Source organism: Xiphophorus maculatus, chromosome 18 (genome assembly GCF_002775205.1).
Source record: "Xiphophorus maculatus strain JP 163 A chromosome 18, X_maculatus-5.0-male, whole genome shotgun sequence".
NCBI lineage: Eukaryota > Metazoa > Chordata > Actinopteri > Cyprinodontiformes > Poeciliidae > Xiphophorus > Xiphophorus maculatus.
In genome coordinates this window covers 24,150,638-24,294,482 of record NC_036460.1, presented here as the reverse complement: position 1 = coordinate 24,294,482, position 143,845 = coordinate 24,150,638, and the positions used below count along the sequence as shown (strand labels likewise).

At 39.0% G+C, this 143,845-nt stretch overlaps 7 protein-coding genes across 14 annotated transcripts in view; 2 read left to right on the top strand and 5 right to left on the bottom strand.

Annotated features, from left to right (window-relative positions):
- LOC102218303 overlaps positions 1–8,704 on the bottom strand; it is a 23,375-nt gene extending 14,671 nt beyond the window's left edge. For 2 of the 3 annotated variants that reach the window (XM_023351668.1, XM_023351666.1), the window contains exons 1-3: positions 8,557–8,704; positions 8,345–8,438; positions 2,889–2,920 (exon numbers count right to left, since the gene is read on the bottom strand). In XM_023351668.1, the coding sequence (XP_023207436.1) occupies positions 2,889–2,920; positions 8,345–8,394 (82 nt within the window). In that variant the 5' untranslated portion in view covers positions 8,395–8,438; positions 8,557–8,704. Of the gene's footprint in view, positions 1–2,888; positions 2,921–8,344; positions 8,439–8,522 lie in introns of all 3 variants that reach the window. The other variant, XM_023351667.1, reaches the window with a different exon arrangement.
- Positions 8,705–25,920: 17,216 nt separating this feature from the next.
- On the top strand, positions 25,921–26,854 carry c18h3orf80 (chromosome 18 C3orf80 homolog). The gene has a single exon (XM_023351682.1). It carries the CDS (start codon positions 26,046–26,048, stop codon positions 26,664–26,666), a length of 621 nt encoding a protein of 206 aa, XP_023207450.1. The 5' UTR covers positions 25,921–26,045; the 3' UTR covers positions 26,667–26,854.
- A 7,032-nt stretch (positions 26,855–33,886) lies between these two features.
- On the bottom strand, positions 33,887–88,564 carry ift80 (intraflagellar transport 80). Its single transcript, XM_023351665.1, has 20 exons — positions 88,249–88,564; positions 88,074–88,127; positions 86,544–86,765; positions 83,640–83,750; positions 83,456–83,524; positions 80,708–80,817; positions 78,711–78,800; positions 75,776–75,913; positions 49,006–49,185; positions 48,058–48,176; positions 46,654–46,728; positions 45,973–46,136; positions 45,824–45,888; positions 43,199–43,334; positions 42,963–43,110; positions 40,087–40,258; positions 36,644–36,733; positions 35,919–36,091; positions 35,325–35,448; positions 33,887–34,742 (listed from the first exon to the last, which is right to left on the bottom strand). The coding sequence occupies exons 2-20, from the start codon at positions 88,108–88,110 to the stop codon at positions 34,629–34,631; spliced, it is 2,337 nt and encodes a 778-aa protein (XP_023207433.1). The 5' UTR covers positions 88,111–88,127; positions 88,249–88,564; the 3' UTR covers positions 33,887–34,628.
- Positions 88,565–89,028: 464 nt separating this feature from the next.
- smc4 (structural maintenance of chromosomes 4) lies at positions 89,029–110,981 on the top strand. 3 transcript variants are annotated; one of them, XM_023351661.1, is made up of 24 exons: positions 89,029–89,218; positions 90,450–90,610; positions 91,652–91,842; positions 92,452–92,643; positions 93,706–93,882; positions 96,094–96,258; positions 96,617–96,744; positions 96,920–97,060; positions 97,468–97,618; positions 101,912–102,076; positions 102,225–102,458; positions 103,000–103,185; positions 103,308–103,469; positions 103,580–103,805; positions 105,214–105,290; positions 105,956–106,108; positions 106,285–106,411; positions 106,639–106,828; positions 108,507–108,651; positions 108,782–108,955; positions 109,051–109,233; positions 109,916–110,148; positions 110,276–110,459; positions 110,696–110,981. In XM_023351661.1, exons 2-24 carry the CDS (start codon positions 90,460–90,462, stop codon positions 110,858–110,860), a joined length of 3,900 nt encoding a protein of 1,299 aa, XP_023207429.1. In that variant the 5' UTR covers positions 89,029–89,218; positions 90,450–90,459; the 3' UTR covers positions 110,861–110,981. The 3 variants fall into 3 exon arrangements, with proteins under 3 accessions (XP_023207429.1, XP_023207430.1, XP_023207432.1); XM_023351662.1 differs by lacking the exon at positions 89,029–89,218 and adding an exon at positions 89,941–89,959; XM_023351664.1 differs by lacking the exons at positions 89,029–89,218; positions 90,450–90,610; positions 91,652–91,842 and having other exon boundaries at positions 92,493–92,643; positions 93,756–93,882.
- Positions 110,982–112,098: 1,117 nt separating this feature from the next.
- trim59 (tripartite motif containing 59) lies at positions 112,099–118,967 on the bottom strand. Of its 4 annotated transcripts, none has more exons than XM_023351670.1 (6): positions 118,880–118,960; positions 118,526–118,560; positions 116,498–116,789; positions 116,206–116,427; positions 115,913–116,122; positions 112,099–113,143 (listed from the first exon to the last, which is right to left on the bottom strand). In XM_023351670.1, exons 1-6 carry the CDS (start codon positions 118,943–118,945, stop codon positions 112,544–112,546), a joined length of 1,425 nt encoding a protein of 474 aa, XP_023207438.1. In that variant the 5' UTR covers positions 118,946–118,960; the 3' UTR covers positions 112,099–112,543. The 4 variants fall into 4 exon arrangements, with proteins under 4 accessions (XP_023207438.1, XP_023207439.1, XP_005808067.1 ...); XM_023351671.1 differs by having other exon boundaries at positions 116,498–116,786; XM_005808010.3 differs by lacking the exon at positions 118,526–118,560 and having other exon boundaries at positions 116,498–116,786; positions 118,880–118,967.
- A 1,985-nt stretch (positions 118,968–120,952) lies between these two features.
- Positions 120,953–138,370, bottom strand: kpna4 (karyopherin subunit alpha 4). The gene is made up of 17 exons (XM_005807994.3): positions 138,138–138,370; positions 134,740–134,784; positions 134,526–134,615; positions 131,536–131,565; positions 131,290–131,342; positions 129,824–129,919; positions 129,443–129,528; positions 127,761–127,847; positions 127,379–127,548; positions 126,649–126,693; positions 126,425–126,556; positions 125,640–125,768; positions 124,947–125,051; positions 124,790–124,861; positions 123,704–123,866; positions 123,524–123,618; positions 120,953–123,427 (listed from the first exon to the last, which is right to left on the bottom strand). Exons 1-17 carry the CDS (start codon positions 138,204–138,206, stop codon positions 123,332–123,334), a joined length of 1,563 nt encoding a protein of 520 aa, XP_005808051.1. The 5' UTR covers positions 138,207–138,370; the 3' UTR covers positions 120,953–123,331.
- Positions 138,371–138,864: 494 nt separating this feature from the next.
- On the bottom strand, positions 138,865–142,119 carry arl14 (ADP ribosylation factor like GTPase 14). The gene is made up of 2 exons (XM_023351681.1): positions 141,784–142,119; positions 138,865–139,477 (listed from the first exon to the last, which is right to left on the bottom strand). Exons 1-2 carry the CDS (start codon positions 142,096–142,098, stop codon positions 139,169–139,171), a joined length of 624 nt encoding a protein of 207 aa, XP_023207449.1. The 5' UTR covers positions 142,099–142,119; the 3' UTR covers positions 138,865–139,168.
- Positions 142,120–143,845: the final 1,726 nt, after the last annotated feature.

The following is a 143,845-nucleotide window of genomic DNA, read 5'->3' as shown; positions in this document are numbered from 1 at the left end:
CTCTGTTCCAGCAGTTAGTGCCATCTGGTTGAGTGCCTCGCTGTCTAACGGATGGAGCACCATCCTCTTCTTCAGCCCATAGAGTTTTATCTTTGAATTAACAAGCAGATGCTGCCATCAGTGCGCCACCTTCATCAACCTCCCTGCTTCACCTCTCCCACACCCTCTTTCCTTCCTCCCGTCCTCGTATGCCTCGTAGGTCCCGGGTTCCGCATGAAACCATCCCTCTTTGTAACCCGACCGTCTCTTTCTTCTCCGTTAAAACAAACAAGCCGAGTGGTTGCCGTACGTGCACTTAAGAATGCATGCTTGCATGTACAACTGTGCAGTTTGACAAAGCTGCAAATGTGTGGACGTGGCCTGCCATCTGCTGGTCAAAGCATCATAGTACACATCACAATAAAAAAAAGAAAAAAGGAGAAACTCGTCTGTGTGACTGCAGTGCCCCTTGAACCTTTTCAAAACTACAAATGTCACTGTGTTTTATTTGTATTTTGTCTAATAGAACAGAAATGAGCACATAATTGTGAAGTTGGAGGGGAAATTACGATGACTGAAAAACGCATCACGGTATAGATGTTTTATATCATTTGATTTTAAACAAATCAAATGATTTGCAAACAGCAAATTTAGCTGTTTGCTTCAAATATTGTCAAACTGGTGACGTAACATTTCCTCTTCCATCTACAGTTTCTACTTATTTTCTTCTTCCACTCCATGGTGCGTTTTATTTTCAAGCAGTTATGAGGCACAACGGCAGAACATGAAACTGCTGCTGCCCAAGTCATTCAACAGATTGTTGCTAGGTAACCAAAGAGTGAGTTAGTTGATGCTGCCAGCTTTGCTTAGCTCGCCATGAAAGGATGAGCAACTGAAGCCATTCCTCTGCCTACATCCCCCAGAATGCTATGCGTTTCCGAATCGGAGCGACATTGATCATGCGTCTATCATAAAATATATTGTTATTGATTTATTGCCCAACCTAGAATAATCCTGATAAGTGCGATTGTGCACTTGTAGACTGAAATGTCGGGTCATTTTAAATTGCTCCAGATCAGTCAGACGGCTTAAAAATGTATTCAAACATTCATTCGCAGGTGTTGAGACGGAGTCTAAATTGGATTTGACAGAGTCGGTGAGATACGATTATGCTTTGATATGAAATTCATTCATTGTCATCCTGCTGGGAAAAGAACCTCCACTCCAGTTTCAAGTCTTTGCAGCCTATAATTAACTTTCTTCCAGTAGCTCCATCCATCTTCTCATCATATCATATTATACGTTCAGCTCTTTTGTTGCAAAAAAAAGAAAGAAAAAAAAAAAGTCAAATAAAAAATTAAACATTTCCCTTTTACCCAGAGATTTTGTGTTAGAGGGGCAAAATGTTAAGAATCAATGATTCAAGTCATTTTGTTCTTTCATATGAACTTTGTCTGGAGTTGAATGAAAACTGAAAAAGAATGTAATGATAATATGAAAATTCTCATCAGTCAACGTGCTATTTTACACTTTAACAACACAAAATTGCAAAGTTGTGCTGTACTTTTATTAGATGTTGAAATTGCTAAGCCTTTGTCCATGTTGACAAAGATGACAGAGTCTGGAAGTTCAGTGATGAGAACAAACAGGTTGCCTGTAAACCTGCGAGGCGGGATTTGGAGAGGCCACACAGTCGGTAAACAACTTTCTAGAGCTGGGTGCTGATATGAATAATCAGATATGAAAGGCCTTTGTCATAAACCGCCAAGACAATGGTCAGACTTATTTCAGGGAGATAGGGAAGCACAATTAACAGAAAGAAAACTAATGGTTTATGAAGTTTTATAGTCAGATCATTGTTCAGAAGTCGTAAAGCTTTACGTAAAGCCGTAAAGGACAGAGATACAAAAAACACAAACGCAGTGTAGAGTGGAAAGTCTTTCTCAGAGCGACCATGATCTCAGGCAGGGAAGGAGACTTACATTTAAAAACCAAACGTTAACAAAGATGTTTGCTGTAGGGAAGATAGTTTATCTCCCAGCTGCAGATGCATAAAGTATTTGCATGAACGCAGGCGTTTGTATAGATGAACCCGCATGCAAACTGGTTACAGCACTGGAAGAATGTGTAGATTTTTTTGACTTCTTGAGAAAGATGCTGATATTGATGTGAAAATTTAAAAAGGTAAACTTCAAAAAATAAAAATAAAAACATTTGAAGCTAAACGTGACCACCAGTTGGTATTCGGTGCCTGATGTGTTACAGGTCTGTTATTCTGCAACCTCAGGTGAGGATCAAGTTCCAGCAGTGAAAAGTGTGCCATGTGTTCATGGAAACATAGAAGCATACAAACGTGCCATGTTTCCATGAACAGAGATCTGAGGGATGATTAATAATCTAACGGCTTTAAACTTTCTCCACAACTTCATCCCTGGCCTGTATGCTGGGTTCCTGGTTCCTTATGATGGTGTTTTTTTTTCCACCGAAGTTATCTAACAAACTTCTAAGGTTTTTATTTATAGGAATTATAAGAAAATTAAACTACACAAAGGTGTTTTACGAGCTAAAATGTTCAGGGGTGTAAACGAGAATCTTTTAAAAGAAGGCTTCCATTTCTGAAATATAACTGGACTAACAAATATGTAACAATTTAATGGTTAATGATTCAATCACGATCATTTGAAGTAATTTTCTTCTTGGTTTAGTTTGTGCTAGCATACGTGACACCACTGAAAACAAACGTGTTGACATGACTTTGCAAACATACTGCGGCCCTTTCAGGCAAATGATATGAAAAGCACTGAGAAGAGAGACCGCATAAACGATGTAGCGTCGCATGAGCCTCCCGGCAAAATGAAAGTAAACAGAGAAGCTCACAGCAATAAAATAAAGAGACCGAAAGTGAGTACCTTTGTTCACCAGGGCAGGGACCTCCCCGTCTCTGTAGGACAGAAAAGATAAACGCAAAATTATTTCAAACAGATCAAACTCACGAACATAATGACGATGCTGGACTTAGTTTATCTTAGTCTCAAATTCTGCCAGTGAACATTAGTGAGAATTGTGAGACGTGTAAGAAAAACAGGAACCTAGTAATCAAGCTGTGGAAAGCGTTAAATAAAATCCTTTGGAAACTTTAGAAATGTCAAGAACTTAATTTTCCCAGAAAGCTTCAAGTCTAACATTAGTGGATGAAAATTTAAACTTATCAAAAGCAATACCAAGAAAGAGTTCAGATAAGAAAACAAAATATCATCTTCTGTGTGAATGAAACCATCACATTTTTTTAATGAGCAAATTATTCTGCTTATTAAAGCATAACTGGGGAAAATAATCATTTTGCCGAGTGTTTAATTGCACACATCGACTTAATTTAAGTGCTGAGGTCAATTTTTATGGATTGTAAATGGAGCAAAATCTGCTGTTGTAGTGAACGCCTGGGCTAACCACTTTCAGCAACGCCATGTTTAATAAACATGGCGGGTCTAATGAACTTTGAGTTAGAGGGTTTATGACGACTTAAAGACACTTAGTGATAGATTAACATTGGTTATTAAATGCCTTCACAGTTTTGTACCTGTCCGGTTTTGGTCATTTCTTACTTGACTTTTTCTAGGTTTGAAAACCTAGAAAAAGGGACAGATCTGTATGAGATCCATCCCTTCCTAAGGTGCAACAATTCATACCTGTGGGAGAAATGTTTTGTACCTGCTTTCACCACCTCTGGTTTAGGATAATCTACTCATAAACTACTCGTAACTGAGGAAATGTGACTATTTAACAAAATCTAATAGCAGGCAGTTACTCCAGGTTGTTTCAATTTGTCATATTTCATAAGTATAAACATGGATCACAAATAAAATAAATAGAAATTGGTTTGATTATAAAGTTTTTACAAAACAATATACTGCGAAAATAAGCTTTTTGTAAGATTTGAGCTTTTTTTTTTTAGGATCATTTATCTCCGCAATTGTTCAAAACGCAAAAATAAATGGCTTTGTAATGCTTCAAATAGACACAAAACAAATGAAATGGAAGTAAAAAGGGAACAAATGGAAATGCATTGGTAAGAAATCGGGGTACAACTTGACCGTGGGCCATTGAAGACAACAGAACCACATCGTCTGCATAAAACGGAGCAAATAGAAAAGAAAAGAATGAATCTCTGGGCAGCACAGCGCCGTTACGACGACACTTTGCTTTTATGTCGCGCCTCCAGGGAACAGCAGTGCTACTAAAACACGAAACCTCCAGGCCCTGAAGGAACACAGGCCACATTTTTATCCTACACGACTTGGAGGACAAAATAGAACGACTCACAGACAGTCACTGTAATTTTTCCCTCTATATCTATCAGATTGTATGTGTATGAGGCCTAAACTTGTGGAACAAAGTCAAAACAAATAAGTATTCTTACATGATTTTGTTAGATTGGTATTATATTGGTCACGTTTTAAACAAGAGTAAAAGGAGTATGCTCTCTGCTCCTGATAGCTCATCTAAACATAAAGTGTCTGATTTATTTAATGGTTCAAACAGGTTTTATTTTTTTATTATTATTATTTTTAAGAAGAGCAGCTCGACAGCCTGCTGATACAATGCGAGCTTCAACAAGAGGCAACATGTCTGATTTCTATTAGGAGGACGAGGCAGAGTGCAAAATACCCACAGGGAGGCGTGGTGAAACACTTCATCTGTCTTGTTTCCTGTTTCTCTCTGTCGGCCGTAAAAACGTTAAAACTCCCCCAAACACGAGCCAAATGGTGAATTAGGAAATAGGAATATGTCATCTGGCAGCTGTTTATCCTGATAAGGAGCGGCGGCTTCCTTTTTCTTTACAACAAACGTCCAGGAAAAACTGTGTTTTCATTCCCTCTTTTTTTCTTTCTCTCAAGGTCGTTTCCCAAATAGAAACACCACAACTGCTGCACGGCGCTCATTAGCTGGTTGCCGTGGCAATGATCGCTTCCTCTGACATGTGGGTTTTGGGGTTGTTTAAATGTTTTCAGACAAGCAAACACCCTGTGTGCGTTTTTAGATTGCTCTGCTTTAATTCCTTTCAGAAACTCGCCCCACAGTATTCCACAGCGAACCCGACCCAGATTAGTTTCAGGTTGCCTTTGTTTGGGTTGTCGTTGTCGCTTGACGTCCTGGGTCAACGTCTAAGATAAGATATGATAAACTGCGAAGATGCCGTCTTCGATTACAAACCAGCTGCCACTGGACCGTGGTGTCTTACTGACAACTCTTGAACTTTTCCACTTTTTTTTTTTAATCATGCTACAGCCACGATCTATAATGCATTTAATTGGAATTTCGTGTCATGGCGCGACACAAAGTACTATGTGAAAGAAGAAGAAACAGATAGAGGGACGGGCAATAAACAATAACAATATGTATCACAATACAATATTGATCATTTCGTTGAAGTCTGGTCCAGTATTCTGGGGGATGTACAGTAGGCAGAGGAAATGCTTTAGCCGCTCAACCTCTCTAGGCCCGACAAACAAGGTTAGTGGCACCAACTCATTCACTCGTTGGTTACCTAGCAACAACCTGTTGAGTAACGTGCAGCAGCAGTTTCATGAGAAAATTGAGTAAATTGTGAGGAAAAGTTCATGCCCCCACTTTGGCAGTATTTCAAAACAAAATTCAAAACCAAAAAACTAATCAATAATTATCAATATACACTGATATGAAATACTCTTGTGATACTTTGTCAGTCATTTCGCCAACCCCTACATAGATATTTTAAATGTATTTTACAAATAAAATCTGAAATACATGGCGCGCATTTGTTTTCAGTCCCTATATCGATAAATTACTGTCCTTACAAACTTAAAGTTCTTTCAAAAATGACTCAAATTCAACCTGATTGGATGGAGAACTCTATAAACCAATTACCAAAACCTGCCACAAACAACACATTAATACTATTTGAGCTAAACCAGCGTTTCTCAATTCCGGTCCTCGGGCCTCCCCGCCCTGCATGTTTTAGGCGTTTCCCTTTCGCCACACACCTGGATTGAATATGTGGGTGATTAACAGGCTTCTGTAGCACTTGATGGTCATGCAGTCATTTGAATCAGCTGCTCTGGAATAGAGGCACATCTAAAACATGCAGAGCATTGAGAAGCACCGAGCTAAACCATTCGATTGTGGCTCAAGCCGCACGTTTTCTTTTTGTTGCCTTCAACGTGTTTTCTGCCAGAATTATGCAGTATTCAATTTTATCCAACGTCAACCAGCTTCCCTGTTCGTGTTTTATCCCTATAGCGTGCCACCACAATGCTAACCATTTGTGATGGTATCAGTTCTGATATATGCCTATTTTTTTATTTTTTTTGTACTTCTCGTCATTCTCATCTGTGCTTACTCCACTATGCAACCTTCACTACACTATGCGAGCAGTGTCATTTGTGTCAGGTGTGAATATCTGCTAACCAAGAAAATGTGTCCAACTGGCTGATTTTAGCATGTAAAATGTACATTCAAACACTTGGAATACATTTCACAACAATTACTGCACTGAAAATGTCCTTTATAATATAAAAATTGCACGCACTGAAAATTATATGACAATACATTTGTTATTTCATGTGCTGGTTTACCTCTAGAGTTGCAATAGACAACAAGGCGGTGCCTTCTGTGATTGATAATAATAAACATCCACCAATATTTTCCCAACAAACATTGGGTTAGTGTTTATACTAAGCTTAAATCTGTGCTTCTAATTAATCATCAGCGTTAAACTGAAAATGTGTTGTTGTTGCTGCTGTTTATAGGTCTGTGAAGTTTTTTTGTTTCTTTTAATAACATTTCTCAAGAATCCCAGACGGTTTCAGAGCAAGACAAAAAAAAAAAAAGCAAAATGCAAAACATAGAAATGGATAAAACCAACATGTCAGATTAGACTAAATCCCGATGATTTGCAGGAAACGTTAAAGAAACGTGAATTTGTAACGCAACATTCACTGACCTCATTTATTAAGCCAATGTTCAAAGTTTGGGTGGGGAAAAAAAATTGCATCCAACCTTTAATTAAAATAGATCATTTATGTGGTGGGAATTTTTATTACCGGCTAATGTCTTTTCACTTTATCAATCTGATGTCTTTATTTTTTAATGCTTATGAACTTGTGTGAATCGTCACACAATATTTTCCCAAAGATACGCAATGGAGCGCCTTTTATTTTTTGCTTTAATTTTCTGTCCTCGGATATAAACCACATCTGTTCACTTCAACCTGTACAGCCGTGTCTGATTTTGTGAGCTCTCAAATCATAATATTAATAAACCTTAAGTGATTGTCAATCTGATATTTCTTTCCATAGCAGCTATGAATCTCAGCTGCCTAAGAAAGCAGCACAGACGGAAAAAGAACATAGCCTTGAGGAACCCCAAAAGAAAGGGCTGCAGTTTGATGCATCCGTCTTCCCATCTGATCCGGGAAAACATTTTTTTAAAAACTCAACAACGCCTTTAGCCTATTGATTCACATACTGTGATCAGCAGTGTTAAAAGCAGAGGCGCGGGTCAACAAAACCCACAGCTGCTTCTACTGTAGATGAATCACATTTAGAAAAGTTGGACCAAAACCTTTTGTTTTAAAATTTCTCCAGAAAATGTATACATGCTGTTCAGTTCAAACTTGCAGCTACTTGCTTTTAATATTACACCGCAGTGTTGAGCCGGTGTGATGCTCAGGGCTCATATGGGGACTTTTCCATGCAGTTGATGGCGCAAACAGAACCTGCGCGGTGTTGTATGTCACTGAGCAGAATGAGTCATGAGTATCAGCTCACCTGCTGGTACAACAATAACATAAAGTGGGTAACAATGATAGAGGAAGTGACTGATGACTTGGTTTTTTTTGTTTTTGTTTTTTTTTTACTATAACACATCTGGAGTGTCTAAAATATACAATAAATAACAACAATACCAAACTGTAAATATGAAGCTGGCGTGTTTTCCGGTGTTATTAAAGAGTCGCGAACTATGCTGATCATTTAACTTTCTTTTTGGCACAACGTGAATGACACGGTTTTGTCGGTGACTCATCCAACTAGTGTAACAACACAACAGCGTGCTCCGCAGAGACGCCAACAAACGGACAGAACTTCCTTCCCCTTTATGTCTGAAACTACTTTCAGTTTTACATGTTTTTATTTTTATTTTATTATTATTATTATTACAACAAGGAAGCGCAACTTGCGTTTTCTGCTTGCTGGTCTGTTTTACACAAACTGATGAGCCGCGGCTGGACAACAAAACAAAAGATCCCCACTTCCTGTGCGCAAAGCGACAAAAGACCCTCCGCGTTTATCTGTTTTGCTTTGGTAATCGATGGCGGGGAGAAACTCACCCGTCTTCCAGGTAGCACGCCGCTCCACAGCTCGCCATCTCCGCCACCATCCCCTCGGCTGTAATGTAACCTCGATCAGGCTGCTGAGCCTAACCTGAAGAAAAAAAAAAAAAAAAAAAAAGGACCTGAGGGAAGGCAACGTTATCACCTCATTTACATTAAAGGCGCTTAAACTGACCGTGCCTTAAAACATAACAGCAGTTAATCCAAACCTGCACATGCGTTTCAGGGGCAGGCGATTGTCGATTTGCAGCCAAACACATCGGGGCACTGTCTCTTTTCACGCAAACAGAGCCCCGCGCTTCCAGCGGATAAAACCCAGATCGCAGATACGCCACTGCGTAAGTCTCGCCACAGCACTTTGCCTTAAAGAGCTGCAGCGCTGCGCAGTTGAGGCGCAGCATTTGGAGGGGCAGTGACGTAGGCGGAGAGCATCATCCCGCCTTTCCTGGACTGTTTTAAAGTCATATTTATGATTTACAGACTTGTTAAACAATGTCTGGGATAAACCAGGTTTGTAACTTATGAGCAAATGAGCAGGAATCAATTAAACCACCTTTGCTTTTAAGCTGGGAGCCTTCATGTGCAATCAGTGGGTGCGCACCATTTGTCAGCCGGTGAAGCAATCAAGCAAAAGATCATTTCAAACGGCGCAGCAGACGGATGGCCCCGCTGTGATCCACCAACAAGACCTCTTATGGTTCAAAAGCAACTCTAAACAAATGGGTTTGAATGAACTCGGTGTTCCAGCTGTTTTGCCGTTTTCTGAACGTTTGTTCCAGATTTGTGGTGCATAAAAACCTAATGTTGCTTCTCCACGTTCGGTTCTGGTTCTGGTGATGCCGAGCAGACCACCAGAACCAGAAGGAAGACCTGTAGAGGAAAGGAAAGTTGCATGGTGAATTCCAGACTGTTAGCCAAGAGGTGTTGGGTGGTGAGTGGTGCAAAGGGCAATGAACAGCCAAATAAATGTAATGCAAAGTCAGTCTGTGAGTGGGAGCCATGTTTCTTCTGAAAATGTGTATTTTACACCACTCTCTTTAGACATATCTGACTTCAGCAAGAAAAATCAAAGGCTGTTTTTTCTTTTAGTTGCCTTAACTGTAGGCAATAAAATCATTCTTCTAAACTGGAAAACAAAAATAAACATTAGTATAATATTTCTCTTACTTGCATAATGTGTAAATAAGAGGAACGTTATTTACACAATGTTCCTCTTTTCTCTATTTCTCATTTTCTATTTAAAATTCTCCTAGTTTTCCATATTTGCTTTTATGAATCAGTTTACAATCTGCAATTCCAATATAAATGACTTACTATCTATTTGGGCTATTTAATGTACATTATTGTCATTGTTTTGATGACTGGAAAGTAATTTCTCTGTATTCATAGTTCTTCACCGCGTTTTCATTCAATCAATATCATAAATATATTATTATTATTGTTGTTGTTATTATTATTATTTGTAATAAATAAATGTATTTATTTATTCATTTATTTAATCATTTATTTATAGGAACACTCCTCCCACATCGCCCTTCAAGCCGGATCCTTCTCGGCAAGCTGCCAAGAAACGCACCCATTAGGCTTTTGTATACGAGTAAAACATATAAGAGTAAAACAGGAAGTTGTTTTACTCTGCTTCAAGTATTAAACTAGGTCAGTAAGAGCGGGAAAATATTGTGGCTGCATTAATTCTAAATGCCACTAGAGGTCATTGCAGGAAAAAATTAAATAAAGTGAACTTATTAAACCGACAGCACCGTGTAAACATTTTGAGCAACTTCTACTGTACTTATAATTAACATCAAATGAGTCAGACTTTTTTTGAATCCTTAAAAGTTGTCTTAAGTTTGAGTTTTACACAGCGGCGAATCCAGAGAAATATATATATTGCCACAAGATCAAGGAGATATATATATACACTGCTCAAAAAAAATAAAGGGAACACTCAAATAACACATCCTAGATCTGAATGAAAGAAATATTCTCATTGAATACTTTGTTCTGTACAAAGTTGAATGTGCTGACAACAACATCACAAAAAAATCATCAATGGAAATCAAATTTATTAACCAATGGAGGCCTGGATTTGGAGCCACACACAAAATTAAAGTGAACTAACACTACACGCTGATCCAGCTTTAATGTAATGTCCTTAAAACAAGTCAAAATGAAGCTCAGTATTGTGTGTGGCCTCCACGTGCCTGTATGACCTCCCTACAACGCCTGGGCATGCTCCTGATGAGGTGGCGGATGGTCTCCTGAGGGATCTCCTCCCAGACCTGGACTAAAGCATCCGCCAACTCCTGGACAGTCTGTGGTGCAACGTGACGTTGGTGGATGGAGCGAGACATGATGTCCCAGATGTGCTCAATCGGATTCAGGTCTGGGGAACGGGCTGGCCAGTCCATAGCTTCAATGCCTTCATCTTGCAGGAACTGCTGACACACTCCAGCCACATGAGGTCTAGCATTGTCCTGCATTAGGAGGAACCCAGGGCCAACCGCACCAGCATATGGTCTCACAAGGGGTCTGAGGATCTCATCTCGGTACCTAATGGCAGTCAGGCTACCTCTGGCGAGCACATGGAGGGCTGTGCGGCCCTCCAAAGAAATGCCACCCCACACCATTACTGACCCACTGCCAAACCGGTCATGCTGAAGGATGTTGCAGGCAGCAGACCGCTCTCCACGGTGTCTCCAGACTCTGTCACGTCTGTCACATGCTCAGTGTGAACCTGCTTTCATCTGTGAAGAGCACAAGGCGCCAGTGGCGAATTTGCCAATCCTGGTGTTCTCTGGCAAATGCCAAGCGTCCTGCACGGTGTTGGGCTGTGAGCACAACCCCCATCTGTGGACGTCGGGCCCTCATACCATCCTAGGTCTTGTACTGAATCCACTGTCAGTACAAGACCTACAAGATGCAGAAAGGGCAATTGTTCAGTATAGTCAATGCCAACAGTTTCCAGAAGAAATCTCATCTCTGCAAAGAGATGTTTGCGTGAAAAGGAACAGTGAGATCTATAAATTAGATCCTCTCCTTATTGATAACACGCTGAGAGTTGGTGGCAGACTTTGCAATTCAGCCATGCCTGAAGAGGCTGTACAACCTGCTATTCTCTCAAAATACATGCACATATCAAGACTCATTCTCAGGAATATTCATGAGCAATCAAGACACAGTGGAAGAAACTATGTGCTGTCTCAACTATGACAGAAATATTGGATTCCTAAGGCACATTCAGCAGTAAGGAAATTGCTTTCAAGCTGTGCTGTATGTCGAAAGTTTCATGGAAAACCAGGAGAACAAAAAATGTCTGACGTACCACAAGATCGAGTTTTGCCTGATTCACCACCCTTCACTAATACAGGTGTCAATTTCTTTGGACCAATCTAAATAAAGAGAGGACAGAGTAATGTTGAAAGATACGGTGTCCTATTTACATGTCTTGCAATCAGAGCTGTGCATATAGAAGTGGCTCATTCACTGGACACAGACTCTTGTATAAATGCAATACGGAGATTTATGTGTCGAAGAGGACAAGTCCTGGTGCTTCGCTCAGACAACGGCACTAACTTTGTTGGTGCCGAAAGACAGTTGCGCGAGTCTATTGAGCAATGGAACCAATCAAAAATTGAAGATACACTGAGACAAAATGGAAGTGCTGAGCTCTGTGCTGAAACAGCAGATGCTTGATGATGAAGGTCTCCAAACAGTGCCCTGTGAGGTTGAAGCCACCATTAATGCAAGACCTATAACAAGTGTTTCGGATGATCCTACTGACATTGAACCATTGGCTCCAAACCATTTACTGTTACTGAAAAAACAACCTCTGTTACCAGCTGGACTATTTCATCGGGCAGATCTCTATGTTCGCAGAAGATGGAGGCAGTCTCAGTACATTGCTGACCTATTTTGGAAACGGTGGACGAAAGAGAATCTTCCCATACTTCGAGAACGTCAAAAGTGGTTTCAAATCAAAGAAAACCTCGCAACTGATGATGTGGTCCTAATCATGGATGAAACCGCTCCCAGGAATGCGTGGGTCATGGGAAGAGTCCTAAAAACTTTTCCAGATAAGAAGGGTCTTGTTCGCAAAGTTCTTGTGAAAACAATGACCAACACCTTGGAAAGACCCATTGGCAAGTTGTGCTTGATTCATAAGAAGGACGTTGTATAAAGACATTTACAACACTTCTTTTTAGAATATATTCTATATTTTTGCTCTTGCTAAAGTTATTATATAATTGATATGTTTCCTCCATATGCAATTATGGGGCCGGATATGTAAGAGCCAAAAATGTCAGTTTGAACATTGTTTGTTGTTGTGTATGCTTTTTGCATATTTGGATATTTTCTTAGCAATAAGGTTTTATTTTAGTATGTTTCTTTTGTAGAAAAGCGCCACCTAAAGGACACAATTGAAAATATATGAAAAGTGCTGTGCAGGTGTGTGTTAGAATCATGCAGCAAACCAGCAAAACACAGAGAACCTTGCAGTTTCCCCCCCAAACTAACCGACTGAGTTGAGTAATGCGGTTGGATGCAGGTAATGTTAACTAAAAAATGACTAGCTAATAACAATACAGTACCTTAAGCTTGTTAACAAGTAGCCTGATGTTGTTGCCTACGTTCAGCTACGTAGATTCATTTTGTGTGTATGTATGTGAATGAGAATGGTTATGGGGATGTACTGCCGATCTGACACTTTGCTTTTATGTATTTTTCTGTTTTTATGTATTTATTCATGGTTACTGTCGTTTTGGATGGGCTTTTATTGTTGTGTTGCAGTTTTGCCCTTGCTTCCAAGATAAATTCATCCTATGGGAGACTAATAAAATAAAATTATCTTATCTTATCTTTTCGTCACTTAGAAAAGAAGCTCAAAGAAAGGTAAGCTCCGTTGATGTGATGTTAGCAAAGCTAGCTGTACAGAGACACATAAGCATTTGTGATGTAAAAAAAAAGTCACTCGCTGCGCTGAATTATTGTGCGGAGGTGTTGACTAACATGTCGCATATATGGGATTTTTCTTATGGAAAAATCGTATACATTACTTAAGAAAATGAGTGGTAATGAATTCTTATGAAAAAGGAGGGTTGAATTTTCTAGATTTCACAACTCTAAATAATACATTCAAAATAAATTGGTTAAAGTCGTATCTAAAACAAATCCATCCTCCATTTGGAATATTTTCCCAAAATTACATTTTCTCTGGGGTCTTAACTTTAACTCCTCCTCTGTAATTATAATATGGAGAAAATACCAGTAAAACTTTCTGCATTTCACAAACAAGCACTTCTTTCATGGGCACTTATATACAAACATAATTTTTCTCCCCATAAATTCTTCATCTGGAATAATCAATACATCCTTCACAAAAATAAATCTTTATTTTATCCTAAATGGTTCGACAATAAAATCCTTCTGGTGGGTCAGCTATTTAACAAAAATGGATGTTGGCTCAGCTACAGTGAGTTCAAACTCAAGCATAACCTTGTTGAGTACATTTCCGTTTCGCTTTATAAAACCAGCTTTCACTTCAAATACAGTGACTCATCTTATATGGTGCGTCTCTAACAGATTCACACACGTAAACAGTAAAACTTTGCACTTATTTTTAAAATAAATGGCTTGAATAGAGAATGTCTGTAAAAATAAATTTTGACATCTCATTAAAGATGATTGATTTTGGGATTTTTTTAGGTTGGGACTTTGAGGAATTTATGCATGACAAATTTCAAACCTACAGAAAGGGAAAGTTTACAATGTATAAAAACTTTTTTAAGATCATGTTCAACTAGCAGAAATATTTTAAATTTACTCAGCTAACCTTTTGTTATTAACTTTTAGCTGACATTGTTTTCAATACTTCTGCAACAATAAGTCTAACAGTTAAAATGCCAAATCAGAATGAAGGAATGAATGACACTGAATGTTAAATTCAGTTTATGTATTATTTTTTTCCTCACAAGTCAAATTAATTTAATCCATGAATCAGATCAGCAGAGTTATCAGCATAAAACATGAGTATCGATTTCTAATCTCAAGACATGTTCAGTATTTCACAAAAATAAATGCTAATGCTGACCTGGAGGTGGCGCTACTCAACCAGTCTACCACCTAAATCAGCACTGGAAAGGTTGCCTGCATTAAAATATGTAAATATTCTCTGCAGTGCAGGGGTCATGTAAGAACATACATTGTAATAAAAAAAAGCATGTTTTCCTTAGCTAAATTAAGTTTTATTGAATACGGTGTTGCAAAAATGCTTAAACAAGTAGGAGTAAAACAGCAAAATACACCTTCAGATAAATATCAATGTGCTTATTTAGTAGTACCATTTCCTCTCCTATAAGTTCCTAGTCTTCTTCCAGACGACTTTTATTCCAGCTTTGCCAACACTCATTTAGACACTACTGCGTTGTTTTCATCTGCAGCTCTTCTAATTATCAACTATTAAATAAAACAGTTAATCGTCGACTCAGTGACTACAAGGTGGCCGCACAACAAGCCTAGAGCATGATCTTTCCACCCATGTGCTTTATAGTGAATATTATGTTGTTGTGTTTTTTTAGCTCTTTTAGTGGCCTGTACTTGTATCGTACACTATGTATGAATGAATTTTCTGCGATTTCCCCATTTTCTTATATTTTTCTTATATATTTTTACTGAAAACTTGTGGGCTTTGAACAATTTATGAACGACTCGTCATTATTTCCTGATGTCTCTGTTAATAAACTTTAATCAATGTTGCTTGTAAGAAAAACTCACTTCTGCTTTGATCAAAGTGCTCACTTGTGATGGTGATCAATAAATCTCAGTATACCTTTAATTAGCAGCAGCTGACTGACGTGATTTGTTTTTATGCTCTAAAGGTTAAATATCAATTGTTAAACGCTGCCTTTGAACAAATTAGAAATATGCAGGAAACATGACACATCTTTTGTGTTTTATTTGCAAATGAAGGTTTAACTTTCGTTTGCAATGAGATATCTGCCTGTTCCTAACCTCTGAAAACATGTGTGCATTTAACATTATAAATCTATTGGGGATTCTTTTCACTCTCAGAGGGAGGAAGGTGTTTTCCTGTTGATAACAATGGGCTGCTTCACCATCAGGTGGACTTACTCATAGCGAGAAAGCAGCTCAGCGTGGATCCTGCGGCCCTGAGAGTTATGCTCAATCCAAAGAGAAATAGGAAAATGAAAGGGGAAAAAAAAAAGGTTGATCTTGATTTAATATTTGCTCCTGGACGGGGATCAGTTCCTTACGTCTCGTGGCTGAACCTGTGACTTCATTTTCTCTGATTGCATTCTGATGATTTAGGTCCTGTATTTGTTTGATCTTTACATATTTAGCTTTTCATGTTGTCGTCCGTACTGGTTCTGTTTCTCTTTGCTTTCCGTTTGGATACGTCTGATTTTGTTTGATCTTTGGGGCACTTTCATCCTGCTAGATTAGTTATCTAATTTAGTAGTGCTACCACACATCTCTTCTCCTTGTTCACTCGTGATCTGGAAGCAAGTGTTTAAAAACATAAAGTCACGCAACTCTGAAAATCTGGCCTTCATGGAAGAGTGGCGAGAAGAAACACATTGTTGAATAGACGGCAACAAGCCACGCAAGCAAACATCTGTTCAAACGACTACTAAGACTTCTCCTTACCATGTTGAAGCAAGGTGGTGGCAGTATCAGGCTGTGGGGATGGTTCTCTTCAGCAGAAATATAAAAACTAATCAGAGATAATAACAAAAATGGATGAAACAGACAAACTTTGTTGTCCTACAGTGGGGGGAATCTGTGTAATCAGCAGCAAGTTAAAGGCAAATGGAATCATACATATTCACAAAAAGGACAAAAATATATCTAAGAATAAGAGAGAAAAAAAAGGTTTTCAGGAGCGCCCCCTGCACTCCAAAAGGTCTACTTTCATAAACTAGAGTTACGTACAGGAAACTCCAAGAAGAAAACTCACTGGACGCTGCAAAAAGACTGAGGTGAGTGTTCCTCGTCCCTGAACGTTGAGCCTGAGTTACGGTTAGATTAAATAATATCAATTTATTATCCATGGCACAATGTGATGCTCCCAGAGCTCTCCATCCACTCTGACTGAGCTTTAGCAATTTTTTCATAAGAGAAATATTCAACATAACTCATTCTCTTGTTACAAAGCTGGTAGAGACATAACTCTAAAGGGCTGCAGCTGTAATTGCAGCAAAAAAATGTTTCTCATTGGACACAAACACAAATGCATGCAAAAACTAAATTTTTACTAATAAGAAAAGAAAAATAAACCCAAATATCCTTAACCTTTTCACTTCATGAATTATGCTCTACTTTGTGCTGATCTAACACATAAAATCCCACTAAAATATAAAGACGTTTGTGATTGTGGCATTGCAGCATATAAAATATTTTTGCAAGGTACTGTGTAAACATTAAATATGGAAAGCACATTGTCTGTGTCTCTAAGGAGCATGGATAGGTTTTTGATTTCAGCGTTTCTCTTCTGCTCTTCACACAGACATTAGTTCTTACACAATTTATAAACATACCAGGGCTAGCAGAAGCCTTTTTGGGACAATAAGCAGATTTTTATTTTGATTTGGCTAAAAGGCCAAAGTTTGAGCCAAAATGACGCTAAAGAATACTAGTATCATTCCTAGTAGCCTACAAAGCTAATAGGAATGATGTTAGCCTGCTAGCATCATTCTAGCTAGGAGCCTAGCTACTAGGAACTACGCTAGTTAGGCAAATACTGAATTTATAGTAAATAGGTTAACAAGTTTAATATCTTATATTTCTCCAACATCAGCAGCAGCCAACAGCAGTACGAGATTTACCTATTATATGTGTACCAACTGTAAAAATAATCTAAAACTTTTATGTATCACGCTAGCTTTTTGCTCTTGGGAGCCCCCTGGTGGTGTGGGGGCACTAAGCAGCCGCTGGACTCGCCCTGCCTTGGCCCGGGCCTGAACCTACCTCCACATATCATGCTAATTCTGTCAACAGTCTGGTTTTTTTCCACATCTTCCATCCTTCCAGCTTCTTTTTCTGTGTTGCTGATGCATTACTTTCCCCGTCTCCTGATGGAGTGCGGCGCCTTAGGGGAGCTGCAGAAGGAGTCCTGGGACAGTGTGGGCGTTTGAAGACATGTATAGTGTCATAACCCTGTGAGATACAGAACCCCACCACCGCCGCCATCCTCTTGCAGAGTGACTCAGCGCCTGAAATGCAAAGGCAGTGGGGGTCAGGAAAAAATCCCCCTGCCTTCCACCCCGACTCGCAGCATGTGGGAAAGAGAAAACTTTATCCTATATTTAACCTCCAGGTGTCTGTGTGGTGCGTTCATTTGCGTGTGTCAGGAACTGAGTCACCGGCTGCTGGCTGCTGGATGGGTTATCTATAAGCAAAAAATGAGTCTGGCCGCTCCCTTATGGGGCTGGCCGGGGGACTTTTAGCAATGTGTCAGCGCTTTCAGCACTCTGAACTCAGGCAGCTTGAATATGCCACATGAAAAAGCAGATGTGCATTTAAAAACTTTTTCTTTTCTTTTCTTTTTTAAAGGCGGTGTTAAGACACTGTAAACACAATACCTTTCCTAAATGAGTCATTTATAAAACTGTATCTGCTAGCACAAAAACCTGGGGGTGGTTATGGCAGCGCAGAGAGGCAGCGGCTAATTTACAGTCATCTATCGTCAAACTTTCCGAGGACACCCGTTCGAGCCATTCCCGTTCGAGCAGAAGCAACAATGCTGAGTCAAATCACTTACTGCTTTTACCCATCAAAGCGCCATAAATGATAGCAGCCTATTAAGGCTGCAGCTCTTTATGAGGGGAATCATATATGTATCGTCTCCATGAAGTCAAAAGGCCTGACTCAGCGCAGACCTCCCAGTGATCTGGTTCTCTTAACAGCGCCCAGACTAAATCCCATGGGACAGGGGAGGGATTTTACCTCTTCTCTTCTGCTCAGGATGTCTTTAACCCTCAAGGAGAACTTTTTTTATTATTATTTGTTATTATTATTATTATGTCCAAATGGTATTTTCCTCATTTTCTTTGTGTCTTGCTGGTAACAATGACTGGATGAAAAAAATATGTTCATAAAACACTGATGCAGAATTTCTGTTCAGTGGAAAATGTAAAGGCTGTTTTATAAATGTTTCAAAGGAATGTGGGGAATATTTGATCAGCTCTATAGAATCACGGTCTTCCCTGTCCGGTCGTCCGTTACAAATGTGAAACTTTGTTGAGATTCTGCTAATGTCAAAAAAATAACATTTTCTCATTCGCATTTTTTGCTGTAAACTGAACAGCGGTTCTCTTAAACACATCAGACTAACTTATTCTACATTAACAAAAGAGTTTTTTGGTTGTTTTTTGTTTTGTTTTGCAGACACCATTTTTATTGGGAAAGCCTGTTTGTAAAAACATAAATTAGGAATCTCTGTGTGCCACTAGACAGGAGGGGCTCGGCCAGGTCATAGGACCTGGTAAGCATTGAAGCCGTACAAAAACACCCAATTGAAACTAAACTAAAACGTAAACATGGTCGCTGCATGCTCTGAGCCACAGTCTGTGCGCCTTGAGGCCCCAGAGCCAGCAGAGCGATAAGATTAGAGGAGGTATGTGGGTGTGAAATGGCTGCGGTGTGGGACTTTCTGGATTCACACAATCCACAGTGGCTACAGGCCACGATTTTTTATTGGAGTTTAAGATGATGGTAATTCACAGACACCCAATTCCACCTACACACAATGCCCTACTAAATATTTATGACCCCTGAACTTTTGAACATCCTGCTGCAACCACGCACTTTCATTTATTTCATGAGGCCTGTATGTCATAGACCAACAAAAAGCACTTTATTCTTGTGAGCCAGAATGAAAATGGCATTTGGTTTTACAATTAAGGAAAGAATAGTGGTGGGACTCGATTAAAATTTCTTATCAACTTAATTGCAGGGTCTGCAATTAATTAATCGCATTTTAAACAAAAGAAAAAAATCAACGAAATAAGGAACGTTATAATTCAAATAGCCTTTTGGCCTCAAAACTTATTAAATTGTGTGTAATTAATTAATTGAAATGAACATGTTTAAGTCACAATCCTAGAAAGAATATGTAATATTTTTGTGTGGCACAGTGCGTAGCCTCGTTACTCAGCTGGGGTCTCTTCTGACTTTCTTTCAGGTTTGCCGTGTCCTCTCTATGACTTATTCTAGAGGCAAAGTTCAACAGAACCTCTTATGGGTTTCTTTCAACAATGGCTTCCTAACTGTTGCTCTTCCAAAAAAGATCAGTTTTTGAAAGAGCACACCTAACAACTATATGGACAGATTTTCCCCAGATGAGCCGAGCATTTCTGCAGCCTTTGAGAGTTATTGCTTTTCTGCTCGCTAGTCTGAGTTGAACACAGGCTCCCGAAGGCAAACCTGTTTGCACAGACTTCTATTTAAGCGGGATCAAAGTAAAGTCAGCTCAATAGAAACTTTTAGAATTTGGCATTTTTATGCTCCACTAATCCGGAACAAACTTCCAGGAAACAGCGAAACAGCTGAAACACTGAGTTCCTCTAAATCAAGGCTAAACATCCACCTGGTTAGAGTTGCACTTGATTAATAACAGCTGTGACACTGATCAACATATTTGCTGTATACATGCTGGATGATTTTGATGATGGCGTTTGACAAAATGTGATGTTCATTGCTTCTTTAATAACGGGCTGCTACTGCATCGTGTTTTAAACTGCCTTGTTGCCTGAAATTGGCTTTACAAATAAACGTGATTTGACTAAAATTGGATTTCCAGCTACGCTTTACGATTGTTCTGTCTTATAAAATTGCTTTATTAAACTATGTAGGAATGTGTGGTTGTATCTGGATGAAATGGTGAAAGGGATTTGAGTATTTTTTTCATGACACTGCAAGTGACCCAAACGTGCACAGCATGTACAAAGTGCCAGGGTAAACCAGACAGATGTGCTGAAGCAGCATATTAAAATGCAACAAGCAACAACAGCGAGGTTTTCTTTTTCTTTCTTTTTTTTTGTCTCAAATGTTGCAAATAAAGAAAGTAAGGCTAAAGTTTGTGTCAAGAGTCCAGTGTAACCTTGAGGTTTTTGACTTCTGCTCTGCAGCAGACAAAGTGAAACCCAGAACTTCCAGTGGGCCCATTAAAAGTCCAGAGTTCTGACAGAGTCGCCTTTGTTTCATAATTAATGCAAACGTGATAACCGTGACACTGACTGCTGGGCGAGCTGTTCATCAGCGTCTACGACAAGTAAAAATGAACGCTGCCATTCATCTGTGCAGAGAGCTAATGGACCCCGTCAGACTGCATTACTGAGCACAACACTGGGGACCTTTGTGCCAGACTGATAAAAGCGGAGAGCACGGCAAATTTATGACACCAACACAGAATAGTCGGAGTGTTGCGGCTTTAATTGTTGGCCACACAGGAGGAACTGCTACTTATTATAGGCTAATGCAACAAGAGCGCGGTTGCCATAGCAGCTGTGTTAACAGATTTAGGCGAACATCAATTAATTTTACATCTGTCAGCAAGTAATAAAGCATTTTCTGTCTCCTGTAATGAACAGTTAATGCCTCTCAAACATTTTTTATGTTTTGCCACATCATAAATACTATGTTTATGCATATTTTATTGAGATTTGATGTAAGCGACTACATAAAACTGTCAGATTGTGTAGAAAGAAACGCCTGAAAGTGAAGGTCACTGTTGTTTTCAGGCCTCTGTACTCTGATGCCATCATAATAAAGAAATTAAATGACTTCAGAAGACACCTAATTAGTAAACTGAGTTGACTTGTGTGTAATATGATGTTAGTATAAGTACTGTGAAAGCCTCAGAAGTTTGTTAGAGCAGTGTTTCTCAAAGTGGGGGCCAAGCCACCCCGTGAGGCCGCCAGGAGGCGATAGGGTGGCCTCAGAAAGATTGGTGGAAGACGAAAGGGGAAAAACAGCAAAAAAAAAAATTAAATTGAGTCTAATAAAGTATTTAAGTAAAAAAAAAAAACTTATTGAAATGTTATTTGCCAATCTCATTTTTCTAAATGGCTGATTGTCCAATTTATCAAGCTGCTCTGTTCCTGAAACTAGCTTGGTAAGCACAAAATGCAAACATTTCTGTCAATAAAAAAACCCCAACAAAAACTGAAAGAAAAAAAAACCCTAAAAAATCATGGCCAACTACAATCAGAATATATGAATCAGTGTTTATGCTAAACAAATGTCATAATTATTGGATAACGAATAAATGTGAGAATAAAATTGTAAAAGCAGATACTTGTTTACATATTTTGCAGCATTGCCGGTGGGTTTGCAGAGGGACAGAAGGTAATCTTGTTTTGGGGAGCCAGGGCATGGAGAAGTTTGGGAACCCCTGTGTTAGAGGACATTTCTGAACAATCTAATTAAGTACTTTTCTTTGTGTCATCCGAAAATAGAAACATACAAACCCAAAAGACATGTCTGTCCACCTAACCTGAGAGACTCAGTGTGTCTCTGGAGGAGCTGCAGGGACTGCTGCATGTCAAAGAAAAGTGGGTTAATCTAAAAACAGGACAATCATGACAGGAAACCTTTCAGATGATGACGGAAGACCTGAAACCGTGGCAGAGGTTCACCTTCCAGCTGGACAAGCACCCGACACGCGGAGACAGAAATACAGAGGAGTGGTTTAAAACAAACACACACAAAAAAAACCACCTTCTTCAAATCAAACTAAATTGGTGTCAAATGTTTGTGCTGCATTTGTGGTGCCGTCATTTTTTTGAATGTCGATAAAAGTTTCCGGAGGTTATGTAAGGTCAACATGAATTCCTCCCACGTTTTTAAAATCAAATATATTTGGTTTTAATCAACTGTGCTACAATAGTCCTGGTTTGTGCTGCTAACATATTCCAGCACAAACGCTTACTGACAATTTTGTTTGATTTGGGTGATGTGGAAGGGCGGGTTGATCTCTGGACCTTTGGACTTTTGGTAGCGTCTTTAAAACAAAAGCAGCACAAATGAAACATTTTGCAGCACAAACATTTGACACCAATTTTGTTTGATTTGAAGATGACGGGGAGGTCAACTTCAGCCCCGGTCTTCAAAACTGATGTTCATAGTTGCTCTCCATCCAATCTGACTAAGCTTGAGGCCGTTTCCAAGGAGAGCTATTGTACTCCAAAGCGTGGCTCAACAAAGTATTGACTCGAGCGAGGTTAATACAAATGCGCACCAGTCCTTGTTGAAAACCAGGTACGGTTTTCCCTTTGGCATTGCGGCTCTTAGTTTTTGTGCTGATCTGAAGGTTGCTCCTTGATAGATGGGCACCACGAACGAGGAAAAAAGATTGAAAAAGGGAGAATTTACTCCATGCGCTTACTCAGATGAAAGCAACACTTGGCGACGGGACGAAGATCAGTTCGAAAAGATTTGATGAGGGCAAATTGTAAGAGAACGATACGGAGAGGAGCAGAAAAGAACAGAACGTACTTCTTTGTTGTTTTATTTTCACTGTGACAATTTTAATTGAATACAGAACTGTTTAATTTATTCCTTCCTTCTACCTCTTCATAAAAAAGGCTTTTCTTGTTCTATTTATCTAGATGTTTCTATGGGTTGGATTTAGGTGACTAAAAAATCCCAACGCCCTTATTTATGTAGTTTTTACCGTCCTTATGCTAAAAGTTCTGCATCTTTATTCTGCTTCCCAGGCCCTGCAGGGAGAAAACTGTGATTAAAAGCAATTATTGCTGGTATTGTCAGTAAAAAGCAATGAGGTAAAACAACTGCTGGTGAAGTCATCGAAAACTGGCCTCAGAAGAAGGGAGTCGTCTGCGGCAGCGGCGAACTCTCAGAGTCACTGTCCAGAGAATATTGATTGCTTATTTGATTACAAGCAAAACCTACGATCAGGTTTCCCTAATCCAGGCAGACTAGAGAAGGAAATACAACGCTCCGCTTGTGCTGAATCCGACGTCACAATGCTCACAGAATTAGATCACGCGTTTGCTGCACTGGGCTTTGTTTGGGTTGATCACAAACAGGAACACAAACAGACAGGACGGGGTGAAATGCGGGAATTTAGACCTCAAAAGACTTTACACAAGTTGGTTCTCATCGGTCCAGTCCGGCTTTACGAAGGTCAGTGACTGTAAACCCCAGCAGAGCCACAAAAGTCCAAACCCTCACTTCATATTGAACTCGAGCTAGTTTTTGTAAAGATACTCAGCCCGGTTTCTGTAGCCACAAAATGACTGATGCTACTGCACCATTACATTGCAAAAAAAAAAAAAAAAAAAAGTCTGCAGAGTGTTGTAATTAATCTGTTTGCGTTCTGTAGAGCCACTTTGTGAGCCGTCTGTCATTCTTGGATGATATCCAAGGGAAGATCTTTGGAGTAAAATTAACCTGTTGTTCAAGGGGACCGCTATTTAAAGCGGGGAGATAGATTTATGGTTATGTTCCTTTTAGTGCTGCAGACGCATGGCTCTCTTGGGTGATGCTGAGCTAATGGGAATCAAGCTTCTGCTCTAATGAAGGTCCATTACATACCCACACAGCAAGAACTATTCATTTTTTATGAGACGTGCAGAGCTATTGGCGCCTCTTATCGGAGGCATTTGCTATCACTGGTGATACGTGGACCTGTAGCGAGAGGGCAGCCAGATCCAAGGGACCGGTTCAACGCAAGCAAGAGTTGTAGGTATGAAGTTCCTCACAAGAGATTTCATATTTTCATATTTTGATCCCTCCAAAGAAAGCTGGAGTACCTGGAAAGTACCATGCAGCCCATTTTTTACAATTACAACCCGAGACTTCAGTTATTTTATTTAGATTAGTTTTTTTTAAATGCCTTACAGCGAAGTAGCACATATTTGAAGAAGACTGAGAATTACATAAGATTTTATGTTGGGTTTTTTTGTTTTGTTTTGTTTTTACACGTTCTGAGATTGAAATATGTGCTCATTCTTCAAAAGTCGCTCTAACTGGACTGCCCTGCATTTAGCTGCATCCATCTGCTCATCATCTCTGAGCAACTTCCCTATAAACCTTCTGGGGGGAAAAAAAGACAAAGAAAACACTCCCTCCCTCCCACCACCAGGTTTTCCACACAGTGTAGACAACTGAGTTCAACTTTGTTTTCATCTGCAGAGCACCTTCTTCAACATGCAGCAAACTGCAAGCATGATTTCCCACGGCGTTCTTTAAGTAAGATTTCTCTTCTCCACATAATTTGTGGAATGGGTTACTAATCGTTTTCCTCTTGACGGATCTGCGGAGCTCTCGTTGCCCCGCCTGTGGCTTCTAGATATCTTGGTTGATTTGAAGTTGTGACACACTCCTCCCAACTTCTAACAATGCTCTGTGAAATGTCCAAAACTTAGAATACCATAGAATTAGCTTTTTCTAAAAGATGTAAGGTTTTCAAACAAGCCCCTGGAGACCTTCGCAGAATAGATGTGCTTTGCACCGAAATTGCATCCATGCCTCTTTATTAGGTGTATATATACACGGGATGTAACCGCATCAGAAGATAGGAGGCCGAGTAGAAAATGTGAACTTTACTTTCCAGATTTTTAGTTGTAAAACAAAAAGAAGCCATTTATATGAGTTATGTACTACTTTGTGTTGGTTTGTTAAATAAAATCCCAATAAAATGCATCAGTTTGCAGAAAAAGATAGATGTTTATTGTAAAGGCTGTAAAACATAATCTGAATTAGCAATTTTTTTTAATTACGATAAATCTAACATTATAGTCTAATAATTATCATTTGCTATCTATGAATGTGCTTTTGTGTAGAGGTGTGCAATAGTGCATATTTTGTATCAATCTGATTTTACAGGGATAATTACAGGGTCAGTATCTACAGCAATACCAAAACTTAAGTCCAACATATCGTCAAACTTCTGATCTTTAGGCATTTTTGTGTTTTTCCTGTTTTTCCTTTGAATTGTTTTTGCTAAAACCAAGAACAAAATCTGGATAAACTCTATATGTGTCTACAAAATACATTATTGACAAATGTACATGATGAAGAGAGTCAATGGAAAAACGAAACATATTTGTGTGCATTTTTTTCTAAAATAAAAAAAAAGTGTCGAAATAAATAAGTAAATAAAAATATCTGAGAGTGAATCAGTTGAGAAACTACAAAACAAAGATGAAGTATCGTTCCTATCACGTCAGTGTCACCGCGATACTCATACCGACTTGATATCGATATTATTGATACTTTTGTTTAGTTGTCACTATAGTTGCTGGTTGTCCACATGAATAAAACGGGATTCTGATTCTGTTAGGTCATAAAAATGTATCTAATTAGAGGGAAGGGATATTATGAATAAACTTCACTTGAGTGAGGACACACAGGGAGCCTAATAGTAAGTATTCACGTAATAATGATGTAAGATCATTCATCCTGCTCTCTGATGCTGCCCCACTCTCTTCGTGTGCACCACAGCAGACAGGTTGTCTGAAAGGGGGGTGGGGGGAGTATGTGGGGTGGGGGGGGTGTTGCAGCTGCTGTCCCACTCGGCGCTGCGGAGCCCGTGTTAACTCATCATCTGGGTTCCGACTGGGAAGATTTAAAAAGAGAAAGAAAGAAAGAAAAAAGGACCACACTTGTTAACACCTGAGAGGATCGAGCGAAGGTAAGACGCAGCGCAGAGATGAAGCCCCGTCTTCTGGGCGGCGGCAGGACAACCAGGAGACTTTTGTCGGCTTGCCTCATCTCGGCGTGCCAAGCCCTGCACAGCTGCGGGGGAGTCAAGTGCGTGGATGGCCACCAGTGCTGCCTGCTGCCCGTCCCCGGGAACGGCAGCTCCGGCTCCGCGGAGAGCTGCTGCAAGCTCCCCATCCACGTCTTCTTCGACAACGTCGGCTGGTTCACGCGGAAGCTGTCGGGCATCTTGATCCTGCTGCTGCTCTTCGCCATGGGCTACTTCATCCAGAGGATCATCTGCCCGCGGCCCCGCCACCGGAACCAGAACCAGGAGCACGCCGAGGAGCCTTCCCTCTTCCACGGACCCACGTCGGCGTCCCAGGATCTCCTCCTGGAGCCCTACCCGGAGTGCACCCTGGGGGACTTCGCCTCCCCGAACCTGCCGGCCTACGACGAGGTCAAGTACCTGCCGACGTACGAGGAGAGCATGCAGGAGATGCACCGGGACCGGGACCGCTCCGACGATGACCTGTTGTCCGGAGCGGAACCGGCGGCGACGGCGTCCGGAGAGCAGGGGCTGGATGTTCTGGGAGTGAGCCCCGCAAGGACAGCTCGGAACTCGGTGTGAAAAGAGAGCAGGAACCGGACAATGAACTGCCTGATAGTATTGCTAATTTATTATTATATTATCATCATCATCATCATCATGAGGGGGGTGAAGGAGGTTTCGCAGAGATACAAACTCAAGTGCAATTATAATCCTGATTGTAAAGAATAAAGGAGGCTGAGAATGTAAACGTGTTTTGGAAGATAAAACGTGTCTGCTCGCCTTTTTGTATGCAAATGCCGCCTCGGCAGGGGGGATTAGAGAGGCGCCTTGAACCGGTGCTCATTGTGTTGACGGGACAGCTAATTTGGTTGCGGGACAATCACATTAGGTTTTCGTGGCACCATGAAAACTTTCTCGAAAATGTGACCTTTTATTTCCATACATTCTGAATATTTAGGGGTTCGGGGGTTTGCGACCACATGGGGGGAAAAAAAAACACTTTCTCCTCAAAGTTGAATGTGGACGGACTAAAGTGAGGGATTCATCTGCATCTGGGATACTTTCAGTTAAATGATATCTTATCAGCATGAAAGCAATAGTCCGTTCATTTTCACATGGTAGCCCATAGATAAGCGCTTTATGGGTAATCTGAACCGTGTTTCATGTGTTTGTTGACAGATAAGCCGCCACAATAGATATAGATTTTTTTTTTTATTTTTTTTTTTTAAAAAGCTCAAATCCAGCAGCATTTTGTAGCCTGGAGTTGCATGAATTCAGGGGGCGGCAGATGTTGCAGCCTGCAGGCTGATAGGTGCATGTTGGCAGGAAATGTGACAATGGGTGGCAAGAAATGCTGCAATCAGATCTAATGCAGGGAGCATTTTAATAAGTTAGAATATGGTGTAAAAGTTCACTTCAGTCTTTCAAATAGGTCTGAATTATGTGTTAAATAGATTCATTACATACAGCATATTTCACGTAATCTTTATTGTTATGAGCTCGAATACTAAAAGCTTAAAGTTGAGTTTCTGAGAAAATGTAAAAAAGGTGTTTTAACACGTTTTATTATACAAATCTTGGCGAAGACTCGTCTCCTCTCGGAGGGTTAGACTCAAGAGGTTGTTGTTGATGAAGTTGCCTGGTCACAGGTTGTTTCATCATTTTCAGTTGCAACCTTTACAGTACAGACCAAAAGTTTGGACACACTTTCTCATTGAATTCAATGAGAAAGTGTGTCCAAACCTTTAGTCTGAACTGAGTACAGACCAAAAGTTTGGACACACTGTTGTGTCCAAACTTTTGGTCTGTACTGTATATCTAAAAAAAAAAAAAGAATCAGTCTTAAACAACTAAACTTTCCAAAGAGCAGAATATTTTAAGAGCTGTAAACCTCAAACATCTAAATGACAATAAATTGGACCTTAAAAAATATTCTTTGTTTATAAATCTCTATATGACTTTTCCCATTTAAATTTTATTACTGGTGTTTAAAAAAACAACTTTTAAATCACATTCTAATTTATTGAGATGCACATTCACATTGCTCGGGAAGCCTGCAGAAATTAAACTCCATTGTTCTGCAAATGTGAGTGAGGATGCAAGCAAAGAAAATCTCCATATGGACCTGCATGCTGATCACCACCGGCAACTGTCTTAACACCGTGGTTAGTCCAACATTCAAGCAGTGCAGGAATCATTACATCAAACCAGCCAGACAATTTTGAAAAGGGACTCAAACTCGCATTAGATGTATTTGTCACGTATAAAGCAGCAGGTCAGGGTTAGTTTTTGCTTAATTATCTTGGTTTTCAATCAAGATTAAATATACCCTCCTTAAAATAAACAAGCTTTCCCTCTGACATGCATCTGATGACATCACATAAGACAACTGATTATCTATTCAAACATCTCCTTTTTGCTTGATTTTTATTTTTAGTTGCATGTTTCGTATGTTAGTCTTTGTTCCTTCCTGATCATTTATAAGTCCAATTGTTGTTTCCTGCAGAACTGCCGCATCACGCACTACTTCCATCGCTAATTATTACCAGTCAGAAACTTGGCTGTCACATGACTGTTAAAGTGGTAGAGGTAAAGAGGTTTTGGCATGCAAACAACAATAATACCATTAAAAAAATTATGTCTTTAATCTTTTTTTCCCTCCCAACTTTAATGCGACAGATATTTGTTACAATTCAACTAAGAAGAAACACATTTGTTAGTGGGAAGTTTTGGCACTACAGTGCTGTATTGAATGTTGAAGTGAAAGGAAAAGGGGTGGAGATGCAGCAGATGCCCCAGCATTCTCTTTTCCTTCGTCGAAATCCATCAGCATGTGACTATTTTCCCACTGCAATACACAAAAGCTCCACCAACACACCTCTTGCCCCGCCGCTCTCTTCAGGCAATCGCTCTCGTTTTCTATCAGCCTTGTGTCTGAACTCATTCCAGAACCTTCATTTTCTCCCAGTGAACAACCAATTCTACTGACCACTTAAATGTACACTTGCACTCTCTAATGACGCCGAAAACGCGAAACCTCTTCACCTTCAGCTTTCTAGCAGAAAACCAGTCAAAATGTAACAGCTATCGAGAACGATGAGACAATTTCACCTCAACAAATCCCACACTTCCAAGCAAAGAAAAGCAGCTCCAGATCATGATGCTGCTGCCGCCGTGTTTCACTGTGGTTATGGCGTTCTTGTCATGGTGCCACGCACAATGTTTGAGAATGTTTCAGCCAGCTTTGACTGTTTTCTTTGGAAACGAAAGGCTTTTGGTTTTGAACACTATTTCAAACTATGAACACAGGACAATGTTATCACAATTAAGTCTCAGCCAGTGTATCCAAAAGGTCCTGCAGCTTTTTTAGTGTCGCTGTCGGCCTCTAGCAGCCCTTCTCTACCAGTTTGTCTTTTTGTAATGCCACTATTGTTGCATATTTTCTCTCATTACTAATGATTGTTTTTACTGTGCCGCCATATGCCGCATTAATGCAATGGGAAACGTTTTTATTATGTCCTTCCCCTGACTGATACGTTTAGACAGTAGGACCATTTTGCTCCTTTGGCACCTCTCTGCAAACTTCGGCTTTTGGCTGAAGGATTCGAACGATTGAACAGCAGAAAAAGGCGTGTAAGCACTGAATGTAAAAACTGAACCAAAGTGTGATGGAACAGAGTGTGTACCGAAGGGTCTGCGCATTTTCACAGCTTTCCTCTTTGCTTGACATTTTCCCATCTAACAGAATTGCTTGTTTGACGTACACAGGTTGAAATTTTCACCTCAAAACTGAAAACATATTGGGGGCGGGGGGAAAGTTATTACGGCCTCATTTTTACAAAAACATCGCAATTTCACAAGGTTGTGTAAACCTTCGGCATGCACCATATAATGAGCCCTGTTTTACCAGGACAACCTGAATCATTTCCCTCACTGGGAAGGAGTAGGAAAATGTCTTTGCTCAGCAGTCAGAGAGAGAGAAGATGCTTGGTAAGCTAAAATAGTTTGAGTCCGGACTGCATCAAGGAACTATTATAGAAAATATGGTCAATATTTGAGATGATGCAAGTCAAATACCTTGAAAACTAACTTGGCGAGTTGTGAAATTGCATGGAAACTAATCAGACATAATTAGTTTACATGAATTTGAACAGATTTGTCCTGAAGATGATCACCATCATCACCATTTGCTTCAGCTTCAAGCTCTGTCTTGGTTTTGGGGGTCATCAGGGTCAAACTCTGGCTCAGAGACATATATGGTCGAATTCCTTACACACCGAATGCTTCAGAAACATTTAATTATGAAAAAGATAACTTAAAAAAAAAAAGAATACTCCACTGTATAGTGAATTTTAAAGCTACGTGGAAAGACAACTTACCAATCAGGTATCATGATGGATGCTTTGAAACGCTTTATGTTTGAAGAAGAGGAACCAGAACATGTGTTTCTTTTCTGTTTCTTTTTAAGCAAAAGAAGAATGTTTTCTAAACAATGTTTTCATTTCTGTTACGGTGAGAAATACATGTTAAAAATTCATTTTCTCTCAAATTATGCAGTAGCGATGAACATACGTCAAGCTGCCGTGAGAATCATATTATTTTGCAGCTTTTAAAAGCTTGTGTTGTCCAGGGGGAATGACTGTATGCAAAACATGCCAATGACTTTTAAAACTGAGTATACACTGGTTTGAATACATTTTCTGTAATTCATGCAAAGTCAAAATTGCACATAAAGCCTCAAACGTATCCAACATGCTCACTAATGTGTGGTCAAATGTCTCTCATCACATTTAGCCACATAGTTCAAGAGATGAGGTCAGAATGCCCAGGGCGGCCATCTTGTTTTACAACTTCTAATTATTTGGTTTTTGATTTCAGGTCAACTCATAGAAGGAATGGTTGAAATAAAAGCCTTTTTTTTAAAAAAAAGATAATTTTGTCATTTGTAATTCCTTTGTAAGAAAAGAAAGGGGGGAGGGGGGGGGGGTTTAAAAATTGGAAATTGATTTTAACATACAAAAAAAAAACAACAACGGAGATTTTATGTTTGAGCCATAATATTCCAGCCTTAAAGAAAATGTTATTTTAGGTATTTCTGACTGGAATTGCCCAATCACCAGCCAGGTTTACACCAGATGACTGCTGACACCCGCAAAAAGAAAAGTGTAGCATCTCTGCAACGGGCTAAAGGACATTTATCCAAATGCGGCAAACGCATTCATTCCAGTCTGCATGTATAGATTTGACCCTGCGGTATAAGAGAAAACCCACAATACAGTCAGACATCTTCAATGAAGATGTATAATCATCCCACTGCAAATCTAGAATCTTTCAAATGCGTTCTGAGAAGTACATTTATGCTTGTATAGCGCATTTCATTGATATTTTCAGACATCTCTTTCTGCGAGCCTAACAAGGCAAACGTGGAGCTTCTCTGACCGACTCTGCGGAAACTAAGAGGCTGGAGTGATTGCCGTTCGCTTCTGTAACCCAACACTGCGATGGCCGAGCTGATAGTGATCACTGACGGCTCTCCTTCTCCGGCCCAGAGGAGGCTGACATTTAAAAGCATTCAAACCGAGCAGCGAAAGCCGACTGCAGGGGTACAGGAGGCGCGATACGTGAAACGCAACTCAGCTCTGTCTGGACCACAGTGTGTCAGCTCCGGTTTCTAGGACGTTATGATAAAGATGCTTTATGTTTCCCCAGAAAAAACACAACAACGCTGGTTGTTTTTCAGTTTTCTTCGAAGGCAGCCGTCACCAAACAAAAGGATCTGTAATATTTTTGCAGAAACAAACAGAACGAGAGAAAAACAAATAGTTCTTATGGAACATATGCAGTACACAAATCATGTTTTTTTTTCTTTTCTTTAATCCATTTACTCCATTGCTTACTGTACAAAAGAACAGAAAAGGTCAAATCAATGACGCTTGTTCTCCTCATAAATTTTACATGAGATCCCAGCAGCATCTCTTGACTGTCTGAGTAGTGTGTGAGCACCAGTTTAAAAATAACCAAATAATCTTCACTCTTGTGAAGACGAGGCCCATCGTTCAGATCGTAGCGCAGAATTTGGTTCTAAATATATAGATTTAAAAAAAACCATGCATGCATATTTTTTGTAACAAATATTGGTTAGGAAAAATTTGCAATAATGATTTGTTGTCTGGCCATTCTCTGAATACTGCTACTTAAGATATTCAAGTCTTTAGTTATAAATCTTAGTATAAATATCTTTAATAGCTTTATATGTTTAATATTTAATGTCAAAGCTTGCTCTGAAACTGTTTTATCTAGATCGATAGCTTTAAAACATCAGCAGACGGAAGTAGGTGACTGAGAGGCAGAGATAAGGCCCAAAGCTGGAAACGTCTCGGATTTCTGAAAGGAGTTATATGGCAAGCAGTCAGCTCACATAACAGCAGTGTAGGACGCATGATAGGAATTCAAAGCGAAGTATTTCTGTTGAGGTGCAAGGCACTATAGAAAATGATAACATGGTGTTTCTGTAGGTCTGTAGGTCTGTCTTGATTCATCTGCTTGAATCAAGACAGACTTCGCGACCTAAAATTTCTAGATATTTGCGGAAAATTTTATGAAATTCAAAATATTTTTTACAACAAAACCTTAACTCACAACAGCTTGTATAATAATCATTTTGAATTCTAGGCCTCTTTGTCTTGAATATAAGGAATGGTTTCCAAAACTAAATGTAGATTCTGTGAAGCACATTGGCAAACTTAAAAAACCCCCCAACAAAATAGAATAAAATCAAACAACTAAGTAGCTCCACCTGAATGTAAAGAGAACAAAAGGGGAGGAAAAATGCACCTTTATTTTTGGAGTACGTCTTCATTCGATATTTCAAAAACCCCCAAAAAACAGATGAGTAAAATGTTAAAATCAAATAGTTATGTGGCAAAACAAATAAAAAGCACTTCATTTAAATAGAAAGAATAAACTCCACAAAATCTTGTATTTCCATCACTTGACTGATAATTAGATTTCTGTCCTTTAAAAAAAAAAAACAGAAAATAACCAAAGAGTTTATTTTTTCTATTCTTATCCAGACTGGATGAATGATCAAAGCTACGTTCAAGGTTTCCCAGAGTTTCCAAGGCTGTGTCAGAACCTTTAACTATACGCTTTCCCATAACATGACAACAATAATTTGGTTCTAATATTTTAAATACAATAAACCAGCCTTGGGAGCAAAATTCTTTCAAACGTTTTATGGGAAAGACTGAATTTAGTCCGACATCATGAGAAATGTGGTTTTGTCACAGCAATGTGACAACTGAATAAAAGTTGGTGGGAAAAAAAAACACACAAAATGAATCCAAAGTTTAAAAAAAATAAAGCCAGAAGTAAATGTGAATAAAAAATATGGGTGTATTTAAGACTTTTTTTGGACAGCAAAAAACTCAAGTCTTGTCAAAAAGAGAACACATTTCTTTTTCATAAATAAGTGTATTTGCTTTATTAAATCATATTCCATGTAGTGTTTTTTTTAAAAAAAAAACAGAGTTTGGGCTGTATAAATAATAAAAATATAGATGTACAAAAACCCGTTTTAGAACATGAGAGTATTCACTCTGACATGTCTGAACCTATCAGGTTAAATGAACAGAGCAAAGATAAAATCTGACACATCAGTCACTGAGCCGTTTTCCTTCATGAACCCTGGACTGCAGCTGCCAATTTAAATGTGAGCTAAATAAAAGCAGACCGTCTGAACCACGGTAACTCTTTCCAATCGACCCAAAGTAAGCCAAACGAAGGAGCATGGATGGTTTAAATTCACGTGACGTCTTTTTATTTACAGCCGGTTGTGGATGGCAAATTGCTGGACACTTAACTTTAGTGATGAATCTACAGTTAATGCATGAGAAAATAGGTGTAAAAATATAAATTTACGTCATAAAAATATCTGTACTTGCGGCAGAATGTACCGTTTAAATTTCTGACAAAACCAACCCTTTTATCTAAGCAAACTCAGAGGGGGAAAAATGAACAAGATTAAAAAATATTTCTAAAATTATCTTATTGACATTCATGACAATCCTTACAACATACTACAGAAGCTTTCACTTTTTTATTTAGTCCAAGTATCAATGAGGTTTTCTTTAATAATTGATGACTTCCTGTTTCCCTGGGACATTAATATGATATAAAACGGAGGTCTATTTTTTTCCAGTCACTTTTCAAGTGGCAAGAGCACACACCGTTTGAGCGAAGCAGGTGTGTATTGAACATTAATAGTCAGGGAATGGCTTGAAAGACAAATATATATTCATATAAAATTGCTTGTATTTACAGAAAGAACAGTAAGTGAAAACTTCAGCAGCGACAAACAAAGCAGAATAAGAACCGAAGTTTAAAGCTTGGAATAAAACAGCTGCTGAGGAATAGTGCCAAGAAGTGACATGTTGGCACTATTTACAACAGGGTGTGTGATGGAGGATGTTCCTCATATAATGATTTTGTGCAACTCAGATGTAGCAAAAAGAAAAAAAAAAAACAACCTTAGAGTCCTTATTATAAATGTCGCGACGCCACGCTGCCCCTCACAGAGGTGTTTGCAGCTTTCTCTCGCTCTTTAAACAACTCCATCTCAATCTTTGCCTGGATTTTTTCCCAGTCCACTTCAACCTGAAGGAGAGGAAAGAAAGTTGGATCAAATTAGACAATATTAATTAGTGAGAATAGAAAGCAGAGCTTTTAGGAAACAGGCATTCAACTAAAGGTGATAAAAAACGTACTCTTTCCATTTCAAAATTGACTGGAAGCTGCATAACTGAGGCACCTACATACATGTGCCTTCATCAGGGATTTCAACCTGAATCTGAAACAGCATGGAGGTTACAATTTCAAAACCTTAAATAAAGCTTCTACCAACAGGGTTCCTGCAAGTTTTATATTCAAGATTTACATATTTATTTCTATCAGATTCATAACAATGGACATTTAAGCACAAAAAAGTGCTTCCTTTTTGTCTTTTATTCTCTGTCGACCATAAAACACATTGTGACAAACAACAATGGAAGCTCCAGTTACTAAACCAGGTCATGTAGGTGTTTACATTTCAACTATTTAGTGAATTGAGGGAACTCCATTTTGCCTAAGCTAGGCCAAAAAAAGTTATTAACTTAAAAGGACAGAGTTAGTAGAGCGCACTCTGTTCCAATTTCGTAACCTGCACTAAAACGGTTTATTCAACACCACGGAACGTACCCCTTCGGAGTACTGCAGGAATCTCTTGTTGGTCTCCTTCCTGCCAAATGTCTGCAGGAACTTCCCCCTGTAAGCCAGCACAGTGTCCACGTGGGTTTTGTGTTTGACCGCCAGCTCCAGAGCCCTGAACCCAAAGCCACACAAAGAACCAGGAAACATGCTTAATACTAACGTTAAAAACAAGCTTCAGGTCAAATTTGTGTCGTTTTCATACAACATCCTTAAAAAATATAATAGATTTGAGGACAAATATCATATTTTAGAGTATTTAAAGAGGTCTGCCTCATCTGGAATGCCAGAGGCGGACAGATTATTGCTGTCCATAGGACATGTACGGTTTTCTTGATTAAAAATGGGTTGTGTGTGCCGTCAGTGTGTAATTGGAAATAATAATAAAAAAAGAAACACACAATCAAGCTGAAAATTATCCACACCCCTTACTGGGCCTGTCTCAATAACAGATTTTGCTGGAAGATAAATTCTCCCAGTAATTTTTGCAATAAATGATAAAAAAAACTGCAAAGGTAAAGAGGTAAAAACGCCAATGATGATAATGCTCTTTAATACATGCATCAAAAAAAACTGAAGAGCTACCTGTTCCAGTTGAAAAGGTCAATATTCACTTGTATAGCCTGATAGATGAGACCAGACTGAAGGAGAGTTGCTTCAGCTTCCTGGACATGACCACTGAACATCAGCATGTGGGCCAGCGATGACTCCTTAGACGGCTGCTCTTTAATAAAGTTGATGTACTGCACTCTTGGTAACTTAAAAAAACAAAAACAAAAACAGATGTAATGTAATCACTGAAATACCTCACCTCTTTGACTTACGTTATTTGTTATAGTCATTTTAGGTGAAAACCGTCTCAGTTTTCAATGTACGCTCCTGATCCAAACTGAAGACCAGGACAAGACGTGCAGGCATTTTGCATTTAATGCTGCTAAATCAGACGCAATTTCTAAGTTAATGTTCAAAATACAAGAAGAAGAAACAGGAACAAGAGAAAACGAGTGTCTAGTTTACTGAAAATGACATTTAAACAAATCACCCTAAACAGAAGTAAAAGTGTCAAAAACATGATCAGTAGTGTCCCACAGCTTTCACATCTCTTCAAAATTTGCTTGGAATTGAATAAAAATACTATTTATTGCCTCGCAGTGGGGAAAGTCAGGTGTCACAGCTGCAAGAAAAAGGTAAAAACAAAAAAAAACAAAAACTGAATCTTGTGAAGTTTTTACATTTTTTTATCCATTTGAACAGCCGATGAACTAAATGTAGTTTAATTTGTCAGATTCCTCTTTAGCTGAGGTTCTTACCTCCCCAATAGCAGCATAGGCCATTTCCGCTGTGTTCAGGTCTCTGTTTGCCATCGCCATGCCGGCAAGACACGCCCACAAAGACTGGTCCTACAGGAGGAAGAGAAAACGGACCATCTTTTAACGACAGCATAGTTCATTTTAATGTCCCGCTGGAGCAAAAATATTATTTAAATTTTATTTTAAGAGGAAGTTAAAGAGATACAATTTCTTTTTCAAGGACAAAGAGGACCCATTATAGACATAAATTCATAAGGAGAAATAGAGATTTTTGAGAATCTGCTCACTGTATACTTGGAGAAAAATAAAAGATGTAAGTTGATGAAAAGACTGTTTCTGTGCAGACAAATATAAAACACTATGAATTTACACAATATTAAAAAAAGAAATAATAGAAGTTGAAAAATTCAAAACTCGCTGCGAACTTAGACGGCTGCTCTTTAATAAAGTTGATGTACTGCACTCTTGGTAACAGTGCAGTTGCCTTTCTTATTTAAAGCTGAAGCCTCTAGTTGGCCGCTTCCTTCTTTAAATAAATCACTCCTGGAGAGCCAAAGCAACTGTAAATTAACAATAAATAATAATTACCGTAGTCAAAAACGGGGTCAAAATTTCAAAATAGTTTATTTCAACTTTAATTTTTTTAACATTTCTTTTAATTGCCTTTTTCTGCCTGACAGAAGAAAGCACCATCACAACTTTTTTGTGTTTGAATTTTTTTATTGAATCCAGTCAGATCTTATGAACACCACGTATATATTTTTTACATTTCAGAATCCCATGCTTCCTAAAGTCATGAACTTGAGCGTTGCAGAAAAACTTGAAAAACAATAAAGATCCTTCATGTAGCACAGACACTTGCTAATGTAAACAAAAACTCCACCAGTTTATCTTGCGGCGCTGCATTAATTAAAACTCCGGTGGAGCAAACTACACTTCAGAGGAGATGCACCCTGCATGTCCTCCTGTAATCCGTGTCCGTTACTATGACAAAGGCCTCTAACTGGAAACCACAGCAGTAAACAAATAACACGGACAGGCACTGGGTGACGTCATAAACGTGACACAGCTTCATGAGAAAGCACAATTTCAAGGAAGGCATTATTTTGGGGGATTGGGAGCAATTCCCCAAAATGTCAAATCTGGGTAACATGATGTCATGGACTACATGTCATGTTTGTACACATTAGCTCCTATATGACGGATGTTTACTGACAACAACAACTGGGGTTCTGAGAAAAGCCACGCTGCCACCAAGCGCTTACCAGAACTGGAGGAGGAGGGGTCAGAGGAAAACCTCTTAAATCTGGTGAGTCTCTCTCCATCTCCTCTGCTACACCCTTCGCTCGCTTATGCTTGTCCCTTTTTATGGCTGTGGTTACTGCATCATCTCCCCGGCAGAGTGCGGTTTTAGATTCCCCCCTTCCTTTTGTGTGCCCGAGTGCATACGCCTGGAGAGTCTTAAATTCGTACAGCAAAGCGTGTATTTATGAGTGAAGTCTTGGGGGATTTGATCCGGTAAATGCTGTCACCAGGCTAATTGCGGGCTAATTCAACCCTGCTGTTCTGCTCTCGTAAACCTGTTCACTACCTTCCATCGCAGACTTTGTCAAGCCGTCTTATACGTGCATGGCTTTGGGAAAAAAGTGCTTACACCCTTTAGCTTTTTAGAATGTGATCTCAAGTTACATTCAAACACTTTAATGCCTTTTATTGTGATTTTAAAACACAACAGAGCATGACTGAGAAGTAGGAGGAAAAAGAAGCACATTTTTAAAGAATAAATTAAACTTTTAAAAGTTTGGCTTGCATTTAGGCTTTGCAAATCTGTGGCTAGGCCTGTCACGATAAACGATAAATCAATTAATCGTATGATAAATTAAAACTATCAATGTCATTTTAATTATCGGGTTTATCGTCTCTTCCGGCCTTTTTCTCTTTCTGTTGATGACACTGAATGAAAAAAGGCTCAACTCCGGTTCTCTCCACTGACCTTCCCTTCCTCATTTCCTTAGTGTAAAGCTCAGCGCACACGACACGATCTTAGAGCTGTCGGCAAATTTTCAAAACCTGAGAGACCACACATTGGTATAATCCTTGGTATAACGGTTCGGTCCTGCCCTGTGGTGTCCAACAATGGGCACAAAATAATGGCTACTAGTCCAGTTAACTAATTTTAAAACCAGGCATTAATCAATGCTTTACTGCAATGCATGTGGTTAGTGTCAGTCCTAACTGAATGAAAATCATTATTTTATTTATGTCACGTTAACGAAGAACAGCTGAAAAGTTACCAGGTTTAATCAACTGCGGTAGCCATTTCGCTCCAACTCCTACCCTTGTCATTTCTGTATTCTTTGCGCAAAATGTTGAATAAACATTAATGTTGTTTCCACATATCATCTCCAATGTCCGCTGGACTTCGGGTTGCACCGTGTCAGCTGTTTGGGATTCCAAAGCCCAGAGGAGAATCCCGCTTTCTGATTGGCTACCTGTCACATTCAACAGGCTGTGCCCTGATTTGGATCGGAGCAGCAACGACGATCTACCGTAACACACCACACACTACAGGATGATCTGTTATGAAATCGCAAGCGACAATCTTTTGTCGATTGAAGATTGGAAAATCGGGGCAAAAAATCATGTAGTGTGAACTATTGCATCAGGTAGTCGATGTGCCCATCTTCTCTATTTAAATCTAATTATTACTGAATAGCAACATAATATACAGACTTCATAATCTTTTGGTTGAATGCAGTATTTATTTCCACTTTGGCTTTATGTTGTTTAGTTGTTTTTTTTCAAGTGAGTTTTTTGTTAATGGAGACTGAGAATCCATTTTATTTTTGTTTTTGGTTGTTTTGTTTATTTTGTTTATCAGTTCCAGTGTTAAATATTCTATTGAAAATAAAGTGTATCTATCTTTGGCAGGAAATCGCATGCATTATTACGTCATTTCCATTAAATCAGTGTAAAAAGGTCTTCAAACAATATTATCGTTTATCGCAATAATTTTTGAGACAATTAATCGCTCAGCAAAATTTGTTATCGTGACAGGCCTATCTGTGGCCTTGACTTTTGAACTCTTGTCACAGTTTCTCGGCTGTATTTATGTCTGAAATTTGACAGGTCAATTTTAACAAATGAATATGAAATGTACTTTTTGTCACCTTTCCCTACTCCTCAGCTTAGACAAAATGCTACGTCTTAGAAGGTTTTCATTTTTAACCTATACACTATATTTTATTTATGGGCTTCAAAGTAAATAGCAGGTAAACCCTATATACGTCACACTTTACGCTCCCAGATTTCTATTTGTAAAAAAATAGCCAAGAAGTGGCTATTTTACTATCTCTCCTAAGAGGTGAAATAACAAAGCTGTCAGAAAAATGTCTTTATTTAAACAATAAACAAACGATATCGGAGAAGTGTTAATATCTTACTTTGGCGAAGCGGCAGAGACGGAGTGCATCCTCCCAGCGTGCGGAGGTGCTGTACTCATGCAGGAGAGTTGAATAAAGCGGGACGCTGCTGTATACCAACGAGCCGTCTCCTTGGCGCAGCGTCACCTTGGTGCCAACGTAGCTCAGGATGTGAGGTGCATGGCTAAACTCGCTTCGCACAGACATAAACACACATAACAGGTAAAATCAGAGCAAACAAACATCATATCTTCATATTTTTTTAATGTATAACTCAGGTAGTCTATGTTTGTAAAATACTGAGAGTGGAAATGGCAAAAGGTGCTTATGTGGAAAGTATAAAGGGTTCAGCAACATACAAGGGACTATCGGTTCTGACTCCATAAAAATGATGACAGTAATATTGAAATGCAAGAGAACATCCAGCGGGAGGCGTTACAATAACTCTGACCAACATTTATTTAAAGACGGTGTTCTATCCCAGCTTCACATTTTGCACCAACAACACATCGGTTACAAAATGAGATTGACCTAGATTGAAAAGTCTTTATTTAAGCGAAATGGAAACTGGTCACAGTTAGATAGACCATAAATGGGGTTAAATTCAGAGTAATCCTGGGAGAAAACCTGTTAGAGTTTGATAAAAACTTGAGACAGGGGCAGAGGTTCATCTTTTAGCAGAAAAACCACTTTAAAAACATACTGGCAAATTGGAATGGTTTGCATCAGAGCATATTCATGATTGATGTTTGTAGACGCTCGATGTTCACTTTGACTGAACTTCAATGATTTGGCAAAAACAAACGGGGTCAAAATGTCAGTCAAGATGTTCAAGGCAGGTAGAGATGCTTCCATGAAGCATGGACTTCATGACTGAATAAGAGTTAGATATACTCTTTATAAATTAGACAGCACGCCCAAGGCGGCCATCTTGTTTAACAAGCGTATTTTACAGCTTCTATTTATTTGTGATGTTGAATTCCAGCTAACTTCATGATGGGCTATTAGGAGTTTTAATTTTTCAATGACAAGTACGTCATAATATTACAAGAATACAGTCGTAGTAACTCGAGAATGAAGTTGTACGACATTAAAGTTGACGTAATGCGAGAATAAGGTGTTAATATTAGCAGAAGAAATATTAGATGAATGACGTTCTAATTTTACGCAAACTCCAAAACAAAAAAAAAACAACAAGAACAGATAAAGAAAAGGTGATATGTCATATTTTACCGCATCAAAACAACTGAGAATATTTTGAAAAAAGAACCACTCGAATTGGGCCGTTTGTGTTAGATCTCAAAACTAGAAGCTTTTTCTTCCCGTCAAAATTATGTTTTTTTTGTATTTATTTATTTCAAGATGTTCTGGGAAAATTGCATCTTTATTATTCTAACACTATGACAATATTCTCATAATTAAAAAAAATGTACGCAGCCTGATCCTAATACTCTGTCGTTCAACTCACAGAAGGGATGATTGAAATAAAAGCCACTTTTTGGATATGTTTTCTGTCATTGTAATTTCTTTATTATTTGTTTTTTAATAGCAAGAAAAACATCTATTAAAATCAGAATCTGTTATGAAAAAAATCAAACATTTTATTTTTAAGGCACATTGCCTTAAAATGCACATTTTTATGTGAGCTAACTGAAGGCAAAACTCAAGGCAAACCTCATGCATGCCACACTTTTCATTTTTCTATTTGGAAGAAATTTGGTAAACCATTCATTGTAACCAACTTTATTTTGGTTAGTCACATAATATCTCAATAAAATAAAGATGTCCTAAAGAGTATGACTGCACTGTACATTTTATATAAAACTGTAAACCACCTTATATTCACCACACTTTTCTTCCAAGCTGCTTGAAAAACATTAAATATTTTCGGCTCACTCTGCAGTTTCGGTGCAGACCACAGAGATGATCGAGCGCCGTGATGTTGGCGTAGGCGCCTGAGAAGCCGCCTGGGTCAAATCAGTTATCGTTGCTGAGTCAGAAGTTTGCTTTGGAGAGAAGATGGCTTCCACCTGCCTCTCAGCTGACATCTATTCGTCCCTTAAGATCAGCGCAGGAAATGTGCAAAAGTGGTTTAAGAGAGATCGTTCGGACTGCCTGCTTGCCGGCAAACTGCCTGAACCCCTCCTGTGCTGCCTGAAGCTGACGACTTTTCAGCAGGAAGATTTGCACACAGCAACCGCTGCTCATAAAAAACCAAAGGTAATAAGGTCATGTGTGCTGAAACCCATGGAATATGCTCGAAATAAGATAAATTTTACTTCTTGTGAATTACTTTACAAATAGGGCTGCAGCTAACAATTATTTTAGTAATCGATTAATCCATAGATTGTACCGACGATTAATCGGTTAATCTGATTTATTATATGACATATTCATTTAACCACTTAAGCATTTTTATGTAACTTTTGAAATAAGTTAAAATATGCAAATAAACAAGTAATTCAATTCATTTTTTAAATAACAAAATAAACATTTTATTGCCTAAAATGCAATACCATAGAATTCCTTTGGTGAATCTGAACTGAGTGAAGCTAAAACTATGCCACTTGAGTAGTTCTGGCTAAAGGATACGTATAGACAAAGGTGTTTTTATGTTAAATGCAAAATGATACTATATACTTTTTGTACAAATTAAGCTACTGCTCTGAATATGTTGTTTTTTTCACCAAATTACTTTTTTTTGAGTCTGTACACTCCATTTAACAAGTAATCGTTTACTACATTAGTTGACAATTATTTCAATAATCGATCAATCGTGGTTAATCTGATTAATCTACTTTACAACTCTTAAAAATATCCCAGTTGAGAACTGTAAGGTGACTGAGTTTGGACGTTTGTTCCATATAGTGTCTGCAATATAATCTGTGAAAGATTACCTGCCATCCTTTAAGTAAATGGTTCTTGGAAGCAGTTCCTTGTCAGTGAAGACGACGCTTGGATAGTACCACACCGTGAACTGAATATCTTGGATTCCACATAAGATGTTAGCGGAATCGTTCCATGCCATGCTGTGAACCATGCTGCCTGCAAGACAGTGCGCATGTAAACACTTCAGTCTTCAGCAGTTGTCTACAGAGAGGGAGAAGAAGGAGTTCTTGGTAGCTTTTCTCACCGATTTTGCAGATTTTGGGCTCCTTCCCTAAATGATGCACTGAGGTCAAGTACAGGTCACGGTTCTTGTCAATCAGAGCGATTTTCCTTTCTGTGGACGGGCCACACTGGTCTAAAGCTATCTCCAGCACCTCCAGCTGCTCAAAAACAGACACAAAAGAAAAAGTGCATACGAGAGAGGTAAAAGACTCCCAAGTGTGACCACTTGTATATACAAAACAAAGAGAAGATGGTTTTAACCTCCCAGCCTAAATGCATAAGAGATCCAGTAGAATTTTTTTTTCCCCCTCTTAATTCCTGTTTTAGGATTTTGGCTTTAAAATCTCTATATTTGGAAGTGTCTTTGAGTCATCTTCCAAATATGAGTTCATTTATGTTTCAATACAGACATTCACTTCTGTCATAAACCTTTCATATAAATAAATCAGCCAAAGGTTTGGGCACACCAAGCCCATTGATTCTGAAAGAGTAATGAAGTGTGCCCACAATTTTGACAGGTACAAATACACTGTACTACCTCCCAAGTTCATATGCCTAATATGGAAAAAAATGGAACATTGCTTATAAAGTCACATAAAAAGGATGTTGGGATTTTCCTTTACAATTTCTTTTAGTGGGTCTCTCCACTAAAAGAAATTGAAAACTGCAAAATTCAAAATACTGAATTTCACAAGCCACATTGCTTTATAGTGCAGCATATTACTATAAAAACCTTCCAAGTGTGGATACGAGCGTAAGAATTTGAATGTTCGCCCCTCATGTTGTGGTTTTCATATTTCCCATTAGACGCTTGAATTTCAGGATGACGGCCATTTTTCAAGATGGCCTCCGTTTCTGAGCCTTTTAAACGAATGATTGTCATAAAACGTTATGCATTTTCATGTCTTGGATGAACTTTGTCACATCATATGTTTTCTACAAGTCATCCTACTCATAAAACTTTAAAGAAATACCATGTAGCACAAGTAAGGACTTTGCTGTTCACGAGTCTCACACCATTCATCAACTGGAAGAAAATGAAAATGACACAGAAAGAGACAGTCATCTTTGTGGTTAGCATCAGCTAATTTGTTTAGCATTAGCTTCTGCTATTTTTTATCCGTTTAGAATTAGTTTCTGGCGTTCCTGAAATGTTTAGCATTAGCTTCTGCTAATTGTTTAACAAGCTTAGCAGTTTAGCGTGGGTCAGATATTAGTTTAACTGTTCAATACAGAAATTTGTGCTTATTTACCTATAGATGAAGACGATTTCCTTGAATAGTATGAAATATTTATGTGGTATCAAACTACAGTATGAAGATATAACAACTCACAATTTCAGAATAATGAAATGAACTATGAGAACATAAAACTAAATGTTTAGACACAGTCTCTTGTTGTTAAATCAACTTGATGAACTTTAATTTTCGAGATTAAACCTAAACAATTTACTAGTACTAGACTTTTCTTGCATTTTCAAGGCAGCTTGTTAACTTTTATTTTATTTTTAAATTAAACCATCTTCTAATGTTTTGCACTCTCAACTTCAGATTTACAGAAAACACATAACATCCTGATGCAAACACTGTAAGACCTCGTCTATATGAAAATAATTTCCAAACGCAACTGGTAGCCAAAGAAAGACAGTAAAATGGGGTTAATGTGCGTTCTTCAGCTTCCGTTAAGAACTCACCGAGTATATACTGACTCCATCATTTTACTCTATAATTGTATCAGGTAGTTAATAATGCCCTGCTGAAACTGTAACAGCAGGTTAAAAAGGTTTTATGTTTGTAAAGACACAGCTGGACTAGCGATGGTTGCTGGAGGGGTCTACATTAAGCACAACAAATGAGCCGGATTTGTGTAAAAGCTGTAAGGCAGGGTGTCCAGAGATTAGGAGGGAGTTGTATCAAAGCCAATGTGGACATGACCACACACGATGAAGGAAAGATCTAACTTGCAAAACTTAAAAAAAATAAACAAAAAAAAAAACCCTAATATGTGGCAATGCGGGTGTGAAGGGATAACAAGGTGGTCATTTATTCTTGTTTTCAACACCTTCCTGGAAGTACAATTCTGAAAATAAAGAGGTTAATTTTCCAAGATCTCATAAGCTTTGATTCGTCCTGGGTGAAGGTTTAATAAAAATCGTGTAAATAATAACAATAGCAGAAAAACTGCATTGTGCAGATATGCTTACTCTATCACATTTATTAATTTGATGCACATATGCGCTTTTACGGGGCATCCGAGCTGCTCTGGGCAGTTTCCAAGTCAGACAAATGCAACACAATGTGGTGAAAAAGCATGTTCCCCCTTTAAGATGTTTTCTGTTTTGCTTTTTCCGATACATTCAGTGAGCTTAAATAGAATCTGTCTGGCACAAATACTATCTGGTATTTGTATTTTTCTACATCTTACTATTTTAATCGGCAACATGTAATCTACTTTATGCTAAGTTATATAAATAGCTAAAAAAAACCCAACTTAATTAAGGTTTTGAAGTGGCCTACTCAAAGGCTGGGCTTGAACTTGACTAAGAGGATGTGGCCTGGCTTTAAATATGACATTTTATAAAAATAAAAACAAACAGTTGGTTTGGTAAATGTTCGTTGATTAAAAAGACAGAAAAAGAATAGCCCACCTTGTGAGTCAATGGCTTCCCATCACTGAGGGGTTTTCCAGTCATGGCATCAAAGAAAAGGATGACTGATGATGAAAAAAAGAGAGAGAAAAATGTCAGACTAAGTGTATGGCTTTTAAAAAGTCTGTTTATGGAAGATGTTCCCCAACCTTTTTCATCGCTCTTGTCTCGGATAGCGATTGTATCATTGCTAAGTGAGACAGCCTGGGCATTTAGAACGTCAGCTCTCATACCCAGAAACTTCGGCGACGATATTAACCGACCCTCATAAGAGAAGGTATACAATCCGGATCCGTCCACGAGCAGAAAATGTCTGGGAAAGGAAGTATGGGAGATATAACATTTGATATAACATTTTCTTGTTATATCACAAGGAGGGATGAAATAGACAGGTTGATAAGATGGTGAAGCAGTAAGAGATAATCAACTGACTCATTCAGATCATTTAAAAATGTATTGCATAGTAACAGTCCTAACTTACTGTTAACATCGAATTCAACTGCGATTACAAAATAGTCAGTAATCCATTTAGCTCCATGCTAAGCGTCGGAGATAGCACTGGGGGATTGCATAAGAGCTACTCCATATTAATCTAATTTCCCCCAGTGGTTTCACTCTCAGTCTTATTGTATGACAGGGGCACAGTTAGAGCACACCCTCTCTACGTGTGTGTAAATGCATGCGGGGGCGTGTGTGTGTGTGTGTGTGTGTGTGTAGCTGCTGGCTGATGAGCGGCCAGTGGAGAGTAATGAAGCATTAGGGAAGCAGACAGGCGATCCAGCGGATTGTTCTGTCTCTTGTTGCGCAGCTCATGGAGTTGAAAGGCTCACTTTTCTGCCTGCAGCATGAGGCTGACCGTTCCCTCCTTCAGATCAAAGATGAGTGGAGTATTCCAGTTCCTGGAGCTGGCACAAAAACAAAAAAAAAACCCTCATGACAATCCAAAGTGAGAAAAGTCAGAAAAACATGTTAATGACATGAAGTGTAATTCTGGGAAAATAACAACGTGAAGAAGAAAGGTTCTTCAAATACACCAGGAGAGTAAAATTATCCGCATAAAATGATCATTACAAAAGAACATCTTTAGGAGACATTTGAGTTAGCAGAGCTAATCCAGTGTTTTCTGTACTTATTAATACATGAAGCAACAATTAATCAACCAGACAATATCTGAATTTCCTTACACACAGCATTTTGCAATGTAAAGTTTATGACAGGATTAAAAACTGATCTCCCCTCTACCTGCCAAAAACTAAACAAGACGCTTAAGAGCAAATGTCCAAAGAGATTAATCTGCACCAAAAGACATTTAAATCTGTCAAATGCAATTCAGGAGGATGGTTATGGAAGAAACACTATTATTTTCTGATCCTAAAGAATGAAAGTAAAAGTATAAATAAAAATAAAGATAAAGTCAAATAATAAAAGAACAAAAATGAATAAAATAACTAATAATTAAGCAAATAAAACAAAAGAATACCACAACACACCACACTCAGTGCAAAAGCCAAATTCAATACGTAGGTAAAATTATAGAACTTGATGAAAGAAAGTAGAACTTGCATTGGGCATCTAGCACAAACTCACTTATTAATTGAAATTAACACATTAAAGTCCACAGAATATAATATCATAAGGTAATATAGTACAATTAATAAAATATAATATAATTTTAAAAAATAATAAATTATTTAATAAATAAGTAAATAAGAATAAGTGCAAAAGCAAACGATTATAAAAGGAAGATCCGGTATTTATGAAAAGAAAGCTAAAAAAAATTGCAAAAGAAAAATAATTAATGAGCATTCCCAAATTCCATATAAAATATTTTTTTTTTCCTCTTTTTTTTTTAGGAAGACGATTTTAGTGTTTACATGTTTTAGTTCAGACTGTTTGGGATTATGAAAAAGTTCTACCAGAGCTGAAGGTTCTGAAGGGCCCATAAAACAGCTACATATGAAACACTGTAATAAATACAATTATTATTTCAAGCAGTATTACAGAACCCAAACTATGAAATATTAAAAACACATAATAGTTTTGTTGTCTTTTAATTCTGAACAAAGATTGCGTTAGCTTTTCTTTCCTCTTTAATACAATTTTGATTTCATATTTCATAGATTCTCTTTTTCCTAATGCGTCAAAGACAGTTCATACTGTCAAAAAGACGATTCTACAGGATCTGACAGTACTAATGGCACATGACAAAAACAAAGCAGAAGGAATCCACTGACTTGTAGACGTAGCACTGGAGGGAAGTGGCAACCACCAGGTGGTCGAACGCCAGAGAGGCTTTGATGACGCGATCTCTGAACTCCAACACGTCTACCGCATCGTTCTGTACATTCCTCACCTGAGGAGAACAGAGAGAAAAGGCCAAAAAAAGGGAAGCACTTTAACTTATGACAAATAAATGGCAAGCATAAACTTTTTATCGCAAGGAAAATATTTACCAATTTAACCTTAAACCATGTAAGCCTAACAGAAAACTGCACAGAAGCATTCAAAGGTCAGAGGAAGAAAACCTTTTTTTCACCTGCATCGATAAATACTTCTTTCCAGTTCCGAGTGAATGAATGAAAGAGCCTTTTCCAGCACCAGGTGAAAGGTGGGGCTATTTTTACAGCTTTATAAATCTTCCTCCTCTGCTCCCTGCAGCTATCCAAATTTACATGCAACACAACCAGGAATAAATACCGTTTGACCACAAGGTGGTAAATTTAGCTGGCTGATTCACAAACCACTGGCAGATGTGCACTATTAAAAACGAACTGAGAGCGTAAGAGTGTGTGTGTGGGGTAAGTGTGGGGGTGCGTGGGCGTGTGTGTGTGGATGGTAGAGTGGGGGGGCTAAAAAAGTGCCAACAAGGCTGAAAATAAATGGCTGATGACCCAACTTTGTTTGGTTTTCACAAGCTGCACTTGGTAGAGGCAGAAGAGTCTGTTTCCTTGTTTCTGTAGGTATGCATGTCTCAAAGTATAAAAGTGGGTGTATATGTACACTTGGGCGTGTTAACTACCTTGTGGTTAAGTGCAAGTTTAAACTGTAGGAAGCAAGGTGGCGAGCCACACAGACTGACCATTGTCACTGCAGGGTTGGTGTATATCTTTGCAACATGCAGAAGCGCATTTTGTAAATCAAGTATGCCAGAAAGCGTTTTAGAAAAAGATGACTCTTTCTACCTGCATGGTCCTTCTTTTGGTAAGAGTTATGCTAAAGTTCTTCCACTCCCAGTGCTGCTCCACCAGGTGGGCAAAGATGACATGTCCGTTTCCGCAGGCCCCGGCCAGCTGGGTGCCATCCGCAGACCAGGCCAGGTTGAACACGCTGCCTGTGTTGGGTTTCTCCAGCGCGTAGGACCACTGGAGGGAGAGGAGCAGAGCAGAGAAAAACAAGCTCATAGGTTCAATGGAGGAGCTGGTTACTTTGCCCCTTTAGATGTTTTTGTATTTTTGTTGTCTTAGTCATTCGATACTTGTTTTGTTTTTTTTCATGTAAGAAATAAAGCAGCTTGACATGAAACAATTCTAAGCAACTACACTGTAAAAACATAGCTGCTCTGATTTTAGACTTCCGTTTCATCATTGGCTGTTTAAACTTCCCACTGGACTTCAAGCGACTTGGAACCTGTGCCTCACCGCTCTTGCTCTGGAGCCTTAGTTTCCAAACAAAACGCAAACAGTCATATCCTCTTTTCTTCTTACCTCAGGTGTAATAAGCTTGTTTCCGTTTCACAGGTGGCTCAACTCGAGGGATGCAACAGTTTATAGCCCATACTCTTGATAAATCTATGTGTGGGGGCTGTTGAAGCACTGACTCCAGATGCAGGCCACACCCTGAGAAACTCCCATAAACTCTTCAATAGCCTTTGCTTCACATTGCATTACCATCAATGTTATGCTGATGGCAACAAAAATAAATGGTACCTGCTCTACTAACTTAGTCACCCAGTGCCCTGATTTTGGATATTTTAATAATATTCTTATTTACAGAAATCCAACAGTAAGACCTTAAAAAATAATACCTACACGTAGGAGGTTGCTCGTGGGTATTACGGTTTGATCAGGGACATATTCTCCCAAATTTCACAAGAATCAACAGGTCCAAATGGGGATTGGTAACACAATCAAAGGAAACTGGATTTAGTAAGAAATAAAATCCATACAATTAAAATAAATTACACATGAACTTTTAGCTTTGTATGTCCATCTCTAATATCCATGACAATGCTTAATTGCAATTAAAAAGAAATGCTCTAATTGGCTGATGCCAGAAATATCTTCTGTTCTGGAGTCCAACCAATTCCAAGCTTAGACTCAAACATTATTCCAGAAGTTTTGAACTTTTTCTCTTTCCAGTCTTGTTTTCTATGGCAAACTTTAGTCTGAGCTTCAAGTTTGTTTTTGACAGAAAGGGGTTTCCTCCTTTGAACACCACCTGCAAAGGCTGAACCAGAGCAGATTCTTTCTGATTGAACAATCATGCAAGAGTCTGATGTAGGTCATCTGAGGACATTTCAGGATTTTTGGAGACTTCTTTCAGCATCTGCTTTCAAACTTGCTGGCCTAGCCACAACTGGCAGTTGATTTGAATGTAATCAAATTGTAGATCACTTTCTGTACAGTGAAATAGATGATTTAAAAGGTCTTCCCTTACTTTTGATTTTTACATTATTTTGATATTCCAAATAAAGTAAAAAAATATTTTAAAATTAAAGATTTATTTGTCCAAATATGTAAAAAACAAATAAAATACAACAAATGCCGTGATAGCCTTTTGTTGTTTTTAGATCTAAAAGTTCAGACCGAACAATTTGACTGTCAAGAAAAGCAGTTTCAAGATGAAATCTGCATTTTCTCTCCACTTCATACCAGAAATAACCTGTGATCATTTAGTTTGTTGTCTTTTCATACAGATATCTTAATTTTATAACAACAAAAGCATTTTTTCCACACTGCCACTTTTGTTTTGACATGGTAATATGCAGTACTTTGCACCCTAAGTCTTTGGGACGCGTGTAACGTGTTGATCGAGTACACTGGACCAACATTTAAAAGTTTTCGTCTATTATTTTTCCCGAAGCATAATCCCCCCTTACGACCAGTCACTAGCCTAAATTGGCTCCATAAGGTATAATAAGTTTATTTCCAACAAGTGTTATTTGTTTTAAAGATCAGTGATCTAAGTATAGTGGATTTTTATCCACTTACCACGGCTGAAAGTGGCCGATCTGAGTCGTTCTCAGAATTTCTCTGCCGAGATCTTCAACACAAATGCGTGCATTCACACCGTAAACTGCTTATGAAGGGAGAAAAGTGCTAATGTTAACCTTGCCCTGCCGGTTTCCTTGCGAGGGAGAGACAAGTGTGGTGCAGCTGGCCAAGTGCTGCGGTGAACCTTGGAGTAAAGGCCTCAGTGTGTTCGCTGCCTCGTACACATGCAGCTGCGGGATGTGAGGTGTATCGTTATTTCCTCTCCGCTGCCTGCAGTCGGCAGGCTGCAGGTTACAGGCCAAATGCTTTGATCTTGTTCCATCTCCAGGTCCTCGTGTGTGCCTCATACACATGCCACTCAGCTGGTTTTGGTCAGCTCTCTTGCAGCAGTTAATGTCATGTCATAACCGAAAATAGCTGCAGGGGGAAGAAAAAAAAAAACAACAACCTTTCCCATGTGGATGAGGGATAGCTCAGAACTTTTACTATCTTTTTAACTTTTCCCTCCTTTTTTTTACTTTGACTTTTAACTTTTCTCCCATTTACAGAAAATTAAAAAACATTTTTATTGATATATTATCCATATTGAGAGCTTTTCTTGTGCGTTTGAGGTGTGCTTGCACAACCTGTACCGCTGGGCAGCCTTGGCCAGCGTTTACAGTAACAGGAGGGCTCAGTCATTCTTCTGCTAACATCTTGAGATGGCCCGCGATCTTTTAAAGGACCCCAGGGAGAGAGTAGAGGGAATGAAGTGAGAGGGATGGATAGATGGAGGGTCAGAGATGCAGCCGAATGTATACACCAGACTGTAATGAAGCAAGACATATGATATCAGGCTGTGGAGCGCTGCTGGAGCCATGCTTACCTAATGCTTTTAACACATTGAGCCATTTGACACTTTCTGGAGCCAGCGGGAGACGACGTGTGTCTAAGTTTCTGTTGATTTGTGTGCGTGTGCGTGTGTGTGTATAACACGTTGGTATCGGTGTGAGAGAGAAAACATAAAAATGAATACATCCACTAAAATACGTACCACAAGGAAAAATTAAGTGAAAGTTTGCATTTTAATCGCGTGTCTAAACATTTTAAAATTATGTTTAGTATCTTCCAAAGTTATTGGTACTACTGATAAAGATTTACTAAATTTTTTTAAACTAACTGATTTTCACTTCACTTCTGTAAAAATTAGCTTTGGGGAAAAAATACAATTTCACAATCGCAGTGTTTAAATTGAATAAGAAATAACATTGAAATCACATGTGAATCAGCTTGTTCATGCGATAAGTCTTACTATGGGAGCGATGGATGTAAATAGCTATATGAAATACAGTACAGACCAAAAGTTTGGATACAACTGTGTGTCCAAACATTTGGTCTGTACTGTATAGTCATAATTTAGCAATGGCGCCAGCGCTCTATCAGCCATCAGAGGAGACGTCAGCGTCTTATTCAAGCGTTGGAGCGACAAGCCCCTTAGAGAGGATACATATGCAACGGTTTGGGGAGACTGTAGTCGCCGATTTTACAGAAGAGTTATGGATTCAACACATTCGAATGACAGAACTTTTATGAGCTGTGCGATGCTGTGGGAGCTTTGACCTGTGGAGCCAGCTGCACATTGCCCGGAAAAAACAAAACAGACTGTCATTCTCCCACTACTGTCTGTCGACTTCTTTGATGTTTTCGCCAGCAGTAACTTCCGGCTGTTGATCACATGACTTGTATGATGTGAAAAAAAATGTTTCAATTGCAGTTTTGAAAAATAAATATATTTTGACACGGCTGAAAAACCGCCTCAACCTTGCGCAAAAACACGATTCTTTTCAAAATTCGCGTGTTTCCATTAAGCAAATTTATTTTTGTGCTTTCAATTTGTGTAATTTTATAGTTAATGGAATTGCAGCCACTGTGTGCATTGACAGTCCTTCTAAGTCCTTCTCAAATCTTGTCAATAATATTTCCAGTAGTTCTTAAGTATTGTTCTGACTGTAGAAATCTGCAAATTTAGGCGAGCAGTTATTTTATTGTAGCGATTTTCTGACTTATAAATATTAACACAAATCTGTCTAACTTGAATGGCATGCTCTCTGGTCTTTTTAATTTTGACAAGTAGCTTAAAAAAGTCTCTCTATGTCAGGTCTGTAGAGTTAACCTTTCATTCTCTCCTCAATGCACCAGGCTGTCACTTTCACTTTCGAGGAATATATTGTTTTCAGTCAGGGTGCAAAGGCAATGCCTTGATTTGATTAACAGGCTGTTAAAGCGTCAAATGTAATAAGAGACACACTGTGCCCCTGCTTATTTTTTGTAACTGAGAAATCTAGACAATTATCCTTTAAGTAATAAGAAAAGTAAAAGTAATCATGGTAATTCTTTAAAGGACAATGGGTAGTGACTACTTTGACACAAAAAGAGCAATAGAGCTGGATTACTATCTTCCCTTCAGACATGAGCCGCTTCTCCACAGGCATGGCTTTTACCGGTTCTACACCAGTCCGCTCCAGCCAGATTTGTTTCCTGCGCGGTTGCTCCCGATTTTTCACAACCACTTGATTGGTAGTGCAAACTGCGCCAAGCTGTGTACTATTTGATTGGCAGCAGACTGCTTTCCTTGATTGGCCTTTTTTTTTTTTTTTTACATCATTACATGAGAAAATTCCCCCCAAAAAATCTCAACCACCACAGAGGACCAGTGGACATGGCATATCCTATGAGAGAGCAGCTCAAGCTAGACTTATAGTGTATACATTAACTAGAGCACAGGGGGGCACATGCCAAACACGCCATCTACGCTTATGTGCACTGGCCTTCCATGCTGTTGCCGTGCCTGGTCACGCACCTCTGAATTTCTGCAGCTCGGCAAAAATTGCATGCGCTGCTGTTCACTTAAGCAAGTTCACCCATACTGGCATTCATATGATCCCTCTATGAGGGTTTATTACTGGAGAATACTGCACCAAGGTACATGTCACGTATCAAAGCTTGCTCGACATGTGCGTGCAAAATGCGAACCTCTGAAAACATGACTATAACTCAGTTTTTAGTGTGAAGGAGTATAAAGACCAGGTTATAGTCACGCAATGAGAAATTTGCTATCTGGGATTACTGGACTTTATCTTAACCACAACCTTGAGGTTCTTCATTGTTAAGTGTTGCACAAATCACATCATCGGAACATCAACCACAGCTTCCGAGTGCTTATGGCCCACCCAAGTTTCTGCATATCTTCACCCCCAAAATAGTGAGGAACACACAATAACAGAGGTGCACTCACCTTGGGTAGAACCAAACCAGATATTAACTGGTAAGAGAGAGACTTGAACAATGGAGAAGGAGCTTGAAAGCCTGAGACTCAGACAGTAAGAGAAAAGTTTAATGGGCATAGAGTGGGAAAATTCTGTGTAACGATGCTAAATTTCAATGTGATGTGAAAGAGAGAACATCCAATCATTTTCCTCTTCACCTTTTCATAGAGCAGAGAAGACAGAAAATCAGATGAAAATTTAAGATCTTTTGATACGAGTTTTAACTAAAATCTCATAATAAAGGTTGCTAATCTTTTATCCTTTTATTCTCACCAGTAAATGATATTTGTAGTTCACATCATTGTTCAAACACACATTGGCCAATTTGAAATTGTTATGTCTAAATACAGTAGAAAAGTTGCTTCTTTTTTTTTTATGCTTTTGGTACCAAAACCCTCAAAGTGGCGTTTAATTAGTCAATAACTATTTAACTCTATTAATAGAAAATGTAGCAGATAGGAATTGTTTATTACTAAAATGGTAGTGATGGCAGCAACTGAAAAGAGGCAAAACAGCAAGAGGAGATGAATCAGCCATTGGCAAAATATTTGGCAACTGGTTTTATTCCAGCCTAAAGGGATAAAACTCCACAGGATACTTGGGAATTCTACCAGACAAGACTGGAAAGAGATTTATTATTAGTGCAGAAAGATAATACAGAAAGAAGGAACATAAACAGCCATAAAGATGTATGAAGGCCAAAATGTAAGATTTAGGAGAGAGAAACAGCAAACAAGAGTTGGGCTTCATCAAACTCAAATCCACTTTGGTCACTGACTTCTGTCTATCCATAATGGGCAGCTTTGTGGTCAGGGAGAAGGTGGCAGACATGACGTATAGTTCCTAGCAGAGGTCTGGGGGGAAAGCGGGTGAGCCCCCTCAAACTCACAATGAGGTTATACAGACCAACTAAATATACACAGCATAGCAGTCTAAATGGTAGTGCAAGACTCGAGATGATTAACCAAGATAACGAAAGCATTAACACGCACAGATTTCTGTGACTTGAATGTACAGTCCTGCATCCTATATTCTAGAGGAGAAGAAACTCTGGGCACCGAACAGCTAACTTTGCAGAAAGTTATAACACTGTGGTAAATGAGTTAAAAAGTTGCCTTTACCCACCAACTTTCACCTTTTTTCCTTTGGATTTCTTTCTGAACCGCTCTGGGTCTAGGTATCAGCGTATGGAGACTGGCTCACGCCATGCAAACCATACCAGGCATATACAGACGTACTGTCAGCTCCTCAAACAAAGGGGATGTTTGCACACACTGAAAACCAAAGCCAATCCATTAACGCTCAGGCTGCTGAAGAAGTGCCCTAGCTGCCCCCCCGTCCCCGTCCTCCCTTCCTCCTCCTCACTTGCTCTGCGTTTCTCCACATATGTTTACCATTAAGACTGGCAGGTGTTGTGAGCCTGCCCCTTCACTCTATTGTTGCCCTGCAGCCGAAACCAATATGGGGGACGCTTGCAAAGAGGTTATGTTAACAAAAAATTAGCCCCGAGGCAAGGACAGGTTATGGCCCCTGTTACTTTTCTCAGTTTCGGTTCTCAATCATAGCAGCCCAACTGTTCAGTGTCAAACTCTTATACTCTAAAAGGGTAGATATGCAAAGAAAGTGAGGTGATTTAAGATTAATTTATTACTTTTTCTTAATCAGCGGGGAATAACTAAAAATTTCAACCTTAATGTATCTGGGAAAGGTTTGTTAAAACACTTCTCAGATGATTTGGGGTCTGAAAGACATGAAAGAGTTATGCATAGATTGAGAATTAGGATGCAAATGTTTAGAAAATATAATCAAAAAGCTTGCATGCGTGTCAAATGTATTGTGTTGCCCGCACATATTTTCTTAAAACATCCTAAAACAGAACTCTTGTCTTAATGGTGGGGGGTTTGGGGATGTGGGGTTGAGCAGAACTGAAGCTTAGTCCAGGGAAAGGGTTAATGACACATGTCTGGACTAATGGCTCCCCGCGGAGCTATCTGCTGATTCAGCCCATTACTTCACAAGCATTAAATATGTCTGCCCTGACCTCTCGCTGCTCCACAACCCCCAGCCCTAATGCAAGTCAACAGCCTGCTAATCAGAAGTGGGGCATGAGCTTTCCAGACTTTTGTGCTTTTCCAGCCCTTCATCTTGGACACTTCACACAGAGTGCAGCAAGCATCAAGGAAAAACCTTTAACTACCTTTAGTGTTAATGGGTCAAACTCGGTCCGTGACCCTGTTGAAAAGCTACATGTTACGCAATAATGTCACTATCGGGCTTTTGTTTAAAAGACAAATGAACATACAGTAGGAATCTTTGATATGAGCTTAAAAGCTAATCAAAATATTTTGTAATGGCTACGATAAAAGTGATAATAAAAAGCACTTAAAAATCAATTGATGTTTATACAGCATCACTACGGACAAGGCCCTACAATCACAAACACTCTTAAAACAAAAAACTGACCAAAACCAACAAAAAGCAACTTAGAGATTATTAAAGCTACGCAATACAGATCACCTGTTCAATATTTTTATAAAATATATATTTTTTTATTATTTGTTAGTTAGAACTATCACCATGTAGTAATAATATAATGTAAGAGATAATCTGTGAATAAAACTGAGCTCCTCTGCCTTCCCCCTGTGCTCCTACTGGCATGGGTAGAAATACACAACTTAGCTAGAAACAACCAATCAGAGCCAGATTGAGGGTCTCAGCACTGTCAATTATGCTTGTGTATACGCTGCTCACACATCTCATATTGAGTAGTTTCTCACATCTAAGTTTCCTCTAATTTAGTTTTTGACACCTGAAGTCTTCTTTCCTCAATAAAGGCTCCCACATAGTACTTCACTCCGTGGACCGGAGTGTAGTAGACATGACGCCCCCGCGTCATGTCAACTACAGCAGGCTTAAATGGAAGGCAATCAGATTTCACTAAGTCTGTGCTGAAGACGTTTCAACACCTATCCTGCAGCCTTTGAACGCATTTACACGAAGTTGGTTTTCTGTAAAAGCGTAACATTTTTGTTCCTGCACTTTTTGAAACCAAGGCTGCGTTTACACAAGAATGCTTCGCGGAAACTGCCTGTATTTTTGAATGTTGACTGGGAAAAAATTTCATGTTTAGACGCCACCCCCCAGGTCACTTTGAGTCAGCTGTAGTAGTCATGCCAGGCCACTAAACGGCGCTGTGATTTTATCATGTCATTAAACACGCATGTGCTTCTGACCCTTAGCATTCACCTCATTGTAAAAAGTTACCCGTCTCCATCTCACATGAACAAAGTACTCATGTAACACATATATCCCTTATCAGAAATTAAGCTAATCTTAACAGGGTTAGTAGCACAATGATTTTGCGTTTATCTGTCCATGAACACTTGCACAGGCAGAATAAACCCTACAGCTGTGTGTTCTGCGTATGTGTGCGTTCACACCTGCAGAGTACTTCACACCTCCGCAGGGGGTGTTTACTGAAAACTTTCACTCTGAGACTTGGTTTCAAAAAGTGTCGATGTGAGACTCTGGTCATTGGTGTCGTGTCAAAGAGAGTCTGGATCGCAACAAAAATGTTACCGGAGAGCAGCTCCATATAAATGGGGCTCAAGTCTCCATGTGGTCTTTTATTTGGAGTGGGTTGTGTACTTGGTCACTTGAATCACTATGTAACTATTTATGTAATTTCTTTGGAATGAGTTTTTAAACAGGGTTATTACTGAAAGCTGGACTCCCCCATGGCCCAGTGTTGGTCTTTCCCTTTTGATAAAGATGGCTTCTTTCACCACTCTCTCAAAACACAGGATGAACGCTGTGGCGTTTGTCATTACTGCTGTCACAATACAATTTTGATTCAATTCAATTTAAATCAAACTGAGTCAATTAACAAGTCTACTATCAAACCTACGAAATACAGATCACCTGTTCAATATAATCTGTTCATCTCTCATGTTTAAGTGCTTTTATTTAAAAAATCAGTTGACTTAAAAGTGCTATTGATGACCTTTCAGCAATAAAAAAATATAAGATGTGGAGCTTTAATAAATTCACATTGAAAGATTAAGACTTAAGTCACTTTTTATATACATTAAAACAGAGTTTTAACCTTTATCCTTTTTTAGTGTATCAAACTAAACATTTTAACAGAACATAACCACTTAACCTAGTCTTCAAAATCCAAACCCAGTTCAATCATCCTGCATCCTCTTGAAGACGACAGTATGATCAATATGTTTGATGCAATTACATCACAGCAAAACAATCATTTAAATGTATTGATATGGATCTACGTATTTGTACACCCCTATCTACACACTATGATAAAATGTTCGTTTTTTCTTTTTGTTTGCATCTGTCAATGAAGTCTGCTTTAGTTTGGAAATCCATTTATTGTAAATTTTAATTTAAGCTTTAAATCCCCACTGCCAAAAACGACATCCATGTTTATTTTTCTTGGGGGATTTTGAATAATTTTTTTTTTGCTTACAAAAAAGTGATCATTTATCTTATTAGTGTATTGCAAATTCTGCTCCCTACAGCACCCCATATTTCAAACCTAGTCTATCTCTTATCTATTCATTTAACTCTGTGCTAGAGAGCTAGTGGGAGCCGTCCTAGTCCAGGGTTAACAGTCTTACATAAATCAGAACAGATGGCAGACTGCAAAGCCAGCTGGCTTTGGTTTCCCCATGTGTCTGTATGCAGAACAGACCCTGGCAGCGCAGGTACAGAGAATAACTCTCTGAATATCATAAACACAACATGTCTAAAGTGTTATGGACAGAAGAGCTATATAAGCAAGCCAGTATTTAGCTACACAAGTGTGCATTTTCCTGAAAAGAAACAAAACGGTAAAATTGAGATTGATGGTAAAGTGCTCAACAACATTTTTGACGAACCCAGGAGGTTATTTTGGAAGGGGACTCATCAGTCTCTCAGCAGATTAGGAGTCCTTGTAAACGTCAGTTTAGACTGACCTCCTTTGTGGGGGATGGGTTGACTTTTGGGATAAGGACAAGCTGGGCTTGCGTCCAACTTTGGAGAGACGCGAGTGTGGAAACTGCTCCAATTCAGAGCTGGCTTTCAGTACAATATACCAAAAGTAGCAGGTCTTTTTTTCTCTCTCTTTTAAAATGTTAAATCAGTTAAACAAGCCAATCCCAAAGAAATGTGCTTACACCCTGTCCACAATGTGGTTCTGTGGACAACACCAAACAGGAGTTATGATCATAAATCTCCTCTATGTCCCAAAGGACAAATATGTAAACTACAACAGTATGAAGGACTGCCTCAACTATTGATCAGGCACGCTTTATTAGATCACAACTTCTAACAAGCTAAACTTTCTGAATCAAGTACACTGACACAATCTCAGAATATTTTGGGGGAAATCATATGGGTGTTATAGTAGATAAATGTAAAGAGTAGGTTTTTGTAACCTGATGTTAAGTGCAGCCTGGTTGTAATGTATTATTGCCACCACAAGGTGGAAGTGAGGCACCAAGTTGATCTTAAACTACCATGAAGCAGCTGAAGAAGAAGACCAATTTTTCTTTTTTTTTGTTACAGATAGTAGTAGGTATTAAAATGGACATCTAAGTACCATTTGAAGTAAGACGTCACTTTAAAAATATATCTACATTCACAGTTTTTAGTCAGTGGAAGATTTTATTATTTTGTAAAGTAATCATATTTTAATGTATTTTTTGTGTGTGTAAATAAAAGGCAAAATAAAAACCAGTGAGGTGTCTGAATGGCTTCACCATGTTCGGATAATTAAAAGTGAACTTAAACTGCTACCAGCAAATCTGAGTGGGATTTTTGGGGAATATAGAGATTTATTTTGCACTTACAATGGAAATAAGACCATCCATAAAAGTTAATGATCCACTCAAAACAACAACTACTACCGGTAATAACTTTCTTATTCTATAAATACAACCTCTTCTATTTTAATGAAAAGCATTTTTTATTTTTTTTTTGTACAATGCTTTTACAATCAACAATATGCATAATGATCCACTCAAAACAACAACTACTACCGGCAATAGCTTTCTTATTCGAAAAATACAACCTCTTCTATTTTAATGAAAAGCTTTTTTTTTTTTTGTACAATGCTTTTTCAATCAACAATATGCATTACCAGACTCTGCAACAAGGATCCTCCAAAAATATAAGTGAGGTAAATGTATGTAGGTCTGCAAATCTCCTTATTGAAATACTCACTTGGCTCAACTAGAGAGATACAGAGGCTGGGCCTCAGATGGGTGCAGAGTGGTATAAGTTGGAGCTTTGGCAGAGTGAGGGGAAACAGAGAGGAGGGGGCTCGGCTGGGCTGAGGAAGGGTAGTGTGGAGAGGGTGGGGGGGAGCAAGACAAACTAGAAGATACCAGGATTGAGAGAGAAAAAGAGAGAGAGCGTAATGACCTACACATGGTTTCATGCAAGAGCCTTAACATAGTAACCACAGACACATGCTGGGGCCTCCTGGGACTCATCAGCAGGACACAGCTGTGAGTTGGACAGCAGAATTCTATTAGCACATACGCACTTGCATACACACACATATGCGCACCCCCACACACGCACACAAAAGTGTGCACATGCACATACATACACACAGTTACAGGTAATTTGGCCTTTTAAATGTGTTTTGGCATGCTGCAAAAGAGCCTACATCACTGAAATAGAAACGTACGATGACAAATCTAGTATAGGGATACAGAAAAAGGTCATCAATAATGTTTTTCAATTTTTCAATTAAAACAGCAACTCTATATGTACGATGAGACCAAGAAGCAGAAGCACCATATTAAAGCTCACATCACGTGCAAACTGCAATAAAAGTCCAATGGAGTAGAACACCACTCAGGGCACATTAAATAGTCAAGTAGTTCTGTGCATATATTTTTTCAACTTTTGCAATATAACTTTTTGGCTTTTAGACAATTAACAAAATTATCTGTAAAATGAACTATGGAAGAGAGTTTGGCAAGACATCTTATTTGTAAGTGCAGACTATGGACGAGGAAGTTGCGGGCTGGTGGAAAGGCCACTTTTAAGGTTTCTACAATCTGGTCGTCCTGTACAGTAGGGGATGCTTTACATATTTAGATTGGTGGCGGGACTCTATTAGATTTTTTTTTAATCAAATTAATTTCATAGTATGTAATTAATTATTTGCAATTAATTGCTAAATTATTGAATAAATAGGTATAAGAGCTCAACCACAAATACATTTATTGTTTTTAATCTGTAATTTTGGTTATTTTTAGGAATACTTGATGACATACCATATTTTTCGGACTATAAGCCTCTACTTTTTTCCCACACTTTGAACCATGCGGCTTATTCCCCGGTGGGGCTTTTCTGTGGATTTTTCTTCAACCACAAGGGGGCTCTTTAGCAGGAAGTGAATCATTGGAAGTCAACATTGGAAATCAAAGAAGAAAGCGTTGATTTTCATTTAGAACAGGCACATGCTAGTAGCAGACACGACGGAGAAATGTGCAGGGTTGCGTCCTTAATAGCAGATGTATTCAGGGCGCAGCCCTCCACTTCGTCCTTGTGGAAAACTGAGAGGCGAAAATATCAGCGGCTTATAGCCCGGTGCGGCTTATGTATGTATGTTTCCAATTTTATTAAAAAAAACTTTGTGGGTGCAGCTTATAGTGGGGTGTTCTCTAAGGTCCGGAAAATACGGTAAGTAAATTCTTTGAAAAAAAACAACTTATTTTTAAATGTGGACTATGGACTCTGACATTATTGTTGGGGACATCTGTGCTAGCTGCAACAAGTTTTACATTGAGATGGTATTTATTCTTGAATACCTTCAGTGACAGGCAACTCCTGTTAGCACAACATGCACACAACAGTCTTTTCTAGAGTGCCATCAGAAGCATTTAGAAGCAAAAATTAACTGCTAAGGTTAATTTTTGGACCAAGAAAAGCGGCTTTGTTGTCCAGCATTGTTGGTCGCAGATGTCGCCTGTGTCACAGACTCATGAGCGTACCAGAAACATAATACAAAGGTTCCGCTTTGAACTTTAGCATGTAATAAACGAAAATGCAACTAATTACTTTAACATTTTGAACGTGTTAATATCTACATGAACATATTATTAAGGTCACGGCCCCATATACACTCCTGATCAAAATCTTAAGACCAGTCCAAAAATTGCAAGAATTAGCATTTTGCACCATTGAATCTTAAGAAGGTTCTAAGTAGAGCTTCACAATGTTAAAAGGACAAATCAGTGCAAGAGACAAGAACATTTGAGCAGGGAATTGGGAAAATGCAGGGAAAACTGCATTTACACTCAAACATGATTTTTTCAGCTGATCAAAAGTTTAAGACCATAGTCTTTAAAAGCCAAAAGCTGTGCAGACATCTGGATTCCATGTCATTTTCTGTGAAGTCTTTACACTGTCAAGACCTCCTGATGGCAAAAGCAAAAAAGCTCACTGACTTTGAACGTGGTAGGATTGTTGAGCTGCATAAGCAAGGCCTCTCACAACGTGCCATCGCTGCTGAGGTTGGATGCAGTAAGACAGTCATTTTGCATTTTTTAAACGATCCTGAGGGTTATGGAACAAAAAAGTCAAGTGGTAGACCCAAAAAATTTCACCAGCTCTGAGCCGCAGGATCCGATTGGCTGTCCGTCAAGACACGGGACGATCCTCTACCCAAATTAAGGCCATTACTGGTGCTGACTGCAGCCCAATAACCATCAGACGGCATCTGCGAGAGAAGGGCTTCAGAAACAAAAAACGTCTTCAAAGGCCACGTCTTCTTCAACGCCACAGAATTGCCCGTTTGGACTTTGCAAGGGTGCACCAAACATGGGACATTGAAAAGTGGAAGAAAGTTGTCTTCTCTGATGAGAAAAAATTTAACCTTGATGGTCCTAATGGCTTCCAACTTTACTGGCATGACAGGGAGATCCCACCTGAGATGTTTTCTACACGGCACAGTGGTGGGGGCACCATCATGATTTGGGGTGCGTTTTCCTTCAATGGAACAATGGAGCTTCAGGTTGTGCAGGGGCGTCAAACAGCAGCTGGCTATGTGGAGATGTTGCAGCGGGCATCCCTCATGACTGAGGGCCTTCGTCTGTGTGGTAATGATTGGGTTTTTCAACAGGACAATGCTGCAGTTCACAATGGCCGCCCGACAAAAGGAGTTCTTCCAAGAGAATAACATCACTCTTTTGGACCATCCTGCATGTTCCCCGGATCTAAACCCAATTGAGAACATTTGGGGATGGATGGCAAGGGAAGTTTACAAAAATGGACATCAGTTCCAAACAGTGGATGCCCTTCGTGAAGCCATCTTCAACACTTGGAGCAACGGTCCCACTAGCCTCCTGGAAACACTGGCATCAAGCATGCCTAAACGATTGTTTGAAGTCATCAACAAGAATGGTGGAGCTACTCATTACTGAGTCCTTTTTTTTGACACTTTGTTTCTGTTTTGGGGGGTTTTCAGGTTTTTTTGAGCAATGGTCTTAAACTTTTGATCAGCTGAAAAAAATCATGTTTGAGTATAAGTGCAGTTTTCAATTAATTCCCCGCTCAAAAGGTTTTGTCTCTTACACTGATTTCTTCTTTTAACATTGTGAAGCTCTACTTAGAACCTTCTTAAGATCCAATAGTGCAAAATGCAAATTCTTGCAATTTTTTGACTGGTCTTAAGATTTTGATCAGGAGTGTATGTGGCTTCTCAACATTGTTCAGCTGATATGTCACAAGCCAAATCTGCTCAGCAAGTTGTATTAGGAGCGTTGATGGAACCTATTCTCAGGATTTAAGCCCTGTCAGCATAATTCCTGTTAATGTTTTTTTTCTGCATTAGGTTTGTCTATGAACAGATGCTTCTGCTGCAGTATTTAAGACAGATTAAACACCAATCAGTGGAAGTATTTTTATATAGTTTTAAAGATAAAAGTGCTAATAAAATCCTTATGAGCATCAAACATCACAAGTAAGGATTATTTTGAACAGGGTGTGGTCTGGGACAGTGAGTTTTTTTCCAGAGTGACTTTTTAAAAAAAATTGTTTCCAGAACTGCTTGTACCCGGTGTAGGAACCATGTTGTAAAATGTCCCATGTCCATCACAGGATCACATTACCAGTACATGTGTGTTGTGTGTATTGAGCTCCCCTCTGCATTTCTTTTGAACGTTTCCCATGTCGTGAATTTTTTAACCTCAGTTTCTTGATTCTATTAGCGAATCTCTCCAATAATTATTCAATTTCAATAGAAAAAGCAATGGGATTACCTAAATACATTTATTTTTACCATATATAAATCTGAACTACTTCTTTGTATTATGCAATAAGAACTCCGTGCCAAAAAAAAAAACCCTTCAGATAAATTTGTATTATATAGAAGACTAGTCGATTTTAGTTAATGACACCAATATAATATATTAGCATAAAGACAAGTAAATGTAGAAATAAAAACATTTCATATCATATGAGGGGAGAAGACTATTATACTTTTTGTGGATGGAAATAAGTTTTGTAAATTATAACATAGGAACTGTTGAATAAGCTAATAAACTGCAAGACACTGAACTTCATAAAAGCTGGCAGAAAGGAGAGGGAACCCTTATTTGCTCCTTTAGTTCATCAGCAAGCATCACTCCTAATGTTTATATTTATCAAACATTTTAACCTCGTCTTTCTCCTGCTCTTTCTCTACGAGTGTGACATGTTTGTCTAGCTAGTGGAGGTAGTGATTTAGCACTGCTAAGAATGATGACTCTGCCAGAGGGGCTGGCAGGGTACTGTCTCACTGTCATACTCTTACTCCGACCGGTTGGGGGAGGGATGGACGGAGGGAGGGATTAAGAAATAAAGAGGAAAAAAGCTAGAGAGACCAGGGCAAAATGAGCGAGGGAGAGCTGAGGGAAAGAGAAACCACCGTTTTTTATGGAGACCAATTCTCCAAGCCTCGAAGACTAGGCCAACTTTAAAGGATATATTGGACAGTTCCACACTACCCCACCCCCATCCTTCCAACTGCTCCCTTTTCTCAGCTCTCTTTATGCTCCCCTTCTTTTTGGTTTCCAACAAGGCAAGCCTGTAGCCGAACTCTAGAGAGGTGTAAAAGTAATACCATGTCAACAAGTGCCTCCTACTCTAACTCACTTTATACAGACAGGCACCTTCTCACACACACATGCGTACTTAAAAAAGTTACAAAATAAAAACTGAAAAAAGTAATAAAAAATGGGGTCAATCGTCTGCGAGGTGGACTTAAGGATACACTCTTCGGCAGAGAGTGCCAGAATGAAATCTGAAAACACAAATAAAAGCAAAGCCTGTTCTAGGCAAAAGGTCTAGAACACAAAGGAGAACACAAATACTGCTGGGGAAGCTAATGAGCTCTTTACGATGATAGATTAAGTCTGCATGCAAGTATTGCATCAAAAAGGCTCTCACTATTCCCACATTAGAGTCCGAGTTTCAACGGGGCTGCTAACATTTTTTGGAAAAATGTTTTTAAAGGGGTCGGAATAATTCCCATGACAACAAGGGCAAATGGTGGAGGAGGAGAAATCTGAGAGGTGAGAGTGACCCCAGTTGCTCTTTTCAGGACTTTGCCTACCCGTTCACAATGTACGGAGGGGAGCTTTCTGTTCTAACTGCAGCGGGAGAACAGAGGGGAAGAGTGTGGAGAGCAAGAAATAGAATGCAAAAACACAGATTTGAAAAGGGAGGGAAGGAAAAGCAGGAGAGAGAGACAGAAAGGAGAGGGAGAGATGTAGCCCTACCCAGTTGCCCAGTTGCCTGGGGAGAAAACTGCTCTGCTGCTGACTCAGGACTCTCTTTGTTTGACAATGCTCCCTTGCTCTTGCTCTCACTCTGAAACACTCTCTCTAAAAGTTCCCAGTTTTCCCCCCTCCCTCAAACGCTCAGTCACCATCATTTCTAATGTGTGCACACTCTTGCATTGTGAGACCCCTGCCAATATTTTCACTTTTCAACTTTTCTCCTCTGTAGCTCTCCCTTGTTTGTTTTTCTAACCCTATTTCTGCATGTGTGCCGGTCTCTCAGACTTAGCTGTACTGCACTAAATATTCCCCTTTTTGAATATTTGAACAGCTAATAAATGTTCAATTGTTGGTTTGTTCTTTACTTTTCTATACACTGTTGACAGTAGCTTGTGATCAGGGACAAAAACTCATGTTTAGTTATTTTCCATTAATACTAATTTCCAGGCGCTGGATTGCTCTCTAGTAATGCAAGGGGGAAACTCTTAGATTCATGAATTTCAAACTGTGTTACAAGCACCTAAACACCCAAAACAAATGAGCAGTTCACCTTCATTTTGGCTTCAAACAGGTACTATTCAGAAGGGAAGTCCAGTGGAGAGTATTTTGAGAACTCTTCAGCAGAAACTGAAGTTGAACCAAGAAGCATTGGTGGGTATTTAAGTTGTTAGCATGGCGTTTGTCTTCTGACACAAGTCCACTCGATTCCCACCTTTCAGTGTGGGCTTTCACCTACTGAGTTTGATTTCTCCAGTTGAATTTCAACTGGGCCAATCAACGAACAGAAGGAGGAGTTGTTAATCGACCGACATCGATTTTCTGCAATGGTTTATAATTGTAGTCTGCCATACACGACAATGTCAGCGGAAGACGTGAGCAAAGCCATTCAGTCTGTTTTGGCCACATTTCCAAATATTGGATGAACATTAACTGACATCTCGTTCTGCTCAGCCATTCTCTCTTCAAAGAGGGGAATAGTTGCTTACAGTTTGGGCAATTTCCGGTAAGCTTCTTAGAATTGAACTGGTGCTTTAGAGAATTAAAACTCCATGCCTCCAGCTAGCAGTAACTGAGTGTCCAGACCTTCATATGAAACAAAGTGTAGAGCAAGGGACTGATTTCTTACCAGACTACTAATTTGTATGCATTTTGTAAATATTTGTAAGTATGATCTAAGTACAACATCAAACCTACCACATGACATTTATAGTGACATTTATAGCGCACAAACCATTTTTCTTAAGTACACCCATTCAAATGGTTCTTGATACAAATAGTGAATTAGCCAACCACATGGAAACAACTTATTGAATTTAACTTCTACAACTGGTTGAGATGACTTGCTTGAGTTCAAGCTGAGCATCAGAATGGGGGAAAGAAGGAGGTGTCAATGGACTTGAATGTAGCATGGATGTTGGTGACAGGTAGGCTGGACTGAGTATTTTAGAAGCTGTGGTCTACTGGGATTTCCACTCACAGCCATATCTCTCTGTTCCTTATGAAATAATTTCAAAACAGAGGATATATGGAGTGAGTGGCAGATGTGTGAATGAAAATGCCTTGCTCATGTCAGATTTCAGAAGGGAATGGGTAACATACCCAGGATTTTCAGGTCAGTGTTGGTAAGAAACCTTTGACTTTCCTTGTTTGAAGTTTGACTCCAGATGGCCTACAAACCTATTACAATATAAGTTTCCAAGTTAGAAACTTAGATTTCTAACTTGGATAATGGAACTGTTTTACTTCACACATGCAGTGGAAATGAATGTACAGTGTGTGAATTTTTTTCTTCCTTTTTTCAAGAAAAGGAAGTCAAACTCCTGTAGTAGTACTGTTTCAACTGCCATAACTTGTAAAGAAAGTGGTAGTGTTTTCACGTTGGTGATGTTAAGCATGCACAAAAAGCAAAATTATGGCGGTAAAGCTTGTAGCTATAAAGTCAGTAAAGAGTTCTACTCAATCTCGGAAAAAAACTGTTAATTAGCCACAAGGACGGGAGTTAAAGATTATAAAAATTATAAGATTGTAATTAAATAGGGAGTGGGTGACAAGTAAGGAGAACAAAAAAAGTGTTGGAGATTCCAACAAAACATGGACTCGTTCCAATGCTGAGGAAGGCCTAAAAGGAAACCCTTGACTCACCCAGAAAAAGGGAGGTAAAGAGGCCCCCGAGGAAGGAAAAAAGTTAAAGGAGCCAAGAGGGGGAACACTGATAAGCTCAACAAACCCAAAGGGAGGAGGGATACAAGAGCAGTATGAGAAAAAAAGAGACAGATAAGAATGGACTTACAATTATCTTTCAAAGGCAGTTTAATCTTAAAAACGACAACATATGCTTCTCACAGAAAGAAGGAGGCCATTAGAAGGAAAATTATGTAGTTCAATCACAGATTTAGGTTCATACAGAGTAGATGTTCAGATAATCCTATGCAATATTAATATAACAGACTGTCTGTGATTTCAATATTTATTGATTGAGTTTAAATTTATTTAATCAGGGAGAAGACACAAAACAGTGTCACGTTTAAAAGAAACAGTTATCCTTCCTACGGCTTTGAAATCATTTGACTAATCGCCTGTGGAACAAGGCTAACACATTTAAATTTGCAATATATTGTGCAGCTGTAATATGTTTTAGTATATCAAGTACTGTGCAGGTGCATTCTGGTTGTCAACAGTTCAATAACTTCAATAGCCAGTTGGATGGACTCTCATTGCCCTTGGTAGTATTGTTGCGGTACTCAAAGCCAGTGGTGTACCTCTACCACTGAGTCATGTGGCACCCCTTCATATCAGTCTTCAGATTGCATCTTCCAAGTCTTGGTCCTGTCTCAGTTTCAGCTACATTTTCTTTCAGTCTTTGATTGGTCTCAGACATGAGCCCAATTGGACATGCTCCACTCACTCTGCCTGCAGTTTACATCTAGTAGGATCTTTGGAGCTGTCTGCTTTGGTCCATTTGTGACCAGCTTCTCAGGTTTATCTGGACAAACGGGATGTATATGCAGTTCAGTTTACTTGTATGTTTCTATTCACCTAAATCTGGTGGCAGTGCACCCAACCAGGGGCGCCGTATAGGGGGGGGAAAGTTATGACAATTCCAAGGGGCCCTGACCAACAGGGGACCCGCTGCAATTTTTTTTTGTTTTGTTCACAGAATTCTTTTTTAAAAATGGGGCCCTGTGAATTATAATATTAATTATACTGTGTTTTCTAAAATTGTTTTAGCAGTAAAAATTAAATGTTACCCCTCCCAAAAAGCACACATCCATATTTGCCCTGAACTCCCCTGGATCTGCATGAAATGGTTCATTCCTGCTTGGAGAGCTTGACAGTGACGTGTTCAGCAGAAGTCAGTGGAAAACACGAACAACTGTGGCTGTTACTATGCTGCTAAGAAAAATAATGAAATCAGGTTTTCAAAAAGTAGAGAGAGAAAAAAGTAAAAGTGTCAATTTGTAACCCAGTTTTCCTCTGAGAGGTGAGTAGACTATGTGAGATTATCAACCATTCAGCATAGTTAGCATAGCTACCAATGACAGCAGATAAACATTTTTCCTGTATTGATATGTTGTTTCTCCACCATTAGCACATGTAGTAGTGAGTGAATGAGTTGATTGACAGCACTAAGACCCTTCTACTGGTTCTGATTGGTTGTTTTGGCTGGAATGTTGCATTACTTTAGCCAGTAATAGTAATTCAGGGAGGAGGTGGAGGAGATTGATTGGTGGGGAGAGACATTTCAGTAATCTAAAACTAATGGAAAAAATGTAAGCAACCTGCTTGCATACTGCATGTGGACTGTTGCATGTAAAATTCATGAGCAATAAATATTGTGCTAGTATCAGTATTGAACCAAAGAAAGCAAAACAGTTGCAAGCCTTTAAAATTGTGACGCTTTTGATGGGTCAGATAGACTCAAGAAATTGTAACAGCAGCTACGTGGGGGGAGGAGGGCAATTTCATTTTTTGTTATGGAGCCCAAGATTCCTGGTGACGCCCCTGCATCCAACTGTAAAAATTACAACAAGCCAGTCAGGAGTGTTGCTATAAGTTAGCTACCTGATGAGCTGTCAATGGCAGCTTGTCGTCAAACATTTGCTCAAGTTATTTAGGATGGCCACAGATGACGGTGGATAAATAGTTTTCCTCTAACGCAGTGGTGCTCAATGTCGGTCCTGGAGGGCCGGCATCCTGGATGTTTTAGTTCTCTCCCTAGTGGTAGTAACAACCTCCTCAGCAAATCAATGTTCTCCTTAGGCCTTCTAATGAGCCATTATCTGATGCAGGAGTGTTAAACCAGGAAGAGAATTAAAACATGCCTCGAGGGCCGACTTTGGGCACCCCTGCTCTAACGGTCTCCACCAATAGCACATTGAACACATTGTGCGTACATGAGGTTGATTGACAGTGCAAAGACACTCCTCCTGACTTAAAATTTTCTGATCTGTCTTACTTACTAATTTATTAACTGTGGGGAACAGAGGAAATTTAGTAGAACAACTGGGCGGACTGTGACCGGGATCTGGATCACAGCAGGGTTAAGCTCAGTTACATCAAGAAAAGGCAGAGAGAAAAGCAGTAATGACTAAGTTCAGCAAGACATGACTCTGCAGCCTCATTCTGATTAACGCAGGCCTTGTAAAATAAGTCAAAGGCTGATTATTTCTGTGATCTGTCGGGCAAAAACATAGCTGGCAAAAGAAAGTCATGCTTTCTTGACTCTTTTGTGCCAATGTCCCCAATGAGTGACTTTTGAGCTTAGGGGAACATCCTGAAGTCTGCTTAAAATTTAACTAAGCAAAGACCTACAGTATATGTTTTGCGGACACCTTACGACAAACATAAAAACTACAACCAAAGAAAAATGGGAAGGTACACAAATAAACATGATTTCAGCTCAGTAGATCAAATCAGTTATGTATGCGTACATCAGCGTCCAGTAGAGAGAAGAACATCAGCGTCCAGTTGAGAGAAGAGAGAAAAACAAGTGCATAGGAAAGATGAGGAAGGAGAGAAGAGAAAGAAGCAAGAGGGTGCTTGCCTGGCACAATGAGTACTACTTGTTAGCCAGTGACAGTGTCAGGGATCGTGACAGGGTCCAGACGCTAGACACCAGCTGCAGTGCCTCGTAAATAGACTGCTGTCTCGCAGGGACATTTGCACAGCAATGGCTACACACACGCATGCACACGCCCACGCGCACACCCCGGCATGTGGGCACTTGCATATACTATGGCAAGCGTTCAGACAGACACTGACTGATTGTGTCTCCCAAATCTTGTAAAGACGGACAGTGAAGCTCTTTGTGTCTTTTAGGCTATAAAATCGCTCATAAAAAGAAGAAGTAGTCCACAAAGCTGAAGAATTTTAGGTGCAGAAAAACTTCAGGGATAATTATAAAAGATATACTACTAATTTTGAAAAAACAAACAAAAAACACAAAATTAAATGAAAAAGGGGCGTTAACCCAACAAACCTAATGTTAATGAGGAACCTACATCTGCCCTTGAGCACAAATAACTAGAAACAAAGTTAGCGTAGCAGAGGCTGAGAGAAAAGCTAGGCTGGACTGGGGGTGAAGGGGTTAAATAAGAGGGACAGATCCTGCTGAGGCAGCAGCAATATGTTAAAGTGCAAGGTTTCATTGTTGCAGATACAGAACAAAACTCCTTCCCATTAGTCACACTAGGCAAGTGAAAAGACTCTTCACGCTGGGTACCCCTTGCAGGACCACTAACCACAAAGTTAAAAACCCTTGTAATTAGTTAACAGCTTCTTTGATTGTTTGCAGATTTTCAACACTAAATGACATTGTAGCATTGTACACTAAAGTGGCCCAATGTGAATTCATATGCGAAGGTCAACAAGTCTGAATTCATGCTTCTTCTGTTCGAGTGACCATGAAGGGGGATTTTATTTTCAAGACTTTCTCCATTTTTCTATCCTTCTTCATCTCCCTGTGCAAGCCTCCCACACCACGCTACACTACCCGTTATCTCTAGAGCTCAGGGAGGAGAAGAGGCAAGCATACCCTCACTCCTGTCAAAGCAGGGCTGAAACACATTCATCATAATTATCATCATTCCCGCACATTATCTCCGCATAGCTTCACTGAAAACAACTGCAAAGCAAGCAGTGGAACAAGAAAAACAAAAACAAAACAACAACAACGGAACAAACCAAGCGCGTAAACAAAAGCATTATAGGAGAAGATGCAGTGGATCTCTAAAGTGTACACACTACTGTTAAAATGTCGGACTTTTACGTCAAAAACCTAAAAATCTGAACATGAAGAAAATCTTTTTTCACATCTAATGTGACATACATATTGGAAAATTCATCTGAGGAGCAAAAAATGCATTAGGGAAAAAATAAGAAGTTAGGTTCCAGTTCCAACTTGCTAATCTACTACAGTGAGCCTGTGTGACATCAACCATCAGAACTTGCCCAGTGCAGCCAAGAGTTTTGCGACCTCCTCGATTGTACGACGGACCGTTCAAATAACGGTCCCAGCCAGATGGTGGCGCCAAACACAAAGCCAACACATGAAGAGTAAAAGAAGAAAAGCAACAAAGCGTGTTTCAAAGTACAACAACGAGGATCGATATGCTGGTTTCCCCCCTCATTGTGGATAATTTATCTATGAAGGACACTGATATAAAAACATTACTAATATTATGGTGAGAAACTATTTCAGCCTTTTGTTTCAGTTATCTTCTATGAGCCTGTGTTGAAAATTTTATATTTTTTTGAGTGGAATGAGATTGTTTTGCTGAGCTAAATAGGGGCAGGTGCTTGTCCAGGGACCAAGCAGTTTATGTCCACGGACATGGTCAGGTTTGTCAAGCCCTTAGGTGTGAAAACCTTTCAAGTAATACTATGGTGAAGCACCTTTTGATTCAAATGCAGGGTAATAGATGTCCACATCTTGGCTTGAATGCATTTGCTCACTCTACGTGGCAGAAGTTTACCAAATCTAACAGATGGCCTCTGAACCACAGCCCTCTTCAGGTTACCCCACAGACATCTCATGGGATTTAGTTTGGACTTTTGTCTGTTATTCCAAAACTATTTCTTCCTGGTGAAGCCACTCTATTTTTAATTTGGGTGTATATTTGTACTCAGAGATACAAAAAATAAGCTGTCATTTGTTTTTATCCTCAACTTTCTAAGGTTTGAATCAAAATGTTTAGGTTTTTTGATTCACTGTTTCGACAAAAACAGTTCCGTCAAAAAAAAATAAAATAAATTAAAACAAAGCAAAAAAAATCCATCCCAAGATCATGATGCTGCCACTACCATATTTTATTGCGATTGTGGTGTTCTTTAGTGATTAATATGTTCTTTATTTCTTTATACAATATTGTTTTTGTGCCCAACATGCCTTCTAGAATTGTGACCCAAAAATTTAAAACTGGGTTTCTTTAGACAGCATTTTTTTCTACAAGTGAAATTAAGACTGGGTGAATTCTTTAAAAGAAAACAGTTTTATCCTCACACCCTGTTTCTTTGTCTAGACATATGGAGAACACGGGAGAATGCTGTCACATGTAGAACACAACCGATTCTTGGCAGAGAGTTTTGGAGCTCGTGAAGTGTTGCTGTCGGGTTTTTTGGCAGCCTACTTGATTAGTTTTAGACTCGTCTAATGTTTTCTCCATATTTTTTTTTTCCCATTACAGATATTGTTAAAACATGTTGGTCAAATTGAACAAGTACTTAAACCTAAGTCATTGAGTTTAATTGATTTAGGCTTACCTGTATATACCACTAAAACAGAAAATAAATTTATTTTGTAAATTTCCCCGAACCCTCCATTACATCTAATAAGATGCCAGATTTGTTATACATTTATTGCAACTCTTGATCTTTAATTTGGGGGGAGGGGGGGGGGGGGGGGTAGTTGCAAAAAAAAAAAAAAAAGTTTTTTAATTAAAAAAAATTACATTTATCACAGTAAAATATTATAAATCCCAGAATCTGAATACCAAAAGTAACTGCTCACATAAGAGGCACATATGTTCACTCAGACCTCTCTCTAGCTAATATATTTCAGTTCTCTGAAGAAAAAAAAAAAACAACCCCAAACAACAGACATTTGATCCTTATTAAATCAAAATGGAGCATGAAATGCCGGGTGATCAGGGCACAAAGAGACCCAGCATTGTTTGTTTGTTTTGATTACTGCAATCCGACGCAGCAGTATGCTGACATCTCCACGTTAACTCAGCGAAGCTCTGAACGTCCCGTGAGGCAGGTGGTAATGTTTTTGCTGGCCAAACGTTCGGCAATAACAAAACAACAATTACCATTCATCATTCTCTCATTTCCCCTCTCATTACTGCAGTTACCATCAGCACCAGGTAACGAGAATATGTGGCATGCAGCCTAATGTGATTTACAGTGATGAATGATGTATAGAAAAGCATGAGGCCAGTAATGAGCCGCACAATATAAACCATATCGCACTGGAAAAGTGGTGTGTGCCACTTTTTTGTTTTTTTATTTGTTCAATGGTTGAGGGTTTTGCTGAATGTAAAGCATATAAGTTGAATATTGTTAAGCAAAACATTAATAATTAAGCAAAACAACAAATTAAAGTATATGAAAAAACTGAAATTATACAAATAGTGTACACTTATTTTTAAAAACATAATTTTATCCTAATAAAAATGTGTGTGCGTGGATGTGCATTCAGTCCCCATTTATTCAGATACCCCTAAATAAAAGAGCCCTCCTGTATGTGATTCAATCTCAGCGTGAATCCAGCTGTTCTCCAAAGGCCTCAACGGTTTGCAGAGAAGTTTAAACACGCGTGATAGAGCAGTATCATGTTGCTTGGAGGTTTTTCCTCAGCATGAACAGGAAAGCTAATCAAGAGCTAATGTTTTGATGGATGGCGCTCAATTCAGGACATTCTTTGGAGAAAACCTGTTAAGAGGCTGCAGACGTTTTGAAACCGAAGCGGAGCTTCACCTTCCAGCAGAACAATGACCCTAAACACACAGCCTGACCTATAAACAGAACTGTTTGAATCAAATTTTATTCAGGCATTACAATGGCCCAGTCAAACACCACATTTAAGCCAAATTTAATATTTGCAGTAAGACATGACCACAAACGCTTCCTTTTTCATTGCAAGAGAGGAATGGACAAACGTTTCAGTCTTCAAATGTACAAAGCTGGTAAATGGATTCACTTTAAAGATTTGAAACAGAATAAAGATATTCTGCAAAGTATTGATTTATGGAAGGATGAATATAGATGCACACTTTTCAGACTTTTTTAAACTTGGAAAGCATGCTAAATTTTACTTTCACTATACAATTAGGTACTAATTTGTGTTAGTCTATCACCTAAAATAATTTCCCTAGACCTGTATACCAGGCTAGGTATGAGCCTTTACATCCAAGTTTTTAAATGCGAAGGCATAGATCTTGTAAATCTCTTATTGTCACACAAAGTGTCTGCTGAAATATATTAAATTATTCCTGTTAAAAACTGACATATATGAATAACTATCGTAAAGCTACTGTCTAACCTAAGAATCGCTTTTTGTCTTTACATCCATTCTGACAAAGTTGGTGCTCCAGTTTGACTTAGGAAAAATTAAAAGAACAAACTGAAAAAGAGTTAAAAAATTTGACTCACGCCAGTCTTGTCGCAGAGCCGCAGGGTGTTGAAGGAACCCACGGCAAACACTTCTCCATCTGGGGCCCAGGACAAGGAGGTGATGGGGTAGTCCTGGGAAGTCGACGAGTGAAGTAGACGTCCGAAGCTGTCCCAAACCTTTGGAGGGAGCGCAAACTTTAGAACACAAAACAACAACCTGAAAAATAGTAAACTTTCCAAAGGTTGGGGTATATTATAAGCTGTAATGTTCCCATTTGTTTGTTCTGCAGTGGAGAAAGGTTCTCAGTATGTGTGGCTTTTATTAAATGTTTACTTGCACTGAGCTCAGTAACCTTCGTAATTAATTAAGGGAATAAACTTGTTGCCTTTCACATACTGCTTCATTATGTAAGCAGGTACAGTTCAGGTCACGGAATGCATTGTTGATTTTACTGGGAGCTTAATAGGACTAAAATTGATATTCAGTGTGTTGCTCAAATTATAACGGATCATTTGGCAAAGTTTCCAGCGCTGTTAAAAGTTTTCAGAGCATCAAATAATGTTGCACAAAAAAAAAATACAAACGAGTTCTCACATAATGATTTACTTTATTTGTGGGGAAAAAAAACTATGAAATCCAGCCCTTCCTTATGTGAAAAATAGGGACAGTATCCCTGATAACTGGGTGTATCATCCTTGGCAACAACAACTGATAACTGGCGACTTTAACATCAATATGGAGGAATTTCAGTCCATACTTCTTTGTAGAATACCTTTATTTCAACTTGGAGGGTTTTAGAGCATGAACGTGTCACAGCAGCTCTGTCACATTTAACTCCAGACTTTGGATAAACCACTTTAAAAAACCTTAATTTTGCTCTCTTTTTTTAGCTGCTTAGAGGTGAACTAGCCAGATCAGATGACTCTCGGCACACCACACGAAGCAGGAAAATCTCATAAGATTATCTTTAAAGACATCATAAGCGTCCTTAAGATTGTCAAAGGGGAAGATCGAATCAAAAATTTGCCTAATTATCTTGCTGTGTAAACCAGGCTAAAACCAAGCATGATTTTATTGCGCCAACAGTTTGATGCCATTCTCCGACTGTGCTTCTAACATGAACGTTATAACCAAGTAGGGGATTGAATTCCAGGGTAGTGAAGGCTCTTTAAAAGTTTCAAGGATTTATATACATACATCTCATGAGACGAGAAAATATGACGTACTGAATAGTTCACTGAAACAAGATGAGATTTTAGAAACTTTAAACTGAGGTATTCACTGTAGAATATTCGGTTTGTTTAATTCAAAGGTGGTCCTAATCTATTTTTTGTGTTTTTACAAATAAAGGAAAGGTTTCACAAATTTAAAGCTGTGTTTTAAAGCAGCCCTGATCAGTGCAGGTCCATTTCAGGTCTGATTAGTCTAAGCATTTTAAATTTTACACTGGAGATAATCAAAGCACACCAGACACATTATAAACTGTTATATGTGACTTTAAATAGTATCGACAGGAAACCACAAAGCAAATGAAGACATTTTTAGTTAGGGGCTAACAGTTAGCCATTCACAGTGATCTCATTGTGGTCAGACATTATTTCTATCCTGTCTGTCACTCTGTGCATTTGTTTGTTTTTTTTAAAAAAAAAAAAACAAATGTTTTTGTTAAACATTTGTTTTTGTTAAACATTTGTTTGTTTATCAAAAAGCTGCCACATAAACAAGAGGTTCAGGCATTTTCAGTGTCAACCAGCTCCACAAAGAGTTTACATTAGCTGACTCAGTCAAAAATAAATAAAAAAAACCTACATCCTTCCTCACTTCAAAATAAGAGTCCGAAAAGCAGATGCCGTGTCATCACTGACACAAACTGACATATGTCACCACATCACTCCCTGAATTTGTGAAGCCAGGTTGACCTTATACAAGTCAAGCAATGCTGACCTTCAACAACTTTGTATCTCCTCTGTATTGGTCAGAAGACATGGAAACGATAGGATGAGATAGATAATCCATGAAAAGAAAAGAAATTAAGCTCTTCTGCCTCCTGCCTGTGGCCCTGCTGCCATCTGTAAAAATACATCATTCAGTCAGAAACAAAAAATACAAACTGGGAGGAAGGTGTTAGCCCCATTAATCTTACTTCTTTCTATATGCGCTGTTAAGCTAGTTCTCCACAGTGGAGCCTGTCATGAATGTGAAGGCTAGTTAGCATGGCCACGAATGACGGTGGATAAACAGTTTTTCTGTGACAAAAGTCAGACAAAAGTTGTTTCTCCGCCATTAGCACAGGACGTAAGCAGGACGTACTAGAGCCTGATTGACAGCGCTAAGACACTCCTCCTGGCTTTGATTGGCTGTTTCTGATCAGCAGTGGTGCATTTCTACAGATGGCAGTAGGACCAAACGGAGGAAGTGAAGGAGATTGATTTTTTCACAGATTATCTGTCTCATATTATAGTGAAAATAGTGACAATTTTAACATGTAAAAAATAAAATAATAATATTTTTTTATAAAAGTTACATATTGCTGCTTTCAAAGAGTAAATGACTACTAGGGTGTCATGAGACCAAGTGACACGTCTCATGATATCAAAATACTCAAACAGTAATATCGAGTTAATGTGACTTCTTATTGTCCAGACATTGAAATGTCTGCTTTAAGCTTGAATCTCTCATACTTTGATGTAAGAAATGTTGTAATTCTTGAGTTTTGTTGGCAGACTTGACAAAAACATGAAGGAAGTATCAACCTCTTACAGGTAGGTCGTTAAGAATGCTTAAGTTAGGATCTCCTTCCTAGCATCCTATCCACACTAATCTAAAGAGCTATTTTACTATTTTTTATGCGGCTGAACCTGTACCATCTATAGCCCTGCTTAATTAGCTGGGGGTACACATTATCAGTGACTTAAAGACAATATTTTTGTCTATTTTTATGAAAATTGGGGTGAAAATGTGAAAATCACAAACCTTATATTTACAATCTTCTCCACCCGACAGGATGAGGTCATTGACTGAATTCCAGTCCACCTTTAGAACAAGTCCATCATGAGCCTTCCACTAAAAAGAGACACCAAGACAATTTTTTTTAGCCAGACACTATTATATCATCCATACAATATTTCTTGGCTGTAATTTTACCAGAACAACTAAAAAGAATTGATCAAGTTTGCTTGCACTTTGTCCAAAGAAAACATTCGAGATTAAAAACAAGAGAAACTGTCATGGTCTTAAATCACTAAACTTTTATGAAGTTTGGTACATTTTAATGTATCAATCAGTCTACAGATAATATTCAATTCGAAAAATCACAGGCAAATCCATGAATATGTGTCATTGCCTTGGAAAAGACTTTAAAGAGGATCTTTCAGGGTTCTCTATTAATGTTGATGGTGCTTTAGTCTCAGAGGGGGTGTGAGGGAGAGGTGATGAAGTGGCACTTTTCAATGTGTGTGTGAATGTGCTTGTACTCGTACGTCTGGTAATGGCCAAGAGAAAGCAAAGCACACATTAAACCCTCCCCTGTTTATCTAAGGTCCCATGTGCTGTTCAGCATCAAGAAGAATAATAAACAAACGCATACATGAACAAGAAAAATTCTCCCAGGTGTGTAAGGTCATCTATAGAGTAATACTTTAGCAGTGCATGTGCATGGTCATTAATTTACTGATCCATCAGGGGAGGCTGAAACTTTGCTGCAGCAAAGAAAGACGTCTATTTATTTTCTCGCTGCACAGCGTAGAAAGCTGGACAGAAAGTCTAACAACTCCACTCAAGCTCCTGAAAATCCATTATTGGACAAATGTACCGGTTTAACACTGCTGAATATTCACTCTTGTACATGATGTTAACCTAAATTTTTTAAATAAATTTTATTCACAGCAATAAAAGCAATGTGTGTGAGTGTGAGTGTGTGTGAATAAAAACTTGCTGAAATAAATCTGAAATAAAAAATAAATATAAAAAGAGCTATTGTTTTTCTACTTGTTTATTTATTTCACTAGCATGGAATAACTTCACTAAATAATTCCCACAATTCATAAAAAAAAAAAAAAGTTGAGTATTTGGGAACTTCATCTTGGAAGAAAGTAACACTTTCTGAAATCTGAGCAATAAATATGCTACTTCTAAAACTGCAGTTTGTGCATAAATACACAACAGTTTTTCTAATGCCTACGTTTCTTTCTGCAACTGGTCACAGTGTCGAACATTTGTGTAAATTATGGGGATTTTATGTGGAAAAAACTCAAGGTATTGTTCTGCATCACTGTAAAGGCGGTAGAAAGTTATGCTTTTCAAAATGTCAAACACATAAAATCTGAAAAGAGTGGAGGGCATTTTTTTCAACCACCTTTACTCTGGCACATTAAATTAAATTTAGTGCCACAAATGGGCTTCAAAAAACAGCTAATCTTTAAATATTATCTGTGTTTTATTCAATCTATTAATGTCTCAGATGTTTGTTTGAGAACATTTGGAAATAAACAGCATTGGAAAGACCAAGGAACATAACTAATTTGTGAGATCCAAAGCAGAGTTAGGTTATAAAACAATAGCGCCAAACATTTTACAGGGCACACTGTAAAAAGTGCACCACTGCTCGTCAACAAAAGCCAATCAGAGCCAGGAGTCTTAGTGATGTCAATAATGCCTGAGTACATGTCGCTCAACTAAACGTTACAGGAAAACTGTTTATCTACCATCATCAACATAGCGACAGTTTTAAAACGTATGTAGAAAAACAGTTACATACTACTTTACTTTAACCTAATACAAAAGCAAGCCACATGTTTCAGATTTTAATTTGTAAAAAACAAAAAGTGCTTGTAAAAAAGTTTAAAACCATGACTACTTTTGCAGTGCACTGTTTCTTTTCTTTTTTTTACTGCTCTCTTTTAAAAAAACAAAACATAAAACCACAACAACTAATTTTTTCATTTGATAAAAATAAACAAATGGCTGTAAACCTGAATGACTTTGGTGCTGGGTTGCAGAGGTTTGATGATTAGCTGCCTTCTTGATGTGTAGAGTATTCTGTCAGAGTCCGGACCCCAAGCAACCGAATAAACAGGACATCCTGGAGAAGACGCAGACATACAGACACAAAGGATTTCATCCCAAATCACAAATACTGAAAAAAGTACCAGGCTTTTAACACATGCAGACTTTTTACTTTGTTAGGACGAGGAAGCTCTCCCTCCTGTCTCCAACTAGAACTGATTGGCCCTTTCAAACAACATGACATTTTCTCTGAGATTTCACCTCATTCGGTCTTTCTGCAGCACACTTTACAGGAAAGCCAGCTGAGAAAATCAGTCTAACTTTCACATTAAAAGCGCGTGTGTGCACGCACACAAAAACGCAAGCTCGAGGGAACTTTCTTGTGAGCTTGTTTTGCTAACTTTGAGGAAACCAAAAGCCACTTAAACGAAGGTTAGGAGTTAAATTTAGGGTTCCTATTAGAATCTGGTTCAGGTTAGAGCCAGACCTCCTGGTTTTTAAAAGGTAAGGATAAGAGGTTATGGAAATGCATAAAGCCTATTATGTCCCAATTTATGTTAGTGTTAGACAAGAAAGTGTATGTATGTGTGTGCTTCAATTTGAGTTGTGGCTACACACGTGTGAAGGGGAGGGGTGACTGACATTTAACCTCACTCCAGGTGCGTGCGGTTTCTCAAAAATGCCAACTGGTCACGTGAGCTGAAAATCTGACGGAGTCGATGAGAGGAGTTGAGACAAGTTCCTCTCCCCCTCCCTCCCCTCCCCTCCACGCCCCATCTCGCTCAGTTCCAACCTCTTCCTAGAGCTCGATTTTAAAATGGGTCAAAGCAAGCCAAAGAGAACAGCCCACTCCTGCACTTTCTGCATGTCTGCGCGCGCATGGGAGTCTGTGAAGAGAAGCAACACCTGCAGCGATCTCGGTGCCATGTGGCAGGCTGTGTGTGTACGCTACTAAATCTAGGTGCTCTGCAAATCTGACAGTCACCGAGCCACTTGGACTCAAAAAAAACAAACCAATGGGGAAATTGTTCTTTAACCGTATATTGCCATTTCTCTGCCAAGATTTTTTTTTTTTTTACAACTCCTGTCATCAATCAGGGGTGTACCATGCGTTTCTCAAAGCATATTATATCCACCGATTTTCTTTTATTGTCCATCCCATGATTAAAAAACTGAATATTTAATAAGTCAAGCTACATAATGAATCAATTAAGAAGCAATGACGAAGAGAGGAGCATGTCTTTATTGGTTTTTAATAAAAACTATAAAACTTTTTTAACTTTAAGGCATTTTTTAATAAAAAAAACCACATGACTGGAGAAAATCGCTCTGCTCTCATTCATCTCAGCTCGCTTTCAAACCAAAAGACCTAACACATGCACACAACCACGCACCGATCTTTCTGTAACGACATGGTTGTGCAGCGTGAAATAAACGAAATTGGTTACTTTTCAGTGTGTAGTACGCAATTCGGTAACAGTCTAATATTGATTAAAAGGAAAGTGAGCAGATAGCGTCACAAAAGTGAGTTATATACACAAATATGGCTGATTTACTGAAAAAATGTGGTGCTACTTAGATTTAGGCTGCGGTGTAGGACTCTGTGTCGCTTGTTGAAGCTCAGCAGTAAAGACAGATGAAGCTTATCTGTCTGCATATGGTAATAAAATATTTTTTCACAGCAGAGAAAAACCAAGAAACAGCGACTCTTATTAGTTCAAATACTCCTGTGATTGACATTTATCACAAGATCTTCTGTTTTTATTTGCAAATAGCTGCAACTCAAATACAGCAGTTGAACTTTTTCACGTTTGTTACCCCATTTGCACCACGAGCTTCATTATATGGAGATTTCCTGAGTAGCACAATTGAAACTAGTGCGTTATTGTGAAACAGGAGGGTAAATGTACTTTTTTTATTTTTACGGTTTTCTCAAAAATAAAAATCTGAAAAGTGTGTCATGCATTTGTGATAAACATTACTCAAAACTTTGTAGAACCACCTTCAAGTGAAGTTACTACTACAGCAAATATTTTGGAGTACATCTCTACCAGCTTAGTAGGTGTAGGTTTAAGCAAGAATAGTATTTACCAAAGATTCTTAGGTCTGGACTTTTACTAGTTCGTTCTAACATATTTAAACAAAACATTTGTATTATAGCTCTGGCTGCATGTTTAGGGTCATTGTCTTGACTCAAAGCTCATCTTCGCCCCAGTCAATCCTCCATCCCTGAAGAAGAAAATAACTCCCACAGTATGATGCTGTCACCACAGATGTTTCATGTGTGGGTGGTGTGCTCAGGATGATCTATTAAGTTTTCCTATCCCACACGTAATGCTTTGCACCTAGACCAAACAAAAATCTGATTTTGGTGTCATCTGACCAAAAATAGCGTCTAGCAAAACACAGCTGATTAGCTTTCTCGCTAAAGCAATTATTTTCAGCAATTAAGTCAAATGCTACCGTTTTCAAATCGACATCATGGGTTTAAATTCTCTGTTAAAGAGGCATATTAAAAATAAATCGTTTCTTCTTTCAGTAGCAAAGCATCTTATTTACAGACTCCTCTTCCAGTCTGTTAAGTCTCCGATTAGTGTGATAAATGGCTAGGCTGATGTGGCTCTGGTAATTGTGAGAAATTAGGTTTAACATTTTGCTCAATCCTGACGTAATTATAATTTGTTTGTATATAAAAAGGCTTTCTGAAGCTTTACCTTGGCTCACTAACGTGGAACGCAGCATTCCACTCTTTGACCAGATCTTGATTTGTCCATCTTCTCCCGCTAAGTAAATAATAATAAAAAAGTGAATCATAGGACAGCTGATATGACTGAGTTTATGTTTTATGAAGATTAAAAGTCCATTTTCGAAACAGAAATGTGTCCGTGATGCCTCCACCTGTGATTAGAGCAGTTCCGTCGTAGTTCCACCTTCCAGCCAAAACAGCCCCTTTGTGCGCTTCCACACTCTTCTCGATGCGTCCCATTTTGGAAACCAGGTGGAACTTTCCTGTTAAAAAAAAGAAAATCACTCAGTAGAATACTTATGAGGATAAATGGTATTATAAAAAAGATGAATAGATCTATTGCATTGTTATTGTATCAAACAGATGGAAAAGAATAAAAAGGAATGGACAAAAATTTTAATTCAGTAAAGGCAAAATCAAAAACACACCTAATAAACATGGTTAACCCTTTCATGCATAGTGGTCACTACAGTGGACAGCTTTCTAAAAGCCATTTTCTTGTGCCTCCTGTGGATTTTTATGTTATAAATGCACACAGACCACTGAAGTGGACGCTAATGCATCATAAAATATACCATCAACTACTGGCCATCAGCTGCAAATGCAAGAAATTATTTTTGTTAAATACAATATGGCCGACAGACAAAAAAGCATGAGAACCGACCCAGTCCCTCCTTCTACTGTAGACGACTCTTGCAAGTAAAAAAAATATTGTGACATCAGATAACCCCTAAGGAACAATACTACTGATGTATTTTTCAAATAACAACTTTGTATTTGGACAAAATTACAATTGATCACATAAAAATAAAACATAAAAAAAAATTATTTTTATAAAAAATTTTCCTACCTTTTTTATGCCTTAAGAAAAGAATTTTAAAAAATGGAAAAAAAATTCTGACACAAAGGATCATAATTCATGCATCAGAGGGTTTTAAGAACAAGGCCACATTTCCCCGATCGGCTACATTGCAAAGTTAGAACAGGAAGCAAATGAGTACAACCAAAAGGTTTCTGCTGGTTGAACTTAAGCAATTTTCTGTTCCCCAGACATGACAGGGTGATCAGGCATGGAGACTGCTATTGAAGACACATACCCAACATGTACTTTGTGGTGGTGTATATTAAAAATTCTGAATGTAATATGTAATTTCTGGTAGCCTATAATTGCAAATCAGCATGCTGTAGCTCTCTACCATTTCTAAATTTGGAAACCCCAACAAAAGTGTATATTACTGATGCTGCAGGTAGTCCCTATGTACACTCAAGACTTTAAACTGAATTTGTTAGGTGCATCTTTTAGTCTTTTGGCAATAGGCTAATAGCATCTCATTACATACAAATTTATCTATGAACTTCATGTTCATATACATTCACATATGACCCATAATACCATCTTAAAAGCCTAAGATTTGGAGTCTGTAGTGCTGTAGAGGTCACAATCTATTTGATGTTTAAAAGAATAGGGACAATCCTTGTGTTTTTCCTCAAAATCACATCCATATTCTTGGTGCAGGAAGTGTAAAATTATCTTTTACAACAATTTAGTGATCCAAAAGGCTCCGAGTAAAAATATCCTCAACCCTCAAACTCTTCCACATTTCGTCATGCCAAAATCCCAAATATCAATGTATTTGATTGGGATTAAATGTGTCACAACAAATTGCAAAATTGTGAAGTGGAAGGAAATTCATAGTTTTTTATTTTAATAAGGATTAAAAAAACATTTTTTTTTAGTAAATTTCCCTTCCTCTAAGATCCCTTAAGAAACTCACAGTGGAATCAACTGAATTCAACAGAGAGCAAAATGGTTAGTTGAGTTGACCCGTACTGAGTTGACAGTATAAATGCATATGTTCTGTGAAGGGCTCAGATGTTTGCTAAAGAACGTTAGATATCTAAAAGCATCACATTCAGGACAATCCTAGAAGCCTGTGAGAAGCTTCGGAAGTCTTGGGACTGGTGCAAAGATTCACCTTTCAGCAAAACAACAATCCTGATTAAACAATCCACAGCTAAAACAGAATGGTTTAGATCCACAGACATTTCTGCATTAGGGTGGACCAGTCAAATTCTCAACCAAAACTCCACTCACAGACACTCTCACTCTAGCCTGATTGAGCCTTTCTTCCTTTGCAAAGAAAAAAAAAAAAGGGGGGGGGGGTTAGTCTGTACTATGTGCAACACTGGTATAGATATACCCAACATGAAGTTGTTGTGTTTCTACAAAGAACTGACTCAGGACCCTGGGTGCAAAAGAATGCCAAACTTTTCAGGCTTTTGGGGGATACAATTTTGAAAACTATCATTTTTATTCCACTTCACAACTGTGCACAATTCTCCATCACCTAAAACAACCTAACAAAAAATATTGACCTTCTTGGTTTACGGAGTGACAAAATACAAACACGTTTAAGGGGTATAAATAGAGAACCTCTGACAAAAAATTTTGATTTACATAATATTTTAAAGAAGCGTGAAGGTTTGGTTCACCTTTTTCACATTTTTAGCAGTATCCTCAGCAAGCTAGTATTTGTGCAATTGCAAAATGACAAAGACTACAAGAAAGTTGCAAAAGTGAATCGTAACAGGGATGAATCATAACTTGTCTCTGGTTTGCCAGAGAAAATTGCTGCTTCAGTTTGTGGGTGCGTTTATGCAACCCTACACTGTCATTAGAGATGTGACCACACATTGCCTGTCATAAAAGTGCATCCACACGCTTTGTGTTTGCATGTAATATAGAATGAAGAAGAGATACGCAGAGTCATGTAACCTTGGTCTTGTAGGCAACTGTGATCGATGTCACCAGATTTAGTGATAGTAATGAATATAAAACGCACTGCGCGCAAGTGCCGCTATGAATATAAGATGAAACATATTTGGTAAGACAAAAAAAAAGAGAGTTACAATTTAAGAACTTGAGTCACAACTGAGAGCTCTGACTAAAACCCATGTACTAATATTTGTCTTGTACCAACTCAAAACAGATTCTAATTTTCAGAAACAAAGCTATACAGCCTGCAAGAGAAATTTTAAAGAACATAAAGACTCACCGTCTGTGCTGGTGAGGGCAGAAATCTCTGGCTGGGTTTGCTTCTTGGCACCAACGGTTTTGGGGAACCAGTGTAGATCAACGGGGTACATGTCATCTGGCAGTCGGACCACCAGGCCGGTTTCATTGGTGAGCAGGTTCCATTTGAGGATCTGATGGTCCTCACTGCAAGAATACAGCTCATCTGCTGTGGTCCAACCAACGCAACTGACAAGCTCCTTATGTGAAATGCTGTTAAGAACAAACAACCCGAGTACGTTATTAGGATTTGAGTGAATGAGTGGCTAATTTGAGGAAACAAACCGACTTGTTTATTTGTTTTTATTTAAAGGTTTTTATTTGGACCACAGATAAAAACCAGAAAAAAAACTATACAGAGTTTTACTGGATAGCAGAGCCTATCTAATTTATTATATATGTCATTATTATGCAGAACACGAATGCCTGAGACTTGAAATATTTACGAAACAAATATTTCGTCCAGGCTATTCATTGTGATAGCAAAATATCAAAGAGTGATACAGCAACAATAAGTGTGATTTTCTATGTTGTGTGGCTCTAAGACATGGATAGAAAGACAATGTGGATAAGATAACTACATCTTCTTTTCTCTTGTTTTAAACTTGCTGAATGCCAGTGAATATACAGACATATATTTTAGGGTTTCTACATGTAGGCTATAGGCTAAATTTAAGACCTTTTACACTACATGTACAGTAACCTTCTTAGAACCTTTTATTGATGGGTTGTGTGCAATTGTTAAAGCCCATTAATTCAACATAAACCCAGTAAAATATACACTTTTTATGACATGGAAGCTAACAAGAATGTTTTGATATATTTACCCATAGAAACTGAAACAGGCAAGTTTAAAGGGAATATTTTTTCAGGTGTTAAAAAACGGATAAATGTTTGCCTGCAGATTCCTTACGACAGGGCTGTATAGTACCCTGAATCAATGGCCTTACAGATTTTTGTCAAAGTGTAACATTTCCTAAAATACTCACACAGAACTACAGCAAGTTAAAAAATAACATTGCCAAACGACTTCTCAATTAATTAATTAGTTAATTAAAATTCAGTTAAAGAGACAACAAATCAACTAATGTTCGACTTAGATGATTGGCTTACTAATGTACAAATTGTATACTGGTTATACAGTAGGCTGTACCTATTTTAAAGGCCTAATTTTGATTAAATTTAAAACTTTAAGAAACAATACAACAATACCCTTTGCTTCAGTTTGCTACCATTTGAATCAGAGGGTCTAAATTATACTTCTTTAGTAGCATGCTTATTGTAAAAGACAATATTTTTATGCATGACTAACTATTGAATCTTTACATTGTTATGAAATTATATTTTAATAGATAAACATTTGCAGAAGTAACGTTTATAGATATATCTTGAATCATGCTCTCTGAAAAACAGTATAAATAATGGAAAATTATGATGTGTCATCCGGTGCGCACATTTCTGCTCGAAACAAACTCAAAAACATATAAATATAATAACATCACATAAAGGATATGTTTTGGTTCCTTCAGCAACGACGTCTTCAGCCTCATTTTTACTCTGTTGTATCCTAAAGGAACAAAAAAACACAAATGATAGTACTACTGATAAACAGATACAGACCATATGAAGCAGTTAGCTCAGCGAAGCTCTGAAAGTAACAAAGTGCACGAATAAAGGCATCAACATACCCTGTTAATACAGTAACACAGCCGTTTGTATGCGCCGACAGCCCTAACGATGAAGGAGGTGTGCAGTTGCTAAGGTAGCTGTCACCGTTGCTAACGTGTATCCTGCTGGTAACCGTCTTCAGAGACGCACGGCCATCACTGTGACGCTATCGAATTTACTGCAGGACAGTAAACGCCACACGTGTTGTTCAAAAATAAAGCGATAAGTCAATGCAGTACATAGCAGTCCTATCCTTTACCGAGCAGTAATATTTACGAAACGGGCTAACTTTTGGTAGCCATATAATCAAGAGGAGAAAAAAGCTTTGAAGAAAAAGTGTGCTATCGCGAGAGTTATACCTCACGTCTCCACACTCTGACATTTTCATATATTTTAAAAATATAGATACGTTTTATTAAGTAATTCCACCTAATTACGCCGAGACAAATGTCTCTCTTGCGTTATTCGCTTGTTCAGTAAGTTTGATGCGTTTTCATATGCATATATATTAAAACTGTTCTGAGAGGCGGGTCTAACTGTAACCAAGCAACCGTTTGAATATTCCAGAAAATAACACACTAGGTTTTAATCTTTACTCTTCTTAAGTTTTGACAAAACTTTTCATTTCGAAGAAAGCATTTGCTATCTTTTTTCATTCTCACACCGGTGTTCGGTTTGCGAACATAAAGGGTGTAAAAGAGCTGCGTAGTTGGCTCCGTCCCCTTTTTTTGAATTTCGTTTTTCTGCCCTGCCCTTTCGAACGATCCATGGTGCCTTGCGTCAGTTTGTAACGAATTTGGTTCGACGGCGCAGTTTAGGCGCCATTTACAAGATACAGTTTTCAAATGGGAAGCGACTCGGAGTGACACGGGGCTGAATTTTATGGATTATTTTCGTCGAGTTTTGGATTTTCTGATACTTTTTTTTTAAAAATTCACAGTTTGAAACAGATAGGAGGACCTCTGACGGATCGTGTGTATAACTTAGAAGGTATTTAAGGATACTTTGGTGGGGAGTCATGTGTGGGTACCGTCTATTTGCTGGAATCACAACATTTTTTTTTTCGAAGGGAAACTTGCCGTCAGCGACGTTTTATACTAGATTTTAGCCTGAGCAACTCTAGAAATTGACGGGAGGGGCTTTTGCGAATTTTAATGTGTTCGTTATTTTCTACAATAGTCATTTTAGCGAGATATTTTGGATCATACTTTTACGTTATTAAAGTAAGCAATATTTTTTGACAGTGACTATCGTTATTGTATTTGCCGTCGTTTTAGGCTGGTCTGCAAGTTAAACTGGGATATTTTGTTATCTTAGACTCCGCTTCGATATTTGACATCAATTAGCTTTAGCTGCTAACCTAACTTTACCATTAGCACCGCCGAATAGCATGAATTTACCTAATGCTAAGATGTGAAAAGTACGAAAGAGCCACTACAAACGAGCTGCTTGTTTTTAGAACGTGTGGTAAAAAATTTCAATTTATCGTTGTGCTTAGGTTTTATTACTTCTGTGAATATGCATCTTATCACAGGGGTTAGGTTAGGTTTGGTTATTCAGTATTTTACCTCCGCCCCCCAGCATAAAAACTCATGGGACTGAAAGTTAACATTACTGTCAGTTTGAGAAACCCGTTTAGCTGCGCAGAAGTGGACACGCAACATAGGCGTTACAAGGCTCGAAAGGGAACGATTTCACCTTATTTGCATAGAAACTCTATCGAGCTTTCAGGTTCGCCATATTACTGTATTATTCCCCATTTCTTCTGTTTTGTGCAACTATGTGCGGCGCTATGAAAAAAAAAATTCCCACTGTAGATGCAGACACAACACGTTATTGAATGAGTTTTTTTTTTTTTTTTTTTTTTTTAAGATTTTACAGAAACTTGCGATTTTTTTTTCCTTCTTCTATACATTAGGGATTAGGTTGTTTTTTTTCTCCCCCAAACAAATCTGCGCGACTTTATTCATCCTAATCTTCACCAGAAACCTTTACTTTGTTGTTTCACTTACTGTGTTGGCATATGAATAAATAGAGCGATTAGCAAGTAAAGGGGCGGCGGTGAGATCTGGCTGTGGCAAAGATAAAAAAAAAAAAAACCTGACAGAATAGCTCCAGTGACCGACTATAATGGGAGTTTGAAGATTGACATGCACAACAAAAAAAAAAAAGCCTCGCTCATGGATATTCCTTTTTTTTTCCCCTCCAATGGCCCCTTCAGATTTCATATCATGCCATCTAAAACAGCAAAAACCTCCACTGCTTCCAAAAGGGAGCCAAAAAGGAAAGGGCTGCAGCCTCGGGATGACTCTGAGGACGAGTTGGATGTACCCCCTCAAGAAACCAACTCCAATGGCCAAGAGGAGGCACCGCCGACAACTGGCAAGTAACAAAGGCTGTTTTGGTGTCTCTGAATCCAAATAAGTTGCTCAGTCAATTGCTTTGCGTGTGTTGCTGTACTGGTGAAGGCCAATTGGCTCAGCTGTAGTCGCTTTTTTTTTCTCCTTCTTCTTCTTCTTGCGAACACGTAGTTAGAATGGGCTGATAGTTTTTTTTTTGTCTGAAGTGCTCGTCATAAATAATTTGGGGGATGATTTTGTTAACGACGATGGTGCTTCTTGTCCGGATGTCTCCTGCAAACGAGGTAGTTTATTTCGAAAGATGAAGTGTTTTGTTTTTTTTGTTTTTGTTTTTTCGTTTTATATCAAGTAAAAAAAAAAAATTGTATCAATATCAGCTCATTTCGGTGTTGCTTTTGGAAAGTTCTAGTTAGGATGGGTGAAAATGCTTAACTCTGTGCCTGTTTGCTTGTGTTCGAGTCACAAACATCGACTCATTTTGCTTGTTTATGCTTATGTGAGCACAAAAGATTTTTTTTTTTTTTTTTTTTGGACAGGTCGTTGAGGCTTGCTCTGGTGGCAACATAATGGTTTGAACGATATTGTTACCTCCCAAAAGAGGACTTCTGTTTGTTTTGGTGTTTTTTTTTTATTTATTTCAGTCAGAAATGACTCGAGCTGTGACGTTTTTGATCGGGACACACTTTAGTTATTCATCATCGACGGAGTGACTGTGGCGCATCTACTCCGGTATCAACGCTTGTCGTGGGGAGCGTTTGTGTATTAATGTGGGTTCATGGTCTTTTCTGTGTTTTTTTATTTTTATTTTTTCGCCTTGCGTTTAATTTCAGAACAAAGGAAAATAACCCCTGTCAACTTTCTCTCTTCGGTCGTTGTTTCACTCGAGACTTGCTGCGTGTGTTGTGTTTGTTTGTTTTATTTGTGTGTGTGTGTGTGTGTATGCGCGCTCCTCCACCCCTCCCCCAGTCACCCACCCCACCACCCCTCTTCTCTCTCTCCACCAACACCACCTGAAACGACTCGCACCAGAAGAATAAAAAGTTGTACTTTTGTTGTGCCACAGATCCGTCTCAGGGGGAAGCTACTGAGGCGGTTGATAGTCGAAGTTTGGAGGAGATTCTCGGCAGCATCCCTCCACCTCCGCCCCCAGCAATGACCAATGAACCGGGCGCTCCTCGCCTGATGATCACACATTTAGTTAATCGCAACTTTAAGTCTTATGCAGGGGAGCAGATTCTGGGGCCTTTTCACAAGGTATGACCAAACATGGATGTGAAGCTTTTTTTTTTTTTTTTTTTTGTATGTCTTGCAGGGCAAAACTGCTTTGAATCTGTTTGATAAGATCACTTGTGTTAAGTGTCAACCTTACTGTTTTTGTCTTGGTCTTATTTTATTTCCTGGCTTTTTTTTTTTTTTTCAGTTTACCCTGTTGTTGAATACATACAAATATTAAAACACTTGAAAAGGGTGCAGTTTTATAGTGCTTCACTATACTGGAAAAAAATAAAAATAAATAAAAAAATAAGTGAGAGGGTCACAATCCTCCATTTTGATTTTGTTAGTGAATCTCTCAACCAGAAGTGATTTATTGCTGTTCCCACAGTTCCATTTTAATTATGACTTTCTTCAAACCTTTGCCTTTCCACTGTATTTTGCTCACACAGTTTTTGCTCAGGCTGGGTTTTAACACATGAACCCTTAACTACACTCACATGGAATACTTTCAGTATTACAGATGTACTAAGATAAAATGCTACCACACGTCTCTAAAAATACAACCTTTACACTGTTTGTTGTAGATGTTGTGTATCTTCATATAATTGATTTCTTATATTTTTATCTCCTTCCTTACCTGTCTCCCAGCGCTTTTCCTGCATCATTGGTCCCAATGGAAGTGGAAAGTCCAATGTGATAGATTCAATGCTCTTTGTGTTTGGATACAGAGCTCAAAAGATCAGATCGAAAAAGCTCTCAGTGCTGATTCACAGCTCTGATAAACACAAGGATGTGCAAAGCTGTACTGTGGAGGTGCATTTTCAAAAGATTATTGATAAGGTATATTTATCTATATTTCGTTCACACTGAAACAACATACACTCATTTCATACGGTTCAATATTCAGCCCAAACTGAAAAACTCAATCAGGCAGATTTTTTTTTTTTTTTTTAACAAGACAGAAATGATTGTCAGAGTTTTAAAAATATTATTCATCAGATGTCATAATATAATTGCCACTCATTTGTAACATTAGTGACTAAACACAAACTCAAATCAGTCTTGAAAGTTACAGTTTACACCCCCTCATGCTATATTCACCTCACATCGCATTAGTTACTGCCTGCATTACTGCCAATTGTTTTTTTTATTTTATTATTATTTTATCTTATTTAATTTTGAATTAGCAATTTGCTGACACAGCCCAAGTTATTTTGCAGTGTAAATATATATGTGACACGAAAGATTCTATTCAGATGACAATTTTCTGCTAAGAAGAAAAACCTAAACAATATTTTTTCCACATTTGAAAATATATTTTTTTTTTACCCTGCCTTTGGGTGTGTAAATAATTCTGCCCCTTGCTGACCTTGCATTGAAAAAGAGCATTTTACTTCACTTCACAAGTGTTGTAAAAATCAAATCAAATTGTTAAACTCATGATTTAATTTTCTTGGAGTTCCTCCTCCCTCAGAAAAGCTGTTTCTGAAGTAAAAATAATTTTTTTTTAAAGGTGGTGTACACAGCCTGAAATACAAGCTCTGTTTGCAAAAGTAAAGAATTTTTAGGCACGCTGCCAACTCTTTTGTTGTGCATTTGCAATCTCCTCATTTCACTGAACATGTTTAACTTCTCTAAATGTGACAAATTGCACCAATATATTTTTATTAAATTTTTTTAAATAATTTTTTCCCCCAACACATTGCAGTTGCTTGTTTAGATCTCTGATGTTTTTGGAAGTTTTAAGTCTTAATTGTCTCCAGTGTTCTTCCCTTTGTAACAACCAGTGATTTTTTTGTGAATGCTGTGAATTGTAAAGCTGGATGTTTAGAGCTGTTTGAGTCTCTCCTAAACTCTTCTGTTCTGCTGCTGTGTCTTCTGCCCCTCCCCCCCCTGAGCCAGGAAGGAGATGACTACGAAGTCGTCCCTAACAGCAAGTTCTATGTTTCCAGGACTGCCAACAGAGACAGTTCCTCTTACTACCATATCGATGGCAAAAAGGCCACTTTCAAAGAAGTTGGCACTTTACTCCGCAGCCACGGTATTGATCTAGACCACAACAGATTTCTGATCTTGCAGGTAATTGTATTTTTATTATTATTATTTTTATTTATTTATTTTTTTATCCTTCTTATGGCCATCCTTCTGTTTACCAGTCCCTGTGCCTCATCCCATTTCCTGGTGATAGTTTTAAAATATTATTTTATGCCCTGCCTGTCTCTGTGTGTGTGTGTGTGTTTTGGGGGTGGTGTGTGTGGGGGGGTGAAATAACCTGTTGCACTGGAGTTGGAAAGAAGAGGAGAGGAGAGTGCTCTGCCATCCCTTAGACTGCTATAGCAGCGCATCATGGTTTGAAACAATGTGAAAAAGGTGCGAACCATTATTTGCTGCTTTAGAATTTTAAGGAAAAGATACGATTTGACCAGATTTGATTTTCTACTATGTGAGGCAGTTTTTGTTTTGGGGGACTGAGCCACCAGTGGAGGACAGGTTGGAGCTCCCCTTTCTCATGTACCTGCCACACTTTAGCAGCACGTAAATATTGGTGTGTGAGGGAAAAAAAAACCAATATTAGCAGTGCTGCTTCAGGGTGGCAGGGTAAAACACCCTCCTCTGCCATGGCTCTCATTTTTATTAATATTTTCTTTATATATATATATATATATATATTTTTTTTTAACTCTGACATAAACTGAATTCTTGAAAATAATATTTTCTTGCTTAATTATTTAAATATTTTCCCCATGGGTTGTTTTGCAGTCACCCTAAAAAAGTTCACATGTTACACTCCTAGCCCTGCAAAGTGTATTGCATCTGACCTGACTGTTATTACTGATCAACTGAAGGCACATGATTCAAATTTAGTTGCATTTGGTTTCTTTATTTTATTTCAGTGGTGAACTTTTTCCTTTCAATGTGAGCGTGTCCTTTTTCATTCCTCTTGTTTGTTTCTGTCGGTGACACGGCTGCATGACTATGGGTGGAGGTTTAAACTTGGTCTTCAAGGTCACCTCACTTTTCCAGACTTCTGGTAAATAAGGGGAAGCTGTCTAGTTTGTGCACTGATCAGAGGAGAGGATGATGTGGGGATTCCCCCACCACCCAACTCTTAAAGCTGCTTTTTCTCTCACAGATTAAAACAAGTATTTTAAAAAACGTTCTTTTAAAAAAAAAAAAATCTTTAAAAAATTGAGACTCTAAAAAGAAGCATTTCACAAAAAAATCATAAATAATGATATTATTAATTGACGTGTGATTTACAATAAATAAAAATAAATGCACATGTCCACTTCAATAGAGTTACAATGGAGAGCTGAGGATGTGTGTGTGTGTGTGTGTGTGGTTTTAGAGATATCAGTTTTGTTTAAGTGGCTCTCATTTTTAGAGCTGCACCAATTAGCCAAGGAATGGAATTGGGCAAATATTTTTGTTGCTTGGTCCCGTTCTTTGACTGGCTGCTAAAATACAGATTTTTTTTTTTCTTTTTTTATAATTAATTTATTTTTGTCTTATATTTTTAGAATGCATCAGAAATAGAGAAATCTCCCTTATTTGGTCTATAAACAATTCCACCAATTGCATATACTTTGAAAAAAATTTTTTTTAGGTTGATTTAAGATATAAGGTTAGAGAAATGTATGCTTTGACACATGAATTGAGATAATTGTGTAACTCATTTTGTTAGTTTTGAAGCTATTTCCAATTATCAGACAGCTTTGAGCACATCTTTTGTCTCTTCTGTGTGATATTCCTCAAAATAAGATGAATCAGACTCGCAGGCCAGAGCTTTTAATAAACCAAAAATCGTCATCGGCGAGGAAAAGCCAGATCGGTGCATCGCTATTTATTTTTGCAAAAACAATATCTATTTTTATGACAATTTAAATGACTTTTCCAGTCATCACTGGAAATTATTATTGGTGGGTTGCTGTGATATTTTAGCAGAAATAACGGCATATTTTTTGTTCCACAAATGTAATCATGTAACTTATCCCTTCACAGTTGGAGATTTTCAGTGACAGGGTTTTTCATTTATTTATTTATTTTTTTAAAATGTGGAATCAGGTCGTCTTTCTGTGCTGTGTAATGTTATTTACACTTTTGTGTACTCTGTTTAAAATTTTGTGTGAGAGAGAGTTGTCTCTCTGTCTTAATTTTTTTTTTTTTTTTTAAAGATTGGTGTATGTTTTTAAAAAAAAATATTATTATTTTAATTTTAGTGATTTTTATGCAGCCCTATTGTGAATCCGTGTGTGCCTTTTCCAATCTGCTCTTGTGGGCTGTGTGTAGGGTGAGGTGGAGCAGATTGCCATGATGAAGCCTAAGGGTCAGACGGAGCATGATGAGGGGATGCTGGAGTACTTGGAGGACATCATCGGTTCATGCCGTCTCAAAGAACCGATCCAAACTCTTTCTCGCCGCATCGAGCTGCTCAATGAGCAAAGGGGAGAAAAGGTACATACACTTGCAAGGGGTGTAAAACTGCATAGTCGGGCGTAGAGGTGAATAAATGAGATAATAAATATGGAAATAAATATAAAGACACTTTGTTTTGTGAGATGACCCTCTCACTCATTTTGACATTCAGATATAAAGTATTACTCAAAAGTTAAATTACACCTACTCATAAATGAGTCATTTATTGAATTTAATTTATATTCTGCTTGCACCTAATTATTTTTATGTCTCTCTGGCATAGTTTCTGCTAGCCTAATTTCATTAGACCGCAGAATTGAGGATTTTTCTCATTTATTTTTTAAACTTTTGTCTAGAAATTAAAGTATCAGGGTTTTTTTTTCTTGTTCTGTCCTAGCTGAATAGAGTTAAGCTGGTAGAAAAGGAGAAAAATGCTTTGGAGGGGGAAAAGAATAAAGCTGTGGAGTTCCTCACCTTGGAGAACGACATCTTCAAACACAAGAGCCAGCTCCACCAGTACTATGTGTGAGTACACCAGCAGCACCTCTGTGCTCCAGTCAGGACAAAATATGACAAAAAGAAGGACCAACAAGAGCTCTGCGGGACTCTTCGCTGATATCTTACCATTATGAAGTGTATAAATAGAAAAAAAAAATATTGTTGCATAATATGATTTTTTTTTGTTGTTTTTTTTCTTTAGTCATGATCTACAAAAACGTGTGACTGATAAAGAACAGGAAAAGCTAAAGATTTTGGAGGAAACCAAGGAGCTCACTGAAAAAAATGCAAAGATATCAGAAGAGATGGAAAAAATGAACCAAGAGCTCCAAAATGTGGAAAAGTAAGAAATCTGCTTTTCTTGAACTTGTTTCCTCTGTTACTAATGTAACCTGGTTTGTGTACTAAGTAACATTTCTGTCAATGTAGGTTTTTATTTGCTTGTTCAGACATTTAGAGGAATTTATCAGCACTTTGAGTTTCTAATCTATGTGAAATTAGTTATTTGTAAAGTAGTTGGCTTTGAAAAAGAGTAGAAACATGACAGAGTTTCATGTACTGTTATTCTCTTAAAGGAACCTTTTTACTAAAAAAAAAAATTGTTACAGAAACTAACTGTTGTTCCCCCCTGGCTCCCCCCCCCATTTATTAGTGTTTTTTTTTTTAAGGATTGCTTTTGATAGATTTTCTTCCCCCCATAAAACTGATTCGAATTTAATTCTTTAAAAAAAAATGCTTTTCCTCCACCAGGAAAAAAAATAAGATCAACAAGTATATAGAGACCCAGAAGGGAAAGTTCACCCAGCTGGACCTGCAGGATGTTGAAGTGCGTGAGAAGATTAAACACTCAAAGAGCAAGAACAAGGCACTGCAGAAGCAGCTGGAAAAAGACCAGAAAAAGGTGTGTTGGCCTTTAGGTTGCAGCGGATCCACTGTAGCATGCAGTTCAATGACTTTATCTCACTTGGTTTTAGTGTTTGCTGCTCTGGAATAGATAAGTTGTGTCACTCTGACAATATCACTGCAGGCAGCACAGTTCAGAGGCACACAGATACTGGATCTGACAGAGGTGTGTAATTTTAGCCTTTTGTTTTCTAAATTTACCCCACACATTTAATTAAAAAAGTAATGCTGAGACAGCCCTGGCATTACTGGGGTTGGTTTGTGTGTTTTTGGTTGTGGCCTATGGAAGAAATAAAATAAATTTTAAAAATGTGTCAGAAAGGAAGCCACGGGGATTTTGGTGTTTGCTGTTTTTGTTGCTCAGATGTAGTGAAATAGCTTGTTTGGAGGGGGATTGTATTGCCCCTAATGAGACATACAACTATCAGTCCTTTTTATTTATTAAGACTTTTTTAAATTATAAATAATTTGTTTTGTATAATTTTTTTTAGGCTGAATCAAGTTCTCTTTAAGGAAAAAATATTTCTTAACGCACTTGAAAAATACAGTTTTACTAAGTATTTTTGGTCTAGCTTCTAGTACGTATATCTTGGTAGACCTAAAATAAGTCAAAACCTACTTACAAGTAACTTTTCAGCAAGATATAGGATCTTGTTTTAAACCAGGAATTCTTGAATAGAGATGAAAAAGTACCAGTTTGTCTGGCAGATTATTTCACTGATTACATTGGTGGAAATGTGTTATAAATTAAATAATCTGCTAGTGGAACTTTTTTCTTTTTTTTAATCAATATTAAGAAATTATTACTTATTTTTTTAAGACAAGCTCCTAAGTTAGTTGTAAGTTTGCTTTGACTTATTTTAGGTGTACGAAGATGTTTATACCAGAATCTACACCAAAGTTACTTATTAGGATTTAGTGTTTTTGCAGTATGGTATTTTTATTTTATTTTTTGTGAAAACTTGTGCTTCTGAAGAGATACAAATTGATATTAAAAAAGCCTTTTTAATAGCTTTTTTATGACAGTATTTTGCCTGACTGCATGTTGATTATGATCCCCCCCCCAAAAAAGCAAAATGGCAGCTTTTCTTGTCTTAAAATATGGATATTTTTACTCACGAATATTTGCATCAAGGAATGGTTCCTTTTTATCAATTACAGTAATGGTGAAACAAGTACTGTACAAATAATTCCTTACTTGGAAAATTTTCTTTCCAGCAGTGTTTGAAAAAGAGATGTTTTATATGATTTTTGTGATTTCATTAAAGTGATATTATCAGTGGAATAAAAATAAAAACTAATGTGAAACTGTCAACGAGTTATCAGACACTAGGGGGCTGCGAAGCTGCACAAAGTGAATCTGGGTGTGTGCTTTGCTCAACTATTTTTGTCCTGATGGATTAAACTGCCGATCCTTTTATTTTTGCAACATAGCTGATCCAAATCATTTGTTCAGGGACGTATGGCTGACGTTTTCTCCCAGCTCTGAAGGCCTTTTCTCCTGGAACTCTGCTGGTCAGAGGGGGAGCTGGGCAGAGGCAGCCTGACCTCTGGGGAGCAGTGTTCTGCTGTGTGGTAGTCAACTATGGCCTGGCTTGTGTAACACGTCCAGCAGCCACATTCACATTTCACCCGCAGTTAACCCTACACAACATAAACTATATATGCAGATGCCAATTCTTGCTTTGTTTCAGCTCTGCCAAAATGCAGACTGTTGTGGCAGTCTTAACCAGGGCTTGTTTGGTCTTCGTGTGCTTATATTTGATTACATGTGTGCTCTCGGTCTGCTTTAGAATGCATTGTGTAGTAGCTGGTAATTTACACAGATTTTTTTTTTGTGTGTGTGTGTGTCTGTTTTGTGTTTTGTGTTGTTTTTTTTCCCTTTCCCCTCCCAACGGGACCTCCTCCTATCAAATTTATTCCAGGTCTTACACCACATGAATAAATGGAGCATCATATCCTGTGGTTTGCTTGCTTAATGGTCCGAATTGTGATCCACAGACAATTAAACACACTCCTGATCATGTTTCTTAGAAATAACACTTTCACAACAGGTAGTAATCTGAGCTTTATGTATTTGAGTTATTAAAATGGGATGTTCTGACTTTAGTCAGATCTACTACAGGCAAAGTCTTAAATTAAATCCTATCACAATTAAATGAGGTTGTGGTGTTGCTTCCCTTTGTTCTTTTTCCTTATTTTTCTTTTCATGTGTAACAATAGAAGTGCGATCAAAGAATAATTGCATATATGTGTGTGTGAGTCAAATATTAGTTTTTAAATTTTGAGTGTACTTTTGATATAAAGGTCTTCAAAGTATCCATCTTAAATCCCAATTGATTCTTCTAATATTTATTACGTTTTTATTTTCATTCTGGCTTTCTTATTTATAGCAGCTCTGACTATACGTTTACAGACTGCACTTGTTGTATGACTAAATTCTTAATTTCTTGCTTATTTTTGCCTCAGGCATCGTCCGAAGTGAGGAGGGGAAAAGGGTTGACATCATAGTTGCAAGATCAAAATGAGTCATCACGGCTCTTGGAAACCTCAAAGTGTAAATGCACAAATTAGTGGCCTGGTTTCAAATTTTATCTCATTAAAGTCAAAACAAGCTTGGAAATGAATTTTTTTATTATTAAAAATTTTTTGTAAATAAAACTAACAGATGAAAAATAGGAATTACATCCATCTTATCTTCTTAGACCTAAAGGTCTGTACTAGCTTTACATCTATTCAGTTTCTTATTTATGTTGTCCATCAGCACTGTACTTTAAAGTATTTTCACATTAGGTGGACATTTTCTTGCTTCTGGAAGCCGAGAACAGTATTATATATTTCCATCATATACAGATTTGTGGCAGGCTGGTACCTTATTGTCGCCTGTGCTTTTTATTTTTTTATTCCTTTTTCCCCTCTTTGAGCTGAACTTGCATACATCGTATCTACTAACTACTAAACACCCTTTGTAGGTTTTGCATCATAACGGCAGCAAATGTGTGTATTCAATAGACTACAAAATCCATAGGCAGGGAACCATGGAGATGACAGATGCAGTGCAATGTGTGTTAAAATCTGAGGTGCTGTGCGCTATGGATTACAGTTTGTTGATGAGACGTTATATGTATCACAATAATATATAGGTTATCATTTCATTTATTTTAGCACTTCAACAAAACAAAAAAACCTAATTATTTTTCTTTGACAGTTAAATTATTTAATAAAGAATCGTGGGTCTGCTGTGGCGTAATGGAAGCCCAGGTTGCTTTAGTAGCCGCCTTTAGCTCGCCTCCATTGTTGGCTTTTCCTGTTGACAGTACTTTAAGCTCTCTGTGGTTCAGATCGGGTGAATTTGCTGGTGGTTAATCATGGTTGTACCATGGTCAATAGACTGGAACCTTTGGCAGTGTTGGCAGGTGCCAAAGCCTGCTAGAGAATGAAATGTGCATCTCCATGAAGCTTGTCAGCAGAGGGAAGCGTGATGTGCTCTAACATTTCTGGATGGACTGCTACGCTGATGATGGCCTTGATGAAACCCCGTGGACAAACGGCAGAAGGCGACCTGGCACCCCAAATCGACACAGACTGTAGAAACATCAAGCAACACGGCTTCTGTGCCTCACCCCTCTTCTTCCAGACTCTTGGAGCTTGACTTCTCAAAGTTCAAAACTCACTTTGATGAAATAAGAACTTTTGAGCACTGAGCAAGAGTCTAGTCCTTTTTTTCTTCTGCTTCTTCTTTCTTATCCCAGGTAACACGCTTCTAACGTTGCTTTCCAAACCTTGTCAGGTTCCACCAAACTCTTGAATGGGCTTTTGTTCACAGTCCTTACAAGACAGCAGTTTTTCCTGTTACTTTTGCACATTTTTGTACCACACGTATTTCTCTCAGCTTGCCATTGCTTTGATACAGTAATATGAAGAGACGAGTTCTTCAGCAGGAACTTGTGGCTTACCTACTTGTTGAAGGTGTGAAAACTCACTGGACAACTTTCAAGTCGAGTCTTTTTAGATGATTACATAGGCTGTAACATTTCTGTATTGAATTTCGTTCTCATTTGATTTATATATGTATATATATATTTATTTTAAAATTAAACTCAAAATTTGTGAGACTTATTTTAGGATTTTCACTAGTTAGAAACAAGAATTAACAGAAAAAATGGCTTGAATCATAATATTCACTGCTTAATCAACGGATACTCACATTTTGAATTGAGAAAAATGTAAAATTTGCTCAGTCTACTTTAGTTTTAACCGTTCTTTATTTGTTGTTTGGCTCATTATTCAGCTGGAGGAAGTGCGAGGCATACCAGCCAGCAGTGAACAAGCCATCTCTGAAGCGACGGCCCAAAAAGAAGACCTGGAGAAGCAGAAAGCGAAAGAAGAAGAAAAACTGAAAGTAGTGATGGAAAGTCTGAAGGAAGAGACGAGCGGCTTGCAACAGGACAAAGAGGTGTGTGTGGGTGTAGTTGCAGATGTGCTGACGACTTGGCTGAGGTTACCAGATTAGCCCTGCGTTATTATCTGTTAAATGAAGTCTTCAATTGTTCTTATATTTTTTTTTTATTTAATTTTTTTTAAACACCGCTCTTACTTCCCAGAAAAAAGAGAAAGAGCTCATGGAACTCAGCAAGGCCGTCAACGAGACCCGCTCTCAAATGGACATCGCTCAGTCCGAGCTCGACATCTACCTTAGCCGCCACAAAACGGCTCTGACTCAGCTGAACGCGGCTAAGCAAACGCTCCAGACGACCTCGGACACTCTGCAGGAGCGCCGGCCCGCCATCAAAGACCTGCAGGTCCATATCCCACAGAAGGAAAAGGAGCTCAAAAAGGTAAAACGATCAACGGAGAAAAGCCAAAATCAGCGTGAAGTCTTAAAATCATGTATCTAAAATCAAGACCTCAAAATATTTTAAATTCATTACAAAAAATGTAAGTTGGCTTTAAATAAGTTGATCACAGATCTTAAATTTTGTCATGGCAGCACTATTTAATCTTTATTCATTGTATTTTTTTTTTTTTTCCTTGCTTGACATTTTTGTTCCATTCTGTGACTTGAGTCGTTTGAGGCTGCCGCTAATATACCGTTGCTAGCTAGCTTTTTTGTGTCTGTCATGGGAAAGTGTAAGTTTGTTCACAGTTTGCAGGACAGCATTCATCTTCACCTCTGTTGCCAGGCCCTGCTGTGTGTGCATTTTGTTCCCAAAACCTTGGCACTACTTCGATATAAAACATGCTTTTTTTTTTTTTTGTACATTCCTATCTTAAATTTCTGTCACACTAGTCTTAAGAAAGCCTTAAATTTGAGTTGGTGAAGCCTGCAGGAACCCTGAGAGAGCTTCTGTTTTACTTACTCTCCGTGTTTCACTACAGGACCAGGAAGAGTTGGAACAGCTGCTGAAGGTGGATAATGACACCAGGCACGTGGTGAGAGAACTGCAGCAAAAGGTGGACGAAGCCAAGAGCTCCCTGTCCTCCAATCGCAGTCGAGGAAAAGTCTTGGACGCTCTGATGCAGCTCAAGAAGAGCGGCAAAATCCCTGGAATCTACGGAAGATTGGTAAAAACCTGTTTACACTTTACAGAAAACCTTTTCATTTGTTTATATTTTTTGTCATTATTCCTACATTTGTTTTTCATAATCATAATGTAGGGTTTTAAATGTGTTTTTGGTGCTCATAGGGAGATCTTGGAGCCATAGATGAAAAGTACGATGTGGCCGTTTCATCTTGCTGCGGCGCTCTGGACAACATCGTGGTGGATTCAATCGACACGGCTCAGAAATGCGTCACTTTCCTCAAAGAGCAGAATATCGGCGTCGCCACTTTCATCGGCCTTGACAAGGTAATGTAACCCTTAGAAACTTCAGTCAGTGTACCTTTAAGATTCTATAAACTTAAACAGGGTTTTGGTTCTCCTTTTGACTGCTTTTTGAAAAAAAAAAAATGATTTAGATGAAGGTCTGGGAGAAGAACATGACTTCCATTCGAACGCCAGAAAACAGCCCCCGCCTCTTCGACATGGTGCGAGTAAACGATGAGAGGGTCAGACCGGCGTTCTACTTCGCCCTGAGGGACACCCTGGTCGCTCAAGACATGGAGCAGGCCACCAGGATGGCCTTTCAGAAGGACAAACGCTGGAGGGTGGTCACCCTGAAGGGGCAGATAATTGAAATGGCAGGTTGGTGATATTCGTCACTCTTACGTGGATTCCTGTCCTGCTTTATTTATTTTTTTATTTTTATTTTTTTGGGTCAATTTCTAACCACAACTGGTACTGGTGTTAAAAAATGTTAAAAGTTGACAGGAAATAAAAACCCCACTATTGACAATACCTAAACACACAACTGTGGTGTCATAAAAAATGGCAAACAAAAAATAAATGATCTCAATTAAGCAATCAGTCAGAACATAAAGCATATACTGTACATCGGCATGGAATTCCTTGACATTACAATCCGAGCTCAAATATCGCCTTAGGCATGTTTTTATGTTTTAATATTAAATGTATCTATAAATTTCTCCAATGTTTACACCAAGATTCTATGGGATTTTTTTTTTTCTGTCCCTGTATTTATTTATTTTTTTACTATTTATATTTAATTCTTTTGGTATGAGTTCTTACTTCTAGCTTGTTTACCGCCAGGACATGAATCGGTTACCGGCGGTGAGGGCGCTTATTAAGTTTCCAAGATAAAAAGAGCAGAAATTGTTTTTGACTAAAACGTGAGTCTAGTTTTTCTTACAACTTCAGCCTTTTCTGATTAAAACAACTGAACAGTTCCTGGAGCTGTGTTCGTGATTCTCCTGAGCCTACATACATTCTCTTCAACAACACTCAAAGTCTGAGTGACCTTCCTGCTTTTATTTAATTAGGGAATGATAAAAAGATCCGATTATATCTTTTGGTGTAAATTCTAATGGCCCGAGCTCAATTCAGTTGATTCACAAAAAGTTAATGTGATGAGGTAAGATTGTATATAACTGTATTTTATTTCATAATGGGGCTTTTATATGTTTGTAGCTTATTTTACAGTCAGGAGTAGAAGGCTTTAAATCAAGGCTGTAATCAGAGTATCAATTACTGTGTTCTAAAAAGAATTACATAATATATGAAAGTCAGTATGAAATTGTAGAAAAAGAGTTGCAGAATATAAACTATTTTTTTTGGTGCAAACTACATCGTAATAATTTAAATAGAAATGGATATGCTAACTTTTTCAGATGAACTATCTGAAGTATTTAATCTGAAAGTATTTGCTCCATATTTTTGGTGTAATGTTAGCATGGCAGTTTAACTAAAGTATATTCGCCCTGATGATCAAACCAAAACAACTTGAGTCCCCTTGTCTTTGTAATTATAACTTCTTAAACTCATGGAACCCATATTCCTTCATCTAGATTATTACTGGATAATATAAATGAACTTTAAATCATTTGTCAAAGCAGCCTTTTGGACCATGACAATGCAAAGTTTTGTCATCTTATTACAGCTTGTCCTTCACAGACTGCGACGGAATAGTTAATAATTAACTCTCAGGCAAAGTTTTTGTTTCTCATTCTTTTTTATTTTTGTTTTTGTTGCACAGGAACAATGACTGGAGGTGGAAGAGTTATGAAAGGCAGGATGGGGTCTTCTATTGGCCAAGAGGTGTCCCAGGACGAGGTTAGTTCAAAACATGCAAATAAATAAAAGTCACATTTTCAACTTAAACATGGCATTTAAAAAAAAAAAAAAAAAAAAAGTAAAGAAGGTAAAAATAAAAAAAACAAACTTTTGAATGGTTTGAATTATTTCTGATCCTGATTTTGAATGAAGTCCAGTTTCCTCTCCCTAAAGACCATGGGAATGACGGAGAAAATGTTGGGAGGTTTTTAATAGAATTTGTTGTAGTTGTTTCAAATCTAAAGAGAAATAAAGGCATAATGTTATCTCCATTTATTTGGCCTTCGTTTGCATCAAAGTACATGCTGTTGGTTGTATTTATAGTTTGAAAATATTGGGATTTAATTCAATCAGAAGATGGCCGTTAAACTCTTTTATTATTGACTTTCCATCTTATTCAACTGATTAATGTATATTATGAATTTTACTATGCAAAGAAAGATTTTTTTTTTTTTTAAATTGTGTGTCATTTGCTTTCCTTTTTTTCTCTATTAGTATCTAGAACGACACATTAGTAGCACTGTGCTCTTTTCACTCGTCTACAAGTTAAATGGTGTAAGCTTCACAAACGAGTCCAACTGGGCAGCTTAAGTGCTCATTCGACGTGTGTACCAAGTGTGTCCTCCATCACAACAAAACTTAATTTTCCATGTGTGTTTTTACAGCTCGACCGTATGGAGAGCAAGCTGAATGAGAAAGTGTCAAAGCTGCACGGCTGCCAGGAGAGACGGCTGCAGTTGGAGGAGAACGTCCAGCGCCTGCAGCCTCAGCTCAGAGAGATGAAGAACACTCTGGAAAAATACACAAACAGCATGAGCGTATGACACTTTATGCTCCGCTTGCCTCCTTGTTTGTGCTTCATTTATGCTTCAAATGATATCAGTTGCCTATATCCAGGCTTACAAATGAGCAGTTTTTTTTTTTACCTAATTAAAGAAGTTTTATTTATTCCCCCCCCCCCCCCCCCCCCCCCCCCCCTTTCTTCCACCCTTAGAGTCTGGCTGACCAGGAGACTCACTTGAAACTTCAGATTAAAGAGCTTGAAGCCAATGTGCTGGCAGCTGCCCCAGACAAAGCCAAGCAGAAACAGATGGAGAAGAGCCTGGAGGCATTCAAGAAAGGTAGGAACTTGCATAAACTGTAAAGAGAGGTGCTAATTGTTTTATGTCATTATAGCCTTCCTCATGTCAGATTAAGACTTAACTTCTGGAAAAATACACTCTACCCTTTAGTATATCTTCAATACCGAGTAGATTTTAATTTAAATATATTGCCTTAAGTTTTAATGCCACAATGTTTCATTTTCTTTTCTTTTTTTACTTTTTTCCCCCTCCTCTCTCTTTATTAGACTTTGAGTCAGCGTCCAGTAAGGCCGGAAAGGTGGAAAACGAGGTGAAAAGACTCCACAACTTGATTGTTGACATCAACAGCCACAAACTGAAGGCTCAGCAGGATAAGCTCGACAAGATCAACAAAGAGCTAGACGACTGCTCCTCCATCATCACCAAGGCCAAAGTGGCCATAAAGACGGCTGATCGGTAAGGGATCCTCACTGTGGAAATATTAAAGATGAAACAGTCCGGCTTCTCCCTGCTGGCACTGATGTTGGGTTTTCTTTGAGGTTGGTGATGTCAGTACTGGTTTTCTGTATGAAGACTGTAATACGTGTCAACTCATTTGTTTAATGCAACAATCAAATGCAACAATATGTACCATGAAAGAGGAAAAAAAAGATTAGTTGTAGGGTCTATAATAGAGGGATTATCAAAGTAGAGATTCACCTGTGTGTGTATATATATATATATATATATATTTCTCCACTCTTTTAACGCTGAAAAATGACACTACTAACATTGCTTCTCTGCTTTATTTAAGCACCCCTCCTTCCTGTGCTGCATCACTATTTACTTGCCTCAACAAATACAACATGGCCGCCAGACTTCCTTTCCCAAAAACATGATCCCAACAGCAACATGATGGAAACTAACATTGTTTATTAATGTCGCCCCGTTTTCCGCTGTGAGACCAATATGTTAAAAAATGACTAACATCAGACGATGTTAATGCAGATATATTGTGCATCAATACATAAAAGTATGACTGCCTAACCTTTATCTGATTTTTATTCAATTCAAAGTCCAGACGATTTGATGGGTTTTCTGGAAGAACGTTTCAGTTTTCTTCATCTTTTAATGACTTCCACACTGAAGAGGGTTATAAAGACCTGGTTGCTTTTATGTCTAAGACAGAAAGTGGCTCCTAGTGGTGATTTTCTTTTACTTTTCTTTCCCCACATAGATTTTAACCTTGGTAAAATAGAAGTTATTCACGGAGAACCTCAGGCTTTAAGAGACCTCCTAAAGTGACAAAATGTTAAGAATAGTGAGGACTTCTAGTGAGTCTTAAAGATGCAGTAGGTAACTTTTAAACTTTTAAGATATACAAATCTGCACCACACAAGTTCATGTTCCTGTGTGCTTCAAAAATGTCCTGCCTGAGACATTCCCTCGTTTAGCAGACTTGGCTCAAAGGTTTGATGCTGTGTGCCCTTTAATTCGGTTTTGCACAATTTCATCATCAAGACGCACGTTACTTCATGCAGTCTAGATTCTATGATTGTTTAATTTCTATTAACTGCTTGTTGTTTTTGTTTTGTGTATCAAATCTGTCACAGTCTAAACTAGACATTATATATTTATCTAAAATAGAATATGGTCTGATACTTACTTTAAGTCTAAGACAGTGTAATTTGTAATGTAGGGTGATTTTTTTTTTCTTTCTTGGCAACACTCCTTACCAGTTAGGTTGGTGGTAATGAATGCTCCATTAAAGTTAAACTAACCCCCAAATTGTTTTTGCTGACAAACTGTCTAAATAGGTTATTTACCATTCTATGGTAACGTTTCTGTACGAATTTGTTTAGTTCGGCATTATTATTTGCCTTAAACCGTCTCACTGCTGGCCTCTTTTGGTCTGGTGGTGCTTAGGCAGTTGAATTTTCCTATTGGTTGCAGCAGTATGGCTTGGTAAAGCTTCGCTTGGATATAAAAGCAAACGTATACAATGTTAAAGTGAGCAGCATCGAACCAGAGTAATACAAAAGCCTTGCTTTCTGAAGGCCAATGAAATGCTTGTCTGGTATGATCTTGTCTGCTTTGGCTGTTGCCGTCGACACCACTGGAGAAACGTCTAAATCCTCTTCCGTTTGTCTTCCAGAAACCTGAAAAAGTGTGAGGAGAGCATTGCTCGTGTGCGAGCAGAGCTGGAAGAGAACGAGAAGTTGATGGCTGAGCTCACAGAGCAGCTGAAGAAGCTAGAAGATGAGGCGGGGGGGATCATGAAAACCTGCCACGAGGCAGAGGTTGCTGCTTGCCATTTACGTTTATTCGTATCAGAACATCTTAAATCTGCTGGGGGAGTGTTTCTCTCTCAGAGGACATCCTTAGCATCAATAATACTGATTTACTCCTGCTCTGGTTCTGGTTGTGTAGGCCACTCTGCCTGAGGTGCAGGAGCAGTACCAGAACGTTTCCAAGGAGATCAAGGCCCTGCAGCAGCAGGAGCACGCACTGCAAGAAGAGTCGCTCAACGTTCGGCTGACCATCGAGCAGATAGACGCCGCCATCACAAAGCACAACGGCAAGATCAAGTACTGGCAGGATGAGGCGAGTCACATAACTCTAAACCAGTAGACAGCTGGGGAACAACCAGGCTCGCTGAGCTTTGTTGTCTTTAATAATGCCTGTTTTTTGTCTTCCAGAGCACCAAGCTGTCCCTTCACACCATTGAGGGCCAGCCAGCAGAGGAACTCCGTGTCTTTGCCCCTGCTGAGCTGGAAGCCATCTCGGATCCAAACATCCTGGTGAACAAGATCAGCATGCTGGAGAGCCAGTGTAGTCAAATGAAGCCCAATCTAGGAGCCATTGCAGAGTACAAGAAGAAGGTACACACAAACACTACAAGGTGTCCTGGTCGGGATGAAGGAGGACTCGTTCTCATTCACTGCTGCCCTGAGAGAAAATATATTTCTAGGGTCTCTGCGTGCTTGAAAAGTCTTAACTTCATGCAACTAGTTATAAATCTTAAATTCGTAAGTTGGCTTCAAATATATTAATCACAGGTCTTCAAATTTCAAAATTGGTCTTCAAAGTAGTTATAACTATTTAGTGTCGTACATGTTTTTTTTTTTTGTTTGTTTTTTTTACCTCACTTTGCTTTTCTGTCAGGCAAAGGTTTGAGTCGGTCACAGATGTCTTCATAGCTTTTATTGCCAATATAGCTCTGCTAGCTAGCTTTGTGTGTCTGTCAGGGGCGACTCCAGACACGGGAGCGACGGTGACAAGTTAGTGTTGAAAACCGACAGTGACAACAGTTGCACACTTTGAAATGTGTGTGTCGCGTGGCAAGCCGGCATGTGCAGGTTTACGTTTACAAGAGCAAAATTTCACAAGCATGAAAACGACTGGAGAGGAGCGACGAAGCGGACATTTATCACCAGTTGACCGGACATAGTACCATTTTTTTAAATATATATATATTTTTTTACACCAAAAGTTAATAGACAGACTTTGTTTTACAAAGGCATAAGATAAACGCGCGTCATCTCCGACGCTTTGTGTCATCAGGAGGAGCTGTACCTGCAGCGCGTCGCACAGCTGGACGAGATCACAGCGGACAGAGACAGGTTCAAGCGCGCCTACGAGGACCTCCGTAAGCAGCGGCTCAATGAGTTCATGACCGGGTTCAACATGATCACCAACAAGCTGAAGGAGAACTACCAGATGCTGACACTAGGTGGGGATGCAGAGCTGGAGCTGGTGGACAGCTTGGATCCGTTCTCTGAGGGAATCATGTTCAGGTAAGGGAGGATTAAAAAAAAAAAAAAAACAGTCAAGACGTTATTGGTGCATGCTGGGATTTATATGTGATGTTACAGCTCTGTTTGTTATTTATTTGACGTATTCTTTCGTTTTTATTCGTTTTAGTGTTCGTCCACCAAAGAAAAGTTGGAAAAAGATCTTTAACCTGTCAGGGGGGGAGAAGACCCTCAGCTCTCTGGCTCTGGTGTTTGCTCTGCATCACTACAAGCCCACCCCGCTGTACTTCATGGACGAGATCGATGCCGCGCTGGACTTCAAGAACGTCTCCATCGTTGCCTGTTATATTTATGTGAGCACAATTAGGCTGCCAGTTTACTTTAATATTTTTTACAGCTTTTATCATTTGTTCTTGAAGGTCGCATCATAACTTTTTCCTTTTGTGACAAAAATGTCATTGTGTGACTGCAGCAGGACGATCCTTAAGCTTTAAAGTGTGTAAACAGAGAGAATCCCGCCTGCACTAAGAAATTATTCAACAGTAACTTTGTATGCCTAAATAATTAAAACGTGTTTTTCTTTTTGCAGGAACAGACAAAGAACGCTCAGTTCATCATCATCTCCTTGAGGAACAACATGTTTGAGATCGCGGATCGTCTCATCGGCATCTATAAAACACACAACACAACCAAAAGTGTCGGAATCAATCCCAAAACAATCGTGTTCAGGGAACACGATGCCATCACGGCATAAAAAGCCAACTTTGTTGTTATCTTTTAATGTTCTTTCATAAACCATGTAAATATTTGTACTGTTCTTTCCAATAACGTGCTGCTATTTCTTTAATCTGAAAAATAAAGTTTTTTTTAATAAACTTATTTGTGAAATTATTCTTAAACAAAATGGAAGAACTCGTAAGAACAAATTTCCAGCTCTTTAAATCATGTTCAGGGGAAAATCTCCATCTATTGTGAATGCTTTTTACAGTATTGGCTAAATGCTCTTAACATTTCCAGCTATCATGATTTACAATAAACTGAAATGTTACTAAAGGCAAAAAGATATTTTGACCTCTTTAAATTTGATTCCTCCAACATAACAGTTTATCACTGGTTTGACAGATTCAGAGCAGCAAGTTTTTTTTTTTATTATAGCTCACTTTAAGGGCTGGAAGTCAGAAATCCACTGGTAGAATATAATTTTTAACCAAATCAATTGTTCAGTGTGTTTCAAACTGAAATGTAGAACATGCCACCAATGTAAAGCAGATACATGTTGATCACAATAGAAGGACGATGCAATATCTAGGAAGTGGCTGCAGTTGTAAAATGTTAATATAGCTACTGTAATGTTCAATTTCTGAAAAAAAAAAAAAAGATGAATGGCGTGCATGTTAATGGAGAGATTTAAGTGTAACAATTTTTTTAACACGTCTTTAGTTTATTTTTCTCAACCTGGAAAGACGTCTGATATTGGACCGGCGAGATGATCCAAAGGTGTCATTTATGAACTTGCACTAGCTGTCCAGTAGGTGGCACCACATGGTGTGACAGTCTGAAGTCTGATTTCACAGTTTAATGGAAGCTTGAAAGATGTAATTCTGCAAATTTTATTACATGAATTATTGAATATTTAAAAAGGTTTATAGGAAAAAAAACAAAACCTACAGGTTGCAACAAATTTTTACAGTTTACATTTATTTTGTTTCAGAGGGCTGTGTGCTGTGGTTTTGCCACATTTCAAAATCCCAGTTTACATCAAACCAACATGGTAAACAAGGCGCCATGATGGACTTTGTTCTGAGGCAGATTTTCAAGATGCGCCATTTCCTTGAAAGTCCTGGTCCTGGGAGAAACGGGGAGGCAGGATAATTAAAGGCACAGATTGGGAGTCGCTCCTTATGCAACACATTCCTCCATTATTTGTTGTAAACAGTCTAGTGTGGTAAGGTGCACATGCAACGTGTCCAATAATGTCAGAAAGATCTGATGCAAGTTTCTGCAACTTTTATTATGAGTGGAAGTAATATAATGAGAAGAAAGTAACACTTATCAAAAATGAATATTGCTACATAATGTGTGATTATAGAGTGAAACACCCAGGAAATGAACGTGAAACCTGCACATCTGCTGCTGCTGCAGCATTTCTCCTCTGATTGTCTTCATCTCCTAAGTGTGCTGACAGGAAATGAGCAGAGGAAATTCTGGCTTAATTAAATTCCTGTTTCGCTGAGAAGGCAAAAAAAACAAAAACCCTTGTTGCTGTTTAGGCTGGACACGACGTAGTGTGTTTTTTTTATGTGAAACTTCAAACATACCTGTTAATGTAAAATCGTAACTAGCAGAAGTAACAAAAGTGAGGCAGTTTTGGTTCTTTGGAACTGGGGAAAAGAGACTCCTCCACGTTCAGACAGTTTGGTTTCCAGTTCGGCCTTCCTCAGCGAGACGTCGACGTTTTAAGTAAAGCAGCCACCTGCTGAACGACTCGGTCTCTGAGGACAGACAGCTGCGAGCTCCACCTCTGCACTGCAGCCCCCATCTCTGCGCACTCCGCCTCCATTGTGTCCCACACGGACGAGACGAGGCTGCCGCTCAGACTCTGGGCCAGCTGACTGAGGCGGGAAAGGAGGGAGAACCCGAGCGACGCGCCTCCGACGGGGTTGGCCCACAACGCCGCCAGCAGCAGCAGCAGGCCCAGCAGAGCTACCGAAGCGGTGGGCTTCAGCTGGCGCCACCTGTCCCAGGCAGGCGGGACAGGCGGGTCTGCCTCTGTGCCGACGCCACCGTCGCATCTGGTGCGGCAGCACAGCTTGGGAACCGGCGCCTGCTCCAGGCTGCTGATGGTCACCGCGGGCCAGTTCTGCTGCAGGTAGGCCGCTGCGCGCGGCGTCACCGACAGGTTGATGCCGGAGGGCAGCGGGGTTCTGATGAACTTCTCCACCCGATCTCTGAACTGATGGACTTTCTCCAAAAACACCAGGGGGGAGTCTTCCTCCTCCACAGACGAGCCCAGAGACACCAGGTCCAACTGCTCCTCCTGAGATCCGCCAACCAATTAAAGCAACACGAAACCATTAAAAACAAAAAAAAATAAATAAAAAGTGGATGATTTGATTTATTATCAGCGTAAAATTTTGATGTTTTGACTCTCGAAACACTTCTTGGCAGCCCTGATAGAAATGTGACAAGCACTAAAATAAATACATCTCTCATTGCATTTTCCTAATCATTGGCAAATGCAACATTATTTTTATTCATTTTCAATCTTTGTCTGAACAATACTGTATTTAAAAATCTGTGTGATTTTATTTGATAGTTTTTATGACTTTTAATACTTCATGTATTTAAAAGGCCACTTTTAATCATCCATGCTCTTCCTCTTATCCGGGGTCGGGTCGCGGGGGTAGCAGCTGGAGAAGGATGGATGGATGGACTCTTGATCTTGTTATATTTAATTTTTATTGTGTGTTTGTCAAATCTCCTGTAGAGTGAAGCATCACTTCACTGTCACCAAATCTGCCTAATGGTATAAATGAAGTTGATTAGTAGAACACTGAAAATGTAATTTGATTATGTTTATAATTTTTCACAAACTCAATGGTAAGTAACTAAGACGGATAAATTGAACTGAACCACAGGGTTCGTAGACTCCCTCCGAGACTCCGCCTCCCAGTGCTCCCTACGAGTCTCCGCCTCCCAGTGCTCCCTCCGAGTCTCCGCCCCCTAATGCCCCAGGAGACTCCTCGTCGCCTCCAGTGGTCCGGCCCCAGCAGCTGGTAAGGTAACACGCACAAGCAGATAAAGGCCAACCACAGTCCCACGTAGAACTTTAGAGTTAACTCTGGCCGGACCCACATACACAGATTTTTTGTCTTCTCAAGGATGTTGGCCATGTCTCCAAAAAGATTTTGAGCTTTATGGCCGACATCGCGAGCCAAGTGGAGCTTCTCAAATACACTCAAGTTTTCTTTTGGAGGTTCCGATGACTCAGAGACTTGAGGTACGATGCTCCACTGGATCCTCCAGACTCAGTCGAAACTCGACATGTTTCGACCGAGCTGCACCAAACTTGGCTTGAGTGATCCTGGTTGGATGCCTGACGATCCTATATCGTCACAGTCTGACGTCATCTAAGCCCCGCCCCCTAAGAACAGGAAGTAACTTTTTTTTTTCTTGGAAAGCTCCATCTCTGGTTCTCTTGATCTAATCAAGGTGATCTTGTGTTGGATGACAGATAACAATTGGGCTCACTTGCTTTAAAGCGCCACGAGTTTTCAATGGAGGGCGTGGCCATGGCGGCGCAGCGCAGTGACAGGTCACGCTGCTGCCATACGTTTGACTCTAAATTCCACAGTTTCGAGCTGAGCTGCCCCAAACTTACTGGGATGGATCCTTATCCAGCCCCGGACAGGAATCCATAAGAATCTTTGGTGGGCGTGGCCTAATTTCTCTAAAGCGCCCCCTAGAGGTTTTTAAATGACCATCGCCAAGCCATGCTTTAACCCAGAATTATGAAACTTGGTACACATATGTATCTTGTCAGGAACTACGAAAAAGTCTCCTGGTGCCATGGTCCAAACTCAACAGGAAGTCGGCCATTTTGAATCATGGCCATCATGTCCATTTTAGTGACATAGTATCTGATCAAACTCGTCCTACAGCGTTTAACATACAGACTTGAAAATCACTCCACACACTCTTGAGGCATAGTAGGTCAAAAGTTCTCCTACAATTTTTTTGTACATCAAAGCATGTGGGCGTGGCTAAGTGTCAAACTTTGACTATTCGCCATGAAACATCAAAGTGCAATAACTTCCACAGACAAGGTCACCACTGCATCAGACTTTCTATGTCTCATTATAGACCAGCCCTGATCACAGTCACATGGTCAATTGGTGACATCACCTAAGCCCCGCCCCCTTCCAACCGGAAGTCCTCCGTTTTTTCTGCCGGATGTTTTACTTTTACTCTTTGTTTCATATGGGTTTAATCCTGTGCCAACTGAAATGATGATGAACTCCGTCAATGCTGGCTGCTGGCTGAACCATGCGGCGTGGCCGTATGGCGAATTGCAATCCCTCTCCGTATGCATACAGTCATCTCTAAATCACATACGAGTCATCTGATTTGCAACAAACTTTTTATGATTGACTTTTGTCAACCTGTAAAGAGCCCAATAGTATTCAATTTTAATTTGACTCCACTGATTCATTCATTTTCATTAAAAACTACAGCATTTGTTATTCATCAGCAGTCATTGTCAACAATTTCAGTAACTCGCCAGTAGGGGGTCAGTATTACTCCACCAAAGATAAAGAGACCGATGGAGAAACGGAGTTTTCAGAGAAATAACTTGCATCAGACAGAGAAAACACAGTGACAAGTCGACACAAAGATGATGAATAACTACATCAGTATTTCGCCAGTAGGGGTCAGTATTACTCCACCAGTGACAAAGAGATCGATTGAGAAATTGAGTTCTCAGAGAAATAGAGTCTGATGTGACCTTTCACCAGACAGAAAGGTCACATTGAGCACCGGTGCAGGAAGTGCGCGAGAGCGTCTGCGGTGGCGAGTGGGCGGCTGTGCTGGGATCCCCGCGTTCGCCAATAGGCCGGAGCGGCGCTGAGCTGCGAGGGCCGTTCGAGGCTGCTTGCAGCTTTAATTCTATTACCTTCTGCTACCTTTTACTGGCCTTAATTTCAGTCAATTTAATTTACTACCTTTTACTACAGCGCGGAAACCCTGTTTTAATTTGTCATGAAATTAACCGATTGATTGCTTATTATGGCAGAGCTTTACACACCTGCAGCTCCTTGACTGTGTGGATGAGGGGGTCGTAGGTCGCGGCCACCTCTGCAGCAGCCTCGCTCAGAGCCTCCAGGTAGGCCTGCTTCTTCCTGGCCAGCACCTCCTCTAAAGAGACAAAAAACTGGTTGACCTCCTGCCGGTCCTGCCTCAGCAGAGCGTCGCAGCGCGCCTTCTCCTGCTCCAGCTGCTCCCCCAGCTCACACACCTGAAACACGGGGGGACAGCGTTACGGTTTAGCCTCTCTCCCCCACAGACTCCCACAGGGCCGCTCAACCTCCCAGCCCCCACCTGACTCCACTTCTGCTCCGAGAGCCTGGCCAGCAGCAGCGCCGGGGTTTGTTTTTCTCTGACAAAGGCCGCCTGCAGGTCGTCTATGGGATGGCCATGGTGCTGGCCGACGGTCAGGCACAGGCCGCAGATCAGCTGCCGGTCCTGGACGCAGTACATGTTGAGCGGCTGCCTGCGGTGCTCCTGGCAGGACGGCGCCCGCGGCTCGCTGTCCCTCTGGTACTGAAACGGCAAGACGCAAATCAGCATGTTTCTTTTTTAGTATGAATATCTCACCCTGAACGCGTCTTACTTTCTCGACGATGGCTCGCAGAGACACGTTGGACGGGAGCGCGTCCACGCCGCTCGGCGGCAGCTCCACCACGCTGCGGCAGTGGGGACATTTTATGGGCAGGCGCAGCGGGCGCCAGATGGAGTAGTTGGTGGACACCTGCAGCAGGTTCTCCAAGCAGTTCTTGCAGAAGGTGTGGGAACACGGCAGGACGCGCGGGTCGGAGAACAGCGAGTAGCACACGGAGCAGGTCAGGTCCTCCTCCAGGCTGTCCATCGCTGGAGGCGGACGGGACGCCGCGGGGTCGCACCTGCTGGGAGGAATTTAAGAACTCGGTGTGTGATTGGAGAAAAAAACAGTTAAAAATAAAATCAGGAGAATCTGAGTGTGGGTGTAATTTAAAACACTTGTCATACAAAGCTGACAATCGTAATAAAAAGAAGAAAAAAAATCTAAATGTGCTGCTTAGTAAAATAACAGTCAGAATGTTAAGTAGGTTTTGGCTCGGTTCTGATTTTTACTGGTAAAATGAAAACAAAACAGTGTCACTTTGTCACCAAGATTGATTTTTTGTTGGGGTTTTTTGCCTAAATTGCTTAGGCCATTACTTTAGCAAGGTGATGATTTTCAAAATGGCTGACCTTATAAGCGTTTCTCCCTTAACTGCAGTGACCTTTAAAGTTTCTTAACTGGGTTTAAAATGCAGCGTTTTATTATTTTCAACCATAAAAACTTCTGCTTTGGTACATTTACCTTTACTCTGCTTTACTTTTGTGAGTTTCAGGTTTCAAACATGTTTTTTAGATTTCAGAACATTAACTAGGTTATATTATTTTAATATCTTTCCACACGTTTTACATGCAGTACTGTGTAGAACATTAAATCATCTTTGTGTTTGTAACATTTATAAACTGTCTCATTCTGATATTGCTCAAGGATTTTCTTTGGACCTTGGATGCTTTTTCCTCTCAGGTATTAGCACCTGGCCAGATTGAGTGGGTGTGTTTTTTTTTTTTTGTTTTTTTTTATTGTTCTTGCTTATTAACCGAGCTGCAGATGGGTTGGGCCCGTGTTGTCATTACACAAACCAGACATCTTCTAGCAACGGAGCAATTTTAAATGGCAGCTACAACAGATGAGCCGGTATATCAACATTTTAAACAAAGGTCCAGTTTTGAAATTGGACTTTTCCTATCCGTCCTTTGCAGTGCGCCGACAGTCAGCTGGCTGACTGAAGACGACTTTACTTTTCATGCATAAACGCTCTTTTTGTTTTTAGAGGGGAAAAGAGCCCAGGAGGAAACAAAAGGCAAATAACCTTTATGAGGATCTTTTCTTTGAGCCCAGTACATATTTAGACGGGTTTTTTTGTTTGTTTGCTAAGCTGCTCATTGAATCCGTCATTAACTGACTTCTCAGCTTAAGGAACAGGTCACAGATGTTGCCAGACCTCTTCTAGAACCAACTTTAAATGGGATACTTTGAGACTTTTCCAGTCATACATATAGAAATATGTATTATTGTTTTAGCTCAATCTATGAACAACATTAAAAATAGACATAAGGTAGTATTTTAGCTCCGAGAAGATGATTCACCAAAAAGGTTACTGGCTAAAAAAAAGAAATTGACGTAGGGTTTTTCTGTTTGTTCTCCCTATGCATGTGTGGGTTTTTCCTGGGTACTCTGGATTCCTCACACTGCTCAAAAATATGATTGTTAGCTTAACTGGTCTCTCCAAATCATTAGCTGTGTGTCTCTAGGTTGCTTGTAACTCATTTATCCAGGCATTCAGAGATTAGAAGACTTTTCTGGCTGATTAGATTACAAAAGGGAAAATTAAATGCAAATGTGCAGCTAAACCTCACCACATTCAGCAGTTTGTTCCTGGGAATATTTGGCTTTAGCAACAAGAAGGCAGCGGAAAACACTTGGCTCATATTACCCCCGATCAGTTATGTTGTTTAGTGTCTCCTCTTGTTACGGCCAGCAGCTACAGTGACAATAAAAGGCCCAGCGCCAGTTCCCAAAAACAACAAACACCGAACTGACCTGAACAGCTGGCAGGAGTCCAGCGGTGGATAAATCTGCGTTATAAACAAAGCTTTGTTCAACATTAATCCCATTTTCAGGATGGCCTTTACAGCCACAGCTTTATTTCTAACAAAGCTCCTCTACACCACAGTTAAATAAGCTATGTACGTAAAATACATTGTATTTTCTTTTTTTTTAACCACACTGTTACTTCCCACCAATACCCCTTTGCGGATAATTAGAAACACGGCATGCGTTGTTTAACTTATTTATGGTTTGTGATTAGTCAGCTAACTCAACTCGTGGTGTACAGCCTGGTAACGAAATGTGACTAATATTGAAATGTTTTAGGAGAAAATAATTCATACTTACCCTATTTTCAGTGGAAAGTGTCCACAACGGTTTCTCCTTTCCGCTTCCTTCTCGTGCTGCTTTCATGCACGTCTAGTAAACTTGCATTTCCAAAACAGACAGGTCGTAACACGGAAGCAACGTTAACATTCAAAACCAGGTAGTTGTATTTTTAACGCGGAAAAAAAATACTAGCTCACGTATGAAACGTTTTCCAATTTTTCGGAGCGTACTGAAAACAACAAAGACGTCAGTTTAGAGGCAAGTTATGATGTTCCTTGAATAATTTGTTGCGTTTATTTCAGAGCTAATCTTTGTGGCGTTTCGGGTGCGCACCATTGCATTCATCTTCACGTTATTCCTTCAGTCACAAAACAAATGCGGTTAAGTGTACAATTGTGTCATTTCACTCGACACAAACCTTTTAAAACGAGTCAAATTTCAGAATCCCACCTCTCTCACACTTGGAACTCGGAACTTCCCATTTTCGGTTACATATTGAACGGAGCATACGTTTCCGACCGCGTCCATTTTTTATTGCGCATGCGGATTAATGGCCAATCGGCCAGTTTAGCCAATAAGGGAGCGTCTTGTCTCTGGTTTGAAACCAGCCAGTAGCTGGAAACGAGCGCTGGCTCTATGTGCACTTTGCTATGTGAAGAAACCTACATATTAAGTTTCTTTATTTGGGTTTGTATTATGGAGATAAAAGTCACAAAGTATATTATGTATGCGTTAATTGCATTATTTTCTGAAAACGTTCCCATCTCCACAGTTTCCATTTTCATGGTTCCCATTTAGGAACCAGAATAAAGGTGACAAAACGAGCCCGTGAACTCGACACGTTTCAAGACGTGGCCCATAAAGTTCTATTGTTGAAATAAAAGGTCATCCTAGGGAGCACAGTCACTGTCTGAAAAGAGAAATTGAACAAGGCGGACCGAGAGTTCGGTTGGTTTTTTACGGTCGCTTCACAAGACAGCATTCAAACCACAGTACTCGATGAAGCATGGTGGTGGCTGCCGCATCATGGGATGTTGGCCCTTTTCACACCGTTTCAAGATCCATTTACTGCACATCAAATCAAGGCACTTACCTCTCATTCATACCATGTTTGGCCCAGATAAATTCTCTTTAGCGGTCTCCCCAGAGTGAGCTGGAAACTCTCCCATCATTAATTTTGTCTTGGTTGCACATGATGTTAGGTACTGAAGCCGAGTTCAATGTTACAAACATATTCTGATGTTTTTGGCTGATTACTCAGTCAACGTGTGCTCAAGTTTTCCCCCCACTCTTAGAAGTTGTAAAATTAATGTACAGCATTTAAAGCTGCAGTATGCAACTTTTTTTTTTTTTTTTTTTTTTTTACATGTTTATGAAAAGTGTCACTAGGTCATGGCAGAATAACTTGAAACCGAATATGTGAGGGAAGGCAACAACCAGAGCTCCTCTACCTCCTCCCTGTAATCCTACTGTGATCTGCAGATTTGCAAAGCTCCCGGCCAAAACACAGCCAACCAAGAACAGGGTCTTAGTGTCATCAGTCATGCTTGTGTACATGCTGCTCAGAACAGACTTTGTCATTCAACTGCACATATAAAATGTACATGAGTGAAATTTAGTTGCAAGGTGCCACTAATAAAAAATGAATTAACTTACCGTTTCAGGAAAATGGTTTAACCACCCTCTTAGCCATGCTACCCTGTCTCAACATTCAGGGCAGGCTCTGCTATAAGTCTACCAGAAAGCAAGGGAGAGTGTGTGAGTGGTGTATACACACGAATGATTGACAGCAGGAAGACCCTCCTGAGTGATTGGTTGTTTCTGACAAAGCTGTGCATTTCTACAAATGTCAATAGAACAGGAAGAAAGCGGAGAAGCTGGATTTTTTTCAGATAATCTGTCACGTACCTTACAGTCACAACAAAGTGACAGTTTTAACAAATGTGTAAAAAAGAGAATTTTTTTTTATATGAGAGACCGTCTACATGTGAAAAATGGCAACACACACGGGCATGAAAAAGGTTCAAATTGTTCTGGAACGAGATTAATTTAGATTTTTCATAAACAGAGCACACACATATACACTCATTCTCTCAGTTTGGGTTTCACTATTTATTTTCATGAAGACAACCTGTCCTTTAACCTTCATTTCTCCCTGGGGGGGAAAAAAAAGAAGGTTTTTAGGCTTTCTCCATTCTTTCAGGTCATAATTTTAAGATTTGAAACCACTTTGCTAACAAGGAATGCTGCAAAAAACAAAAAAATATTACCCCTATGTTCAACAGAAGATTTATGAGCACAATGTATAATCATTACTACAGTGTTTGAAGTTAACAAAAAAACAAAACAAAACAAAAAAAAACAGAAGAGGTTAAGCTTGTACATTTAGCTTGTAGAAGAGCAAAAAAGGGGTAAAGGGAGAGGACTCTGCAAGGTACTTAAGTTACAGCAAACTTGTCCATGGGTTTAATTATTACTCAGGTTAACCCGCCTTGAACAGCTCCAGTCTGACACATGGGACACCTTTGACCTTTTGAGAGGAGCGAGGTTAAATCCCCTCCAAGTCAAACTGAGATACATCAGCAGATTCGTCGACTGCTGCTGATGAAATAAAGTAATTCTATTCTCAAATAGCACTAAAAAGTATAATTAGATCACTTTAGAAAGACAACAAAGACTGTGGCTGAGTGATGCATAATGTAAAGGGGTCGGCGGCGGCAGCAGCGGGTCGGAGCCCACCGACACTCACCCAGGCCTCACTTTGCAGTACATGTGCAAAACCATACAGATTACTTAGTAAATTTGACAATAGTGAGCAGAAAGGAGGGCGAGGCGTGGGGCGGGGGAGGCAAAGGGACACATGTAACATTTAAGCACAGTATTACTCAAAATGAAAATTTCACTGTATTCACAGCCTAAGGAAACTAAAATTACCCTAAAAATAACTGTGCTAGGTACATGCAAGGGTTATGATTCACAATCCTACGAGACGTGGCCGTCGATTTGTTCTCCCGTGGCGGTGCTCAAAAGCTGTGGCAGCAGCGCTCCGAAGCGGTGATCTACGCTGCGAAATGAAGGAAAGGTGAGGCGGTTACAGGAGGATCTGGTTGGTTCACGGGTTTCACAGCATCAAAGCTCACGTCTGGTGTTCAGGTGGAAGGATGGAATAAGACGGTCGTCGTCGTCATTCACCTTTACAGAAAAGCGGTGGGACTAAAAGCAGAAAAAAGTAAAAAAAAAAAAAAATTTAAAATAAAGAGAAAAGAAAAAAAAAAGAAAAAACAAAGGAACACACTGGAGGCAAAAAGAAAAGCCCATAAGCATCTTGATTCGATGCACTGCTGCTGCTCCTCCACGCTTCCCAGAAACAATGTCCAGTGTCAATTAATACTAAATAATAATTCTGAACAAAAAAAATATTAATCTTTGTGATGATTCTCTTTTTTTCCATTTTCCAAAGTTCTTTGAGGATCGGCCTCGTTCAGAAGGCAGAAATTCTTTTTCCTGCGACCTTTACTGTGTTGTTGCGTTTCTCTTCAAGATGTCGTCGTTTTTTTGTGTGTCTTTTTCCCGCCTCCACATGCGCTCTCATCCAGACACGCGCACTTTCCCAGTCACGCCCCGCAGCCACGCGCACACACAAACCACTCATCCGTCCATTCTCTCGCTCGCACACGCGATACGTTCAGTCGGACTCCTGGCCCCGCCCATTCGAGGAGAGGCGGGTGAGGGGAAGCGGAGTGGGAGGGGCTTGAAGATGGTCGCCCAATCAGAGGGCGTTCTCGTTAGAGGAGATGAACCTGGCTCCTCTGCGCTGAGTCCAGACATTCATACACAATGAGTCCATTCACACTCTGCCTGATAAACGTGGCCAGTTGGTTGGGGTGGGGCTAGGTGGCGCCCTCTCGTGGCGAATGGGGGGAATTGCAGAATTGTGATGATTTAGGTTTCATCTTTGTTCATAATTATATTCATTTCTGCTTTTTTCTCGAGATATTTCAAGATGTCTTGATTTCCTATTTGTTAATGTCCACGGCTCCCATCCACATCCAAGGTTTTTTTTCTTTTCTTTCCGTCGTTTTGAAGTTTTTCCAGAAGTCGACAGCGGCTCCAATAAACACAGAAGTTACGTCAGCGTGTCTTCTCCACGCAGTCGATGTAGATGTTTAGCTTCTTTTAGATTTTTTTTTTTCTTCTTTTTTTTATTTTTTGCAACATGTAGCCACTCATTCTCACTCGCATCCACTCGCCATCTCAAACTTCATTTGGGCTGGTTTCCCCCTGGATTGCCAAATGAAATCCACATATTTTTCTCTCTCATAAGATGCAGCCATGGATCCCACGAGCCAAGCACAATGGATCGAATTTCTCACACTCGCTCTCTCTCGCTCTTTCTCTCCTAATTGGTTTATGTTGAACAGGGTGCTGCATCGCGAACAAAACTCCAGAATGACCCCCCCGGGGTGACGTCTAGAACTGGAACCCCTTGGCTGGCACGTTGGCTGCGTTGAAGCCGAAAGTCCCGCCTTGGATGGCGTCTGGGACCAGGCTGGTGTCTTCGTCAATCTGAACAAGCAACAGAGAAACGGAGCGTCAGCAGCGAAAAAAAAATCCAAAATGAAACAAAAAAAAAAAAAAAAACAACAACACTGTGTCACTTACATCATCGGATGAGAAGTACTGATCTATTATTTCATACGCCAGTTTGTAGATATCTTCATTTTCATGATTTTGCAGGAGCTCAATTTTTTCTAGGCCTGCGGAACATAAAGGTCAAAGGTGATCCCACGTTTAAAATGAAAACAAAAGCCTTACAGAGACGACGGCGGCGGCTGAACGTACCTCCACACTCCTCAATGAGATTGGCGATAGTTTCCGCCTCGTCGTCGGCCATTTTCAGGATGTTACTGAGGCCGTCGAGAACGACCTGCACGACCTGAGCGTCCTTGACTGTGAGCAGGTTGCAGAACGGAGGGATCACCTGCATCTCTATGAGGTGGGCCACCTGTGGGACGACACATTTCAGACGAGGAATAAGTCTTTGTAAGCAAAGACTTATTTATATGCACTTTCAACGTGTATTATGGGCAACTACAATATTTATTGACTTTTTCAAACACACAGGTGCATCTAAAAATGTTTAGTTACCACAATTGGGTGTATACGTTTTCCTTCCACTCAACTTTGCATTAATATGTACAAATTTAGTATTCTGGGCTAGCTTTTTCAGCATTGACCCAAGCGTGTCAGTCAGTCCTCCATGTGGTTGTGTAGGCCACATGTGTCACATCCAGACCTCCATAAATATTTTAGTTGCTATCCAGATACTAGAAGAGTTTATGGGCCATACTAAGAAAAAATAAATAAAATTACAAAAATAAAGTCAGATTATTACAAAAATAAAGGCGAGAATAAAGTTGTAGTAATAAGAGAACAAAGTTATAAAATTACAAGTCACAATATTATGAAAATAAAGTCAATCATAGGACTTCATTCTCAGAATTGCTTTTTTTTTATGCAGATAAAGCTATAATATTTTAAGTTTGTTAATAGGTAGTTTCATTCTGCCACAACTGGCCCTTTAAAGACATTCATGATCTTAAAATGAGTGACAACCCCTGATATAGGCCATAATTTAGGATTTCTTTATTAAAATTATTCTTATTGGTACAAGGCATTCAAATTTTCTGAAAAAAACTGTAAGCCATAATCAAAGTTAATTGATAAAACTGCTTAAATTACAGAATGAATGTAGGTGAGCTGTTTTCTGTAAAATAAACTTTTTTTTTTTTTTTTACACAGAGACACACCAGGGGTGTCAAACCAGCTTTGCATCAATGACAGCCTGTAGGTGTTTTGTAAAAACTAAAATAAAATAAAAATAAATAAAAACGGGGACAGGAATTAACATGAGCAACAATATTTTACCTGATCTTTCCTCCCACTTATCGTCAGGTTACTGATGGCCCAGGCTGCTTCTTTCTGGGTCCCAAAGTCACCCTGAAATGAATAGATTCAATATAAGCATCATATTTTATTCTTTATTTTAAATCGTCTTCAGAACAACAAAGCAAACGATCCGCACCTTGTCGAGCAGGTGGATGATCATGGGAACCAGCTTTGCATCAATGACAGCCTGCACCTGCTGCTGGTTGCCTGCTGTGATGTTGGACAGGAACCACACTGCCTCCTACAGGACAGGGAGTTCAAATACAAGAATAAATCCTGATAGACTGATCACATGCTACTTATAAAGTCAAACTGTTTGAAGGCTTGCAGAAAAAATAAAAACTTTAAAAAAGTGTTTATGAGTTGGATCAGAACCCAGAGGTCAACCCGGATGAGTTGACCTCTGGTTGAGACGAGCGTGCTTGTGGGTGGGGAGGGGGTGATTTGAGGCTCTAATCATCGTCCAGTCACAAACGAGGCCTCGGTTTTTTTAATGACTGGTCTCAGATGCACTCCGGTATCAGCAGAGATTTTTCAGCACCCTTTACTCCTCCGACCCGTGAGACACACATTCACTCTGACACACACACACACAGCTAAACCTGATCTGTCACTGACTACAGTGGCCGGTCTTCTTCACAGTCTTCATCCTCACGAATCGTCCTGCTGGCGAGTCTACTGGCTATCTAATACTACTCCATAGCCTCTCACACATGACAACCACACCTGCACAAAGTCTCAGATTTCATCACTTCCATACCAAAGGTGGAGTTTTCCTAAAGATTGTCGGTGTGTGTGTGTGTGGCGTGAAAATGAGACAGGTTTTTACCTTGTTGATCTTTTCTTTGGGGTGAGTGAGGAGCGATGGGAAGTGGCTGAGGGCGTCGCAGTTGAGGACCACCTGCGTCTGCTCGTCTGTCCCGGTCACTATGTTACCGACGGCCCTCAGCGCAGCGGTCTGGATGTGGAGAGGAACCGGAAAACACAAACTTACAGGATGAGGAGGTGTGGAAGTAGTCGCAGTGAGAAGAGAAGTAAAGTTGCTACAAAGTTTTTTAAGAAGCAGAAATTACTGTTCAGACCTGACTATCGTTGGAAGAACTAAATTATGATATACACTGCTTACAAAAGTTAGGTAACATTTTAGAATGAACCTCAAATGACCTTTACAGGTGAACTTAATGTGACCTTCTCTAAACTCCCGAATGCCTACATCCAACTGCTCAGTGCTTTTTGCCCAACTTGCAGTCCAACAAGGAGATTAAAGGCAAAACTCACAACAAGTGTTTGAACCACGAGTTGACCAATAAACTTCCTTGCTTAACCAGAATTAGTGTTCAAACAGTCCTCCTCATCATGCTGTTCACATTTTGACGTCATGAGATCAACAGAAAGTGGCCATTACTGGGTTTAGAGTGTCATCTGCAGGTTGCTGAGAGACTGGAAGAGTCACAGAAAGGCTTGGAGGTGAACGTCTTTTGACCACATCCTACACTGATGACAACTTCATTGTCAATCAATGTTCCAGGCAGCAGCAGGGGGGCGCTGTCTGGCAGCTGTGTGCCCAGGATTGGTACATGTTATACTCTAAATCGTCTTGGTTCTTCTTCATACCTGAACTTTAACTTCATGATGACTGAGCAGCGGTACCAGGTGAGGAACGATGCCAGAGTCGATGACCATTTGGATCTGCTCGTTCCCAGCATCCGTCAGGTAAGACAGAGCCCAGACAGTATCCACCAAGATCTGGAAAGAACAAAAAATAGATGATTTTTCTCTGCTGCTCTTCTGATCTGTAATGGTTTAGAAAAAAAGAAGAATACTAATTTGTTACTTACACTGACGTCAGTGTGGTGGATCAGCACACAGAGAGCAGGCAGGATCTGAGAATAAATAAAGCTTTGATTATAACTTCACCAGGTGCATAAAAAAAAAATCTGAATCACAACTCAATCTTTTCACATGAGGCTGTGGTGTCTTTTAAAGACTGAGACCTGCAGATTTACCAATTAGGAGCTCTTGCAACATAAATGAACATATTCACCATTTGCAGGATCTCCGAGATAAAACGGATATTTCCAAAAATATTTCCACAAAAAAAAATAATGTCTTCCCAATAACAAGCAACAAAATAATTGTGCCTATATACACACTAAGGTTGGGTGATAACGGTTATATCAATTTATCGAATTTTCCATTTTTGAAGATTTAATTGTTGGAAAAACTGGATTTTTACTCATTCATAAATTCCTTGGGTCTCCATAGTTCAGAGTGATGTTAGTTCACCCAGTGAACAAAAAACTACCATTTTGTTTGACAAGCATGTTTTACAGTTTTTCAACTTTAAATTCAAGTTAACTCAAAAAAAGAACGATTGAATAAAAGCCAATTTTTAAGATATTTTTTGTCATTTATATATTTTTTAAGGAAAAAAGTGAGGGAAAAAATGGATTAAAATCAGAAATCAAATTTGGTATATATATATATATATATAAAAAAAAAAAGCTCAGATTTTATTTATAGTGACATCACTCGGCCCTAATCAATATTTTATCTCCACACACACACCTCTTGGATCGTCTCCATTGGAGGTGGGGGGTCCTTGTGGCGGCACAGGTTGACCATGACCCAGGTGACGTTGCGGAGGAAGGTGATAGGGATGGAGGGGCTGATGAAGGACAGCAGGGGCTTGACCACTCCCAAGCTAATCACATAGTCTCTGCACTGTGGGCCGTCACCTGAATACATGTACAGGAACCACAATGAGTTTTCAAACTGCTTTAAAAGAAAACATGCAGGCAGGTCGCTTTGGTTTGCACGAGCACAACGATACGGCCTGGAAACGCTGCACCTTCTGACATCCTTTGTCAAATATAAAATGAGTGTTTTCTCATCATAATCTTCATAATCTTTGTGAACAGAGAGCAAGATGAAGTCAGCGGTTACTCACCGATGATGTTTCCCAGGGCCCAGACGGCCTGTTCACACACATTCTGATGAGGAGAGTGGAGCAGCCTCAAGAACAGCGGCACAGCATCTTCACAAAACAGATTGTGATGAAGACAGAAGTCTGAGTACACGAGCCTTTACAAAGACATGCCAAAACAAAAAGTATATTCTAGCTTAATCCAGAACACCTAATAAAAATCTGGAATAGCACTTTAGAAGACGTAAGTTTTGTTTATAGATTTATAGTTCTGCAGAGGAGAACCAAACGGTTAATAAACGGACGTCTACTTCAGGTTGGGTTCAATATCTTTTGATAGTTCTGCTTAAAATAGCCGTTACTTTATCATTCACACCTCGGAGGTACTTGTACCTTCTGGCAAGTTAAACACTTCAAACGGGCAGCATGAAACCAAGTATATCTCAACCCTCTTTAGACATGCAATTATTATCTAACGAGCCACCTGCAGTGTTTCAACATCAGATTTTCCCATTGGATTCACTCGGAACCGCAGGCCAATCCAGCACTAATAACCCCACCAGTATCATTAACATAGTGTTACCTGCAAAGCTGTGACATCTTATGAAAAAGCTAAACTCTTCAGATAAAAATTTATGAGGTTATTTTTAAAAGTTAATCCATGCAGCAGGTTTCTGTACCCAAAGAGAAACTCAAAGCCCATGCATTAGGTCAGGAATCAAATCTATGAGCCATAATTTGAAAATTACTACATATTTTTCAGGGTTTCTCCAAGTTTTAGGAAGCCAATAGAAGATATTAAGACCCTTTAAAGCTCACACAGTTTCTTAATTCAGAAAATAAATAACTTAGCAGATTATACTGAAATCACTTAAATTAAGCCAGGTCCATATGATTTTGATAGCGATGTTTTTAACTCATCTTTCATGTGATGCCATATTTACACTTGGGGTTGCTTAATTTTAACTTCTAACTATATAAAGTAAACTTCACAGCAAATACATACAGTGGGGTTTGATTTAGGAGTAAATATTAAGTCTCCATTTTATCTTGACCAAGAAGCTCATAGTGGATGATATTTTTGAAGATTTGATGTTTGAATTATAATGTTTTGACCTCAATTCTCTAAACCTGAATTAAACCATTTTCAGGAGCAAAAACCTATTTGCATCCATATTTAAGAAGCAACTGAATTCGTTTAAAAATCAGTGTGGAAAAAAAATGGACATATCAAAAAAAGAAAAGGTAAAGATTTAAAAATAATATAACTAAACTGAAGATTATAAGATCGTGCAGAAAATCTGTTTTTTTTTTATTGCAGTTTCTAGAAATGAAACAAATCATGGAAACAACCTTTAGTCAAAAGCTTCAGGGTGACAAAGTGTTAAAAAATAAACCCTCTGTTCACTTTTGGTTGGAAACCTAATTTCCAAACAGTAACAGTCCCAAACATCTCTCAACTACTTTAGATATGGTTGGGATATCACTTTTGTTGCGTAATTAGCAGAGTTTTAAAAAGAAGAAATCTGTCATACTGTTTCTACATATATTAGTATAAATACTGTGATATTCCTTCTTCCCTGGGAGAATTAAAAACGGACAAACTTTCCCTGGGTCGTTCCTATTGTTGAACTAGCAGCTCATCCAAACAAATCAAACAATGTGGGAATAAAAGGATTTGATTTTTGTAGCAGAGTTGAACTTACTGGACTGAACCACAGCTTGGGTTTGCTCTGAGGTACCCGACGCGATGTTGGTTAGAGCCCAGGCGGCTTCAAACTGCAGAGACGGGCTGCAGGGGAACAAGATGGACCGACTGATGAGGTGGGACTAGGCAGCAGAGTTCGACAATATCAGCAGGATGATTAGTCGTTCACTTTCTTTGGAAAAACTAGAACACGTTTACATAACAGCGGAACTATTCAGATGAGTCAAACAAAATCCAAGCAGCTCATCTGCATAACACTGAACAGGATCAAGGAATGAGGCTAACTTTGACTATAATTATCACAAACTTAGAGGGAAGGAAAATAAAGCATGAGTCATTACTGCAGGCAGATGCGCAGACAGAAAAGCAGCTAGCTTACTTGTCATCTCTGTCCAGGCAGTGCACCAGGATGGGAAGGATCCCAGACTTAATCAGGTCATCTATGGGAGGATTACGGTCACTGGACAACAGCTTCCTGTGAAATTACAAACAGGGTTTATGCAGGTTTCACTAATTAACATTCAAGACTTTTTAAGATCATTATGGAAAATAAGACCTGTATCACAACATAAATGTACAAAAGAAAATGGAAAACGCGTAAATAATTTGGGTTGGTAAGAAAAGTGAGCCAGTGGTGAAGATGATCATCATCCAGCAGATTAACATTTATCCAAAATGGGTGTAAAAAAGCCAGCTAGCTCTGCCCTTGCTTTCCTTTAGCTAGCAAAGGTTTATTAGCAGATAGCTTGTTATTGATAGTGGCAACTGTCTTAAGTTGAGTCTGCACACAAGTCAAAGTTTTTTTTAAAATACAAATAAAATGACAGCTTTAAAACTTTTTAAGAAAGCGCAGACATCCTGCATAAAGCAAACATCACAACAGAGAAACAGCTACCAAAATCTTCAGGATTGATCGCTTTTCCAGGAAAACTTGGGTTTAGCAAATGTTTTGTCCTGCTTTAACACAAGACACTCTGACAGTCTTGTTTTTGTGAAATAATCTGCCAGTGGAAGTAATACATTTTAAAAATCAATATTAAGGAATTATTTATTGAAAACAAGCTTCTATTTTTGCTAAAAAGTTACCTGTAAGTTAGTACAATTGACATGAGACAAAACTAAGATATTTGTAGTAGAAACAAGACTAAAATTACTTAGCAAGTTTTTGTGTTTTTGCAGTGTGGTCTAAGTTAACAGCATCTTTGAAACGCATCTGTTCTATTGGATAATGTTTATGAGCTCCGTTTTTAGAACTCAATATAACAAAACCAAATCATCAAGAGCATAGCTTTAATATAAATAATTAAAAGCATTAGAGAAAAGAAAAAAAAATCCTGAAATGTAAAGGAGATTGATCCGATTATAAATTTTGGCAGCTTTCCGCTCCCCTTCTAAAGGGCAACATAAGTGAAATGCATGGCCTTTTCCAGTATCCATTAAATAGACGAGTCTGACTGCTGGTTGGGAAAAACTGTCAGGCTCTGAGACTGCAACACTGAAACACTACTTTACAAGAGCCAATCAGCCATAACCAAAAGGCTTGCTGAAAATAAAAGCGATGGTGTCCAAGTGCAGAATCAGCAGCTTATAAATACACCTGCATGGCAGCAACCCTCAGCAGGATGATCAGTGAAGTTAACTCACTGCAACGTCCTGCTTGTTTTTATCTCTAATGTGCAACATGTGACATTTTAGACCAAACATCAACTGAACAGAAACATAAATCCTGAAATATCTTAATTTAGACTACTTTGGTAAAAATATATTACTGTGTAATAGTACAAGAATAATTTAATGATATGCTAATAGTAGAAATGTAAACAGACATGAGCTGCGTTTCTTTACCTGGCAGCCTGAACAGCACTCAGCTGGATGCCCTGGTTATCGCTGGTGGCATTCTGCAAATCAACATAGCAACTATATGAGCAATACTGCATTTAAAAGAAATAAATACATCGATTTAAAAGACACAATATCATTTCCTATTTGCACTGATTTGAAGAGTTTTCAAATATTTTAACGTTGCTGTATGTTTAAAAATGTCTGAGTGAATAACCCAGAAATGAATTTAAAATATTCAAATCAACTTACTTGTACTATTGTTTCAAGAGAGGTGTTTTGCTGCAAAAGAAGATTACAGAGATTAGCTTCAGAAGAGATGCAAAATAAAACGTGTTAAACATTAAACACCAGAATGAGAGTGAAGCTTGAAAGGTCATCATGGTGCGTTTACTGACAAATAGTGAACAAAGAAGGCCTCTTGATGTTTTGCATATTACAAGCTAATGAGGAACATTGACGGCCGATGATGTAGCAGGCGGTGCTTTAGAGCGGTCTATAAGATGGTTGCATAACAAACACATCACTGAAATTTTGCCTCAACGGATGTTTTCTACACCAAACTTCGCCGAATGGAGGGCACCTTAATCGTCCTTTTTACAGAGTTTCTACAGGTTTTACCAAGTCAATTTTAAGACTTTTTAATGCCCTTTCAAGACTTATGAATTGATTTTAAGACCTATATCTCCACAGAAATGTGCAAACTTCTTCCAGCCAACTAGTGATGAATTTGCACTTACTCGTGATAAACCTACAAAGCTAGCTAGGCTATATTAGCAGCTAGTTAGCGGTAGCTTCAACCGTCTTGAGTCACAGCACGAAATTAAGACGTCTTAGTGCGATTCAAACGTTTGCCTGATGGAAAAGTCCAGCGAGGAAAAAACCTATACGAGATTAAATAGTTCTGTCAATACAAAATTTAAGAATCGTGATTAATGTATGTAAGGTCAACTTTTTAAAAATGAATTTCAGACATTTTAAAGGCCTTAATTTTAGATGCATGAACTTAATACTTTTTAAGGCTGCAGGGATACTCGGCCTTTATCACCCACTGACCTCGACTTCTCTCTTTTAGATCAGATTGCTGCCATCTGACAGAGTTCTAGGATCCTTTCACACCCCCATTTTACACAAACTTGTTTCCATTTCCACTCCACCTGCTTCCTTTTATAACCATATAACAAAAATACTGCTGAAAATCAGTTAATTTCTGCTGGTAGTTAAGTATTCCTGAGGAATTATGATGATGACTATAAAATGATCAAACGTCACCAGTGATTTCATCTAGAAATATGACGTTTCTAAGGATTCAAATTAGACCCTTGTTCACTTATTGGGGTTATGTTTCCCATTTGGGTACTAAACTCTTATTACGTTTGAACTCCTTAAATCAGACTATGTGCAGAAGATAGATATAATATTTTGTACTACTGGTTGTTAGTGTGCAAATGAAACATCCTCAAGTCAGGTGTAGATTGGTCATTTGAAACCATTACTTCAAACAGACACTGCGCTAAGAGTTTCAGGTAAACCCGCCAACCTTTTTAAGACCATTAACATTGAAATTTAAGACCTGTGTCTTAAATTTATAGTAGTAGTGACAAGCCTTTTAGCACAGAATGAACACTGCATCGTGTGAGTTGACAACAGAAGTGAGCTAATGGAGAAGATGAACATTATCCAGCCAAAAGGTGCTAAATTTACACTTTACCTGTGATAAATTTACACTTTACAAAAGCTAACTTAACTTCGGCTAACTTAACTTGTTAGCCGAAGCCGCAACCACCTTGAGTCACAGAACGAAATGATTATGTTTGCAGGTGACTCAAGTGTTTGCCTGGCAGAAAAGTTCCATGAAACAAAAAAACCCTACAAGGTTAAATAGTAATGCCATGACAAAATGTAAGACCTTGATTGGCGTATTCAAGGAAAACGTATATTTTTTTTTTATCAATTTAAGACATTTTAAGGTATTTATTATCGATGCATGAATTCAAGACTTTTTAAGGATGTGCGGACCCCTTCCATAATTTAGATCTCAATCATCATTATCAGATATTGTCATTCCTTAGATATAAAACAGTTGAGTAAAAAAAAGAAAAGAAAAACCTGCAATTCATAATTCAGGAAGCACTTATCAAAAAGCACAAATTAGGGGTGAAATTGCACTTTTTGTTGAAAAAAAAAAGAAGATCTGTGAATAAAAACAAATGTGTCAGAAAAAATAACCCAGGCATTATTGTAGACAACTTTCAATATTCCCACAGCAGGGACAAGGCCCCTCTAAAGCCTTTCACCGAGTTTAACCAGTAGGCTTTTGCTGATATACTGGCAAAAGCAGCCTTCAGCACCGTAAAGTAGTTACGGTGCTGAAGTGGACAGTTGAGTGGACATTTTAATCCCACAATGCCACCAAACCCAGACCTTTACTGAAGGTGGGAGTCCAGATCGATTCCCCCCTCCCCGGTGACATTTTTAGTGTGTAAAACAGACAGCTCTGATGTTCGCCCCGACTGCATGTTCTGAAAGACGGCCACAGAGGGTTTTATGATGCAAGAGCAAAATTAGGGCTGCGCAATATTTTAAAAAATCTGAAAGATATTAGACATAATTGGCAAAAACTGTTACAATCATCTCCATTTTCCTCTCTCTTCTCTTCTCTACCCTACTACTCAGCTCAGTCACTTCAATCTGTACCGATTGTGCAACTAAATCCCCTTCATCTGGCCAAATATACCATTGGCATGCAATAGTAATGCATGTGACTTAAAATATTAAAATAAATATTGCTGCCTTTGTGATTCCTTTTGCTGCTGCAAAAATGATAGAAATTCGCTACATTGCACAACTCTAGTACAAATGAATACTATTTGGTGAAAATAAGCCCCAAAAACAGTGTACAGTAAATAGTTCAAGTTCTGATGGTAAACTTAACACCCAAAATAGAAAAACTGATTATTAATACCTATGACTTCAATCTGTTTTTCTAAACCTTTAACAACGCCCACAAAGGAATAATTTAAGCATGAAACAGGAAGGATGAGGTTAGTTGCACTCTACACTTTGATTATGTCGGTAAATCTCATGAGATTATTTCTGAACAGTGATGTATTCTCAAAGTATCAAAGAAGCCTCACATGGGCAGCACAAATTCAAATATTAAAGATAAAAAATGTTGACTAGATTTTTAGACAACGACCAGACTGAAAACAGAGAAAGAAAGAAAAAAAGAAAAAACTTACCGATCTGAAATCTCCATCAACATCGGAGTCCTCGCACACGTCTTCGTGGGGAACGTTCCTCCTCTTCAGGAGGTGCTCATCTCTTTTGTGCTGTGGCGAAAGGAACAAAGTACTTAATAAAAACACTGGAATATTTATAAGGTCTCAGATTAGACACCGAAAACTGTCTAACTGGGTAGTTTTAGTTGATGATACAATATGACCAAGAGATTACCTTTCTGAGCTCCACCACTACCTCGGTCCTCTGTCGTCTCATGGTCTGTAGAAAACATATGAACGTTAGAATACAAGAATATAGCAACCATAAAAAGGAAAAATGATACAAAATCACTGATCGTACAGCAAAGTTCAACTCTATAGCTGGACACTGCATACGATAGCCATAATGTACAGTCTGACCGATTGCAACTTGGCTTCAGTTAGTAGCTATTTTACTAGAATTATATTTGGGTTAGTCTGGTATGTTTTACCAATACATACCAGAAATACCTTCATTATGTAGTGAATATTGTGTTGCTTTGGGAAAAACACTTGATGAAAACAGACATCCGAGGCTCACTGATAATATTGGCCAATTGCAGTTTGCAGAAGTGGCCTCTTGTACAGTTTGCTTCGGTTGGAGTCTCTGCCTGAAGACAATTTTACTTTGATTCTCTGCTGGTCCTGCAGACTCTGGGAGCTTGATCTCCATATAAAAACAGAAATGTAGTTTCATCTACAAGCTAACGTCCAACTTTATATGGGCCAGACTAATGCTAGATTAGTATTTTTAAGCAAAAAACTTAAACATACCATAAAATAAAATATGAAAACCAGGAGATGGGATATTTTCACTTAGTAAGAAATATTTTCATCTGCAGTAACAGATGAAATTCTATTATTTAGACACAACTCCACTGCAAAGACTGAGAGAGTCAAAAACACATATTGACAACAGCTGTCAATTAATATTTACTCAGTGCAAACATAAATAAAGAATCTTGAGGTTTTTAATAGTTTTATGTATCTATGGTTTAAAGTTGTCTTCATGTGAAGCAAGAGAAACCAAAAAGGTGACAGGAACTTTCCTTGACTGCATGGAGCAAACTACAGGTACACCTCAAGAAATTTGAATATTGTGAAAATTTTAAATCTGTCGTCACTCTTATCAGAAAATAAAACTCAAAAATTAGAAACAGAAATGTTAGGCTTCTGAAAAGTATGTTCTCTTCAATGCATTCATTATTTTAATGGGGCTCCGCTTGCATCAGTGCGGCATGGGATGGAGGCGATCAGCTTGTGGTTCTGCTGAGGTGTGATGGCAGCCCAGAGAAATGCAAACTTTATTTTCATCTAAAAACAAAACTTTGGACCCCTGAGCAACAGGCCAGTTCTTTTTCTCCTCAGCTCGGGAGAAATGCTCCTGACGTTTGTCTTTGGTTCAGTACTGGCATGGCATGAGGAATATGACATTTGTAGCCCATGTGGGATTTGTCTCTTTAAGGTTTTGTAGATGTTGCCTCTTAGTGAATCTTCCCAAATTATGGAGTAGATTTGGATTAAAAATCATCCAAGCTGTAGTTATCCTTGTTGCTGATGCACCTTTTCCTTCCACAATTTTTCCTTTCACTCAACTCTCTAAGAAATTAATATGCTTTACTTTTGACAGTAATTTTTTGACAGTCAACTTTGGATTTTCATTGTCTGCAAGGCATAACCACTAAAATCATAAGAAATAAAGGCTTAACAAATTTCACTTTATATGTAGTGAATCAATATAATAACCAAGTCTGGTAAGCAGTGGGCTGCAGGCTGGCTACTCAAGCAAATACCTGGACTAATTTACAATCTAGCATCAGTTTGGTATATTGGTGTGGCTGTGATTAATAACTTTTGAGTGTTTATTAAAAATTGTGCTTACTTTTGTTTAATTCTACGCATCAATGCCAAAATACATAAACAACATTACAGTAAGTGTAATCATTTGTATGTTTATAGCAAAACAAGAAAAAAGTATTGCTTTAACTAAAATCGGTAACATAATGTTGCACATTTTATTACAAAGTTTGGTGGACAAGCATGCTAGTGTGAAGCTGGGATATCCTCCCTGAAGGATATGAAAGTCTATATTTTGAGTGTCATGTTTCTTCAGTCGGTCGTGGCAGACAGACACGCGCTCACACTGAACCGATTCTGTAAGATGCTTCTTCATGTTTAAAGAACCGTTCCTTTCTAGCACTGCCAACAGTTTGCTCAACACAACAGACCATAAACATGCCTCCACTGGAGAATAATTTGCCTCAAAGTCAACGATGGCAATGATTTAATCAACTGAAATGCTGATTAAATCCTTTAATCAGGATGATTTTTCACTAAACTACATTTTAAACCAAAATGGCCTGCACTGTACTTTAGCACGGCTTGATTAGGGGTGTAGGTATTGAATTTTAATCTGCACACGAGAAGACTATTTCATTATTTGCTGACGTAATTTCTGAATATGAATTGGACCCGTTTTAATGCAAGTTGTGTGAATTTCAGAACGATGATAATTGATCTGGTGTTTCACTTGTGGTCAGAATTAAACTTAGTCATGTGTGTCTAAACACAGGGACACTTATACATTTAATGGCATTTAAATAAGCAGATACAGTTTTGGTTGGTGACCAGGTGCTTGTTTAGAGATAAAGGGTGTGTTCAGCATTTACATACCTCAATGTATAGTTGTTACCACGCTAAAATACGACATGACCCCTGAGGCCCGTCTCACTGACAGAAAGCAGTTGTCAGACAGGATGTATGAGTATTACGGAATCATACACACCACCAGTGAGCCGATCGAGACGAATATCGACACCCACCGGCCTCCATGAGACCCTGTGACACACCGAGCTGACTGTAAATCACCTGGCTATGTATTGATCCGACAGCAGCTAGCATGTTTAGCTTTCATCTGTCAATCATTCCAACTGAAAAAAAAAGTAGATATTTGAGATTTAAGCACACGCAATTTAAACACGTAGTCAAAACGTAATTATTTACACCGACTTTACAGCAACGTAACAGGGTAGCTAAGAAGCTAACTGGTTTCCGCCATTGTTTTTGATTATCGGGACGGGGGATGGGTGGAACTGCAGCTACTACCAAGCTAAGCAGGTTAGCCTGCTGCAGTGCTAAAATGACGTTAATCTACTGTCATGCTAACAAAACTATAAGGAGAATACTTCTATTCCAGTAGATTAAACATTTAAATTTACTATATATACTTTTAGTTATATGGGTTACATTTGACACCGAGCAAAAAGGAACGGGGAAACGATATGCTTCAGCTGAGCTAGCATGCCCCCAGCGGGCCTAGCTCACCCAGCGGAGGCTTTTCTGACATGTTTAACAAGCAGCGCGGTCTGCTGGGGCAACGAAACCAAAAACCCAAGCGGGGAGACCTCCACGGCGAGGCCAGCCGTCTCCACTGGGTTATAAGTGAAGGCCCCGACCGGGTTCAGGCACCAGAGTTCCCCGATGAGTGGGAATTAGAAACGACGTCACAGCGGAGTAGAGAGGCGAAACGCTGGCCGTGAACGCAGCAGCGTTGGCGGCGGCAGCGCAGACTCCGATCAGCAGCACAACTTTTACCTCCAAATCTCGGCCCTTATTCTTGAAATTCTTCAGCCGCTGGTTGTCCAGTTTCTCGTTGTCAGCCATGTTAGCGCTTCTGGGTAACGTTGGATAGACTTAGGCTCTTGAATTTAGCTGGTGAGCTACCCCCCTTTTCTGGTTCTCTTTTCGTAGCCTTTCGTTAGCTGAGTATTTTCTACTGCTGCTGTCCGCGGTGCATACTGGGAATGCCGGGTGGTGGAGGGCAGCCTCGCTCTGGCGTAGAGGAAGGGTGGGGAAATCCCCCTCACTCTCATTGGTCTCTCCACTCACGTCTGGGTGGTGGGAGAGCCACACCTTACTCACTCAGGCAATGCCCACGCAATCATATCTATTAATATATATATATATATATATATATATATATATATATATATATATATATATATATATATATATATATATATATATATATATATATATATATATATATATATATATATATATAAACATTTAAACATCCCAATACTTCAGAAAACAATCACGTGCATTCAAATTGGAATAAAATTAAAAAGTAAATTTATTTTAGTAGCTCAAAAGTGAAAGTTATATGGAAGTTGTCCAAAGTTTTTGGTCTTCTTATCCAATCTACTGACATTATAAGGACACATTGACAAATTACGTATTGTGTGTTGAGTCTAAATCACCAACTCAATAAAAAAATCAGCAAAAGTATGTACTTAAATCTTTATTGATTGATGCAGTTACTATACAAAACTGAGGTTACAAACAAATCATTTCCTTGGAGTAAATAGAGCTGAAATAAACAACAACTAACATTTTTAATCACAGTTTTTCTCAAATCAGATAACCCAAAATCCTTGTGATTTCATATTATGTTCAGCTGTGGTTTAATATTTCACAGCAGAGCACATTGTGGCTGCATCACAATGAAATGTTGGTCCATGCAGAATAACTAATGTCCATCACTATTTGCAAATGACAAGCATAGTACAGCAATTAGAAACCTAAAACGTTTTGTTTAAAAAAAAAAAAAGGCATAAAAACCATCAGCCGCCACAGACCATAGCTTTTTTGATTATTGTGAAACTAAATCCTTTGGACCTCATCTTCACCTTAATGTCCTCTTGAGTCTGTCTCAGTGGGTTTTTCATTAGGTAGACCATCCTTCTAAAACCTTCTTCAAGACCCACTCCCATGGTGGCTGAACAGGGCTGGATGAACCACGCTCTGCCTTCGCACGCTCTCCTCAGGTCCAGTTCCTGGCAGAGTGTTTCTGGGCTCAGAGCTCCTGGAAGGTCCTGTTTGTTGGCCAGAATCACAAGGGGAACTCCTTTTAGACTGTGGTTCCTCAAGATCTAAAATGTAAAGGAGTATACACCATTATTGTGAGGTGAAATACAAAGTTTAAATAAATCCAACCACTTATGAGGTATATTTCTATTCTTTGTAGTACAAACAGTTTTTAAAACAATTTGTTTACTAACAAGAAGAATTGTTTCCAGATCCTTTGCTGAATCTTTTAAATCCAGTCACAACTTCTCACCTATGCAGTTAGCAGGGGCGCTGCCAGGAATCTTGGGCCCCATAGCAAAAAATTAAATTGGCCCCCCCACGCAGCTGCTGTTTCAATTCTTTGAGTCTATCTGACCCACCAAAAGCGTCACAATTTTAAAGGCTTGCAACTGCCTTGCTTTCTTTGGTCCAATACTGATACTAGCACAATATTTACTGCTCATGATATTTACGTCTAACAGTCCGCATACAGTATGCAAGCAGGTTGCTTGCATTTTTTCTATTAGTTTTAACTTACTGAAATATCTCTCCCCACAAGCAACAGTCATAGGCAACATGCAAAATATACATGAAGCAATCCAGACTTCTCAAAAAATGCTATGTTGTTGCATTTTGTTCACGCTGCAGTGTATAACTTTAATAAAAAATGTTTTCTCCATATTTTTCCTTAATTCATTAGATACTAGTGAAATGGAGGCATACAGCAGTCTGTAGCTAAGCTAACTATGCTAAATGGTTGATAATTTCACAATCTACCCACCTCTCGGAGAAGAACTGGGTTACATATTGACACTCTTACCTTTTTCTCTCTCCATCTCTCTATTTTTTTGAAAACCTGATTTTATCAATTTCTTTTTTTTAGTAGCATAGTAGCTACCACGGTCGCTCTGGTCTCCCACTGACTGCTGCTGAAAACCGCCAAGCTCTCCAAGCAGGAACAAACCATTTCATGCAGATCCGGGGGACGATGATTCAGTACAAATATAGATGTGTGCTTTCTGGTCTGGGAGGAGGAACATTTCATTTTTACTACTAAAAGAAATTTTAGAAAACACTATATGATTCATTTTGTTATTGACAGGGCCCCATTTTATATTTATTTCTATGAAAAATAAAGAATTGCGGAGGGCCCCCTGTCGGTCAGGGGCCTTTGGAATTGTCAGTCTCCCTGAATCTCCAACATTCAGCGAGATGTTTTTTGACCCGACATGAATGCTTGTCAATAGATGTCAACATTCTGCTGTAACTTATCTAATTTTATGTATTTAGAACAGAAAAAATATATACAGTACAGACCAAAAGTTTGGACACACTTTCTCATTGAATTCAATGAGAAAGTGTGTCCAAACTTTTGGTCTGTACTGTATACTGATTTAATTTTTTTCCTTGGCTGTTCATGTTTTTCCAGGTCTGTCTCTGATTGGCTGATCAGTCCCCCCCTAATGACTCCTCCCCTGAAAGCTCTAGCTGTTAAGAAGCTTTTATAAATTTTGAGATAGTAACACAAAGAACCAGAGTGACAGTCTGATCACATTTGTCTTATTTTGTGTTGTGCTCTTCAACAATGTTTGTTTTGGATTTTTTTGCTGCACGGCTGTCCTTTCATCAGAGAGAGGGACCGACGTGAGAGAACATTGATGCAGAAACACTAATTGTTTCAGGAAACATAAATATCTTAATCTGATCCAGAGAAGCACTGTTTCTACTTTTACCACTTCTGGTTATTCTGATGAAAACTGATGGTTCAAAGTTTATTTCAATACTGAAATCCTCCACCTTCTTCCTTTCTTCAAATTAACATAATATAACTTTTAACCCATAAAAACCCACTCCTTTAAGCTTTTAAGAGATCGTAAACTCCTCATAAATCTTTTTTTAAATTCTGTTTCATAAACTTTCACTTTTGACTTGTATATATAGTTTGCAAAGTTGAATTATAATTAGTGCTTATTTGTAATTATTTAAATAATTAGTAAATAGAAATTAATTTCATTATTAAAAACAACTCTTTACCATACTGATTCCTTGCCATACTGAAGGCTGGTCATTGTAGATGTAGTCCTAAATGGATCTTAAATCCTGAGAAATATGTAAAATCTTGCTTCTTTATTTGTGATTTTATTGAACGCATTAGTAAAAAAAAGTCCCTTCAGACTAATTTCTGTTTGATTATGAGACTGATTCATCTCTGTGCATTAACATAGTTTAGAAAAGGATTCACTGCTTCATCTCATATATAGGATTTTACATTCAAAAACTAAGCAGCACTAATAATCTACTAAATAGCTTAAATTTATTCACACATTAATGAAATAATTCGGTGTTAAATGCCAGAAGTGAGCGGACAAATGTTCACTGGTCCCATTACCCGGTGCAGCTCCTTGCGGGCCTCGTCCAGTCGCTTCCGATCCGCGCTGTCCACCACAAACACCAGCCCAGCTGTGTCCAGGAAGTGATGCTTCCAGTGGGGCCTCATCTTCCTCTGGCCCCCGACGTCCCACACAGTCAGTCCTGGGCTTCCCCTGTCCGTCTCCAGCATCTCCACGTTGAATCCCACAGTCGGAACCGTGACGACGCTCTCGTTGTACTTGAGCTTGTAGAGCAGGGTGGTCTTTCCCGAGCCGTCCAGACCCAGCAGGAGGACCTGCACTTGTTTCTTTGGCTTGGATCCACGCGTGCCCATGTCTGAAGCGTGCGGCTTAAATGTAAGCTATGCTGTCCGCACACTCAGTGAGTGAGGTCCGGTCTCTTATGAGGACTAGGTGATCCCTCCCCTCTGTTGGGATGCAACTGCGTTGCTTTTGGTAAAGCTATTTATACCAGACGTGACGAAGCAACTAAGAGGGATGGCATGCGGCCCTCCAGCCAGCACCTGTCCCAGGTCATCAAGCACCAGAACACACAGGAAGTTTATGCTTGAAACGACGAGAAGTTTGTCTTGCTCTCAAAGTACTTACATCATTTACATTGTGGTTGCACTAAGTGAGAGATAAGTCTGGCAGTGGCTGTTTGTTTAGAAAGGTATGTCTGTGGAAGTGGATCTTCTAGAATTCCCACGAGACTTTTATAGTGGAGATTTGTTTTTAATTATTGAGAAATCTAATGAATGTATGAATAGACCAGTGGTTATGAAAGATACGAAGAGGCATACTTATGTTATGAAGCATCTGTGACACAAGGCTTTTCAGTCAGTATGCATTTTGCTAAAATCCAGATTCATGCTGTCTTTTATACCTTTTCGCACCTCATCACATTTTGTCTCGTTGAAGCGACAAACACAAGTTTGTTTTAGAGGAATTTCATGTGACGTATAAACATAAAGAAGGGCATAATTGTGACCTGGATGGAAAATGTCACATGGTTTCTAAAAAAGGTTATGCGCGTTTGTGTTTTGGACGCTCTCAGTCAGTCAATGTTTTGCAGAATGATCTTTTACAGCCATTACAGCTCCAAGACGTTTTGGATCCATCGCTACGGTTCACCCACGTTTCTTTGCGAATCAGCTGAGGCAGAATCAGATTGTACACCGAGTATTTAAATGTTAATGTTCAGGGGGCGTGCTGTGGTGGCGCAGGGGGTTAGCATGCCCCACGTTTGGAGGCCTTAGTCCTCGACGCAGACGTCGTGGGTTCGATTCCCGGTCCCGACGACCTTTGCCGCATGTCTTCTCCTCACCCTCCTTCCTGTCTGCCTACTGTGTAAAAAATACGAGCCACTAGCGCCGCAAAAACTCTTCGGAGAAAAAAAAAATGTTAATGTTCAAGTGTTGCTTAGGGTTCTCAGTTGGGTTTAGGTAGATGTTCAAAGCGGAGGATATTGTTGTATAACCTAACTCTGCTTTAAACGTCTCCACAACTTTAACTCTGATCTGTTTTCTGTGTTCCTTGGACTTCGTGATGCTGTTTGTCCGCTAATGTTCTCCAACAATCCTCTGAGGCCTTCACAGAACAGCTGGATAAGATTACACAGAGGAGGACTCCGTCTACTGACCAGATGAGTTCACAGTCATCTGGTTAGTGGCAGAGAATTTTATTTAGGGGTATCAGAGCACACGTTAAAAAAAAAAAAAATCCAAAAACATACAGAGAACTGCGGTTCAAAATGTGAAAAAGTTCAAAGTGCTTTTGTTTTTCAAAGGAAAAGAAAGTCTCAAATTAATTTGCAACAACTTTCATCAACCTGTGCTTCATTACATTTTTATATTTCATAATGATCGTATTTCTTTTTCATTTTTAAGCAGTTTTATTAGCAGCAGTCAGACTTACACCCCCACCACATTAATGCATGTCTGCTTTTCATTTCAATAGAGTGCAAAGACATAAAGGTGCCATGCCTTTTACGGTTAAAAAATTCTGTAGTATAAGCAGTGCAATCATTCAATCACTCGATAGTTTGACAAGAGAATAAAAACGTAAAAAATTAAGTATTGT

Excerpts from the sequence above, each read along its gene's own strand:
- smc4 (XM_023351661.1), top strand. The coding sequence starts at position 90,460 with ATGCCATCTAAAACAGCAAAAACCTCCACTGCTTCCAAAAGGGAGCCA. Across the intron at positions 91,843-92,451 it reads TTCTGGGGCCTTTTCACAAG|CGCTTTTCCTGCATCATTGG; the intron begins GTATGACCAAAC and ends CCTGTCTCCCAG. Across the intron at positions 97,061-97,467 it reads GAGCTCCAAAATGTGGAAAA|GAAAAAAAATAAGATCAACA; the intron begins GTAAGAAATCTG and ends TTCCTCCACCAG.
- c18h3orf80 (XM_023351682.1), top strand. The coding sequence starts at position 26,046 with ATGAAGCCCCGTCTTCTGGGCGGCGGCAGGACAACCAGGAGACTTTTG.
- ift80 (XM_023351665.1), bottom strand. The coding sequence starts at position 88,110 with ATGAGGCTGAAGACGTCGTTGCTGAAGGAACCAAAAC. Across the intron at positions 86,766-88,073 it reads GTTGCTGAAGGAACCAAAAC|ATAAGGAGCTTGTCAGTTGC; the intron begins ATATCCTTTATG and ends ACAGCATTTCAC. Across the intron at positions 78,801-80,707 it reads CCAGCACCAAAGTCATTCAG|TGGAAGGCTCATGATGGACT; the intron begins GTTTACAGCCAT and ends GTCTCTTTTTAG.
- kpna4 (XM_005807994.3), bottom strand. The coding sequence starts at position 138,206 with ATGGCTGACAACGAGAAACTGGACAACCAGCGGCTGAAGAATTTCAAG. Across the intron at positions 134,616-134,739 it reads TAGTGGTGGAGCTCAGAAAG|CACAAAAGAGATGAGCACCT; the intron begins GTAATCTCTTGG and ends CTTTCGCCACAG. Across the intron at positions 129,920-131,289 it reads AGTGCTGTTCAGGCTGCCAG|GAAGCTGTTGTCCAGTGACC; the intron begins GTAAAGAAACGC and ends GTAATTTCACAG.
- trim59 (XM_023351670.1), bottom strand. The coding sequence starts at position 118,945 with ATGAAAGCAGCACGAGAAGGAAGCGGAAAGGAGAAACCGTTGTGGACA. Across the intron at positions 116,790-118,525 it reads GACTCCTGCCAGCTGTTCAG|CAGGTGCGACCCCGCGGCGT; the intron begins GTCAGTTCGGTG and ends AATTCCTCCCAG. Across the intron at positions 116,428-116,497 it reads TGCGAGCCATCGTCGAGAAA|TACCAGAGGGACAGCGAGCC; the intron begins GTAAGACGCGTT and ends TTGCCGTTTCAG.
- arl14 (XM_023351681.1), bottom strand. The coding sequence starts at position 142,098 with ATGGGCACGCGTGGATCCAAGCCAAAGAAACAAGTGCAGGTCCTCCTG. Across the intron at positions 139,478-141,783 it reads CCCGCAAGGAGCTGCACCGG|ATCTTGAGGAACCACAGTCT; the intron begins GTAATGGGACCA and ends TTTACATTTTAG.